Here is a 144179-nt window from a genome sequence, read left to right as displayed (position 1 = left end):
GTGGGGGGGGCAATGCCTCCCGCAAACTATACCCATGGGCATCCCCAGCCCCACTGCTCTGGGCCCCGGAAACCACGTGGGTGCATGATGGCTCTTGAGGCTTCCCTTTGCTTCCCTGTCATTTTCTGCAAGGAAGCAAAGAAATCTGTGGAGGGACCTGAATTCTGCGCCCACGCAGTGGCACAGAATTCCCCCAAGAGTAGTTTGTACAGCACTTAGTGCATTGGGAACTTGGTCCATGAAAGGGACTCCTAGGCACTACGACAATACAAATAACATGTAAATGAAAATTATTGTGATGTCCTGTCACTCCGGAGCAATGTACAAATGTGCCTACAAGGAGGCCAAGTGAAGATGGTGGGATGTTGTTCAGTAGGGAAAGGGGAAGAGATATGATCACTTAAACACTAACCCATAAAAGGGGTTAATTGTAGTAATAGGGAAAAACCAGAGTTAAGCCCAAACATGAGATAAGGCAGAGGGGTGGTAGTCAGCAAGTGATTCATTCAGCAAATACAAGGGCATTTCACTGTTATTTCAGGGAGTTTAAAGAATCAAGGAACCAGGTTTCTTCTTCCTTCCCTGAATAAATATTTGCTGTCCCTGTTGGCGCTGGAGTCATAGCAATAGCCCCAAAGGCCTGAGTCTCCTCACAGCTGTTTGAGAGCAATGTCACTCCATTGGCTTAAGAGAGTTATTTCTGAATGACAGTGGTATGACAGGAAAATCAGGCCCTGCACTGCCATAGGAATTAGCATTCTGGATCAGGCCAAGGGACCACCTCGTCAGATAGCCCATCTCTGACAGGGGCAGCACCAGAGGCTACAGATGAAGGTGCCAGCACCCTGCAGTGTTAGCTATGGACTAATCTATTGTGAACCAGAGGATCCTCACCGGCCCAGGGAGCTTGGCAGCGTAAGATGGGACTTTCTTTGGGCAGGTCACACTTAAAACACTGCAGTGGTGCCACCGTAGCGCTTCAGAGAAGACGCTACTACATTGACGCGAGAGGTTCTCCCATCGGTGTAGTTAATCCATGTCCTTGAGAGGAGGTAGCTATGTTGATGGGAGAAGCTCTCCCACCGATGTAACACTGTCTATACCGAGGGATGGGTCGGTATAACTGTGTCGCTCAGGGGCCCCGAGTGACGTCGTTATACCGATGTAAGTTTGTAGTGAAGACCTGGTCACATATAGGTTCCAGACCCCTCCCACTCCCAGCAACCTTTGCAAGCATTGGTGGTTAATGACAGCCAACTGAACCATACCATACTCCTGATTTCCTGGGGTAGTCCACTACCTACTGCTGCTTCTCGGTGTACTTGGGACCAGATCCTGAAAGGTATTGGGACTCCTAATGTCTATTGAAATCAATTAATTAATTTATTATTATTATTATTATTTTATTTTGAGAATCTGGGCCTTGGTTGTGGGTTTTTTAACACCCAGGGACAGTTCATTCTGTCACTTCTATGCACAAGGGATGTTTCTTCTTACGCCGCATTAGTTAGAGGTTGGTTTATGCCCGATGGGTTGATAGTCTTCCAAAACTCTTGGGACAAGACTAAGAGCAACTAGTGATCTTGGGTATCTTGATGCTACTTCACACACCTTAAAGGGGCCTGGTTTTCTGAGGGCAAGAGCCCCGCTCTTTCTGTAAATCAAGCCCCTTTAAGGAGTCTCAAGCAGAGCACCCAAACTCACCAGCCACTTGTGAAAATCCTGCCCCATTGGTTTTGTATTTTGGTTTTGTTTAAACCCTTGCTATTGTATCTCTGGCTGGTTTTGTTACCCATATAAATCTCCAGCCCTTTTTGGCATCCTGCTAAGGTAAAGATTAAGCATGTTTGCTTTTTCCAGCCAGTCCCATTGGACATCTGTCCGCATCTCAAAAATCACACACCCAGTAAATAATACTAACACTTAGCAATTATGTAGCTATTCCAGCCTTCATGTGTCATCAAATTTGCCCATGCAGAGGGCCAACACAAGACCTGTGCACCATTTAAGTTCTCAAAGTAGGGCCTTCTGCACGGGGTGAATTCTGCACTGGAATGAGTTACCTAGGGAGGTGGTGGAATCTCCTTCCTTAGAAGTTTTTAAGGTCAGGCTTGACAAAGCCCTGGCTGGGATGATTTAGTTGGGGATTGGTCCTGCTTTGAGCAGGGGGTTGGACTAGATGACCTCCTGAGGTCCCTTCCAACCTTGATATTCTATGATTCTATGATTCAGCCGCAAGTATTTGGTCTTCATTAGTAGATTTTAAGGGCAGAGGGAACTATCAGATTTTCCAGTCTGGCAGTCTGCATTTCACAAGCCAAGGAATAAAGCACATCTTTCAGAAAGACATCCAGTTCTGATCAGAAGACGTCAAGAGATTGAGAATCCACCATTTCCCTTGGTAGTTTGTTCCAACGGTTAATCATCCTCACTGTTAAAAATACTTCTGAAGCTCACTGAACCATTTGCCTCAATAGAACCCCATAGAACATCAATAAGAGGTGGGATGGTCCAGTGGTTAGGGCACTAGGCTGGGACCTGGGAAATCTGGGTTCAATTCCCTGCTCTGTTGTAAACTTCCTGTGTGACCTTGGGCAAGTCACTGAGCCTCTGTGCCTTAGTTCCCCATACAATGGGGATAATAGCACTGCCCTACCTTCCCAAGGTGTTGTGAGGATAAATCCATTGAAGATGGTGAGGTGCTCCAAAATTATGGTGATGGAGGCTCTAAAACAGGGGAAGTACAGAATTTATTTTATTCTGTCTATAAAGGTAGCAGCCCAGTTCCCTAGTCACTTGATTTATTTAAGCAGGCACTCAGATGCTCTGGTGATGGGAATGATAGATATACTGAGGCAGAGGGATTTATGTATTTATTGCTGATAATTTAAACGACTCCCCCTCTAGAGCTTGTCACTTGCCTGATTCTGAATTATTTGCTGTCAAGAATAGATGTTTAAGAAAACTAAGTGCTAGGCAAGGTCATTCCAGGTGATGTTGCATCACTCATGGCAAAGATAATGGATTAATTGCTTTCTCCACCGAAGCCACCAGACCAAAAGAGCAAGAGCATTACATGCAAATGCCGGAAAACTGCAGCAAGGAAAGCATCTTGTCAGAAGCACCTCTTGGATGAGCAATGAAATTTCTGCCCCCCAACCAGTGCAGAGAAAGATTCATAGATGAGACCGTTATGATCGTCGGTCTGACCTCCTGCGTAATGCAAGTAATGGATCTCCACCCAGTGCTTTCTGCAACGAACCCATGAACTTGTGGCTGAACAATGGACTCTCTTACAGAAAGACATCCAATCTTGATTTAAAGACTCCAAATGATGGAGAATTTACCGCATCTCTTGTGAAGCTGTTCCAGAGATTAATTACTCTGATTGTTGAAAACCTGTATCTCATTTCCAGCTCTGATTACTTCAATTCCCAGCTCTTGGATGTTGTTCTGCCCCTTTTTTTTTTTTTGGGGGGTCGATTTAACAGCTGTTTAGTATCAGCAATCTTCTCCCTGCATTACGAGTTAGGAATTACACAGTGCCTGTCATGACAGGGAATCACAGCCCATATTAAACAGAAGAGTTTATTAAAGAAAACAACTGCAAACGAAGGGCTGGGCTACTCTGAAAAGTTACATTGGCATAGCTCCGTCTCTCAGGAGTGTGAAAAATCCACACCCTTCAGAGACTTAGGCTTTGTTTACACTGCCAATTGAACAATAAAACTTTTGTTGTTCACGGGTGCTTTAAAAAGCATCCCCCGAAAGACACAAGTTTTGCTGCAGCAAGTGGCAGTGTAAAACGGTTCACTCTCCTGTCGACGACGCGAACCCCACTCGTGGGGGGGGGAAGTATTTTGTTGGCAAAAGTGCCGACAAATGGCAGTTACATTGCCCAACTTCTAGCAACATGGCCGCGTCGCTAAAAAGCTGGGTCGTGTAGACAAAGCCTTAGCTAAGCCAATTTAACCCCTGGTGTAGACAGCACTAGGTTGATGGAAGAATTCTACTGCTTCTCAGGGAGGTGGATTACCTACAGTTTCAAGAGAAACCCTCCTTTCATTGTAGTAAGGGCTTGGCTACACTTGCGAGTTAGAGTGCATTAAAGCAGCCCCGGGCGCCCTAGCTCACTACCCGTCCACACTGGCAAGGCACATCGAGTGCTCTGACTCCGCGGCTAGAGCGCTCCTGGTACTCCACCTCGGCAAGTGGAATAACGTTTGATGCGCCTCAGCTGCAATGCCCTGGTGTCAGTGTGAACGAGGTGTTGCATTACTGCGCTCTGATCAGCCTCTGGAAACGTCCCATAATCCCATTAAATCAAGTGGCCACTCTTGTCATTGTTTTGGAATCGCTGCAGGAATGCGGATATGCCCTTTCAAAGCTCCGTTTCTGACAGCTGGCATTCTTATCTGCTCCGAGACAAAGCAACCATTACTGTGTGAGAGAGAGAAAGGCGGAGGAAGGGGGGGTCTGCTGCTGTCTGAACTTACAAGACAGCATGCTGACATGCTCTCAGCCCCGCCAAAAACCCACTCTCCCTCCCCCCACATACACACAACACACTCCCTGTCACACTCCAGCCCACCCCACCCCCATTTGAAAAGCACGTTGCAGTCACTTGCATGCTGGGATAGCTGCCCATAATGCACCGCTCCCAATGCCACTGCAAGTGCTGCAAATGTGGCCACGCCATTGCACTTGAAGCTGTCAGTGTGGACAGACTGCAGCGCTTTCCCTACTGCGCTCTACAAAGGATGGTTTAACTCAAAGCGCTCTACATCTGCAAGTGTAGCCATGCCCTAAGTGTCTACACTGAAGCACTTCAGCTGTGCTGCTGTAGCATTTTAAGTGTAGACAGAGCCTAAGACATAAACTGATTAAAGGTCTAGAAAACATGACGTATGAGGGACGATTGAAATAATTGGGTTTGTTTAGTCTGTAAAAAGAAGATTGAGGGGGGACATGGTAACAGTTTTCAAGTTAGGCTTGCCAGGCGTCTGGTTTTTGACTGGAATGCCCGGTCAAAAAGCGACCCCGGCGGCTCTGGTCAGCACTGCTGACCAGGTCACTAAAAATCCAGTTGGTGGCACAGTGGGGCTAAGGCAGGCTCTGTGCCTGCCCTGGCTCTGCGTGGCTCCTGGAAGGAGCTGGCATGTCCGTGCAGGGGCTCTGCACACTGCTCCTGTCCCGAGAGTCAACTCTGCAGCTCCCATTGGCTGGGAACCACAGTCAATGGGAGCTGCGGGGAAGGCACTTGCAGGCGCGGGCAGCGTGCAGAGCCCCCTGGCTCCTGTGCCTAGAAGCTGGACATGCCAGCTGCTTCTGGGAACCACCTGAGATAAGCACCTCCTAGCCATACCTGCACCCTGAACCATCTCTCGCATCCCAACCCCTTGCCCCAGCCCGGAGCCCCCTCATGCACCCCAACTCCCTTCCCTGATCCCCCTCCCACACACCGCACCTGCCCCAGCCCTGATCCTTATCCCACACCCCTCCTACACCCCAACTCCCTGCCCCAGCCCTGAGCCCCTTCCTGCACCCAAACTCCCTCCCAGAACCCACACCCCTCACCCGCTCCTGCACTCCACCCCCCTGACCCAGCTCTGAGCCCCCTCCTGCACTGCACACCCCCTGCACCAGACCTAAGCCCCCACCTGTACCCAAACGCCTGCCAAGCCCACATCCGCACCGCACCCCAACCCTCTTCCCCAGCCCTGATCCCCCTCACACCCATACCCCCTGCACCCCAAACCGCTACCTCAGCTCTGAGCCCCCTCCCACACCCAAACTCCCTTCTAGAGCCTGCATCACTCACCCGTCACCCTCTCCTGCACCTGAACCCCCTACCTCAGGCCTGAGCCCCCTCATGCACCCCAAACCCTCATCTCTGGCCCCATCCCAGAGCTCTCACCCCCTCCCACACTCCAACCCCCTACCTCAGCCCGATGAACATGAGTGAGGGTGGGGAAGAGCGAATGTCAGAGGGAGGGGGGATGGAGTGAGCAGAAGCGGGGCCTCGAAGAAGGGGCAGGGCCTCAAAGAAGGGGTGGGGCAGAGGCTTGGCCTTGGGGAAGTGGCAGGGCAAAGTTGTTCACAGTTTTGTGCAATTAGAAAGTTGGCAACCCTATTTCAAGCACATAAAAGGTTGCTACAAGGAAGAGGGGGAAAAATTGTTCTCTTTAACCTATGAGGCTAGGGCAAGAAGCAATGGGCTTCAATTGCAGCAAGGGAGGTTTAGGTTGGACATTAGGAAAAACTTCCTAACTGTCAGGGTGGTTAAGCACTGGAATAAATTGCCTAGGGAGGTTGTGGATTCTCCATCACTGGGGATTTTTAAGAACAGGTTAGACAAATACCTGTCATGGATGGTCTAGAGATAATACTTAGTTGTGCCTTGAATGCGGAGGACTGGACTAGAAGACCTCTCAAGGTCCATTCCAGTCCTGCAATTCTATGAAAAACAGGCTTCAACACAGCTTGAATCCCAGCTTTGTCTCATTTGTTTACCAGAGACCACACCTGCTTTGTGACTTTTTACAACACTCAGACATCTAGAGGCTGAAAAATATAGTGTAAGTAAATATATCATTAGAATTCCTGTCCTTCACATTCAGGGGGGAGAGAGGTGTTAGAAATTTCCACTAGCCACCATCCCTACCTCTCCCTATATTGAGTTTCCAGGGCTCATACATAGGAAAACCATATTTAACTTGTGAACTGAGCAAATATAATTTAGAGTCATTAAGAGAATATTCTCTTGTTCATGGAACCCTGCGATACTATTTTTATAGTCACTGATGGGTTGGACCCCCTTTTGGGGTGTGACCTGATGTATTGGGCTCCCACTGAGCTCACCTGTTCCACCAATCTGGGCTCCCTCACCCTGTCCTGCTGCGCGCGCGCGCGCACACACACACACACACACACACACACACACACAGGTAGGGACACACCCAGCTGTAGCAACACACAGAGTCTGCAATCAGCTCTGTGTGGGAAGACTCAGCTTGGGGAATTGCCCAGCGCTCAGGTGCACACACTCTTAGGAGTGTAAACCCAAAATTATATTGTCTTGCACTGGATAGAGATCTATACAGCGTAAGCTTATGAAATTTGCTCCCTCCCTCAATGTGGAGGAAGATATGCACAGCTTTTTGCCCCTCCCCCCCTTATGAAATGTAGAAACTGGGTTTTAGAATAAAAAAAAATAAATTTATTAACTAAACAAGGTAGATTTTAAGTGATTATAAGGGAGATCAAACAGATTAAAGCAGATTACTGAGCAAATAGAACACGCAAACTAGGCTTAATACGTTAAAGAAATTGGCTATGAATGGTAATTTCTCACCCTAAATGCTGTTTTATGCAGGTTGCAGAGTTTCTTGAAGGTAAACCGCACTGCTTGCATCTTAATTCTCCAGGTACACCCTTCACAGGCTGACCTTTCTCACCTGGGCTCAGCCCCTGCCCCCGCACCCCCAGCTTAGTTCCTTTGTTTCTTCAGGTGTTTTCAGCAGTCTTCCTTCTTAGGCAGGGAAGCCATGGAAAAGAGCCTGGATTAACTCACTCCCCAGCCTTAAATAGGATTTGCATATAGCGGGAATCCTTTGTTTCTCAGTTTGACCCCTACCCCATTGTAATGAAAAAACACTAGAAACCCAAGATGGGGTCTAGTACCAGGTGACATTATCACCTGACCCTGAAGTGTCAAAGCAGCATCCCAGGAAACTTCTCAGGTAGGAGGGAGATTAGTCTTTGCAAAGTCCTATTGTCCTTCCTAATGGCCCATCCAGGCTGTTTGCCTGCTGTCTGGTGGGCTTTCCCCAGGTGAAAACACCGTTGTAATGATTACATAGTCTATATTTCTGACTTCAGATACAGAAATGACACATGCACACAAATTGGATAATCACATTTAGTAAATCATAACCTTTCCAATGATACCTCACATGACCCATCTTGCATCAAATGCATCTTCATTATGCCATTTCATATCATAAACATATTTCTATGAAGAATATGGGGCCTAATGTCACAGTCACTTTTTACAGGATGTGGTGAATTCAGGCTATGTCTGTACAACTTATACAGCCTGGTTGATATTGTCAGGCTGATTTATGAAAACTGCTGTGTCATGAGTACCTAACATGTATGTGGATCCACCCTTGTGGACAGGTCCTATGGCAGGTACACACCAGACAGATAACCTGAGAGGGGTTTAGGACTCAGTGACGTATCTGTCTCAGAGCAGAAGGAATGAATATCATTCCCTGCCTGTGTTTGCTGTACAATATTTTGTCTAGCCTAGGTGCTCTCATTATAACTACACATTAGTGACGGGAGCGCTTTCAAAACTGGGACTGCCAGACCGTATCGAACCTTGGATTCATCTAGCCCAGTGTCTTATCTCTGACACTGGACTGGCACCGGATGCTGCAGAAGAAAGTCAGAGGAACCCACGTCTGGGATCATCTACCCACATGAATGTCTCATCCTAAATCATAATAGCTAGAAATCACCTTAAGCCCTGGAACTTGAGGTTTAATATTCCTTCCAAACCCGCTTCTTTATCATTTACTCTCATACAGGTCTTGTTATCCACATAAACATCCAGTCCCTCTTTGAATCTGGCTAAGTTCTCAGCTACAGCAGCATCCTGTGGCAGGGAGTTTCACAATCCAACAACATACAGTGTGGAAGAGTCCTGAGAAAACCAGTTTAGGTGACTCCTCCGAAACGAGGGAGAAGGAAGGAGCCGTGGAAATTTCTCCAAGAGACAAAACAAGGGAAGCCGAGGGAGAGGGGGATTTCAATAGCCAATTATGCAAGAACAGGGGGAGCACTGAGCAGGACAGGAAGAGGAAGGCTGAGGCAGGAGACAGCTAGGTCACAAAAGCAGGGCTCTATGAGGGACAGACCACTCTCCGTGTAACAGCTTGTATGTCAGATTCTGAGCTAAGGAGGGAGGGCCTGTTGCTTCACAACAGCCACACGCCCCTGAGAGAGTTCAACTGTAACCAGAAGAGTCTCACCTTTAGGGTGGAGTTCTGGTGTATAAGTAACTGGGGCATCGCAGGGTGTCAGCGCTGATCCTGGGCACCCAGGGCAGATGGTAGGCACTACTTTGCATGAAAGGGTAACAGACAGCCAGGGCCAAGAAACGTGCCAGAGGCCAAGGAAGGAAACAGTGCTGCAGCCCACTGAGACCCAGGGAAGCTTCAAACACCCTGAAATCCAGGGTTTGCCTACCCATACTAAAATCACAACTTCGTGTACAGTGTAAACATCCCGCAGGTCACAGCCCTGCTAAATTCTAATTGGGTAGTTATATTTTTCTACTTATCTTGGCTATTCCACCTGGATTCAGTTGAGAAGTGTGCTGCTTGCCTGGAGCTAAAATTCAGAATGTGACGGTGTGTCTGCCGAGACTGATCAAGGCCTTGGGCCGCTATCCCTTCCTACTTCTCCACGTGGGCACCAATGATCCTGCCAAGAATGACTTTGAGCGGGTCACTGCAGACTACCTGGCTCTGGGAAGAAGGATAAAGGAGTTTGAGGCACAAGTCGTGTTCTTGTCCATCCTCCCTGTTGAAGGAAAAGGCCCAGATAGGGACCATCAAATTGTGGAGGTAAATGTGTGGTCACGCAGGTGGTGTCGGAGAGAGGGCTTTGGATCTTCGACCATGGGATATTGTTCCAGGAAGAAGGATTGCTAGGAAGAGATGGAATCCATCTAACAAAGAGAGGGAAGAGCATCTTCGCAGGCAGGCTTGCTAATCCAGTGAGGAGGGCTTTATACTAGGTTGGCCAGGGGGTGGTGACCTAAGCCCAGAGGTAAGTGGGGAAGTGGGATACTGGGAGGAAACACAAGGAGGAGGGTGCAACAGAGGAGGCCTCCTGATTCATACAGAGAAAGTATCTCTGTATCGGTTAGTTATCTTAGGCGCCTGTATACAAACGCAAGAAGCCTGGGAAACAAGCAGGAAGAATTGGAAGTCCTGGCACAGTCAAGGAACTATAGAATCATAGAACTGAAAGGGACCTCGAGAGGTCATCTAGTCCAGTCCCCTGCACTCAAGGCAGGACTAAGTATTATCTAGACCATCCCTGGCAGGTGTTTGTCCAACCTGCTCTTAAAAATCCCCAATGATAGAGATTCCACAACTCCCTAGGCGATTTATTCCAGTGCTTAACCACTCTGACAGTTAAGAAGTTTTTCCTAATGTCCAAGCTAAACTGTCCTTGCTGCAATTTAAGCCCATTGCTTCTTGTCCTATCCTCAGGGGTTAAGAAGAACAATTTTTCTCCCTCCTCCTTGTAACAACCTATAATATGACTGGAATAACAGAGACTTGGGGTGGGGGGGTAACTCACATGACTGGAGCACTGTCATGGATGGGTATAAACTGTTCAGGAAGGACAGGCAGGGGAGGAAAGGTGGAGGAGTTGCATTGTGTGTAAGGGAGCGGTATGACTGCGCAGAGCTCCAGTATGAAACTGGAGAAAAGCCTGTTGAGAGTCTTAGTGTTCATAGGCACCAACTTTTCCAGGTGCCGGTGGGTGCTCGCTCCCGCCCTGACTCCGCCCCTGCCCATCCCCATCCCCACCCCTTCCCCAAAGTCCCCGCCCCCAACTCCGCCCCCTCCCGGCCCCTATTGGACCCCTTCCCCAAATCCCCAACCCGGCCCCGCCTCTTCCCGGAGCGCGCCGTGTTCCCCCTCCTCCCCCCTCCCTCCCAGCGCTTGCCGCCGCGAAACAGCTGGGAGTGAGGGGGAGAAGCGGGGCCGCGGCATGCTCAGGGGAGGAGGCAGAGTGGAGGAGGAGGTGAGCCGGGGGAGGGGGGCTGGGGGCGCTGCTGGTGGGTGCAGAGCATCCACCAATTTTTCCCCATGGGTGCTCCAGCCCCGGAGCACCCACGGCATCGGCGCCTATGTTTGGGTTAAGTTTAGAGGCGAAAGCAACAAGGGTGATGGCGTGGTGGGCATCTGCAATAGACCACCAGACTGTTACTTCATCCAGAAATACTGTCAGGAAACTACACTCACAGAAATCAGTCTGAGCCCAAAATAAAAATCCTTAATGGAGGGATGGGCCCAAATCAAAATCAGATCCAAGCACTGCTGGACTGTGGGGATTAGATGTTTTCACGAGGGGCAGGCTCTCTGTCCAAATAAGGATTTTCCAGCTAGCTCTGCAATGAGCCAAGCCAGCCCCCAAGATTCTAATGTCCTGAACTCAGAGATGTTTAAAATACATGTGCCAAACCCACAGAATTGAGCTCCAGATTTTAAAGCACTGCCAGAATTCCCTCCATTCATGGGGGACTGGGGAGATACTACTAAGGGAGCAGAATAGCTCTCTTCCATCGACAGTACCACGCCCAGGCATGGGAAAACTCATTACAGAATTGCTCGCCTCCCATCACACAACCACAGAGCCCAGCTGTGGGAAAGGAGGAGGCTTCTGCTGAGCCTAGGATCCCTTTGTGAAGCAGAAGAACTGGAGAGGAGCACGGGATCAATTTTCCTGACGATGGGAGGGACACCACGTCAGTTTTGCTGTGGGCACTTCACAGACACCCTCCCGGCCTCCAGAAGCTCACAGACTGGGTAGACCACATACAAACACAGGGATGGGCAGCACCATGCAGTCCTCTGTTTTTTCCTGAAAAAGGAAAGGCGTTTGGCAACATCCCAACCCCTGCCCAGCGGAGCTGGTGGAATGACTCAGCAGAATAAGCAAGGTCACAGTGGCAGGGTCTGGCCCACAATGGCTGGCAGGTCACAAGCAAGTTGACACCCTCAGGAAGTGGGAGAAGCAATGTCACGGTTACAGAACAAGTTGCACTTCAGCCCCCTTTTTGTCCCTCCTGTGTGCACCCCTTTGGGGAAAGGTTTCGCTACCTTCACCCTTGTGTGGGTGGAACCACACGGTCCTACCACCCCGCCTGGAGCTCTGCACTGCAGCCCTCCTGCTTCCCAACCTCCTTTACCTGATAGGCCCAACGATGTTCGGCACCGGTAAGCCCTTTTCCTTGGGGAGCCTGGGACAGCAGCTGACTAAAGTGACCCTCCATAGAATCATAGAATCATAGAATATCAGGGTTGGAAGGGACCCCAGAAGGTCATCTAGTCCAACCCCCTGCTTGAAGCAGGACCAATTCCCAGTTAAATCATCCCAGCCAGGGCTTTGTCAAGCCTGACCTTAAAAACCTCTAAGGAAGGAGATTCTACCACCTCCCTAGGTAACGCATTCCAGTGTTTCACCACCCTCTTAGTGAAAAAGTTTTTCCTAATATCCAATCTAAACCTCCCCCATTGCAACTTGAGACCATTACTCCTCGTTCAGTCATCTGCTACCATTGAGAACAGTCTAGAGCCATCCTCTTTGGAACCCCCTTTCAGGTAGTTGAAAGCAGCTATCAAATCCCCCCTCATTCTTCTCTTCTGCAGACTAAACAATCCCAGCTCCCTCAGCCTCTCTTCATAAGTCATGTGCTCTAGACCCCTAATCATTTTTGTTGCCCTTCGCTGGACTCTCTCCAATTTATCCACATCCTTCTTGTAGTGTGGGGCCCAAAACTGGACACAGTACTCCAGATGAGGTCTCACCAGTGTCGAATAGAGGGGAACGATCACGTCCCTCGATCTGCTCGCTATGCCCCTACTTATACATCCCAAAATGCCATTGGCCTTCTTGGCAACAAGGGCACACTGTTGACTCATATCCAGCTTCTCGTCCACTGTCACCCCTAGGTCCTTTTCCGCAAAACTGCTGCCTAGCCATTCGGTCCCTAGTCTGTAGCGGTGCATTGGATTCTTCCATCCTAAGTGCAGGACCCTGCACTTATCCTTATTGAACCTCATCAGATTTCTTTTTCTCCAGTTTCTCTCTCTCTGTGTGTCAGGGTACATCAGAACGGCCATACTGGGTCAGACCAATGGTCCATCTAGCCCAGTGGCCAATGCTGTTATACCAATAAATTAAAAGACAGCAGGATCTTATTAAAGGGAAAAAGGCAAAATACCACATTTATTGTGAATACAGAAAGAATCATAGTAAGCAGTTAGTTATAGCTATAACATTCCATTCAATCTCATATTTATTCACACATTCATTCATACAAACACACACACACACAGGTTCTGCAAGGTTGTTATCATAGTTACCAGCCTGAGAGTTGCTCATGCCAAGCCACTGGCCAGGTGGCCTGGACATGAGGAGGGAGCAGGGCTTTGTCAGATGCTCATCTGATGCTCCTGGAAGTTGGTTTGCAGAATCAGACCCCAAAGTTCTCACTTTCTAGAGTCTATTTTTATAGGAATTTCTTCCTATGCCAGTCTATGGGAATTGCTTCATCATGCTGTTGCTGAATCAGTCAGCAGATGGCACATTCCTGACGGTTCCGTGCTGCCAGATGTTATCTTGTTCTTTGGTTCTCCCATTCTTGAGGCTGTTGGGTGGATTCCAGTCTGCCCTCCGGGGGTCGTCTCGTTATTTCCACTTGATGCCTTCTTCAGCCGATGGACACTGGATTCTTAGGCTGGCATCTCCCTGATCATTCAGTTATTATCCACACCAAGCATCCATCCACATACATCCTCTATCTCTGTTTTAATCACAATTGTTAATACAACAAAAGGGCGGGGAGTCTCTGGGTGCTGTTTCTGTTGTTACAGAGTATTGCTTTGAGTCTCTCTCTGTGTGAATTGCTTTGAGAACAGACTCTGTCTTAGAACGTACTAACGCAATTAGCAGCTTGCAAGTTTCACACATAGAAGGAGAGAAACAGTGCCAAAAACCAAGAGACCTCTTAATTAGTAATACCCTGGAATTTAAACTCTGGGGAATCAAACTCATTTGTGATTTTAATACAGAACTTCTTTAATATGATCCAACATAATCCCCCTTTTGACACTAAGATTTATAATCGTCAGTGTCACTTTCTATGTAGCCTATTCAAGAGAATGTACTGTGAGGCAATTTGAGTTTGTGATTCCAATTCATCCCACATACATGATCCTAGTGATGTATCTTTACTACAAGGTTCTGGGGCAACAGGTAAGGTGAGGCACACCCACTTTTGCGGAGTACATTCAGTACAACCTCTAGTGTCCAATAGCTTCCCTCCCTCCCCAGCCCACTGGCTCGAGGTCCAGGGTAGCCAGAAGGATCCCATATGTAATATGGGGAGTGGGCTAACCTTCAATACCTTTGCCTCCAGGGACTGTTGGTGTGCAATTTTGACAACAATTTCTCCCATTAACAAGTCTGGTTTTACAATACTGGAAACATATTGCATTCATTCATATTGATAAATGTCAAACAATGATCTCTTTCTTTGTTTTAACAAATGCATCAAACCCTTAATATTTCCCAATATGACCCAGAACATTTCGTGTTCCAAAGTAGCTAGGGCAAGTATCTGCATTTCAGTGCATCCCATAGCTATGGCTGTGTAGTTTCCGATTTCTAAATTTTTTTTTTTCTTATGGATAAGCCATGTGGTAGTATTAAGCCATTGCCAAAGATTCCATCGGGCTTTTAGGTTACCCAGACCAATTTGGACCAAGTCTACATTGGCATGTACTTGTTTTTGTATCAGGCTGTCCTGTAGCTGGGACAGAGAGCTTAATTTATTTTTAATTACCTGCAGGTCTTTAGTATTTTTTTTTTAAACACACCGCAGTGCTAGCAACAAGACAAAACACAAGACAAAACATAGAATACAATTTCTATTGTGACAGTAGATTCATGGTATTGGGTTGCTTTTCAGCTGGCATCAGCTTTTCCTGATTTTCTGAAAGACAAAAAGAACATGTTTCTACCCCTTTTGGGGTGGCAGATTATTGCTTAAAATATTTCTTTTACAAATACCCTTGCTGATTGCAGGCAAAACAGAGGAATTGCCCCCACATTTTCCTGTTTTTGTTCTATAGGCAGGTCAGGTTTCAATGGCTTTTATCTTTTAAGGGTTATGGGGAAATTATCCCACTGTTTAGTCATTAAATCCCTGAGTTTTCCTTCTTATACAGCAGACCAAGTTTATAATGTTTTTCCTGCTGTGTTAAGCTTTAAGTTTTATTTACAAGTAATAACTGAGAAGCATCATTACCATACGACCTTAAAGGGTTTTTCCAAAAATCATAGACACTATACGTTGTTACAGGGGTACTTATTATCATTAAATTTATTAAAATTATCTTGTGATCCCATGCTTTTTATTTAGAGAATTTGTTTGCTGACCAGGTGTGTCCTTTATGTGCAGCTCCTTTGTGCTACTAGTTCTTTCCTTCCTTTATCATTTAGGTCATTTGCATTTTCACAGACGCTTCCTGCTTTTGGATTTAAAGCCATCAGCAGCTCAGAGACTCTATCTTAAAAGGGACACAATCAACTTTCACCAGAGTTTTGATCACTTTTTTAACTTCTGCTTCCAAAACACACAGCAATCTGAAAAAGAAATCCCAACCTATTGTGGCTCCCTTTGGAGCCCTAATAGCATTTTAATTAAGTAGCATGGTATGTTTGCATTTCTTTTGCCCCTTCTACAATATACCCTGCACATGTTCTGGGGCAAATGCACATTCCTTCCACAGTTTAACTTCTATAACATTATCCAGATCCATTTTTACATAAGGTGTAACTATTTCTTTTTTTGCTTACAGAGTTTTCATGTACCTTTATCAAAGTGACAGTCTGATTACTCAGAGCCATTTTAAGACTCAGTGTTTCTAACATTGCTTCTTTTTGTTTTGTGCACCTCACCCCTGCTGTTGCTTCAGAAGGGCACTGTCTTTTTAATTTTTTTTTTTTTACTACAACTCTCATCTGCTATTTTGTTACAAAAAAAAAAAAAGAATCCAGAATTTTTTTTTTATATTCTCTGATTTTGACTGCCCTGCTGCAGCCACAACTTAAAAACATTTTAAATTTTGTAAAGCATTGGAGTTACCTTTTAAGGGTTAAATGCCAAATCCCAAAGCCAAACAACACTAATTACCTGTGTCTAGCAAAAAGGTCTGTCAGTTTTGCAACTTTGAATTAAAGAGTCAAATGGATTTTTAGTGGCATTATTTAAAACAAAAACAAAACCAATTGGTCCTTAGAACTTTACATATTTACACACACACAGATAGATACATACACATTTTCTTTTCCTTAACATCCCTTCCACACTGCTCGGTTTTTTTTACATCTTACATTCCCTTTATACATTTGAGGCAGCTAAGTTCCAACAGAATCCCCTTATGTTCTTTTAGCAAATTTGACTCAATTGTCCAGTCAAATGATTTTAATCAGATAGTTTATTTTTGCCTGGCTAATTTACAGACATTGCTTTGGAAAAGGGCCCATTTTTCCTTCAGAATGGCTGCAAAGAAACCAAGAATGCTCTTTCTCTAACACTTTTCCTTTTTAACATTTTCACAAAGTTTAGCTGCTTAATTCCCTCCAGCCTCTGCAGAGTTAACTTTTTTTTACTCTCTTTTCTCTTTGTAATTATGCCTGGGGATGCCGTACATAGGACCTTCTCCCCCTTTACCTGCCTCCCTCCAGCCTCTGCAGAGTTAACTTTTTCACTCTTTTTGTATTTCTGGAGTGCCTCTTTCACTATTTTCAGCTGGCTTTTGGTATTTGTAGCCAGCACCTTCCAATTGTCTGCTCCCTTTTCCGTTTGTGCCTTTTCCTCTTTACATGAGGACAAGTGGAGGTAAGAATCCTTACATGCCTCCCACAACAACCAAATTGCTGCTGCATCTCTTTTGGCAGCACTAGAAGGTTTGTATATGAGGATACACTGAGCCAATCTATCCTCCAGGTCCGAAACAGTGCAGATATCAGCTAGGGCTTGTTTAGTCCAAGGACTATGCCCAAATTTTTGAAGGATTTGTTTAAAAGGTGTAATTTCTTTAACAAAAGGTGAGGTTGGAGTTCCTTCTGACTCCATTCCTCCCTCTGGTACTGGCTTACCCAGTTTTCTTTTAAACATCTTAACATGGATATTTCAATCTCTTTGTCACTGCTGGTATTACTTAGCAAGTGACACAGCCTAGATTCTGAAATCATAGCTTAATCTATGCATTTTTCCCCTGCTACCGTCCCGGAGGCCAGCAGGTCCCCTGCTACCTTCCCGGAGGCCAGCAGGTCCGGTTAACTTATTTCTCCCTGCTACCTTCTCGGAGGCCAGCAGGTCCGGTTAACCTGTTCTTCCCTGCTACCTTCTCGGAGGCCAGGAGGTCCCCTGCTACCTTCCCAGAGGCCAGCAGGTCTGGTTAACCTATTTCTCCCTGCTACCTTCTCGGAGGCCAGCAGGTCCAGTTAACCTGTTCTTCCCTGCTACCTTCTTGGAGGCCAGCAGGTCCCCTGCTACCTTCCCGGAGGCCAGCAGGTCTAGTTTAATCTGTTTTCCCTGCTACCTTCCTGGAGGCCAGCAGGTCTGGTTAACCTAATAGAAATGCCTAGCTCAACAGAGCTGGTGGTGTGCACACCAATATTTACAATAACTGAGGTTTTTTACCAATATTCCCCCTTTCGCATTTCTCCACCAAAATGTTAAACCAATAAATTAAAAACCAGCAGGATCTTATTAAAGGGGAAAAGGCAAAATACCACATTTATTGTGAATACAGAAAGAATCATAGTAAGCAGTTAGTTATAGTTATAACATTCCATTCAATCTCATATTTATTCACACATTCATTCATACAAACACACACACACAGGTTCTGCAAGGTGTTATCATAGTTACCAGCCTGAGAGTTGCTCATGCCAAGCCACTGGCCAGGTGGCCTGGACATGAGGAGGGAGCAGGGCCTTGTCAGATGCTCATCTGATGCTCCTGGAAGTTGGTTTGCAGAATCAGACCCCAAAGTTCTCACTTTCTAGAGTCTATTTTTATAGGAATTTCTTCCTATGCCAGTCTATGGGAATTGCTCCATCATGCTGTTGCTGAATCAATCAGCAGATGGCACATTCCTGACGGTTCCGTGCTGCCAGATGTTATCTTGTTCTTTGGTTCTCCCATTCTTGAGGCTGTTGGGTGGATTCCAGTCTGCCCTCCGGGGGTCGTCTCGTTATTTCCACTTGATGCCTTCTTCAGCCGATGGACACTGGATTCTTAGGCTGGCATCTCCCTGATCATTCAGTTATTATCCACACCAAGCATCCATCCACATACATCCTCTATCTCTGTTTTAATCACAATTGTTAATACAACAAAAGGGCAAGGAGTCTGAGTGCTGTTTCTGTTGTTACAGAGTATTGCTTTGAGTCTCTCTCTGTGTGAATTGCTTTGAGAACAGACTCTGTCTTAGAACGTACTAACGCAATTAGCAGCTTGCAAGTTTCACACATAGAGGGAGAGAAACAGTACCAAAAACCAAGAGACCTCTTAATTAGTAATACCCTGGAATTTAAACTCTGGGGAATCAAACTCATTTGTGATTTTAATACAGAACTTCTTTAATATGATCCAACAATGCCAGGTGCCCCAGAGGGAATGAACAGAACAGGTAATCATCAAGTGATCCATCCCATCGCCCATTCCCAGCTTCTGGCAAACAGAGGCTAGGTACCCTTCAGAGCATGGTTTTGCAACCCTACCCATCCTGGCTAATAGCCGTTGATGGACCAGACCTCCATGAACTTATCTAATTCTTTTTTGAACCCAGTTATACTTTTGGCCTTCATATCGTCATCTGGCTGTGAGTTCCACAGATTGACTATGCACTGTCTGAAGACGTACTTCCTTTTCTTTGTTTTAAATGCACCACTTGTTAATTTCATTGAGTGACCTCTGATTCCTGTGTTATGTGAAGGGATAAATAACACTTCCTTATGCACTTTCTCCAATACCAATTACGATTTTATAGACCTCTAGCATATCCCCCCTTCGTCGTCTCTTTTCCATGCTGAACAGTCCCAGTCTTTTTAATCCCTCCTCATGTGGAAGCTGTTCCATACCCCTCATCATTTTTGTTGCCCTTCTCTGTACTTTCTCCATTTCTAATCGATCTTTTTTGACATCTGCGCTGCAGCTGGGAGCATGGTTCCCAGTGTGGCTCGACATGCACTAGCGTGCACATGAGTGAGCGTGCTAAATAGAGCAGCTTAGCCGGGGTAGCACAGGTCGCAGCTGAGGTTAGCCCCCAAGAACATACCCAGGGGATCCAGGTGGGTTTCTACTCAGGCTACCCCAGCTACACCGCTATTTTCAGTGGACTAGTTCAAGCACAGCTAGCCCGTGACTCCCCGCCCTGGGGCAATGGATTCTTCCTAAAAGTGTGTGTGTGGGGGCGGGGGGTACAAGGCCCCACACCTGCCCCTCCTCTTCCCCCTGAGGCCCCGCCCCCTGGCCAAGCCAGAAAGCCAGGCCTGGGCCAGGGAGCCCGGGCCCCTCCACCTGCCCGGAGTGGGGGGACCCAAGAGCAGCCCCCAGCCTGTGTACCCGCCCCTGGCAGGTGAGGGTCCGTGGCTTCCCACCGCTGCCTGCGTGGTTCTTACCCTGACCCGACTTCTGGCCTGGCCTGGGACCAGGCCTCAGGGGCCGAAAAGCCAGAGCCAGGCCATAGTAAGAGCTGCCCAGGCAGCTGTTGGGAGCCATGGACCCTCCATCTGCCCTGAGCAGGAATCCCAGGGGCAGGGACATGGGCCGGGGGCTGCTCTGGCCCCTTCCCCAGCCAGGTAGAGGGTCCACAGCTCCCCCACAGCTGCCCAGCCTCCCTGGGCCACTCTTACCTGGGTTGGGCTCCAGCTTCTGGCCTGGCCAGGGGATGGGGCCTCGTGGGGAAGGAGGGGCAGGGGGCCTGGCCTGTCCACTTGCAAAAGTGGGAGTTCCATGGCCCCTTGGCCCCCCTTGCTCCCCACATTCTCCTTGTTCCAGGGAGTCCTTTTAATTGTTTGTGGTCTTTTTGCTCTCTAGGCTTTGAGCCTTGGCCACCCAGCTGCCCATCTTCCCACTTCATGGCCCAGCTATTGCTATCTTAACTCCCTTGAAGTTGTTAACCCCAGGTGTCTTCTCTTAGGCATGGTTTCATTTCCTCTAACAGCCTTTAACTCTATGCAGCCAGGCAGGATAATATCAAAGGGGATGGGTCACAGTCAGGTCCATGACCTCTATTCACAACTTGACCTTCCCAGCAGTCACTCAGTCCCTTTCTTCATCTGCACAAACGGAGGTAAACTGGAGTTAACTCCTTATTCACTGGGGACTAGTTAATGTCCCTGCACCTGGTCATGTGGATGAATTGGAATTTTGGAACAAGTGGATCTGTTGACCCCCTACGCCCCTGAAAAAATAACTGGGTAAGGGCAGGAAAGAAAGCAGGACCTCACGCCTGCTTATTTAAGAGCTAGTGAGGAACCAAAACCCAATAGGCCTTTCTGTTGCTCTTGGCCATGCTGATCAGCCTCTTGTGAGTCCAGGGCACCCTCTCACTAGCAGGAAGCGTTGCTGTATGGTAGTGAACTCAGTGTAACCCATGTGCCTAATAGGGAGATACCTGTTTAAGAGACCCATTTGGGGGAGATAGGAGTGAGTTTAGGGTTACTATACGTCCGTATTTTCCCGGATATGTCCAGCTTTTTAATTCTTAAATCGTTGTCTGGGAGGAATTTTTAAATATCTAAAAAAGTCCGGGAAAATAGGGATGTATGGTAACCCTAGATGGGAGCTGCCGGAGCCGCGGAGCGGGGCTTGCAGGTGCCGGGAGTGCGCAGAGAGCCCTCCGCCCAACCCCGGACCCGACCCGACCCTAACAGCCAGAGGGACCTGCCCAGGGGCGAGGTGGGGAGTCCCGGCGCGGCTTACCTGGAGCAGCTCCTGGGAAGCATCCGGCAGGTCCCTCTGGCTCCTAGGGTAGGGTTGGGTGGCTCTCTGCCCATTCCTGGTGCCTGCAAGCCCCGACCCTAGGAGCCAGAGGGACCTGCCGGATGCTTCCTGGGAGCCGCCCCAGATAAGCAGCGCCGGGACTCCCCACCTTGCCTCCCGGCAGGTCCCTCTGGCTCTTAGGGTCAGGTCCGGTTGGGTTGGGGGGGCGGAGGGCTCTCTGTGCAGTGCCGGCGCCTGCAAGCCCCGCTCTGCGGCTCCGGCAGCTCCCATTGGCGCTTTTCCTGGCCAATGGGAGCCACGGAGCTCGCGCTTGTGGCGGGCGCAGCACGTGGAGACCCCTCGGCTGCCCCTGATCCTAGGAGCCGAGGCACCTGCAGCAGGAGGGGTCAGTAGGTGAGTGGGGGGTGGTGGTGAAGAGGCGAGCGGCGAGGGAGCCAGCGGCAGGCGGGGGTTCTCAGGGCGGGCATGGGGGTTTCTGGCAGGGGAGTGAGGTGGTGAGTGGCAGGTGGGAGGAGGCGAGCGGTGGGTGGGGGACTGAGGAGGGCCAGGGGGTGAGGAGGGGTGCAGTGGCGGGGCCGAGTGGGGGCGGAGCATGGGAGGAGCAGGGGTGGACTATGGGCGGGACCGACAGCACCCCAATGTGGAGTGTCCTCTTTTTTGAATGTTCAAATACGGTAACCCTAAGTGAGCTGTGTCTGGGTCATTGTTGCTAGGCAGATTTAGCACTCCACATCCAGAAGCTTCTGGAATTGGGTGTGGTAGTTTTGGGTCTGCTCCAATAGGTTCCCTGTTGCTGGGATCAGACTCCACGAGGGCAAGTGGTCAGGGCAGCTGCCTTTCAGGGGGCCATGTGCCCTGGCTGAGTTCAGAGAAGCTGAGCCCAGGAGCAGGCAGCAAGCTGTGGTCCCTAACTCTGAAGCATTTTGCAGCAGGTCAGGGATATTGTTAACCCTCTAAGAGGGAAGCCTGGGCAATACTAATTATAGCAAAGGGAAACTGGAAGGGAAAAATAACTTCTTCTATTTTAATTGTATGCTTTGAATGTTGTTTTGATTTTAGCCAAACCGTTCTCTAGTTAAATTGTCTCAACTAGTGCAGTTCACCAACTTTTCTGTAAATGTAGTACAGTAATGGGGAAAGAGTCATTTATATTTTGCTATTCTCAGTTTTGTATTTTCTTGTAACAGGGTTTTCTTTAAATCTATACCCTTAACTGAGTGGTTGGTTAATCAGTTAGCTGACTGGCTAGCAGTGATTTCAGCAGAGGAAGAGTCTGCATGGATTCCAACTGAAGATTCCTGCAAGCAAATGGAGGGAAGATGTTTTAGACTCTGCGGACTGTATAGATTTGGTGATCAAACACTCTAACTGAGATTTAGATGAACTAAACCTAAGGTTTTGGGAACTTTCAGTTTCTTCGCATTGTGTTTCTGTGGGGACTGAACTGTTCAGATTTTAATTTTTCTTTATTTATGTATAACTGAAGATAATGTCTGTGGATTATAAAATAGCCACGTCATGCTGTAAAAATTAGATTATTTGTTTCTTTATCATAAGATTTTATAAAGTTATTTAATTAAATTCATTTCTTTAGTTCTTTTTCAGACTTGAATGTGGGGAGGTTGACCCTGTGCAATCCTTGCTGAAAATCCTTAGAGCCTGAACTCTGGGTCTCCAGCTCCTTTTCTATGGGAGTTGGGGTTTTTTAGGCATTGGAGAAGGGCAGTGAATGAACTCTAGCCCACCCAAAGGTTACATCAGCACAGCACTGCCATGTCTGGACAGAAGGAGAACCCCAAGCATAAGAAGATTAAAGTTATTCCACCCTCTCTGGAGGCAGAGCCGCTGTGATCTTGAAGAGGGAGCATGGAACAAAATACCTCTTCTGCCACAGTTGCCTCCACACTGTAATAAGGATACACACCAGCAACCCAGCTGATGAAAAATTATGCAGTCTTTATAAGCAAAGATCTCAGTCACAGTTCTTTAGGTGTTCTATGAGCCGAGCCTCCACGTGGCATCTTTATACTTGGACATTAAAGCTTCGAGAGCCGGGAATGATCTTCACAACATGTCACAGAAGTTTCCAGGTTTGAAAACATTAGCAGCGGATCCCTGGAAACAGCGTATAATGACTGAATTACACATAACCAATGCTAGATGGTCAGTTGTACAACTGAACGTCCTGTGGGCATGTAATAAGCCTCACACGAGGCCAACATGGAACGTGAGCAGATAAGATCTCAGAGCGCACGTTTGTCCTGACTAAATAATTCAGGACAATTCATATGATAAAAATAATATTTCCTGAAACACTAGTGAGGCTCCATGCCAGAGTAAGGCACATATGTCAATATCATGGGTTAGGTTCAGCCTTAGCTGTTTGAAGCACTGGGGATCTCTAGATAACAATTACAGGCTACTGAAGAATGTGGAAAAAGCAGATAGGAAAGATTATCCAAGGTATTTTAAAGCCACCTGTTACCATGGTATGTTAGTGCTTAACAGGTTAAAAGCAACAAGCACAAAAAACTTCTAATTTGCTATGATTTATAGTGAGACTGGCAACATCAGGGACGCATCTCACTGCTGCATCTAGTAACTGGCTCCATCTACAGGCCATATTTAGTGCTGGAAATCAGCCCATCTTCACTGAGCTGACCTCCCATCACAAAGGGATCAGCATGGGGAGCCTTCATTTAAATCCACCTCTGCTTGTGGTGTACACAGAGTTTCAGGAGAGATTTCCTCAGTGCCTGTTTTTTCCATAAGTTTTTCCATCATAGCCAAACACTGGGTTTTCCATAATAAACAAGATGAATAAACAAGATGAAAGAAATCACTAACTCCACTCCCATGACTTAGGGAGACAGGGATAAAAACCCCAATTCTTTATTTTGTCCTTTTTTCAGTTGCTCTTGATTTATGTCACCAAGGGATCAGAATTAGACCTAACAAATGCTGACTCTAAATGCAGTTATGCCAAGTGCCTTTCAGATGATTTTCCTATAGGGACTGCCCTGGGATTCCAGAAAAACATTCTTTGAAAAACTTCAGTTTCCAGCAAATAGACGTTTAAAATCTCATTTTCACCACCCATTCACCAACCCAGAATCTAAGGAGAATCGATGAAGGCAAAGCTATAAGTTAGAGCCTTTTTCACATAGGTCTGACTGCAGAGAACAAGGATTTCTGTGACAACGGGACAAATTCTGATCTCATATCAGTGTTAATCAATGCTGACTTCAGTGGAATTACTGAATTTACAGCGGAGAAACTGAGATCAGAATTTGGCCTTTTATCCAGTTCCTTCTGCTTCAAGTTACAGGTCACAGTTTAAAATACTATCCCGTGATATAATAAAGACTTGTGGAAGGCCGTTTTTCTAGAGTGAATCTTATTAGAAATTATGAGTTCCGCTGTATCTCTGTTGCTTTGAAAAAATGCCCATCCATTTTTTTTTTAGTTGCATCCCACTCTAACAATAAGCCAAGTCTACAGCATGTAAATATAACATTGCATTAATAGTTCTGCCTTGGAGTGTCCACACAGCATTAAGATACAATTTATGAACAGCTTGAAGTGTGATTAACAGACTCATCTAATTTAAGTTGTGTCATAAATACCTTCTCTCTCACACATGGACATTTTGGGCCAGATACTCAGCTGGTAAAAACTGGCAATGTACACTAGCGAAGTATTTGGCCCATTTTGTATTTCATGCTTTCAGTAGTTCCAGCTGCTGTCTAGAGGTTAGAGCAATGGGCTGGAAGTCAAGACCTGCTCAGGCAAGAAGAAGGACCCATTATCCCCATTCAGCCATGCAGGTTGAGAACCACTGAACTAGAGAATGTGTGTATGTACCCATGCCTTCTACTGGAAGAAAATCAGAGCTGCCCTAGACCGTGTGCTGCTAACAATGGAGTCCCTTGGAAAGCTGACACTTCTGTGTGGATCAGGTCGTGTCTGCCTCCTAGTGGCCACTAGAATCCTCAGGATGCTCGCTAGACTTGGGTCCAATCCCTCCCCCGTATCCTGGTCCAGGACAGAACACCTCTGCTCTCCTGCCTCACTCCAGGTGCCTAGAGCTCACCCAGTTCCACTCACACACTATTTGCCCCTCTTTGACTCTCTGTCCCAGGGATTGTTCCTCTTCATTCACAGGGCCCCACATTTCTCAGGGCCATCGCCCACTTCCCAGTCATCAGAAGGGCACGGCTTGAATACCTGTCCCACCAGCCCACTAGGAGTGCTCCTTCCTCTAAGGTGGTCTGACAAGCCTCACATACACTCAGGGGAGAAACTGAGCAGGGGTTCCCTGCCTCCCCCCTTGGCTGAAATAGCACTCCACGTAGTTTCACTCCATTAATGGGCACTCTCCCACCATGTCCAGGTTTTCCACATTGGTAACCTCTTACCAGGAATTCCCAGTCACCCCAAGGGGAATTTCCCCTAGATTGTGAGGCTGACTGGGGGAGGAGAGAGGTAACCCTTCTGAACCCTACATCTAGGGCTACCCCGGACCCTCTCCCATTGAGCATTTGCCCCAGCCTCCCCAGGTTGGGCCTATTCTTCTGACACTTCCAATCTAGCATGCTGCTCAGCTGCCTTTGCCTTTGTAGGCCTCTGCTCTCTCCACCACCTCATCCACACACAATGGCCAAAAATGCTTTACCCAGCTTTGGGCTCCCACAGACAGGATCTGCAAAAATTGTTCCAGAACCACCTGGTCCATGGTTCTCTCTACAGAGCACATCAGGACACAACTGACGGGTAGTGAGGTCCCGCAGCTTCTGGGCTACTAGACACGGATGCGCCCCCCATGGAAATGTCTCAAGCAGGGACAGGTGACAATACGCCTCCAGAGTCAGTCCCAGCCTGTCTAAAATGGCTGGGGGGGTTTTCAGAACACGAGCCAGACTGCTTGTTGCTCAAGGCTCATTATGCTGCCTGGGCCTATCCCATCAGAAAAGGGGCCAACCTGGCCACCCTAATCAACTCTTTCCAGTCAGTAGCACTGGCCATTTGCTCAAAGATGGTGAGGAAAGCCTCAGGGTCACCTTCTAGACCCAACTTCATGGACCCAGGGCCAGGCCTAACTGAGCTTCCCTGTCTAGGCTCAACAAGACTCCCTGGAGCCCACTTCCAAAGAGCATCAGAAACCGCTTCTGTTGCTGGCCCTCTGGGAGAATTGCCTGGGGCTGATTCTGGTGTTCCTGTTGGTGCTGCTGCACCACCTCCATCAGGCAGAGAACATCCTCCATCTTTTCCCTTTCACATTTAAAAAAAAAAAAACCACGAAGGGGGACCCCACCAGACATTTCCCTCTCCCCCCATCCCCCGGCTCAGCTGTCACTTCTGCAGCGGTCTTTTCCATAGCTGCTTTTGTTTTCTCTTCTGCTGCCTCAATTTCCCCTGAGTTCTGGAGGTCAGTCACGTGCTCGTGTTCTCCACCACGTGTAGGGCTGCTGGCCTGTCTCCCCAGCTCAGGGATGAGTCACACTATGCCCACAGGATGTCCAGCCCATCCATCAGGGCACAGTTTTAATCTTCTACAACTACAAAAACCCCTCACAAATAAAGCAGGCTGCAGGGACTCAGAGGCCTCTCCCCTGGTGTCTCTTCTCTCTTCTCCAGGGCCTGCCATAGGAGCTAACCACCTTCCTGCAGCCTGCTCCATCTGACATCTCTCAGACCCTTGGATAAAACATCTGAGCCCTTCCCAGCTAGGCCTGACAATCCAGTAGGGCTAGCTAGCACCAAGCCCCCTGGTTTTTAAAGGTGTGGATGACCCTGTTTCTGGGAGATTTCTGTTGGTCAGCCTAGCAATTGGAGCCTATCTCCTGTGTGTTCTATTTACTGATCCAGCTGCATTCTTGCCTTCTAGTCATACCCACGTCCTAGCTGTTAGTTACATGGAGTCTTTCTGAAATAGATCCGGATATTGAAAATATATTGACAGTGCTCAGAACTACACTCACGTTACAAGTATAGTGTGCTTACTAATAGCGCTAATGCCTGTGTCTCAACATTTCATAGCCTTTAAGGCCAGAAGGGACCATTGGACCATCTACTCTGACTTTCTTTATTTCACAGATTATAGAATTGTGTCAAGTTACTCCCTGTTTGAGACCAAGAACCTGTATTTGGCTAAATCATATCTTGCAGAAAGGCATCCAGTCTTGATCTGAAGACATCAAGAGCTTGAGAACCCACCACTTCCCCTGGTAGTCTGTTCCAGTGGTTAATCATCCTCACTCTTAAAAAGTTGTGCCTTATTTCTAATTTGAATTTGTCTGGCTTCAGCTTCCAGCCATTGGTTTTTCTTATGCTGTTCTCTGCTAGATTAAAATAGTCCTTTGATAACCTGGTATTGGCTCTCCACATGGTACTTATACAGCATAATCAAGTCATCACTCGATCTTCTTTTTGATAAGCTAAACCGATTGAGCTTGTGAAGTCTCTTACTGGTAGGCATTTTCTCCCCCAGCTTTGGAATTGTTTTTCTGGCTCTCCTGGCTATTTGGGGGTAAATAGCACTGACAGGAATATGGAACTGACCTTACCAGTTATGAGATACCTGTCTCCACATAGTTCAGCAAAGTGCCCAGAGTTTTTGAGTTGACTTTAGTGCTGATGGAAGGTCCCGGACCAACAGCCTTGGAGCTGAATGGACAGTAGCAATGCCATCCTGCCCCATCCCTGAATCCCAAAGAGAAGGGCTGATAGGGCAGCTTGGCCTTCATACTCCATTCAGCCCCTAGTTTCTCTACCAACATCCCCAGCAGGAGTGACAAATAGCGCTCATTGTGGTGGTGGGTTTGTGATGTTTGCCCACTAAGAACTGGGTTGCCACTCACTACATTCACTTAGTCCTCTGATTAGCCATCAACTGCTAACCGGTTCAGATCACTACTAAATGGCATCCTCAGGGGTAGTTAATGTGTGTAAAAGCCCTCTGAGGGCGGTGTCTTTATCTTCGTTGCAAACATGTTCCATTGAATTGCTTTATGTGGCGCATTCCCGTTTTTTAGCAGTAGGTGGCAGCACCATTCCAAAGCGGCTGGGAGTAGATTCAGCAAAATTCAAAGTGGAAAACAGATGTAAATTTTTATCCGGGAGGGTAATTAACCATTGGAACAGCTTCCCAAGGGATGTGAGAAATCTGCAATCCCTTGGGGTCTTTTATAAAAGTCCGGCACTAGTGCAATTGTTGAACTCAAAGCAGGGATGGCTGGGAGCAGTTCTCTGGCCTGTGCTATGTGGTGGTCACTGGGGTCCCTTCTGGCCATGAAAAGCAAAGTTAATGGGAATAGGTGAGAACGTTCGGGGAGGGAATTGCAGAGACTCTTTGTGGAACACAAACAGGATACAAAGTCCTAGATAAACCAGCGCTGGTTCCCACTTTTCCTGTGTGGGGAGCAAAGCACTCTTACATGGTTTTGAATCAAGTTACTTACAGGGTACGGGCCATGCCCTCAGCGGGTACAGCCTATGAAGGGCATGCAGAAAAGTTACAAATACTTTCTTTACCAAAAAATTTGGAAAACCGCCTGCCCTCACTTCCCTTCTGCATCTGAGGTCAGGGTCCTGGGTCCCCCACGTGGAGGTGATGACAGCAAAATCCCCTCAAGCCATGGAAGGGGGGAGCAGTATCTGACTGTTGCGGGGGCACTCAGAGAACTGGGTTGTGGTCATACAATTAGGCAGGTAAAGCAAAGGAGAAACTTCTTGTGATACGGGCATCTCTGGTCACAAGGGCTTAACACTTTGTGTTTTCAAATATTTTTGGTCATTTTAAAGTCTGCCCCTTTGTTTCTCACTCACTGATCCGGGATGTTAAATAGTGTATTTCAAACAGAGATGGCAAGATGAGGGGCAGATTCAGATCCATACTCTGGGGGTGTCTGGATTTGGGGTCCTGCTGTTACCCAATATAAAAATGAACCTTAGGTCAGATTGGAATCCAAGCGTTTGGGGTGGGTGGAAAGGCTTATTTTGAAACATTGCAGGTCACTTTTTAGAAAGTAACCTAGAAAAAGTCTACAGCGATATTTTAAAAATTGGGTTTATGTCCTTTCTTGTTTTTTTACTGTGGACAAAAGACGACCTGAACAGTGTTTGAGGGCCTTCTTACTTTGGACCTTGTCTACACACAAGTTTTGCACTGGTATAGGTCTGTTGGTTAGGAGTTGATTTTTCCTGCACAGGAATAGCTCTCCTGGCATTAAGCATTTATACCAATTGTGACAGTGTCGGGCCAGATGTCTATAAGAGTAATTTTTTTTTTTAAGCAAAAAAAAGGTGTTTTTTTTATTTGCATAACACACTTACACATTGCATATGCTGTTTTGTTTTGTAACACAGCAACCAATAACAATTGTTTGCTCATTAGCTTCAGGGGAGGGAAGTGTTCAAGCTTGCCTGGGCCCAGAGCGGGGGGCTTCCTCGACTCTTGTGGTCTTCCACCCTTCCGAGTTACCCGGTGGTCCAGAGCGAGGGGGCTTCATCGACTTTCAAGGTCTGCCACTCCCTCGAGTTACCTGGTGCCACGCCCGAGTGTCACCAACAATTCCCTCCTCTGAAAGCACCCAACAAAAGGGGCAGGCTGTGGGGTGGACAACCCGGGGGGGGTGGTGGGGGCATGTGCACCCACGTGTGAAAGGACCTCTCTAAGGTGGTGGTGTCCGCAGCAGCAATGGCTGGGGCTGGGGCCCCTTACTCTCTCCCCCAATCAAAGGGTCAAAACAAAGGGAGCCGGACGGGGCCAACTGAGCAGAGAGCCTCGGACAGCACCCACCGCTCCTCAAAAGCATCAAGGGAGTCGGTGGACGCCGCCCAGAGGAACTCCGCCCAGATACGTGAACGGACCGAGGATCGGAAAACGGCCCCACAGTCACAGGAAACTCCATCGGCCAACCTCCTCTCTCTGGTTTTATAGATGGCCGTTTTAGCCAGGGCCAGGAGGAGGTTAACTAGGAGATCCCGTGACTTTGTGAGGCCACGGATGGGGAGTGCATAAATAAAAAGGTGAGGGGAAAAATGCAACCAAAAACGTAATAAAAGATTTGTGAGGAGCCAGAACAGGGGCTACAGCCTGGCGCACTCCAAATATACATGCGCCAGGGTTTCCCTCACACCGCAAAAGGGACAAGTATCTGGGATGGGGTTGAACCGCGCCAAGGACGTGCCCGTGCTCACAGCTCCGTGAAGGAGCCGCCAACTGATGTCCCTGACGGGCCTCGGAACCAAGGTGGAATATAGGCTGGCCCACCGGGGCTGCTCACCCTCCAAAGGTGGCAGAAGGTTTCGCCACTTTGTGTCGGGGTGGGACACTAGGGTGAGGGCGTGAAGGGTGTGGAGCATGAGCGTGTATAGATGTTTCCTTGGCACGGTTTGGAAGCATACCGGCTACAGTTCATGCAGCTGGCTCGCCGTAAAGGGGTGAGGGGGTCGATTGGGTCTACGGGGCAGGAGTCCAATTAAAAGGTCCGGCAGGCCTGGGGTAGAGGGTGGGCGGGGCGTGCCCTTGAGCAGGACCCGATCGAGGTAAGCTCTAGCAGCGGGCGTCAAGGCGGCCTTCACCTCCTGAAGTACGCGCCGGGGGGTACGAGGTCTGGGGAGCCCCATGCGCCGAGTGAGCATCAGGGGATCCAGCCAGTTTCCCCAGTCGTAGTCCAGGAGGTCTCCGACTCTCGTGACTTCTGCCAGGATCAAGCTCTGGCGCACCGAGCGGGACTCTGCCACCTGCACATGGAGCTGGGGGTTGTGTAGCAGGGGCTCCACGAGGAGATCTGCCCCCTCCGTGGCCGCCACGGACCTGGTCATTAAAAACCATTTCCAAGTCTGGAGGAGGTCCTGGTAGAAGACCGGCAGCCCGGAGAAGTCTCGCGGAAGACCTCCCGGACAGAGATAAAAGAGCTGCCGGTCATATCGGAGCCCTCGGATGCGGTGCAGGATGGCGTGCGCCAGTATGCTCCACGCCGAACTGCCTGCACCATAAAGGAGCCTCTGTAGGGCCTGGAGGCGGAAGACGCAGACCTGAGTGTGCAGACACTTCAGGCCCTGTCCTCTTTCCTTCAGGGGTAGATGAAGAACCCCTACAGGGGCCCAGTGCATTCCTGGCCAAAAGAACCCCAGAATCGATGTCCGGAGGTTGGTCAGGAAACCTGGGGCCAGGACCAGGGTGTTGAGCTGGTACCAGAGCTTGGACAGGACTAGTTGATTAAGTACCAGCGCTCTTCCACGAAGGGAGAGACATCGGAGTAGTCCTGTCCGTTTCCGGAGCCGCTCTATGACCTCGCCCTCTAAATTTTCCCAGTTCTCCGGCAGAGAGGGATGCGTGGCAGAAAGGTAAACACCGAGGTAGAGCAGCGGACCCGCGCTCCACCGGATGGTCTGAAGCGCGGGTCGGAGGGAGCTCGCCTGCCACCAGTCTCCTATCACCAAGCCAGAGCTCTTGACCCAGTTGACCCGGGCAGAGGAGGCTGCCGAATAGATGGCCTGCCTCCACCCACGCTAAGTCGCCCGAGTCCTGGACCACGAGGAGCATGTCATCGGCATACGCCGACAGGACCAGCCGCAGCTCCAGCTCCCGCAGCACCAACCCTGTCAGCCTCCTGCGGAGGAGGCAGAGGAAGGGCTCGATCGCCAGAGCGTACAGCTGGCCCGAGAGGGGGCACCCCTGCCGTACTCCTCACCCGAAGCTGACCGGTTCGGTCAGGGTCCAGTTGAGCTTAACCAGACACTCTGCAGAGGCGTACAGCACCCGGAGAAAACCCACAAACTGGGGTCCAAAGCCAAACGCTCACAGAGTGTTCAGGAGGTAACCGTGGTTCACCCTATCGAACGCCTTCTCCTGATCTAGGGACAGGAGGGCGAACGACAGACCGTCTCTACGCCCGAGTTCCAAAAGGTCCCGAACCAGAAATAGGTTATCAAAGATACTGCGGTCCGGGACGGTGTAGGTCTGGTCTGGTCGGATCACGTCCGCCAGCACAGACCCTAGCCACAGCGAGATTGCTTTCGCTACGATTTTGTGGTCCGTGCTGAGGAGCGAGACAGGACGCCAATTTCGTAAATCGTGGAGGTCCCCCTTCTTCGGCAGTAAGGCGACCACAGCTCGCCTGCACGAAAGAGGGGGGACCCCGCTCTGCAGAGACTTGGCCCAGACGGTGACTAGGTCTGGGCTGAGGACATCCCAAACCACGCAGTAGAACTCCACGGTCAGCCCGTCCATGCCTGGAGACTTATTAGTGGGCATACGATGGAGGACTTCCGAGAACTCGGTCAGAGTGAGAGGCAAATCTAGCCGGTCTCGGTCGCTCACGCTGACTGTAGGGAGCTCCTCCCAGAGCACTCTGCAAGCACCAGGGTCAGTTGGATCCGGGGAGAAAAGACTTGCGTAGAAGGCTCGGGCCCTCCCGCACATCTCCACCGGTTCCGTGAGGGGGGTGCCATCTTCTGCCAGGAAGCAGGTGACGTGTTTCTTGGCCCCCCTCGTTTTCTCCAGGGCATAGAAGAAGCGGGAGCCGCGATCCATCTCCCGAAGGAGGTGGATGCGGGATCGAACAAAGGCACCCCGGGCCCGATGGTGTTCAAGGGCCCGGAGCTCCTCCCGGCACGCTCCGCAGAGGAGCAGGTCCTCGGGGCTGGCAGCCAGATGCCTCTCCAGCTCTAAGACCTCCCGTTCCAACTGATCTATCACCGCATTTCTCCATCGGCTGGTGCCCTGGGTGTAGTCGCAGCAGAAAAGCCTGGCGCGCACCTTCCCCACCATCGCCGTGCCGAGAGAAAGGCATGCCGCTGCCCTCACCAGGCCAGCCAGAATTCCCAGAAGGACATCACGAAGCCCTCATCCTCCAACAGGCTGTTGTTAAAATGCCAGTAGGCCGGCCCCGGCCTCTCCGCACAGAGGGAGGCTGTCATGGCGGCTAGATGATGGTCAGAAAATGGGGCCAGCCGAATGCTGGAGGAGTGGGCTCGTGAGAGATGGAAGTGTGATAAATAAATGCGGTGCAACCGGGAGTGGCTCGACCGATGGGCTTCCACCTGGACAAAGGTGAACGTGGAAGTGTCATCCAGGTGGTGGTCGCGCCAGATGTCCTCTAGGGAGTGATGTTCGACTATCTCCCAGAGGGCGTCCGCGGCCGCCGGGCTCTGCTTGGTCCCTGAGCGGTCCTGTTCCTCGAGAGTGGTATTGAAGTCCCCTCCCAGGACCAGGAACTCGTGAGAATCTAAGGTGCCGAAGAAGGCGGATGCCCGCTGGTAGAATTGCAGCCGCTCCAGGCCCGATGTCGGGGCATAGACGTTAACGAGGTTAATCACGAGCCCCTCCATACGGACCCGGAGATGCAGCAGGCGACCCGGCATGGCCTCGGCGACCCCTAGCACCTCGGGCCGTAGGTTGGGGGAGAACAGGGTCGCCACTCCAGCCTGTCGAACTGTGGCATGGCTAAGGTAGACCCTGTCCCCCCACTCCAGCCGTCAACTGTCTTCGGCGGTTGGGTCCGTATGGGTCTCCTGCAGGAAAACCACAGAGTACCCTCCCTCCCGAAGGAAGGAGAGCACCTGGGACCTGCGGAGAGCCATCCTACAACCCCGGGTGTTCAACGTTGCAATGGTGAGAGGTGTCATGGGGAGGGTCGGGGGGGTCCTCACTGGCAGGGAAGCTCACATCTCCCAGCGGGCCGCGCAGCAGTCCATGACACATCCCGCAGGTGAGTAATTGTTCATGGAAGACGCGGACCCACCAGTAGGCCACGGCATCCTGCTTCCCCGTCCCTTTACCTTCCCCCATGAGGGCCCTTGTGGCCCGGAGGATTTGAGAAAAGTCCCCCCATCGCTGGAGAGCAAGCTGTACCTTGTTGCGGGAGCCACGGACATCCTCTAAAAACTTCCGCAGCTCTCCTCGCAGCTCATGGGCGGGGTGGGGTTACGGTTTCCCGGTTGTTCCCCGGCGGGGCCCTTGGTGCAGCCCTGTGGTCCACTAAAATGGACAAGCAGAGTGCGGACCCCCGACGGGGTGCCTGATGGGCTGGAGTTTCTAGGTCCGCCCCAAGCTCTGGGGCGATAGGGGCGGTGGAGGGAAAATAGCAGCTCCTAATGGGTCGGGGCAGGAGAACACAAAGGCCGCTCCCTGGGGGTCATCAGTTGGGAAAGGGAAGGAAACAGCCCCGGGGGCAGCAATGACATTGCAGGAGGTAAACTGGATAGGGGTAGGGGCAGGGGCAGGGGCAGGGGCGAGGTTCTGGGTTTCGGGAGGCAAGCAGCTAGATGGTGGTGCCTCCCGATCAGGCTCAAGGGGGTGGGGAGGGAGCTCTCAGTGACACTGGGCGCACGCTCTGTGGTGGATTTAGCGGCCACAGCATCAGGAGGTGGATTATCTTCTGTAGGGCCCCCGCCCAGGAAGGAAGTCGATTGCTCCGCACCAACGGGGGGTGCCCCGGCGACTCGTGCCCTGACCACGTGGCACCGGCTGTCACCTGAGCAGGCTCGGTGGTTGTCAGCGGGGTGCCATCAGCAGCTGGGTTGGTGGAGGAGTCCAGGGGCTCCTCGGAGGTGGGAGCGGAAGCAGCAGTTAAGGGGAGGGAGCATGGGGAAAAGAGGGATGCAGTGAGGGCGCCCAGATCGAGATTTGCTGGCAAAAGGTCGTCCTCCCCCTGGGCGACCGGGGTCAGATCTAAGGCCTCGATCTCCTCAAACATGGAGGAGAGGACACTTTCCGCCGCCCCGGGGTTCTCCCCGCCGTCACCTGCCACAACGGTTGCCTCGGGGTTTACGGGGGCTTCGGGTAGCGTCAGGACAGAAGAGGCTTCCTCAAGGGTCTCGGAGGGGAGACACTACCCTCCTGTGCTGCCACGTCTTTCTCGGCTGACACCAGTGGATGGGACGCACTCGTGGGCAAAGCAGAAGGTTCGGCATCGGTGCCCTCCTTCCTGGTCTTCCGGGGGGCCTCCGCCTCGGGCAGATGCTCAAGCTACAATTGTGGATGCTCTGCTGGGCTCCGAAGATAACAAGATGGCCGCCTCAAAGAGTGCTGAGCTGGCATGACCCAGACCGATTCGAACCGTGCTGTCAGTTACAGGAACCACGAAGGACTGCTTGTGCCAACAGTGAGTGCTCATTACCTCTGGGGGGAATCACATCATTCTGGGGGATTGGACAGGGGGTTTAGGCAGGTTAGTTCAATTTAGCAGAAACATCCCATTAAATGTGCTTATCCCCAGAGTCTCAGGCTGCCTCCTCTGTATCAAAAGTCCCAGCTGTCAAACTCTCCCCTGAAAACTTCTGCAAGGCAGGTATGTACGGTCACTACAAAATTCCGCATTGAATATCCAACAGAAACCTCCACAGAATCCCCAGCCTTCTGCACTGGAGTGCTGCAGCATCCAGAGACCTTGCTGCAGGTACATGGGGCCTTGATAATAAACGTTCTGGTTTTGTGTGCGATCAGCTCACCCTCTATTGGCAGGCCTACAGAAGGTACCTCGACACAGCGGCTGGGAAGATGATTCCCAGCTCAGGTAGACATACACATGCTAGCTCCGTTTGAGCCAGTGTGCAAAAAATAGCCTTATGGCTGCAGCAGTACAGGTGGCTGCTTGGGCTTGCTGGCGGAGTACAGTCCCACCCAATCCCCTGGTATGGATTTAGGTGGCTAGCCCAAGCCACTGCCCATGCTGTCGTTGCCATGCTGCTATTTTTAGCCCACTGACTTGAGCAGAGCCAGCACCTGTATGTCTGCACAAGCTGGGAATCACTCTCGCAGTTACTCTGTAGACATACCCAGAGAGGCTAAGGGACTTATTCTTTATACAAGCTAAAGAGCTCAGATCATGTGGTTGAAGGCCTGGATGTAGAGAGTCTGTCCCAGCTCTTCTGGTGGGTGACGTTTATCCAGCAATTGGATCAGTCATCTGCAGCACATAGATTCATTACCAGTAATTAATCTGTTCAACTCCCAGCAGATTGCGGGGGTAGGGAAGAGGGGAGAACACAACCCAGTTAAGGTCATAAAGCTGCAGATGGGAAGCAAAATTCACCCTGCTGTGGTGAATTTAGGAACTGATCATGCAATCCACAGAAAGAAGATAATCAAAAATTTCCTAAGATATACAGGTTGCTGAATGCTTCGAGCCTTGGAACAGAGTATAGAGGGGAAGGGGAAGAATTCATCTCGACTTCTGCCGCTCACAAATAAACCACTGATCCAGCATACAGAGACACCGGCACACCCCCTTCCTTCGTCCAGTTGCATAAATCCTGGAACTTTGCTCTAAAATTTGTTCACCTCTTAACAAGGCCGTTCATAATGCAGTAGTTGTGTTCATGTACCCGCTTCAGACTAGAGTTGGCTTTGCTTCTTAATGCAGTAAAAAATGAAGACAAAACAGTGCTGGCATCCATTTAACAGGGCTGGCTCCAGAATCTCTCTCTAAATACACTACAGTATACAACGTCTTATCGAACAGGCTTGTCAACAGGAGATTCAGTTCTGTGGACACTTGGATTCTTCTATCTAAGTAGTGATGTGGCCCCCTTGTCTATAGTATCTGAATGCTTGACAACTGTGTGGTGTGTGTCTCCTCACCATGCCCCTGGGAGGTAGGGCAGTGCCGTTATGCCCACCCGACAGATGGGGAACTGTGGTACAGCAAGACTAATGGCACACCTATGCTTAAAATGCCGCATCAGTGCAGCTGCGCTGCTGTCACGCTTTAATGAAGACGCTCTAAGCCAATGGGAGAGAGCACTCTCCTTGGCCCAGTTAATCCACTTTCCCGAGAGGCAGTAGCTATGTTGGCAGGAGAAGCTCCCCTGCCGACATAACAGTCTACACCAGAGGGGTTAGGGTCAGTATAGGTCACCTGTTACTGAGCATCACAGTTATATTGATACAGTTCTGCAGCGTCGACCAGACCTAAGTGACTTGCCCAAGGTCACACAAAGTCCATGGTGGAAGAGGGAATTGAACCCAGGTCTGCTGCACCCTGAACGGTGCCTTTAACCACTGTGGCAGCCTTCCTCCCTAGCGCCCACTAGCCTTTCTTCACTTTATATACATTTAGCACTGATATTTAGTAAAAGAAAGAGGCACTTTTCAAAGCGTTTGCGGACTGGCAGCTTCTGCCATCAGATAATGCAACACAGACACATTCATCATTTACACCAAATTCCTTAGAACACACATTTCTTAACTAGTCTGCTGCACAGATCAGAATGTGTCAGAAGAGATTTTTGTTGACGGCCTGGCATAAACAACCAGTCCTGTGGATTTCTTCTCCAGGTACTTACGTGGCCCCATCAGTAGAGCAGTTGAGCACCTCACAAACTGATTTATCCTCACAGAAGTGGAAGGGAGCCACACAGAGACTAAGTGATTTGCCCAAAGTCACACAGTAAGTCTATGGCAGAGTCAGAAATTGAATCCTGTACACCTGAGTCTCAGTGCAGTACCTTAAGCACAAGATCATCCTCATTTTCTTATGGGGAAGGCAGTTTGTTTCCTTTGTGCAATGCACATGGTTGTGAGTTTCTTTGGCACAGTCACAGAGATCAGCATGCACTATGTAGCAAGGGCCAAGGGGGAATTTGATACTGAGTCCCTCGGTCCATTTCCTCCTTCTGGTAGAGAGGAAACAGGATTCTCCGTTCCTGTGAATAACCCCTCAGAAATCACCCTGAGGGAAGGGAAAGGTTCAACAGCCAACACTCCACTCCTCTGGACACAGAGATCTGACTTGACATGCAGAATCGATTTCAACTGCATAAGATTTATTAATTACACTTCTGTGTGGACTGATCCTGCATATGACGAATGGCGTAACAGGATTGGGCCCACATAGTCCTCAGTGCTCAACTGGTATTATTTAGGGCTGTCAAGCGATTAAAAAAAAAAAAAAGATTAATCACACTGTTAAACAGAACACCATTTATTTAAATATTTTTGGATGCTTTCTACGTTTTCATATATATATTTCAACTACAACACAGAATAGAGTGTACAGTACTCACTTTATTTTTTATTACAAATACTTGCACTGTAAAAAACAAAATAGTATTTTTCAATTCACCTAATACAAGTACTGTAGTGGAATCTCGATCATGAAAGTTGAAGTTACAAATGTAGAATTATGTACCAAAAAACCTGCATTCAGAAATAAAACAATGTAAAACTTTATAGCCTACATGTCCTATTTCTTGTTCAGCCAGTCGCTCAAACAAGTTTGTTTACATTTGCAGGAGATAATGCTGCCCGCTTCCTATTCACAGTGTCACCTGAAAGTGAGAACAGGTGTTCGCATGGCACTGTTGTAGCCGGCATCGCAAGATATTTACATTCCAGATACGCTAAAGATTCATATGTCCCTTCATGCTTCAACCACCATTCCAGAGAAGGTGTCCATGCTGATGATGGGTTCTGCTTGATAACAATCCAAAGCAGTGCGGACTGATGCACGTTCATTTTCATCATCTGAGTCAGATGACACCAGCAGAAGGTTGATTTTCTTTTTTGGTGGTTCGAGTTCTGTAGTTCCTGCATCGGAGTGTTGCTCTTTTAAGACTTCTGAAAGCATGCTCCACACCCCGTCCCTCTCAGCTTTTGGAAGGCACTTCAGATTCTTAAACCTTGGGTCAAGTGCTGTAGCTATCTTTAGAAATCTCACATTGGTACCTTTGCGTTTTGTCAAATCTGCAGTGAAAGTGTTCTTAAAACGAACAACATGTGCTGGGTCATCATGAGAGACGGCTATAACATGAAATATATGGCAGAATGCGAGTAAAACAGAGCTGGGGATAAGTTCAGTCACAAATTTAATTAACATTTTTTTTTAATCGAGCATCATCAGCATGGAAGCATGTCTTCTGAAATGGTGGCCAAAGCATGAAGGGGCATATGAATATTTTACGTATCTGGCATGCAAATACCTTGCAATGCCGGCTACAAAAGCCCCATGCGAATGCCGGTTCTCACTTTCTGGTGACACTGTAAATAAGAAGTGGGCAGCATTATCTCCCATAAATGTAAACAAACCTGTTTGTCTTAGCAATAGGCTGAACAAGAAGTAGGACTGAGTGGACTTGAAGGCTCTAAAGTTTTGCATTGTTTTCTTTTTGAGTGCAGGTATTTAACCAAAAAAAACCCCTACATTTGTAAGTTGCACTTTCACAAAAAAGAGATTGCATTATGATTCTTGTATGAGGTGAACTGAAAAATACTATTTCTTTTGTTTATCATTTTTACAGTGCAAATATTTGTAATTAAAAATATTATAAAGTGAGCACTGTACACTCGGTATTCTGTGTTGCAATTGAAATCAATATATTTGAAAACGTAGAAAAACCATCCAAAATATTTAATACATTTCAATTGGTATCTATTGTTGAACAGTGTGATTAATCATGCTTAATTTTGAGTTAATCATGTGAGTTAACTGCGATTAATCAACAGCCGTAGTAGTATTTACCTTCAGAATAAGGAGCCAGTCGGCAGGGCAGGCCAATGAGGACAATCTGTCCAAACCCAGGTCAAATGAAGTTTTTACTGGAGGATAGAGGAAAAAATACAATATTTATGCTGCTTTCTCTTCCCGTTTTACTTTCACACATCTCTGCAACTTTCCGTTTCCACGTACAAGCACAAGTCCCCACCTTCCATGAGAATAGCTATGCTTGCAGTATTTCCAGTGCCACCGAAATGAGGAAGCTTCAAAAGTCTCTCAGAAAAGCCTGCTGCCAGACAACTTCCACGCCAATGTGATTTAGGAAGTACCTTATCTTCTCCCAGCCCTCGCACATGACTGCTGGCCTCTCTGAAAACATCCACCCAATGGGCAGCAGCAGTCAAAAAAGCAAACAGAAAGTCGGGAATCGTTACAAAAGGGATAGATAATGAGACAGAAAATATCACCTTGCCTCTCTATAAATCCATGGCATGCCCACATCTTGAATTCTACATGCAGATGCGGTCGCTCCATCTCAAAAAAAAAAAAAAAAGATATTGGAATTGCAAAATGTTCATAAAAGGGCAACAAAAATTATTAGGGGTATGGAATGGCCTCATCCCCAGCCAGGCTGCCTCAGGCAGCCGCCAGGCAGCTCTGCAAAGCAGTGACCAGGAGGGGTCAGCATTAAAAGCTGCTCCCTGCCCAGGCTCCTGCCCACCAGGGAGAGCGGCAGAATGTGCTGGGGGGTGGGGTGGGGGCCAGGTGCAGCAGGAGAATAATGCACCCCCTCCCCCTGACAGGTAACATGGGGCATGGAGAGCATGGTGGCCCTGGGTTGGGCAGGGGGTGCCCCTTCCGCTATGGGGAGGCACCAGTTGTATATGGGGCACCCTCAGGGGAGGGGGCAGAACATGGGTGGGAAGAGGTGGGGCAGGGCTGGGGCATTGGGGGAAGGGGCCTAGGAGAGAGCAGGGGGGTCAAGCACCCCCCAGGAAATCTGGAAGTTGGCGCCTATGCTCTTAGGCACGCGCAGGTGGTAGCCAATCTTTCATGTCTTCAGAACAAAATTATTTGCTGTGGTAAAGAGCTGCCCTTTGAGTCAGACTCCTAACCTATTAATGGATTTTAAACAGGTCCAATGTCTGGCACCTGCAAGGCCTGATGGGCAAACATACCTCATTCCAAGGATCTAAATCTAATCTAGCTTTAGTCTGGATCCACTCCAGTGCTCTAGAACATTTAGGCTTGGAATGTAGTGTGTAATGGACAGTTTAAGTATACTTGTTGCATGTCACAGCAAGAGGTCAGACCTGCTCTCCGACTGAGGGAGTCTGATTGGCCCTTATACCGTGATCATGTCTGGTGTGTCTACAGCACCTGGATCCATTCCACTGAAAGGCTTTTTCAGCCTGGCTCCAGAAGGGTTGAGAACGTAAGAACGGCCATACTGCCCAATGTCCAAAAGTCCATCTAGACCAATATCCTATCTTCCGACAGTGGCCAATGCCAGGTGCCCCAGAGGAAATGAACAGAACAGGTAAGCATCAAGTGATCCATGCCCTGTCGCCCACTCCCAGCTTCTGACAGACAGAGGTTAGGGACCCCATCCCTGCCCATCCTGACTAATAACCATTGATGGAACTATCCTCCATGAACTTATCTAGTTCTTTTTTGAGCCCTGTTATAGTCTTGGCCTTCACAACATCCTCTGACAAAGGTTCCATAATTCCTTTTGTTTATTTTAAACCTGCTGCCTATTAAGTTCATTTGGTGATCCCTAGTTATTGTGTCATGAGAACGAGTAAATAACACTTCCTTATTTACTTTCTCCACACCAGTCATGATTTTATAGACCTCTATCATATCCCCCCTTAGTCGTCTCTTTTCCAAGCTGAAAAGTCCCAGTCTCATTAATCTCTCCTCATATGGAAGCTGTTCCATACCCCTAATAATTTTTGTTGCCCTTTTATGAACGTTTTGCAATTCCAATATATCTTTCTTTTTTGAGATGGAGTAACCGCATCTGCACACAGAATTCAAGATGTGGGCGTGCCATGGATTTATAGAGAGGCAAGGTGATATTTTCTGTCTCATTATCTATCCCTTTTGTAACGATTCCCAACATTCTGTTCATTTTTGACTGCCGCTGCCCATTGGGTGGATGTTTTCAGAGAGGTCAGCAGTCATGTTCGAGGGCTGGGAGAAGATAAGGTACTTCCTAAATCACATTGGCGTGGAAGTTGTCTGGCAGCAGGCTTTTCTGAGAGACTTTTGAAGCTTCCTCATTTCGGTGGCACTGGAAATACTGCAAGCATAGCTATTCTCATGGAAGGTGGGGACTTGTGCTTGTACGTGGAAACGGAAAGTTGCAGAGATGTGTGAAAGTAAAACGGGAAGAGAAAGCAGCATAAACTATTGTATTTTTTCCTCTAACCTCATTTGACCTGGGTTTGGACGGATTGTCCCCGTTGGCCTGCCCTGGCGACTCGCTCCTTATTCTGAATGTAAATACTACTACGGCTGTTGATTAATCGCAGTTAACTCACATGATTAACTCAAAATTAATTGCGATTAAAAAACTTAATCACGATTAACCACACTGTTCAACAATAGAATACCACTTGAAATGTATTAAATATTTTTGGATGTTTTTCTACATTTTCAAATATATTGATTTCAATTACAACACAGAATACCAAGTGTAGAGTGCTCACTTTATATTATTTTTATTACAAATATTTGCACTGTAAAAATGATAAAAGAAATGGTATTTTTCAATTCACCTCATACAAGTATTGTAGTGCAATCCCTTTATTGTGAAAGTGCAACTTACAAATGTAGTTTTGTTTGTTACATAACTGCACTCAAAAACAAAACAATGCAAAACTTTAGTGCCCGAGCCCCTGGGCAATTGCCCCTTTTGCCCCCCCCCCCCCACTGTGGGTCTGAACAGACAATAAAAGGTTTTACAAGTTTATAGCCACTTTCACTGAATAACCAACTTCAACTGCAATGTACAGTGGGTAACTAGGTTTATTTTCTGGCAGTAGTTGAGATTAAAGTACGCCAAGTTTCTACCGCCTCATGGAGGCACTTTAAGAGGAAATGTACATACGTTACGTAAACAGTGTCATGTAACTCCTCCAGCCTGGTCACTGCCATAGCACATCTTCATCGCACAAACGCCATCTCTCTCCCTTAGATTGTGTGTGTCAGCTGGTGATAGCAAAGATTAAAACATGGTGGTTGCATTAGCAGTGACTACAGCACTTCTCTTTCCAGTGCTCCCCTGCTATCTTCCTCTCTCGCCTTAACTGGGAAATCAACTACCACCGTTCATTAGCAGGCTTGGCTGAGCCTTCTTCCAGCAAACTTGGTTTGGAAGCTTTCCAGGTTAGATCAAATATTAAGGTTGGCTGAAACCTGTCCACTGAAATTTCTGACTAAATGTAATTGTACTTCCCCATCCCACAGGGGCATAATGAGGATAAATACATCCAGCAATTATGAGGTGCTCTGCTCAAGGGTGGCTTGCTGTCCAGCACTCCCCTGTCTGAATTGGAAAAGGTACAAAAAAAGGGCCACAAAAATGATGAGGGGTATGGAACAGCTTCCATAATAGGAGAGATTAAAAAGACTAGGACTGTTCATCTTAGAAGAGATGACTGAGGGGGAATACGATAGAGGTCTATAAAATCATGACTGGTGTGGAGAAAATGAATAGGAAAGTGGCATTTACTCCTTCACATAACACAAGAATTAGTGGTCACCCAATGAAATTAATAGGTGGGTTTAAAAACAAAAGAAATACTTCTTCATGAAATGCTCCCTTCCAGAGTCAACTTGTGGAATTCTTTGCCAGAGGATATTGTGAAGTCCAAGACTATAACAGGGTTCAAAAAAGAACTAGATACATTCATGGAGGATAGGTCCATCAATGGCTATCAGCCAGGATGGAGAGGGATGGTGTTCCTAGCCTCTGTTTGCCAGAGGCTGGGAGTGGGCAGCAGGGGATGGATCACTTGATGATTACCTGTTCTGTTCATTCCCTCTGGGGCACCTGGCATTGGTGGCTGTTGGAAGACAGGATACTGGACTAGATGGACCATTGGTCTAACCTAGTATGTTCAAACGGTTGAGAGTTGCTCTGTTGAAGAGAGACTCATCAGCCAGCACACCCCTTCATGGTGTGGTGTGTTCAGGGTCCTTCCCTCTGGCACCTCTTTCTGACAGCTGCTCCAGCCCAGCGGTGATCTGCTACTTCCCAAGACTCTGCTCTCCAGCCAGAACACTTTAGGCCCACCTCTTTCAGGGTCACAATGTCCCACAAAACAGTAGTCCAGTTACCTTATACCAGGTTATTGCCCTGACGCTGAGCTCAATGGCCCGTACAGCCCTTCTGTCAGGGGGTTTTCATATCACCTTCCTTGGAGGCTGGCAGGGGATGCAGGCCCAACTTTTACTCTGAGCTCTTTCCTCGTCTTGTTCAGGGCAACGCCTCCCAGAGCTTTGTCCCTGGAGGTCCGGCTCCTTGTCTGCTTCTCCCCCAGACTCTCTGTTCCACCCCATCCCAGAAGCCTGAACTGCCTCTCTGGCATCTAGCCCTTTTGCCAGGGCTTACCACAGGAGCTTACTCCACTCCTTGGCTTCCCAGTGAACCTTTGAGCCTCTGCCAGAAGCTCCCTTCTTGGGAGAAGATCCCAAGACTCACTCTCCTCCAGACCTTCCGCCTCCCTTCTACTTCCCCGAAATCCTTCCTTTATTAGCACTGCCACTCCAGCTCCTCCCCACTGGGCCTGGCCCACCCTCCAGGTGCCCTAATTGCTTTCTGTCTCCAGTAACTGTGCCAGTGTGGGGTACATACCACTGTAGTCCAGTAACGGGGGAGGGAGGTATATAAGTACCTTTACAAGTATATCTACATAGGCGCATTTCCTTTCCATGATCACTGTTCAACTGGACTGCACACTTTTTGGGTCTTAAAAGATAGGGTTGGTATTAATGTAAACAATACAACTTCCCAGGGTTACCCCCAGTATCAGCAGAAGTCTCACTGTGCTTTTACCTTCTATCTCCACCCCCAGTTCTAGGAATCTCTAATGCAGGGGAAGTCAATAGGCAGACTGCAGGCCAAATCTGGACCGCCAGACGCTTTTGAACCAGACCCCAAAATCTTTTTATTTACTAATTATTATCTTTGCATTATTTCCTCTGGAGTCTGAACCTTAACAACACCTTCATCAAGAAATTTGGACCTTGACAGAAAATAATTGACTACCCCTGCAGTGGTTGAGATCAGCAGAGGCATTTTCACGAAATCTTCAGAACTGCATACCTAGGGCCTGGAGGAACCAGCTCGACATTTTCAAAGGAGGTTTGAGGTTTTCAGCCGTGCAGCAAGGTGCAGACTCCCTTTTGGCTAAGACTTTGTTGCCTGGCTCAGAACTAAGGTACTGGCTTTTCCCATTCCTCTCCTGGCAGGGCACTGGTTGAGTGGAAGAAGGTTAATATTGCTGCTCATACGAACAGTTGCAAATGGAGGTATCCTAATATTGTTACATTGGACATTTGTTGTTGTTAGGGAGATTTTCAAAAAACAGTTAACAGATTTAGGAGCACAAGCCCTGACTTTTGTTTCTGGCCATTACAAAGATCTCCTTCTAACATAGTAATTTTAATGCAATTTGTTTTTAAAAAATTACAATGAACTCAAATCAATGGCATGCCAAACCTTTTATCCCCGCTGAATTGCATATCCAAGCTGAGATTCCGGTTCAAACTGTGTGTTTTTCAAACAGAGGCATGTATCCTTAAATATTAAACACTGATAAAATCATCCTTTCAGTTGATTGATTTACCTAGCTCAGTGCACTACAAAAAACAGGAAACGTTACAAAAAGTCTTATTTAAAACAAAATTCTTTAATAATTTTAACTATAAAGACAATTAGTACTTGAATGCAGCATGGATAATAGATTAAATACATTATTACTTAAATATCTCAAAGCTGATGTGTTTTGCAAAACAAAAAGGGTTGACACACCTAAGCCTAGGGTTAGTTGCCAGTTGTTTCCATATGAAGATTGAGTGCAGTATATCAAAATATTTATTAAACATTTCTTAGTACAACTGCTATTACATATAGTCCACCCCTATTTATATTTTTTTGTCACAGTGAATTCATCTGCAACAATATCTTGAACCGGAAAACAAAGATTACACTCAAACAAATAGTGTTGATGTTAGAAAGTTTGGTCACATAACACATTGGCTATTCCATGTCCATAGACTGGTTATCTTCTAAACAGTAAACAATGCATTATCAGTGCATTCAACTGGGTTCAACAGAGTCTACATCAATTTGACAGAACATGAGACAAGCAGTAACCAAATCACTCTACAAAGTAACTGTTGCTTATGCTCCTAGACTCCCTCAGCCCCGGGAGCAATACTGTGCACGGTCAAACACTGGAGTAAAATTCTGTTGCAAGACAGTGACTGAGGCCTCAATTCAGCGAAGCATTTAAGCACATGCAAAAGTCTATTCCTATTCAGCAGGGCATTTAAGCACATTCTCAAGTCTCACTCAATGGGACTTTGTGTGCTTCAAAGTTTTGTAGAAGAGGGATGGACTTAACTGTTCTTAAAACAACGCTTAAGTGCTTTGCTTAACTAGGACCAGATTCATGACATGCCAGATAATCAAATGGGTCATTAAACTTTCACTAGCAAACTCTCATCAGTGCATTTTCAAGATAGGTAACTACCTGATTTGTGCCTGCATGGAACTCCCTAGAAGTCAATGAGACTCGGTGGGAGCAGCAGTCCACCCAGGCGCTGTCAAATTGCAGGATCAGGAGCGATTTAGCCACACAGCTCTCATTGAAATAAATGGGGGCTGTGTGGTTAAGTCCCCTGGTTGGCTTTTAAAATCTCAACTGATTCATACTACGATAATAAGAGACGTATGGAAATTACGCTTATTGTGCTAGTTGAGTAATAAGGCAGCAAAAGGCTAGATAATGCAGTATTGCATATTTCTGGAGGTCCACTAAAAAAACACCACCATTTGGAGTTCTGCATTATAGGGTGGGGTTTTTTTTTGGAATACCTAAATAATCATGTAACGAAAACCACCACCCTTTGGGATCTTGCCCATACTATCAAAAAACCAAACAAAAAACCAATATAATTTCATGCTCAGAGAACATGGTGACTGAGAAAAACCAGGCACTTAGCAGCATCAGCTAATTGCATGTAATTCTGCATGCTCCATGACACAAAACGTTTTAAAACTTAACTGTGTCATTACATTATAGGATTTTCAAAAGCAAAAAAAGTAGAGAACATCCCTGACATGCAAGAGACATTTTTGTTCATGTACAGAATAATCCATTCTATAGTCCATCCACATAAAGGTACACTGTAATATCCAATATATTGCATATAATATTCCATCTATAGTACCTCTATAGTAAATAATTCAGAATCCATATTAAAAGTTAAGCATACAGGCTTCAAAACATTCAAGCCTATTACACACAGGTGTCTAAAGTGCAGTTATCAGGAAAAGTGACTAAAACTGATGCTAAGGGATTCTGTATTTATTATCTCACTGACTCCAGTTAAGATTTACTCTGCTCTCCTGCCTTCCATCAGTAAATGTTTCTCCAGTTACAATTTTTCTTCTACAGCTATACTGGTTTTGGAGCGTTAACCAAACTGTGCATTTAAACCCCAGTCCTGCAATTTACACAACGCAGGTGCAGCCCCACTAAAATCAAGGGGTTGCTTCATCTGCATATTGTCAACTGTAGGATCAGGCCTTAATGACTGCAAAATACAGAAGGTCTGACTCTCAGAACCACCGAGCTGTTGAGGAAAAGACTGCCCTGACTTAGTCACTTCCTGAGCCATCACTATAATTTAAGAAAAAATCTTCTAGTATGCAGTGTTCCTCCTGACCATTCATCTCCTGCCATCAGATGCCAAAAATACTATATAAATTGATTTTAAATGACTAATGGATACAATGCATTTAATAAGTGTTAGTGATTGCTGCCCAATTGCTGAATCCACAGTAAACAAGGTGGGTAGGTATCAAAAACACTGAGGGTAGTGGAAACTGCTGGGGTGCCTAGCGGGTTGAAAGTCAAGCCACTTGGTAAGGTGCCTAAACATGGAGTTGGAAGCCTAGGTTTCGGCTTGTGGTTTTGAGAATCTTGGCGGGTAGCATTAACCTCCCCACTTTTCATTCTGTGTTTGATAAATGTAACCAGCTGTTGGGAACTAGATATTGCAAGCAACCAAATTCAAATAAAAACAAGCAAAAAAAATCAAGTAGCTTTAAACTTCTCCTTTAGCTTAACATGTCCTGCCAAGGAGTGAATACATTAATTTTAGAGCCAGAGGGGCCCAAAGGAAAAAATCAAATAGTATTTATAAAATAGAATTTTTACCATCACATACTTGCCACCTATCATACACCAAATACAAGTTATATATGTTAAGCCACCTAAAGGTAACAAATGCACAGCTATATTGGCAAGCAGGTTTAAATTCAGATATCTAGAATTAAGGCCTTGAATCTGTGGCCCTTCTGTTCATAACACCCATTACAAAAGTCAGTCAAATTTGAGTGCAGATGAACAGGATCAAGTGTATAAGCAGAAAGCCTCGGACAGGTATCTAACAAATCCACTTACCTAGAGCGAATATATTCAGCCATAAATTAGTTCAATACTTTGCAATCCTGCTAGTGTTGCGAGGTCTGAGCTAGGCTACTTGTCTTTATCTCTGCATCCTTAAATTAAGGGCACTGATAGTGTGCAATATACATGACAGAGGTAGATGTGCAAGTGATAATTCTATTGCATATTACAAATTCTAATTCTATGGTGCTTTTAAAATGATCAGTTTGTTCTAAACACTTGCTGGTTGTGCATCTCCTGGTATTAGAACTGAAAGAAGAAACATTTTCTCCCCCATAAGGAAGAAGAGTTCTGGAGATAACTAATAGTGTTAGCCAACTTGCATTTCTGCTTTCAAGTTAGATGTAAGTGAGATTCCTCCTTGCTGGTAGGTCTGAATCTGCCACATCCTCTACTTGTTGCAAAAGCACTTTTCATTGTTGGGCTGCATCCAAAAAATCCTGACTCCTGACGTATGGGGGAAAAGCGTGGTGTGGATTTTTATGGTCAGAGAAGGTTAAATGTCCTAATGTTGACTCTAAGGCAGAGGTTCTCAGATTGTGATCTGTGAAACACTTGCTGATGGTCCACTGGGGAGCTGATTGGTCACATGGTAAAGGCCCTCCTGGTTTTCCTTAGATCTTTGTGCGGCCAGAAGTGACCAGTATGATCATCTAGCCTGACCTCTTGCATGACACAGGCCACAGAGTTAAAGTTTCCAACCTTTAAATTGCATCAAAACACACTTGCTACTTTGCGAATGTTACTTTTCCATGCCAGTAACAGCCACAGAGATGTAGTGAGCTCACACATGGGAAGGGAAGATGGTCCATGTGACACTGTCTTGTCAGATGTAGCCCACTCTAAAAGTTTGAGATCTGCTGCTCTATGGATGTGTCTACACTTCAGGCTCTGCAGCCACACAAGTGCTGTGCCGCTGTAGTGCCATAGTGTAGATGCTACAGCGACAGAAGAGGTTTTTCCATCACTGCAGTAAACCCACCCCTTGAGAGGCAGTAGCTAGGTCAATCTAGCAGGGTCTACGCTGGGGCTTAGGTTGGCTTAACTACATTTCTTGGGGTGAGAGTTTTTCACACCCCTGTGCGACGTAGCTAAGGTTTAGGCATACACCAGATTTCAGAAAATAAATACCTCCTTGATCTGCTTGGTCATACAAGGAATATAAACAAGTAGAAATGTAACAGATACACACATGTTGTTTACACTGTAGTCTGGTATATCTATTTTTCAAGCAACTGAACAAGGCCGTCTGGATGTCATGTTTGAAATAAGAATATAAAGTTTATTCTGTCCTGACATTTTCAATAGGACTTACAATTTGTAAGGTAGTGCTTCCCAACACATCCATCACTTCAGATTACTATTTGTAGTTAGAGGCTTACACATCTCAATTTACATTCTTTATGTAGTGGCAATGTCTTGAAGAGAGGCTCTTGGGGAAAAGTGTGTGTTTTGGCTACTTAAAAAATGAAAGAATAAGCCACCTTGCAAAACAAGCTAAAAACAGAAACCCTAAAACTATTTTTACTTTTTTGAACAAAAAAAAGTAAACAGAAGCAAACTGACAAGACATGTTAACACTTATTTGACATCCCGATAAATTAATTTCACATGATCTGAAAAGAAATGTACTATCTTGCTTCTCACAAGCACGTAGGATGTTGAGCAAGTTTTTTTAAACACATCTCATACAAGCAGAGACCTCTCTTCATCGGAAAATTGGCTTTTAGCACACGGCAGTGACTGCACATACACAGGTAAGTCCTGAAAATACATAACCCCCCAGATTCTGCAACAAGAAAAATAAGGCCACTGAAAAAAAAAAGTTTTAAAAAAAATATTAAGTAACCAGGAGGCCATCAGTGACTGTTGAGATGTTCTGCATGCTGCAGCTATGGGATGTTGCTTCTGGCCCTAATTCAACAAAGCGTGTGCTTGACTTCCATTTGTGGCAGAGGGGACTAAAAAGATCCAGAAGTCCAGCTCCTCAAGGGCAGGGCCCAGGCTTGCTTTGGGCATTTGGTGGGGGAGAACCAGCACCCTCTTTAGTTCTATTTTTGAAACTGACTGCAAAGCTCTTCTCAGAAATGATTTTTTCCCAAATAAATATGGTGCCCAATTCAGGAAAGCCCATGCTTAATTCCCATTGACTTCAATGGCACTTAAGCACCCTGCCTGAATAGAGATGGGTTCCTGACTAGTGACTTTAGCTCTATTTAAGTTGCAGATCTATCAGATAATGTTTACACAGACTGCAAGCTAGCTGTCAACTGCCAGTCAAACCACCAATTAAAGATTTACATACTGATAGTGGTACTATGGAAGGCCTCTAAAGTCTGTAGGTAAACTGCAGACAGAGAAACACATTTAAAGGAAAAGATAATTTTGGTTAATATTGATTGTACGTTACAGGATCTAGTCTTATCTTTTGAAGAAGTAAAACAAAAAAAGTTACATGGCCAAGACTTTGCAGACCTTTGAAGCAGCTTTATAGGTGCCCTGCCCCCACTCCACCCCTTCCCCCAAGGCCACACCCCTGCTCTGTCCACACTCCTCCCCCTCTCTCCCAGAGCCTCCTGCATGCCACAGAACAGCTGAACTGTGGCAGGCAGCAGGCACTGGGAAGGAGGGGGAGAAGTCGATCAGCGGGGTTACTGGCAGGGGAGTGCTGCCGGTTTTTTCAGTGGTTGCTGCAAACCCAGAGGCCCCAGGAAGTCGGCGCCTATGACCACAGCTACTGCCACTCGTTGGGGGTGATTTAATTATGTTGACTGGAGAACTCTCTCCCATTGCCATAGAGTGGCTGCATGGGAGACCTTACAGTGGTGCAGCTGCACCGGTACCGCTGTAAGGTCTCTAGTATAGACATGGCCTCAGAGTGCTGTCAATTATGCAGACCGAAAAAAGGCCTGATTTTCATAAGTACTGAGCACCCTTCACTCCAACTGAAATCAGTGCAAATGAAGGATACTTAGCACCTTCAACACAAGCCGGTGAATATTTGTAAGATTGAAAAATATGGGGGAGAGGGAGAGAATTTAAAGCTAGACCAACACATATATAAACATGCATTTAAATTAAGTGGCTGTGAAGCTGTGAGCATGAATGATTTGCAGAATGAAAGAAGGGTTAGTAAAGGGTGTTCAGTACTTGCTAGGGATATTCAGAATTACCAGAAATGGCCTCCTGGATTCTCACACAAGTTAGAAGGACTTGGGACAGTTGTCAAGTTTCCTCACATTCATAGCAAGAATGTCTAAGTGACTCTAAACCCCTTTTTAAAGGGTCCTGGAGCCATTGCATTGGTGCACCCTATCCCCAGACACTGCTGGAAAACACTCCCGATGAGTCCTAAAATGAAACTGGAAGCCTGACCTAATTTAATACAATTTCTCTACGTGTCCCATTCCCTTGACTTACTGCAAATAGCAATATATAAGCATGGTAAAAGAGAGCCCTAAATAATTGCATACTTCACTAAACTGTATAAAAGTGCAAGCCTGAATTAGTTCAGAAGGATTCAATTCACGACAGGCCCCCTGGATACTTACATTGGCCATCACTCGGCCTACCATTTTCATAATTCAGTTACTATATTAGTTTAAACCACAGACCAGACGGACAACTGAATGAAAACATATGCAACCCATTTCAAAAAATGGTAAGGTTTCTGTGACCAGCACAAAATATTAGCCCAGTATCTTCAGCTATACAACATATACACACAAAATATTGTGTCTTAATTTTGTTTTAACACCTTAACAATAAAACGGTTCTAAACATTATTCCCATAATGCGCCGACTCTTCGCTCTGTGCTGTACCTGGCAATACCAGTAATACAGAAGTCTATTTCCTGCTACACAACCCTTGAGCTGATGCATAATTTTGCCACATCAGTGTCAACAGCTGTGGAGTTTCTTTATTCAGCCAGTGGTCACACTTGGTTGGTTGGATGTCTCACAGTCAGTGCTTCTTGGGGGGTTCCACAAGCAGAATAGGCCATATGCCAAAAACAAACTGAAAAGAAAAGGGGGGAAAACAAGATTTGCTTGCAATGTAGCCTCTCAGAACAGACGAAATACAGTTCACTTGTTCTCAGTTATGTTTCTTGGAATTAACACACAGAACACAACGTAAAAATAAAGCCAGAAACAGGACGGCCTGGCCAATGAGCCCAGAAGCATGCTTAAGTGTAAGCCAACGGAATGGCCCACTTCTACACTGTATCAGTAAGTACAAAAATGTTTGACAGCTTACCTTCACCTTTGGCCTGTACTTCAGGAAAAGTGTCCTTGTGTATAAGCTAGGGGGAGAAATCCTTCCATAAGATGCATTGCTTAATAATGAGCATTTCACAACCAAAGTGCCATACAAAGTACACAGCTACACTTAAGGCTTTGTGCAGAGCAGGTGCAACACTGATGACAGGAGTGATCCCCATGATTTCCTGCCTGCACCAGGAGTGCTTCTGTGATCACAGCTCAGCCTCAGCTAGTTCTGCCTGGGTTTACCCAGCACGAATGGAGGACTAGTCACAGAGCCCTGTTTTACTGGCTGTCACTCAGCAGCAAGTGAGCGGTGTCTCCCCATCCCCACCCTTAAGGAAAGGGAGAGAGGAACCTCGAAGAGCATTCCCTCTGCCACAGGGGAAACAGCCATCAGGGACTTGCCCCTCCCTAGCCTGGAGGGCTGGGAGAGCAAACCCCCTGAGCAGCCAGGGTGCTGAGCAAAGTTGCATGCACCCATCAAAAAGCAAGTATAGGTTGCTCACAGCTTCTACACTTCTGCTCATCCGTCCCCTCCTCCCATGGTGTCTGCTTCAACAGTGGTTTTTGTTTGGTTTTACAGACCTTTACCATTAATGGCCCAACTTGATTATCATACACATTGTAAGGAGAGTGATCACTTTAGATAAGCTATTACCAGCAGGAGAGTGGGGTGGGAGGAGGTATTTTTTCATGCTTTGTGTGTATATAAAAAGATCTTCTACACTTTCCACAGCATGCATCCGATGAAGTGAGCTGTAGCTCACGAAAGCTTATGCTCAAATAAATTGGTTAGTCTCTAAGGTGCCACAAGTACTCCTTTTCTTTTTGCGAATACAGACTAACACGGCTGTTACTCTGAAACCTGCCTTAGTTTGCTTTCTGTGAAGAACTTTCTATAGCTAGGTGTACTCAAGTCCTGCAGAACAGCAGAGCACCTGCCTCCTACACTGAGCAGCTGTGTTCAACAGGACAGCAAGAAAACGCTATCACAAGGAGGCTGTTGGGATTGTCCCTCGTGAAAGAGCCAAAAGGAAAATAACCAGCTTGAAACTGGCCAAAAAACCTCAACCTTGCTCTCAGTGTGGAAAAAAGCATTTGAGAAGCGATTAAAATTCACACACTTGCTAGAATACCTCTTAAAGATATTTATTTTATGATTAGGGCCCTACCAATTTCGTGGCCATGAAAAATGCCTCACAGACTGTGAAATAAGCCCTTCTCTGTGAAATCCCATGTCCCCTTGTTCTTAGGAGTGCCCCAGCAAAGGGGGCTCCTAGCTCTGGCTGGGGAGGGACAGGACTTGTCCATCCTCTGCACAGCCGCTCTGAGGAGGGAGACCAGACCCACCTCCGGGTGCCTCCCCCTGCTGCAGAGCACCCTGGGTCTGGGCAGCAGCCCCAGAGGTTCCTGCAGCTAGAGGAAACTTGTCGCATTGGGTCCAATCTTCCCTGTGCTGCTGGGAGTGCCCCAGCAAAAGGGGCTCCTAGCTCTAGCTGGGCTGGGAAGGGATAGGACTTGTCCATCCCCTGCACAGCTGCTCGGGAGAGGTGGGGGGGCGCTACCAGACTCACCTCCACCTCCAGGAATGTCCTGCGATTGCAGGAAGCTCTGCGGTTGCTGCCTTCAATGTCCAGCTCTGAAGGCAGCACAGAACTGAAGGTGGCAATCCCATGACCCCCACTACAACAGGTTTACAGACCCCCCACTATCAGGATCCCCCACCATCACCTTTTGGGTTGGGAGCCCCACGCTTACAATACCATGAAATTTCAGATTTAAACATCTGAAAATGTTGAATTTACCTATTTTCAAATCCTATAGCCATGAAATTGACCATAATGGACTGTGAATTTGGTAGGTCCCTATTTATGTTTCAGAGGAGAGACAAAGCCATTTTGATGACATGTTGCGAATGAGCAACAAAAATATTTTAAATTCCATCCTAAACCCAGTTCTAATTCTGATCTACAATAGACAGCAGTAAAGAAAGAGCCAAAAATGATTGGAAAATCTGAAGAGCACCTCCCCTGACCATGAATTCAGCTCCAAGCTTGCAAATGCTTATGCTCGTGCTTAACTTTACTCCCATGAGTAGCCCAATTGAAATCAGAGGTGCCTGGACATCAATGAAGTATTCTAGATGAAGACAGCATCCTCGTCTCCCTGCTCCATGAAATATCTGCACTAGTTTTCAGCAGTGGTAGAGCTCATAGAAAGTTAAACACAGGTGTAAGTGTTTACAGGATTGCAACCCGAAGGAATACAAACATTTAAGTTAACATCTTGTGTTTGAAAAATGAAGCAATACAACCTCAAGTCCACTGGCATTTTCACTGCTGGACAGATAAAAACCACAGGACTGCCAGTATGAATTGCAACCCACCCTGCAACACGAACAATTCTACACTCTAATATATAGTATATATTCTTAGACAGATTTCTCTACCAATTACAGAAACTTCCATCCCATTAGTTTAATAAAAATGGTTATTTTCCCAATCCTTTCAGCTAATATGACTTTTAAAGGGCAAGATGCAACTGGGAAAATACTTGTCAAAAACTAATCCTAAAACAGTTTTATAAACATCTAGGTTAGACCATGCCTGCTACCAAGGTCAATTCCCCAAAACCCACAGAACAAAGCATAATTATGGAATAGGTATTATTTTACTAGTGTGCCTGGTACTCTAAAATGAGGCACTTCCAACTAGCAACTCAAATCTAAAACTATTTATAGAAACCCCTCATACTCTGCTTAACAAGCTATGGGGAAAAGGCTGTTTCCTACCTTAGCAGGATATGAAGGTAAGAGCCAAGGCCCGTAAAAATGTGCCACCAAGCATGAAACTGGGTCACGGCTCCCACAACAGGAGGCATCTTCTCTCGTAATCCCCTGTTCAAAGAAATGTGTCACAATGCATTTTGTTCCAGACTATGCAGTCCCAAGAAGCAGTGTTCACTTGTCAGATCGTGTTACTGTTTCTGTATCTCAGTCACGTACGACATTTGTGTTCAGTTTTTACTAAGTTAATAATGACGACATGATTTTTTCCATCCCTAGTTTGGGAAGATGTTCGTCGAACCAGTCTTCTCATAGGTTTGGAAAACTACTGAGAGTCTTAAATGGTTTAGACCCATAACTTCAGGTATCACATCATACTACTTAAGACACCAGAAAATTCTAATGCATCTTACTTTGTTCCCGCCAGTTTCCTGGCCAGTGTGAAAAAATAGAAGGTTTGAGAGAGGAATTGGAACCCTTCTGAAGAACTCTGTATAAGCTCAAAAGCTTCTCTCTCTCCCACCAACAGAAGCTGGTCCAATAGATATATTACCTAACCCACCTAATCTTGGGACTGACATGGCTACAACACTGCATACCCACTTCTCTGTGTCTGGTAGCCATTTCGTCCCCACTCACCAACCTCATGGGAAGTTTGTCTTGCCTTTCTCTCCTTCCCAGTGCGAGGCAAGGGCAGACTGGGTGGACAGCTGTGAATCAAACCACCACCGACAGCAACTGCCTGATATATAACTCAAAGTGACTCTGGGTATGTGGGGCCCCAGAACCTGGGCTCTAGCCCAAGCCCGAATGTCTACACTGCAATTTTTTAGCCCTGCAACTGAGCCCTGGGAGCCCAAGTCAGCTGACATGGGCCAGTCATGAGTGTTTTATTGCAGTGTAGACATACACTGAAGAGCTTTGCTGGTAGGAAGCAGAATTGAGTGCAGAGCTTGAAATGCTCTGCCCAGTTGGTTGACAGTTGGGAAGAGAGCTGCTGGGGAAGAGGACAAAGCAAAGAGAGGGGAGTCAAGTTGTCTCAGCTCCTCTTCCTCACCACAGAGTTCTAGAGACAAGTATGATTAAGTTGGTTTTAATTTGAGATGGAGAGAGAGTTTAAATATCTTTTCCTTCCTTTTAAAAATCGATTTTCACATTCAATCACAAAAATTGGATATGGTAGCTGATTTTATTTATTTCCTGTAGCCCTTGTTAACTAGTTAGTGTTAGTCCTAGAGCTGGGTTGAGGTGGATATGCTTGTGCAGACACAAATGTGCTCATGAATAGCCAGGTTAATGTCATTCTGCATTAAGAACAGAAACAGGAAACTCCACAATGTATATGTAACACATCGACACTCCTGGATCCATGCTCATAGCCCTGGAGTGGCAGTGGTTCCCGTAGCTCAAGATTCAAAAGTTGGTGGCTCCATCCAGGGGTGCTCTGTGCTAACCTAGCTGTGGAACCATAGCAACCTTTAGTATTTTCATCAGTTCCATTCTCTGTGGAAACTGAAACATGTTAAGAAGTGAAGTGCAAAATGGTTACAAAATCCTGAAATTTAAGAGGAGGTGGGTAGGTCAGTGTGACTCATAACTTAGGGCATGTCTCCACTTACCAGGGATCAACACTGCAGCGATCTATGCATCAGGGTCGATTTAGCAGGTCTATTGAAGACCTGATAAATTGACTGTAGATTGCTCTCCCATTGACTCCGGTACTCCACCAGAACGAGAAGCGTAAGGTAAGTCTATGGGAGACTGTCTCCCGTCGACCCACCGCGGTACAGACACCGTAGTAAGTTGACCTAAGCTGCCTCGACTCCAGCTATGTTATTCACATAGATGGAGTTGTGTAACTTAGTTGACTTACCCCTTTAGTGTAGGCAAGGCCTTGGAGACTTCCAAAGAATAAAAATTACAAGCAAGAAAACGTATCTTCTCCAAGAGTACCAGCTCTAGTAAGTCACCCCTGGAGATTCCAAAGTTCCAGGGATTTCGGATTAAAGCTATGAAACAGGTACAGTTAAATTAAAAATTACTGCAACAGGCAGCAACACACACATTGTACGGTAGGAAGTACACTGACATTTTTTCCTTTTGCCAGCTGGAGATGGAAAAAGGTGCTTCTAGCTATTGATGCAATCTACTAAGATGCAAACTGCAGGCAAAGGGCAGACTCCCTCAATTGATAGAGTGGTTTTGACCTCACGGTTGCGTCAGCATGGCTGAAAAAGCAGTCAGTCCTTGTGCCAGTACCTGCAGCTTCAATGAACACCCTGTCATTTGTGCTGACAGTGTCACATCCCAGCACCAGGTGTATCAATAGCATCAAGTTTTGGGCATGAGCCTCAACTGACATAGTTGACACATTCACAGGTCTGAAAGCTCCAAGAGAACTCTGCTGGGACCAAGTTTCAGCTGGCCCAACGTTGTGCATACATCATTAACAGCCACAAACTGTGGTGGAAGGAGGATGTCAGGTTATACAATATGCCTTGCTGGGTTCTGGCCCAATATAGTAAATTACTGGTGTAATGCTGTCGAAGTTGGAGTCAGTACAGGCCCAGAGAGTGCCTGAACAGAGGAGGTGAGATCACAGGTGTCAATTGGGATCTTCTTGATGCAGGCCTTAACCTGTCCCTAGAGAGAGATGAATAAATGTCCTCCAAGTTGGTGGTTAGTACTACTGTTAGGATGCACCCAGGGAATTAATATTTCAAGAGTGATACATCATCAGGACCTATCTTGCCAGACCTGTGCTCTACCATGCATAGACTTGACATCCAGCTATGAAATTTGACAGTGGCTTTCTGTGAGCTTTTGTCTTTGAGGCCTTCCTGGCTGACTTTGCATTGGATTGAGTTGAGGTGTTGTGAGGAGGCCAGGAGAGAGTCTTCAAATTCCACGCCAGGACACAAATGCCCAAAATGATGCAACTCTGTCAGACTAATTAGCTGTGATTCACCTGAAACTCCTCCAAGAGTGGTCACTGTTTATTAGTTGACAGACATACATCTATATTGGATGTTTCAAGATCTTGTAGGGTTGCTATTTTTGACATTTTGATGAAAAAGAGGAAGAAGAAAAAAAAGGCAAAACCTGGAAAGATAACAGGCCCTAAAACTCCCTTTGGTGATCACACTAAGTTTTTTTGAAGTCAAGAATGAGACCCAAAAAAAGGAAGAAAGAAAATGCCACAGCCAGGTGGCTGAATGATACTGAGCTCAGAGCTCTGACTCCAGATCAGTCAGCAGCAATTCAGCCATGGAAGCCTTTTCAGCATCAATGGCAAGAAAAGGACCAAATGTTGTAGGCACTAAAGGTCACTATGGATGTCTATACTGCAATTAAATACCCTCAGCTGGCCTGTGTCAGCTGGCTTGGACTGTGGGCCTGTAAAATTGAGTCTTTGCTCGGGCTGGAGCCTGGGCTTTGGGACCCTCCCCCCTTGCAGGGTACCAGAGCTTGGACTCCAGCCCGAGCCTGAATGTCTATACTCCAATTTTACAGCCCCACAGTCCAAGCTCACACAGGCCAGTCACAGGTATTGCAGTGTAGAAGTATCCTATGGTTCCACAGTAGGGGCAACCCAACGTGTCTTCTTACTGGATAAAAAGCTGTTTGAATTTTGAGCTTATGGAAGTTCTCCACAGCTAGGAGCATGGACATAGGACTGTTCTGTTATCAACACGCTTTGGTGAATGTGCTCTCAAACGTGTGTGTACATTTAAGTAAAGAAACGACTACTGATTAAGCATCAAAACTCCCAGTCCACGAAAGAGATGCTTAAACTATATATGTGTCTCAAACTTTTTCAAGAACTAGTTTCAAAGTAGCTGTAGATAAGCAAGATATTTAGTATTCCGCCTTGAGGGCTGCCAATGAAATAACCAGTTAAATTCCAATTCCAGAATTTCTACATCATTTTTCACGCTAACAATGCTTAGAATTTGAGCAGCCCTTAGAGGTCTACTCTGTTGTGAGAGCTAATCAAGAGCAGACTGGATAAAACACTTGTAAATATTCTGTGGGGCTTATACTGACATATCAGGAGATGGACTCAGAATTATTCTGCAGAAAACAAATAAAGCCATGGAACTCAGATTAAAAGATATGCAGACAAGTTGCAAATGCTTACCTTAATTTATCACAGAAAATGTTGTCTACGTTCCAGAAAAAAAATCCCATTAAAAATACACTTAAGGATGTATAGCCCAGACCCCTAAGCCATGGGTATACCCTAGGGGGAGAGAAACAAAGTGAAATTTAGTTTTGAGGATACAAACTGCATTTAAAGTAACATATATAAATTACACTATTTACAAGTTAAATGCCTGGTGGAAAAAAGATTAAAATTACTTTAACGCGACACCATCAATTTGAAATCTAATCACATTTTAAAAAGTGAATTAAAGGCACAGTACTGTCAGGTAAAACATCCCAAGTCCCTTGCTATTTTGGGGGTGATCACTCATTTTCCCCCTAGACATTTCTTACCCTGACAGCTAGGTGTGAAAAAAAATACAACACAAAAACAACAGAGAAAACAATTAAACTGACTATTCCAATGCACAGACTAAATGGAAAGAATTTTTCCCCTCTCTAATCTCTTTTGGTTATTCTTTAGTATTACTTCTAACAGTGATAGGTAAGAGAGTTTCAGACAGAAGCGTTGTGGGTAGTTGTTGGTTTGTGTCCCTTTAACATTCAAAGCAAAAGTTATTGCAGCCTTTTGATAAAGCGGCATACCAAAGCCAACCACTAGCCCAGTGGACAGTTTTAGAAAAAATCATTTCAGATTGTGTTTTACCAACAAGAGCCATTAGGAAAAAAACCCTATTTAGGATACAAGACAAATGTGCTGAAGAACCACAGATGCAAGGCAGCACATCATTCATAAGCCCATCTTACTGTTTGCATTCATGTAGGCCACCAAATCATTAACGTCTTAGTGGAAGTGGGTGAAGTTTGTTCCTTTGACAGTACTAGGACAAGTACTCAAAAATATCCAATTCCAACCCCAAGAAGCTACCATGAAACACAACTCATGTTTTAAATGTAAATAAAATTCTCTGACAGTAGTGTTTCCTGTTAATACACATTTTGGAGTTACAGAGTCTGGTGATTGGCATGAGGTGTGTGGTTTACGAGCTTGTAGATATTTTTTCCTCAAGGCAAAAATATCAGACATACACTGAATGTGTTACTGAGGGGGTAAACACAAAACCCATTCACATCAGCAGCAGATTGATTTCTAACTAGCATTTATTTAGTCCCATAAATATAACAGGCAAGCTGAGCCAAACCCCGAAAACGTCCTTACCCAAAGAGCTTACTTTCTAAGGGCACAAGTTAGTTGAACATATGAATGAACAAAGAAAGGCATAAATTATATACTGTTAATTTCAGCTGGAACGGCTCATTAAATAGATGGGATTATGTGTTTCATGGAGGAGGAAAGAGAAGGGTTTACATGCATTATTAACTGAGAGTCTGGTCCACGAGCACAGGGCAGCATAAATGAAGGCACAATGTGGGACTGGGCGAAAGAGACCCTCTGAGCAATCAGACTAGGAAGGATGCGGGGAATGAGAGGTGAATGGTGAGGAGACACAGGTAGGAGCATAGTTCTGAAGAATTCTGGAAGTAAGAAGCCAGAGCAGGAGTCTAAGGAAGGGGGGCCCAATTTGAGTAATAGAAAGACAAAGATTTTAGGGGCTGGGTTTGATGGATTTGGGGATGAGAAGATACTGGGGGGAGGGGAGTAGGTAAAGGAAGGATATTTTTGCAGTTAGGCACTAGACGGAGCCACAGGACAGCAGAGTTCAGGAAGGGATGAATTTTGGGAATGTGGAGGAAGTAACTACAGGATATGGCGAGGGTCTGGATATGAGAGAAGGAGAGAGCGACTGAATGTTGTCAAGTATTGGGTAAGACAGGAAGGCGGGGTAAGAGAAGGAAAGGTTTGGTTTGACACGTTTTAACTGGGGTGACAGCAGAACATACAAGAGAAGATGTTGGAAGGATAGGCAGAGCTGTTGGGATTTACAGGGCTGGAAAGACAGTAAACCTAAGTTGCTAGCTAACACACACACACACACGCACATGCTTTTTTACGGTAGGAAAACTCAAGATGGATATATATTGCTCAGAGCTAAGCAGTATCTGAACCCCTGAGAGAAGAGATCACTCAAGCAGGAGACACACAAAAGAGAGGAGAGGGCACAAAGTGAACCTAGAAACTTAATTTAATATATTTATTCACACTGGCTGGTCTCTCTGTTTCTTCAGTTTTGCCAAGAGAGACTTTTCACTGGTTCTCAGTTCTTCCAGCACTTTTGATACCATTCCTTTTATTTTGAAAAAAAAAAATTTAATTCCCAACTTCACATATATCACACTTTACCCATTCAAAACAGTAACTTCAACAAAACTTTTACCTTTTAGCATCCAAGTACTTTACGTGCTAATTTTAAGTACTGGGCTGCAGGGAAAACATTAACTGAAGTGTTTAACCCTGTGACTGACCCCAACGGCAGCCAGCTACTAGAATTTTTGTTTGAGCACTGGCAGTATTTGCAGTACTTTAAAAAACAAAGGAAGAGAGAGTCCCTGTGCCTGAAGGAATCTACGAACTACCCGTACAAAGCTACTGTCAAAACAGTTGACAAAAAGACATTGACCATGAATGTGTGTGGTCCAGGCTTGCTTGAAGGCACAGGCTAAGGGACTGTCTACACTATGCATCTTTTAGCAACACGGGTGTGCCATTACAGCTGTGCTGCTAAAAGGCACCCAGTGTAGCCTCTGTTTGTCAGAGAGAGAGAGAGAGAGAGAGAGAGAGAGAGCGCGCGCGCGAGCGAGCGCTCTCCTGCTGACAAAAACCGTCCACCCACAATGAGGCGCTTTTCACACTGGTGCTTTTCGTTGACAAAAATTTTGTCTTTTGGGGAGTGCATGTGGTTTTTTAACACCTCTGAATGACAAAAGTTTTGTCGTTCAGTTGCCAGTGTAGACAAAGCCTAACTTTCAGTCAAATATCTTTACTGAAAGACATGAATCACTTCTCCATTGCCACAAGACAGAGAGCATATGACCTTGCGTTTCTTACTCATTTTAGAGAAGTGGTCAGCAATCCCAGTTTCTCATGTTAAATTGTTTTTAAAATGTACACCTCTTAGATGCAAACACCTAGTTAGAACGTATCTACTTGTAATGCTGAGCTAAATAAACAGTCACTTACCACAATACAATATATACAGACCGAAGTACTATAATAGAAACTAGTGCTCCATACACAATCTGCAGGAAAGTGGAGATAAAATTCAATGTTAGTGTGTAACAGGCAGGTATTATTGTGTTTTTAAACCATACTAACACAAAAGAAAACTAAACATTTGTTGGTTTATCATCTACAGTATCTTTACTGACTTTTTCAAACCATCATTTTGTCTATTCCACAGTATAGAGGATAGTTTTTTCCCCTTTAAGTTTCCAAACAAAAGAAAAACAAAGCCAGAGTATAAAATGCCTCCCTGCAGTTGAGTTTTGATTAGGGAGCACATCACCATGTCTTCCCTTCTCTGTGCACTTTAATCCAGGCCTGCACAAATGACAGTGGCCTTGGATGGTGTCTAAATTAGCAACTCCTTCACAGACAGCATTTGTGAGTAATGATACCGTGCTGCATTAATGAAAGCAGAAATCTGAATAGACCTCACTACGTCTACCATTCAGCAAAGCCCAAGGGAGCATTTTAAGTTAACTGTAGCATATGTTCAACACTGAGGCCTTCTCTAAACAGGGATGAGGTAGTGTTCTATGAGTAGATCGACAACTCGATCATGATACGCCTGTTTATCTGAGAGGACCTAGTGAAACTGGTCAGCAATTATAAAGACATTAGTAGGAGCTCCAGGAGACAACACAACTCGCCCATTAGCGGATATGATTATCCCCAATATCAGTCTCCACCAGAAGAGAATTTATTTTATGAAGAGCTTGGCCACACCATGGCATGGAAAGCTGTAGTGTAAGTAAGCCAACTGTGAGGTTTATAGAGAGGGGGAAATCCTAGAAATGTACGGGACAAGCTGCAGAAGTCGCTGAGCAAAAGGATTTGAGGAGTTGCCACTGGGGTTAAGTTGAAGAAAAAAAATGAATTCATCTCTATACGCTCTTGGGTGAGGTGGATTATCATGAGGGATAGGATGATCTTGCAGTAAACACACAGCACTGGGAATAAGTTAACCTCTCTGCATATGGCAATGAATCCACAGGCAGAGATGTATAAACAGCAGATGGGGACACTGTCTCTCTCGGGACAGCATGAGGATGGAACTCTTGACACTGGTGTCAGCACCACAGACTGCTCTTTGGGACAAGTTGACTTTTTGCAACTTCAACTGAGAACACCTTACTTAGAGTAGCCTATGCAAAGCACCTCTTTTATTAAAACAGTCTCTCTCTCTTTCCTTTTAAATAAATCTTGTTTTACTGAGAAACCTGCTGCTGTTTTGGGAAGTTTCACTTAGCCAGAGAACGAGCACCTGGCATCCTCAAAAAGAGAGGTGCTGCAGGATAAAGAGTTACTGGAACTGAAACCCCTGCCCTGGCACTCTAAATTTTGGTCAACAGGGAACGAGCAAATGCATTTATTCCCAGTGAGGTGTACAACAAAAAGCTGGGCAGATGATAGAGAGGGGAGCAACCATGAGATTGAATGAGAAGAGAGGTGGCCGTGGGGTTAGGTAACAATCTCAGATGGCAGAGATGGGACATTGATTAATGTTTCTTGCCCCCCAAAAGGAAGAGCAGTCTGAATTAAATTAAGTGGCAAAATGAGACAAAGAAGAAGGGGTGCTAAACTCCTAGTTGGGGTATATCAGCACAACATCACTAATTTACACCTGCTGAGAATATGGCTCAGGAGGGATTGTACTCAAAGACACCGCCCCAGTGTGAAAGGCAGCAATTTAGGAAAATAAATGAATAGGAAATAATTTATGGCTGCTCACATCCTTTCCCACATGCAGCAGGGGGTTGGACTAGATGACCTCCTGAGGTCTCTTCCAACCCTAATCTTCTCTGATTCTATGATAAGCCCCAAATGGACTCCTCTAACAGTATGGGTTATAAGGTCAATAGCCCAAATGAGAACACATTAGCAGAAATGATAGTATCTGGCACTTTACACAGGAGGTAAATATTTTCCTTATTTTACATATGGAAAAACAGAGACAGAGGTGAAGTGATTTGTCCCCAAATATGCAGCAGTCTAGTGGCAAAGCTGGATTAAGACCCAGGTCTCCTGAGTCCCAATCCAGTGCCACATATACTGGTCCACGCTACCTTTCTTTTACCACAGTATTCTCTTGGTACATCAACAAATCAGTGAGATGGACACTGAATCCTTGGCCAGTAAACCATAGCATGAAGCTAGGCAGCAGCAAAGTAATATTTCAAATTATACAACTTGGGTATTAACTTTTAAAAAGAAAAGGAGTACTTGTGGAATCTTAGAGACTAACCAATTTATTTGAGCATAAGCTTTCGTGAGCTACAGCTCACTTCATCGGATGCATCAGATACAGGTGCACCTGCCCTAAATTGTGATATCCTCCATATCCCTCTCTATTTTTCCTTCCCCATTCCCTGACCTTCCTTTGTTTTTCCTTTTAGCTAATCCCTTCCTATCTTTCCTTCTCTCTCTCTTGTTCTATATTAAATATAAATATTTAACAGACAGAACTCCTCCAATAATTGTATTAAAAAACCAAGACCACTACAAAATTGAGGAACTAGTATGGCATTTGCGAACCAACATTTTACTGACACGGCTTGTATGTTCTATCCCTTTCCCCACCCTTTGTTTTGTTTATTTAGCCTTCAGCTATCTCTGGCAATAGAATAACTGGGGCCTGTAGGCCCTATCAAAATACAAACAAACAACAAACTGGTTCGGTTATTGGCATAACAATATTGTAACTGTAGCAGCTGAGAAAAATCCCTCCACAAAAGTTTAAAGGCAGCCATTGAAGGCTTGTATATTAGTCTCAAATCAACCTTTAGCATTAAAGAGGAGAGGTTATGGTGACTGGCAGACCATAATGTCTACATTTTACTATTGATAAGGCTACGATTCTGTCACGGATTCTGTGACTTTCCGGGACCTCTTTTGGGGCAGGGCTGGAGCAAGTGTCAGTCCTGAGGTCGACCGGAGCCCTGAGCCTGCCAAACAGCTGACCGGTGGCCAGCCCAAGGCCTACCGAAGCAGCAGTCCCCGGCCATCGGAGCAGTGGCTGGGGTTGGGTGAGTCCCTGGGGCTGGAGCAGCAGCAGGGCTGGAGCAGCTGCTGTTTGTCCCACACACACCTCCATGTATTTTTAGTAGAAGTCAGGGACAGGTTGCAGGCTTCTGGGAATTTTTGTTTATTGCCCATGACATGTCCCTGACTTTTACTAAAAATACCCATGACAGAATCTTAACCTTAACTATCCATATGTAACAGAACTGAATCAATTCTGACCTGAGTCTTTATGGTACTTAAAGTGAAGCTCCAATCCAGACTATGTGAAAAGTGCACAGTGGACCTGCCCCATTTGTGTTCAGAGTAAGAGCCGATTAAAGTTGTTACTAAAACAGTCACTACTATTTATTCACTATTGCAGTGCAGAACTAAACAAAGGGATTTGCTAGCGTAATTCCAATCTGTTTTATGCATTAACAGAAAAGTTAAGTAAAGTCTTATTACCTTTATTGGGGAGATGTGTGACCCAGAAACAACCCAGCTAGACTTGATATAGTGATAGTTAATCCTGAGCCAATGGAGGAAAGCTTTATACTGCCTGTGTTTAAGTGTCCAGAGGGAGTTCACACCTTGCTACGACCAGAGAGTGAGTCCTCCATCTTTATGCCTCTCCGTATTGTGTATAGTTTGAGGTCCTTTTAATATTTCCAATGTATTAATGAACACTTCTATCTTGTCTTAACCCTGATTTCCAAAAAGGACAAATTTAAGATGATCTGTTCCCCTTCGACACCCAAATCAAGAGACTTGTTCTAAAATGTTAGAAAACTCACTAAAAGAGACAGCACGCTAAAGGACTACCAAAGGATAGTTTTGATCATTTTCCTTACTGCATTCTTCTTACTTACAATTTCCATCTCTAAGCATTCCTCTATTCCTATATGGATACACGTTTCTGCTTTACAGACAGATTTCTGTCACACTGGTTAAAATAGCAGCCAACATCAAGCTTTTATCATGTAACAAACTTACACTGGCTCTTTGTACAAGTATGAAAGGCTTTTACTCCACCTAGCGAAACACCTGGCTTATGGCCAGCCCACAGGCCAGGTAAAATACTGGCTAAAAATATTACTCTTTGGAGCAGCTACTGACAGAATGAAGGAGCAAAAACTGAAGGAAAGCACTTTTCCTTAGAGCCACTGACTTGATCCCTCAAAATTAGTGGCTTAATGGCTTGGATAGAAGATAGTCATAATGATGCAGGGATAAAAACTAACTATTGCTGTGAATGGAAAGACATCCATCCATTGTTGACACATCTTGAAAAAAAGAAACAAGAATTTAAAGTAGAGTGTTAGTAATAAGATGAATACATGTTTAGTTTTCCAGTTTCTCATTCTTTCTCTAATAGTTCTTCCTGACATACGCCAAACACCATCATCCTCAGACACAAAACATTTAAACATTGTAAAGAGATGCTGTGACCATGAAGGGATTATAATTGTAGAGTCATGCTACAGCAGTTTCTTGCTGGAGGAATATAAATGGAGCCACACAGCGAGCTTTAAGTAATGCTTGAACCCACTCTATACATTTCCTAGTCTATCTTTTAAACTGAATACAAAAATTCTAAGTTTCTTCCCTGACCTCCCCCAAAAGATAAAAACACATATTTGTTCTCTTTTTTCTTTTAAAAGCTTTGCTTATGTTTGCTCCAGTTCTTTATGTTGCTTCTCTCTGCATTTCTAAATGTGGCATTAAATAACTGCATCACTTAAATTACAATACTTTGAAAAACACAAGGTAGCTTTCTGTAACTCTGTCTCTTACAGAATCTGCTTTAAATTGGACTAGAGAAAACAGCAGACCAAGTAAGAAAGTTTGCAAAGTAGCTTAAATAAAAGGAAGCCGCATAAGCGTCTCTTCAACGTTAGTTATCATAAAACACTTCCCTCCCCACTGTATGTGGCAAAAATGAAGCTGCACATTATTCAGGCTGCCACAATTTTTCACCTTTGCACTGGAAAATACGCCTTAGGCTTATCAGTAGTAAATACTTTGCCCTTAAAAGTAGGTAACGCCTTTCATCTCCGGGTCCTAAACAGAATTTACAAAAAACTAAAACTAGTATTTTAAATGCAGAAAATTAAGTGACTCACACAAAATCACTTTCTGTATTTAGTCAGAGGCACAGCTGGGAATACAGTTTGGGGACCCTGAGGGAGACTAGTCCCAGACCCATCAGACTGCATTTCCAGTGGGGACAGGTTCAGTTTTCTGCTATTTCCCACCATTTATTAACACTGCTCCTGACTTTCTGCCCCAGTCTTCATTAAACTGGTTAGCATCAGTTTGTCAGCTTCAACTATTATTGCAGATATCAGGAACTTCACCAAGAGAGTCTGGATTTTTGTACACCACCCAATATTTATTAGTTAATATATTTTTCTCCAAAACAAAATGTTTAACATTAAATATTTAAGCATCATCTATCCTGGAACTGGAAGTCTTATTTGCAGTTTACAGTACAAAAAACAGATTTCTACTGTATAGGACTTGAGTTTCTGAAAGATGCTTAAGAAATAGGGTGGGAAAGGAAATCAGATGTTTAAACTATTACTTATATTACATCAGGATCTAGAAACCCCACCCAAGATTAGGGCCCCCATTGTGCTAGGCCCTGTACAAACACAGTGATGGTATATTTTCACTGCAGAGTTAACTCAGGTGATCAGCACCCAGGTCTGAGCGCCTGAGTTAGCTTAGCCCGGTTGTGAGCAGCCCCACTGCAAAGCCCCAGCTGCCCATCAAGTGAGTGGATCAAGATGGTACATGATGTCAAGGCCACACCTTTGTATTAGAGATGAGGCCGCCTCTAATTTATTCTGTTAAGCAAATTAAGTACACCCTTCAGTTGGCCAAAGGATGGTAGGCTGTTCTTACCACTGCAGCACTGGGATTTCTAAAGCTCCTTGATACCGTCAGTGTGGAGGAGAAGACCGCTGTACTTTTACCTATTTTCTTAGTATGCCATAAATAATTGGAAGCCCCTCTAACTGTAAGCAATTTAGGGGCATTAGCCAGGAAGAAGACAGAAGAACAGTAAAGAAAGTAAGCAGCTGACTGAAAAATGAGGCCTGGATCATGGGTACTGAAACAATGCAGAACCCTTCTGTTGTTGCTACATCTTTGTGGACTAGGAGATTGAGAGGATACAAAAAGCATGGCCTGCTTTACTCTCTTCTTGAACACAACTATTTGCCCCCTCCTTTGTGAAACTGACCAATGTATAGAGACTCTATGAGATAAGTAATACCAGGAATCAAGTCCCGTAAGGAAAAACACTGCTTGGCTATGTAAAAGCGAGTACAGACTCAGGCCTCAAAGTTAAACTGCAATTATATATAAGTAATTAAATTCACATTAATTCTTCAGAATGTATTCATTTCATTAAATATTTATTGAAGTTACATAGCAATTCCCTATGTACTCTATAAATAAGGGGCAAATATTGAGGTGGAAAAAATACCTAGCTTAGTTACACAATCATAGAAATACTCCTTCCCGATTTACAGTGCATTTGGGTAAATTCCATGCAAAAATGAGTACAGTACTTTAACATTTGGAATTTGTTCATTTCCCTAATAATTTACAATTTGGAAAAAGCTGTCATAGCAGAAAAACAATATTTTTAAGGAGCTAAGTATTTTTCACTGTTACCCTTCACAACTTCATGGTGAAATGATGATTGATGGCATGAAGGCTATATTCTGAACTTAATGGAAACCAGATATAAACATTAAAGCCAAGAGGCAAGGATTTTAAGTTTCCTAGAATTCTCCCTACTGCTACAGGAAAGCGACCTCTTAATTTGCTTCATATTTAGCAGCTCAGACATTAAAAGCATACCAAGCTGGCTGCAGTCAAGCTGTAATACTTTCACAGCAGTGGGCAATACTGCTCAGTGGGCATTTGACTTTAAACAATCAGCATCAGTAAAACTTAATTTCTCCCGTTGTTACATCCAAAATTATTTAAAATTAATGGATTCAAAACCAGAGTGGTGAGTGGCTCAAAGGAAGAATTTCCTTTAAGTCTCTATTTTCACCCTGATCACCATAATAATGCATATGTTCCTCTTGTTACGCAAGCATAAAAGTAGCACCATGATCATCAGGCTTTTTATTAATATACCAGCAGAAATACATATACCATTTCTTATTGTGACGGCTGTGCCAGTGATGGTGGTATATTCTATGCCATGACATCTGAAGAAATTAAGGTTTCAAGGCTCAGTCTTCCAAGAAGCTGAGCACCTACAAAACACATTAACTGTCCAGATGCTTTCCGGTCAGTCAGTCATCCATCCATGTGGGGAAATATCCACTCCCATTCTGTGTAGATACATAATCATGACTGCTAACCTTTTGCATTGGTAAATACCAGCACAAAAAAAGCAACCTTCTCCCTATCAATACACAGATCAATCTCTAAGCATGCAAGTGACCATGAGGGCCTGAAAATGCAGCAGGTCACATTACTCTAGAAGATGCAGGCTTGTTCCTAGACACCATCCTGAATTTTTCACCAACGTTAAGTTTTCAATCAAATATAGGTGGGTACAGATAAAGGGAAGATGACATATCCACTGAGGGAGGCAGAGGGAGAGAACTGCTGCTCAGTACTCCATCTCTCATATAACAGACCTAGTAGACTGCTGAAGCCCCTTAACTCATCTGCCCTCTGCAGCTTTCCTGGTATTTTCATTCCGGAACGACCTGTGCTTCTGAAGCCCCAGAGTCAAATCACTGTGAAGTCAGAGGTATAAATACCAGGAAAGCCACAGAGTACCAAAGAGTTAGGGTACTGGGTACATTTCCATTTATCTGGTGCCTCTGAAGAGAAAAGACTCAATGTGTTTCTCTCACACACAGCAGCCTTTAGAGAGCAGCCAGTTTTCATCCCTATCTTCTGACAGGAAATAGGAGGAGCCAGCAGAAAAACAAACTGGCTGTATTGCTATTAAGGAGCAACTAGGGCTTCCCAGCAAGCAAGAAGAGAGAAGAGCAGACAGGTGTCCCTCTCTCTCATGCACCCCACCCCACAGTAGCCCTGGTTATTTATATAAGGTAGCCACTGAATATCCAGGTAAAATATTCACTCAAATACTGAATTCACCCCATCACTCCTTGACAATGAAATACAATCATTAAGTTTTGAGATAATTCTCCAATATTTTTTCCAGGTCAACAAATGACAGGACTGCAGTACGCCAGTAAAAAAAAAAAAAGTGTGTAAGGCACGATTATTCTTTTTGCAAACTGTGATGTATAATACAAGATTCTCAAACATGACACTAACATGGCTACAGCAACACTGCATACATTATTTAACAAGGCTGTCTTTATGCTAAAGAATTAATTGCAAAGGAATAAGATTTACCTGATGAAATACAGGCTCTTTCAAATTTAGGTAAATCTGCAAAGAGTCAAAGAAAAAGTGTTACACATACTTTGTTTTACATACAGATTTTTTTTTTTTTTTTTACATATTGAAAATCATAAAGACTGAAGACATGTTAGAATAAAAATACAACTATCCACCTACACAGTACTAAACTTGATTAGGCATCTGAGTTCTTTCCCCTGACAATAACAAGCACCAATATTCTTTGAGTCCCTCCAGATTTACATCACTATTTTAAAAATTAGTTTTAACAGCTAGCTTAAACAGATAGTTTTAGATGTGAACGTCTCTCAATTTATTTAAATTGCAACACACATATAGTGAGTTAAAAGTGCATTAAAATTTTGAACATATATAATCCTTGATAGGTACTGAAACAGGCTGAACTATAGTCCTCATAGGCAATTAATTTTTTCTTGAAATTATCAATCTGTCTCTGTTAAATGATATCTCTTAATTCCATGGATGCTAACAAAAAGTCACAGTAGACTCCTACTGCTAAGGTAGTGAGTTCAAATCCTATTTTGGAAAAAAGTGGGCACTGTATCTATGAAAAGAATTATTTTTTCATTTCAGTCTCCATCTGATCTGCTCCACAACATGCCATACCAAAAAGGCTCAGAAGAACAGCCAACACATATAAAGATGCAAAATCTGCATTAGGATAAGGGTCAGCAATGAAACTGGTAGGATTACTTGGCTTTTATCTCCATCACCAAATATAGAGATTCCATCCATGTGGTTTTAGGTTCCTAGGAAGCCTCCCCACAAACATCCACGGAGCACGCTGAATCAAGGAACAGAATCAAATTAACCTTAACTGTGTCATATTTATTTTGATCATTTAAACAGCTAACTTTTAGCTGTGGCTGGTTTTGACTTCTATTTAGCACATATATTGCTTTCTAACTGTAGATCTCAATGCACTTTACAAAGATGACTGAGCATTATTATTCTCATTTTACAGATGAGGAAGCTAAGGCTCAGAAAGGTAAAGCAACTGCCCAAGGTCTCAGAACAAGGCAGTGCAAGAGTCAGAACAGCAGACCATTTTCCTGACTCCCAGTCCCAGGACCTTAGCACCTGGATTGCCTTCCTATAGTCTCTATGTGAATGAACTTTTTCCACATAAAGTGTTTTGAATCAGTTTTTATTTACAGAAGACAAAGTTTCCCATAGAAAAATTACATTTTTCACAATACAATAACTAAATTAGCCTCCCGAGCTTTGAACAGAATTATTCTCCCCTGCCCAGTTTCGACAGCAAGCAATAAAGTACAAGACATGGAATTTTGCCAGTTTAATATTCCTTAAATGTTAGAAAAATTACTAATGCACATATGAAAGTTCTGCATAAGAAAAAGTTACTTACCATGCTGACTATGACACTGAAAGTTATTAATACAAAAAGCAGAGGATAATTGACACTGTTCTTGTGCTTGAAACATTCATACCTGAAATAAAACATACAGAAAAGTTACATGTATAAATTACATGTAATAAGTTACATATATAAATGATAAATCTTACAAGAGGTAATAATGTTAAAAAGAACCATCTGTTGGAAACTAAAGGGAACCTGTGAGAAAAGTGACATGAAACTCATGGGCCTTGTGAGAAAATGTATACTTTCCCACAAGGCCCTGTCACTTTTATAGATGGAGTATATTTCACTTGTAAAATACTGGCCTGATATTTACTTTTAATTATGTGTTACTGTACGAACAACTTGTTTGGGGAAAACACAAGCTAATACACGCAGGGAAAGATTAACCCAATGAAAAGAAAAAGGGTGGGAAGAAATAATGCCTAAAAAGGCTTCCTCTTTCATGGACAGCAAATTAGACACAAGTTTGATGTGGTTACTAGAAAAAACACTGAAACTTTCACATAGTAACATGTAGCCCAAAATTATATTGCATCAGAAAACAGGAAATTATATGGGCTGTGGTGCAATCACACGTAGATTACTGGGTACAGTTCTGAGAACCACATCATCAGAAAAGAGCTTGATAAACGGGAAAGAACTCAGAACAGCAAACGTGACTGGGGCTGGAGGAATGGATGTGTCAAGAAAAATTAAGACCTAAACACATATAGCTTAGCTAAATGATGAATAAGGGTTAATATGTCTACAAATCACCACAGAGGGAGAAATATTACTTAGCCTTATAGTAATGGGATGAAAGGGAGGAAAAAATATATATTTATCTGCAAAAAATCTTCAAGACAGGAAGATGTATGGCTCTAGAGCATCTTGCCAAGGGAAGTGGTGGAAATTCTACTACTTGGGATTTTAAATTAGATTGAACCAAGGGTTAGGGAATATTCTGTATTGAACAATCCTACTTTGGCAAGCAGATGAACTAGATGATCTCTCTTCTTGAGCTTCCATAATTTTACTAAATATAAGCACATTATGTAAAGCACTTATATTTAAGAATTTACATGTATTATACTACTCGTACATAATTTCAAGCAGATTCTGTGCATAAGCCTCACTTAGGTCCATTATACTTTTAAAAATATGGAATAAACAATACGAGCCAAGAACTGGTGTTTGAACTTGGTTTTTTCTTCTCTGAATCACATTCAATTCAGGCAAAATAAATGCAAAAGAAATCTCACGGGTACAGGATAAAAGATGGAGAAAAGTTGTTCTCTCTTGCCACAGAGGGCAGGACAAGAGGCAATGAGTTCAAACTACAGCATAGCAGACTTAGATTAAATCTCAGGAAAAACTTCCTAACTGTAAGAACAGAAGGACAATGGAATAGACCGCATAGGGGCCGGTTTTTTTCAATATCTTCATTAATGATCTGGAGGATGGCATGGACTGCACCCTCAGCAAGTTTGCAGGTGACTCTAAACTGGGAGGAGAGGTAGGTACGCTGGAGGGTAGGGATAGGATACAGAGGGCCCTAGACAAATTAGACGATTGGGCCAAAAGAATTCTGATGAGGTTCAATAAGGACAAGTGCAGAGTCCTGCACTTAGGATGGAAGAATCCCATGCACCGCTACAGACTAGGGACCGAATGGCTTGGCAGCAGTTCGGCAGAAAAGGACCTAGGGGTTACAGTGGACGAGAAGCTGGATATGAGTCAACAGTGTGCCCTTGTTGCCAAGAAGGCCAATGGCATTTTGGGATGTATAAGTAGGGGCATTGCCAGCAGATCGAGGGACATGATCATTCCCCTCTATTTGACATTGGTGAGGCCTCATCTGGAGTACTGTGTCCAGTTTTGGGCCCCATACTACAAGAAGGATGTGAAAAAATTGGAAAGAGTCCAGCAGAGGGCAACAAAAATGATTAGGGGACTGGAACACATGCGTTATGAGGAGAGGCTGAGGGAACTGGGATTGTTTAGTCTGTGGAAGAGAAGAATGAGGGGGGATTTAATAGCTGCTTTCAACTACCTAAAAGGGGGTTCCAAAGAGGATGGATCTAGACTGTTCTCAGTGGTAGCAGATGACAGAACGAGGAGTAATGGTCTCAAGTTGCAGTGGGGGAGGTTTAGGTTGGATATTAGGAAAAACTTTTTCACTAGGAGGATGGTGAAGCAATGGAATGCGTTACCTAGGGAGGTGGTGGAATCTCCTTCCTTAGAAGTTTTTAAGGTCAGGCTTGACAAAGCCCTGGCTGGGATGATTTAGTTGGGGATTGGTCCTGCTTTGAGCAGGGGGTTGGACTAGATGACCTCCTGAGGTCCCTTCCAACCCTGATATTCTATGATTATATGAAAGGCTGTGGAAGCTCCCCTTTAATGGAGTTTGTCAAAAGGAGGCTGTATAGCCATCTGTCTTGGATGGTTTAAACCAGTGGTTCTCAACCTATTTACCATTGTAGGCCCTATAGGCTGCTCTCTGTGTGTGATGTGGGCCTCATCCACACAATATATATACTAGCTGAATGGCACTGAGGATGTCACATAGGCTGCAGCTATATGCTGATTGGGCCGCAAGTGGCCCATGGGCTGCGGGTTGAGAACCACTGGTTTAGACATAGCAAATCCTGCATCTTGGCAGGGGGTTAGACTCACTAGATTACCCTTGCGGTCCCTTCTAACCCGATGGTTCTATGATTCTAGGATGGGTTCAGATTAAAGTGAAACAGTTTTAAGAATGAAAACATTATGGACCCAAGTTTTACATCAGAGCTGGTCTAAACTGTAGTGCATGCAGCTATGATAATTTACCCCATCTGAGGATTTGGCCCAACAGTATTCCACTTAATCCACAAGCTACAGGCAGACTTCAATAAAGCTACACCAATTTACACCAGCTGAAGATTTGTCCATGTTTTTAAGTAGTCAAACAAAACTCATTGTTGCAACCAGTCCAAAATAGGAATAAGTGGATCGGTTTCATTAGTTGGATTTTCAAGGCACAGCCCGCCATATCGCTTCAGGGACTGGATGTGGCAGGTGGGAAAGACAGTATTGTATAACTTGACTCATTTGTTGGAGTTGCAAAATGCTACACAGTTCCCTGAACCAAGGAGGAGAACTGCTTTGGATGTTGTGCCAAAATGTTGTATTAGTTTTTCCAGGACACTCTTCTACGAAGTATTTAGTTTCCTTAAGAATTTTTTTTTTTTTTTTTTTTTTTAAGGGTGTGGAAAGCAGGTTTGACCAAAATTTAGAAGTCTACATTCGGAGCACACTGTCCCTAGTGAACGATAACCCTGCTGTTTTTGCAAGAGTTTCATTACTCTTGTTGTCTACATGCCAAATACTGCTTAATTCTTAACTGTATATAATGCTTTACATTTGCAAAATGTTTTTACAAACATTAAATCAACATCCCTGTGAAGTAGGGAGGCAATTTGATTTGTTTGTTTATTAACATTTCTACAAGGCTTATCACAGTATTGTCTTACTTTATCCAAAATGTTATGCCTCATTTACAGCTAGGGAAATAGACAAAGAGGTTAAGCAATCTGCACCTGGTCACACAGCAGGTCTAAGTTAGCAAAGCTAGGACTAGAAGTCAGAGTTCCTGGCTCCTAATCTGCCCATTAGATCGTGATTCTTTACTGTTAGTAAAATTGTTGACTGCATTGAGTATAGCATAGATGCTTTAGCATCAATTTAAATGAGAGCAGATTGGGTTCCATGTATTGGACATTACATAAAAGTCTCTTTCCAATATTAAAAACATTTGACAAAATACTTACAGGCAGTAGACAAACACACAACAACTGTATATCATTGGCAGTTCATCCAATAGCTACAAAAAGCAGAGAAACACCAAAACATGAAAAATCGCTTTTAACTCATGCACAGGTGTAAGTTAACCAGGGGGAAATCACTTATTAAGTAGGGGTTTTTAACAGTTTTATGATACCCAGATTCTTGACTATATTTTATATACGACAGTATCAAATGCCTCTCAACCTTAGAAAGCAGGTGAGTTACCATGCTTGCTTAACAAATCTTTCAAACATAACATATTATGAGACAGCATGTGTTCACAGATCTCTGCCATTTTCACCACTCTCATATCCCTTTTAAACATTTACGGAATTTCCAGTAAATTTTTAAATAAATCCTGTAATACAGGACCTACCTAACCCCCAAACTTCCTAACCTGCTCAAAACATTTAGTGGTATCTCCCCACCTCTCAATAAAATTAATTGGGAGGTTGTAGTGAAGCCTCTTTAAGACCTCATTATTTTTGCACAGAGTATTACAGAACATTAGTACATTATGAAACGTTCTCTGATGCAGTAGCCTTGCTTTTCATTTACCTTCTTTCTAATTTGCAAAATTAAGTAAACTGTAGTAAGTTGCAATAATTGGGTCTTCCAATTATGACTGCAAATTAATGCAGTTTTATCTTAAACAATTTTTAAACCATTACTAATAGGATCACAACATTTTGTCTAAAGAAAATGAAGTTACTTTTCTGGAGGGGGGAAAAAAGTCTCTGGGAAGTAATACACCCACCTTAATGGAGGAGGCAAGAAAGATCTATGAAGAATAGATACTTCTGCTGAGGATACTCATGTTGCATTTGAACTTTTGCATCACATACACAGAATCAGATCACCACCTTTTCCATCAAAACTCTGCTCTCCAATGAGTGCTTACATACATGCACATGTGAATTTGAGAGTGCGGAGTTGATTTCTCATGGAAGATGACAGTAAAGTCAAGAGACTGAATCTTGACAAAGGGGTCATTAAACATTATGAACTTAGAAAGTAAGCGCTCCACATAGTTTCAATTAAAGAACAATTTTTATGTTTCTTTACTTTGATCCACATTTTTGTCAGAGGGAAATGAATTTTCCGGGGAAAAGGTCAAATGGGGTGCAAATAAGGCCAGCATGTTTTGCTGCTGGAGGCGGTGGTGCTCCCCTTTCTGAAGGTTATTGAGGAGGATTGCCAGGCTGGAGCTGTGCTGGTACAGTGTGGCTCCTGGCTCCCAGACTCCCACTGGTGCAGGGGCACTCAGAGGGGCCACAGCTGCACTGGTGCCAGAGACGCTGTAGTCCTACTCTAAGTGCTGAACAACATGAAAGGAAACAACTCCCGATGGTAACTGGCACGTTCCTTTGCAATAAAGCCAGCCTGGTACTGCTCAACTTGGGAAGAAGGCCTCTGAACGCATTGGCCAAAATAACCATTCAATTTTTAACTTTCACGTCGAAAGGCAATTCAGTCATTTTAAGATAGTGGCCGAGTCTATCGAGAGTGAGAACAAATTAACGTCTCTTATTTTTGGCAAAAGAAACTTGGAGAATTCAGAAGGGATGACCAACAATACCCAGGATAAATGAAGCTATTCATTTAGAAGATTCAGCACTAGAGATGAACAGCCCAGAGTTTGCTTAAACCATTCCTTAGCATTTTTGATATTTCAATTTTCCAAGGTCTGGTCAGGCATAACCACATGATTAATCCATGTAGCTCCTTCTTTAAAAAAAAAGTTGTTAATAAATTAAGGTTCCATGAAAGAAAATAAAACCAAAATCAAAACAAATACTGTGGCCAACATTTTCAAAACTGGACACTAGCCTCCAAAGTTCACATTTTGGTAGTTTCCAAGGACAAAATAGTAGAGTAAATCTCCCAGAGGTTCAAACAGATTCCATCTAGGTGGGAACCAATTCCCCCCAAAAGACAGCATGGCCCAGGCACAAGGAGGAGGGTGTGAATCAGTCCTTTCAGAAGTCTTAACTACTGGATGTCCAAGCATTAAGGAACCTTGCATAGTGACATAGTGAGCGGATATAGCTGCCCACCAAACAGTTTTGGCAGCTGCTCTTCAGGCAGCCACTGGAACAATTTTTCTGCCTTGCCTTTTCCCCTTTGCTGTACAATTCTGCCTGATGGTCTGTTTGCAATACTGAGTTAATGATAGCTCCTGTGAAAGTTACCACTTGTGCCACTATGAATGACGAATTTTCATTGTTGAGACACAGACCCAGTGAACAACAGCATTGTCTAAAGATGGAATGTACTTTTTCTGACTATGGGGACTCATCAGCTAGTAACAGGGGTAATTGTGAATCCCTCGCATTTAGATTAGCTGCTTCTACAGCTAGACATTGAGTGCTGTGGAGTAATTTGTACTAGAAGGGACCTTGCATATGCAAAAGCTTCGGTACTTTATACATTCTGACCTCAATGACAGACAATAATATGCACCATTGAGGCTGACAGCCTCCAACAAATCCCACAGACATAAGAGAGAAGATTATGGAGGCCGTCACCATCCTGACCTTGACTCGGAAGATGAATTTGTCTCGTGTTCTCATATCTATGACAAAGCCCTTCAAGTCTTCTTGGGAATGACGCTATATTGGGACTAGAATCTCCTTGCCCAACAATGTATTGCTGAAGAACCTCTTCTATTATTCCCAAATGGAGAACCAGCCAACAATTACTGCTTTTCACAGAGTTTCAACTTCGGTGCCAAGGGCAGATGCACATCCAGAAGTGCAGTTTTATACTGCTACAACATTAAGCAATACACGGGGATACCAATGGATGACAAAAATAATCGTAGGCAATAATGTTCAGTACCAAGTCGAAGCTGTAATGTAGTTTAATATTACAGCATCACAAATGAAAACTCTAAATCTCATAATAGGGAACGTCCCTTTTACTAAATAGTCAATTGATTAAAGTACTGATTTAGAAACCAGTATACATTCCTGCATGTACATCAGTACCAATGGCTAACGAAGTAGGGCTCACACTACATCTATGCTGAAAGGAATCATATCCAGTGAAAAACGTATTTTACATATAAATCGAACAAAATTAGATTAGCTAAAACAAATCCCTAAAATGACACATTCTGTCCCCCTTTAGAGTGAGAATTCTTTGCCAGCTCTGCCAGACTTAAAATGAACATGCACAGCCACCTGATTTGATTCCTATGAGGGAAAAGCAAGTCACTGGAGGCATTTGGTTACAGAATTAAAAAAAACCCAGCAAATGCACACTTGGGGACAATAGTGAGATACCTGCACAAGATTATTCGCATCTGCTGATTAGTACTAACCTGCATTTCATACTTCAGGGTCATGTGGAAGCACCAGGATCCCAATCCAACAGCTGAAATGAAACCAAAACACAATTAGCATAACCTTTGTTAAAAACACATCAGTGTATTATCTTAACAAATTAACTTCACTGACAACAGATCTTTAAACATCACAGACAGGGACATTTTCAGTCATCTATCCAATTTTTTTTAACGCCTTTTGACAGACATATTGGTCATTAAAGATCCCATTGAACTTTTTGTCAGAGAACATTTCCCCCAGCATTCTTTTCCATAAAATAGGAGAGCACTGAGCATTAGGATCACAGGAGTATTGTATTCCCAAATATTAAATGTATTAGAACCGTTAAGAAAGATGGAGAAACAGTTACACAGTATTGTCTTCTGACTAAATAAAAACCACAAACCTGTGATATTTTTGTTGATGTTCAGCTGAAAGGTTTTAAAAGCCAAAGTTTACAGAATCTTTATCAGACCACAGAAAACAGGATTTGAGTTCAGATTTCAGAATTAGAGCCAGGTACAGCTGTGGATTGCAGATTACGTAAACCTAATGGAACTATTCAGAAAAAAGACTAGCAGGTCTTTTCCATTTCTGACTCTACGAAGCTCTTGATATATTCACCTGGCTTTTTTCATTTGACATATTTGCCCTCTCATCTCTGTATTTACTTCTGACATTAGTTTAAAGACACCACCTTACCTGGATATCATTCACCTTGTTTTTCTTAGGCCTGATGAAGACAGATTCTTAAGCCATGTCCACACTCAGACTTCAGCCAGCATAACTATGTCAGTCAGGCGTGTGGTCCTTGACCAATATAGCAGTGTGGGCAGAAGCCCCTGGTGTAGAGTTAGGCTGGTCTACACTACCGCTTAATTTGATTTGTAAGTTACGTCGCTCAGGGATGTGACAAAGACACCCCCCGAGCAACGTAAGTTACATTGAACTAAGCGCTGTGCACACTGTTGCTCTCCCGCTGACATAGCTTCCACCTCTCACGGAGGTGGAGTAATTATGCTGACGGGCAAACGCTCTCTCAACAGCACAGCGCAGCGCGTCGTCACCAGATGTGCTACAGTGGTGCAGCTGCGCCGATGTAGTGCTCTAGTGTAGCCTTGCCCGCAGTTATACCGGTAAAGCCCTGCTTTTATGGATGGAGTTTGCTTAGCGCAGGGAGAGGGGAATCAGATATCAGTAAAAGTGTAGATTTGCTGGTATAAGTTGCGTCCACACTAGGAGCACTTTCCCGGTATAGTATACCGGTATTCCCACACAGGGGAAGTGCTGCTAGCATAGAGACAGCCTTAGAAATTGTTCTGACTCTTTAGATAAGACTTGATGGGGCAGGGGGTTAGCTTTGGCAGGGGGTTGGTGGTCTCCCCTAGTACTTTCAAATGTGACAAGATATGATCCTTGCCATTAAAAAAAAAAAATCTTCCTTTTTTTGGGGTAGGGGGAAGAGTAGATAGGTTAATGTCTGGGTCTATACACATTCTACCTAAAACTCTCCCTTAGTTTCAAATTAAGGTATTTTTCATTTTGTCTTAAACTGCTCTGCAGTGTGGCACTCCAGTCCAAAGATATAATAGTCACATTTCAGTAATAGGTAAATAGATCACTTTCGAGAATATATACTGAAGTTTGTCAGATGTGCAAGTGCCCTTATCTAGAGGTGATCCGTTTTTTTATGCTCTATTAGACTAGTATTACTATGTCATTGTGCCTCCTTACTGAAGAGGAATGTCGAAGCATGCAACTGCTTACTTATAGTCACATTTGCAGTCCAACCATATCGTTCAAAATGTGTTCTCAGAGATATCTGAACTTCATTAGCGCTCTGGGGAAATTGGACACCATTGTCTATGGCAAGCATATGCCCTTCCATCATTCCCAACTGAAATTTAATTGAAATTACTCATTTAAACCTGAAAAAAGAAAAGGAGTACTTGTGGCACCTTAGACACTAACCAATTTATTTGAGCATAAGCTTTCGTGAGCTACAGTTCAGCTCATGAAAGCTTATGCTCAAATAAATTGGTTAGTCTCTAAGGTGCCACAAGTCCTCCTTTTCTTTTTGCAAATACAGACTAACATGGCTGCTACTCTGAAACCTGTCATTTAAACCTGAGTATCACTGTGCACCTGCATCTACACATTCTTTTTAGAGAACTTTTCATATCATGACCAACATCTATTCTAACTCCATTAAGATTTAATTGGGAAATTCACATGTATCTGGCTACACCTACAGTATATTCTGACTGTCATTCAATTTGGAAATCAATAAGCTCATCATAGCAGTGCGCCAGTTAGTGTCACTGTAGTCAAGGTTACATCAGTATTTTCTCTATAAAATCCTTTTCAGTTTATAAAAGCAATAAATTTCACCTTGGGCAGAAACATGGCACGCAAGGTTTCAACTTGTTTTTTTAATGAACAAAATATGTTAGTTGTAGGTTATTAAAGTTATAAATCCAGCAAACCAATTAGAATCCCACTCCACACATACAAAATTAGAAACTGTTGCAGATTTTTTTTTGGAGCCCTTATACACTCAAAACTGTTATAAGGACTATGTTGTAGAACCTTGGTGTTTCTTTTATTATGAAAGATTACACTGGGTTGAAAGATATTCCTTAAAATGCTTAAAATGAGAAATGCTCTTGGGTCTGTTAAATTCTAAAAAACTATGAATGCTTTAGGTGCAAGCCCTGTACATGCACTACTTTAATAAAATCTATAATCTTGGTGCAATCATGTCAGATTTCCTAAATAAAGCAGGATCAGATCTGTTCAGTATTTGGATGCAACAACTCAGCGAGAAATCCAGGGTGCTGCATGATGGGGAGCTGGTTATTCAGTAGGTGGCACTCTCCCCTCTGAATCAGTGCCCTAGAACAGTGCTGTGGGAATTGTGCTTAGGGTACTATCTTTTGGATGAGACAGAAAACCCAGGCCTTGAATACTTTTGGTCATAAGATCTCATGTTAACTTTATGCAAAAGTAATGATGTCACTCTAGAGTCCTGGATAAAAGCCATCTAAAGTATATTCTGTCCATCTAAGAGAACCCCTTAAATTCAGTTATATTTGCATGGCGGTGGCTTCCTTGCTCTATCCCAGTAGCAGTTAATAATCCATATTGAGAGTCTTGAGGATTGATGCTTCTATATAATACATCCGTTAGTTCTACTGTTTGACTTTGGAATATATTCACAGCAGCCAAATAGATCATCAATCAAAAGAACATGCAGTCAACAGTCAGCTGAGAAGCCACTGTGCTGAAGTAAAAAACCCAACTGTGTGCCTAGATAGTTATGCCTTTTCAAAGTTAGGTAATTTGGAAAGGAACTACTTAACAAGACAAAACGTTACAGTCTTTTGTGCAAATTATAAGTGGGACTACTTGTCTGTCACAGAGGTCGCGGAAGTCACAGATGCCGCAACTCTCCATGACTTCTGGAGGGGCAGTGTGGCTCAACCCAGCCCTGCCCAAGTGGCTGGCTTGCTCCAGGGCCAACTACTCAAGTGGCCCCTGGGACAACCACACCAACTGCTGCTCCGGTGGCCCCATGCAGCAATCCCCGGCCGGCCAGCCAGAGCCGCCACGGTCCATGGCCCCGGGCAGCTGGTACCGCCCGACACTCCCTCAGCAGAGGTCCCCACACTCCCACCCCAAGATTTGGTCACAGGTATTTTTAGTAAAAGTCATGGACAGGTCACAGGCTGTGAATTTTTGTTTACTGCTCATGACCTGTCCGTGACTTTTACTAAAAATACTTGTGATCGCAGCTTTAATTATAAGCATACCCAGCATTTGTCCATCACCACACGCAGATGTCCCTAACATGCTTACTACAAAAACAAAAACAAAAAAACCCTCACACCACAATATTTTAAGACTGCAGTTTCAGCAAGTTTCTAAACTGAGAAAGGCACTGTGGATGTCATGCTTGCAAGTTACAACATGCTGATTTGCTGCATCATGCTATATCCACTGGGCAGGCAAGGATCCCATTCCACTCTGCTCATGATCTAAGACTAAGGCCATGTCTGCACCAGGAGTGCTTCACCAGTACACAGGGCCCTTCCAAATTCATGGGCCCTTTTAGTCAATTTCATGGTCAGACTATTTTAAAAATCGTAAATTTCAGTGTTGAAATTGCAGGGGTCCTAACCCAAAAAGGAGTGTGTGTGTGTGGCGGGGGTGGGGGGGGGTCGCAATATTATTATGGGGGTGGATTGCAGTACTACTACCATTACTTCTGTGCTGCTGCTGACGGCGGCAATGCCTTCAGAGCTGGGCAGCTGGAGAACAGCCGCTGCTGGCCAGGAGCCCAGCTCTGAGGGCAGAGCCGCCGCCAGCAGCGCAGAAGTAAGGATGGCATGGTATGGTACTGCCACCCTTACTTCTGCGCTGCTGCCTGCAGAGCTGGGTCCTCAGTCAGCAGCCACCACTCTCCGGCCGCCCAGCTCTGAAGGCAGCAGCACAGAAGTAAGGGTGGTATGTCATCTTTAGGAAAGATGTGGATACACTGGAAAAAGTCAAGAGGAGAGCAACAAAAACGATTAAAGGTTTAGAAAACCTGACCTATGATGAAAGGTTAAAAAAATGTTTAGTCTTGAGGAAAGATGATGGGTGAGGGGAGAAACCTCATTACAGTCCTCAAATATGTTAAGGACTCTTATAAAGAGGATGGTGATCTATCTTTCTCCATGCCCATTGAAGGCAGGACAAGAAATAATGGACTTAATCTGCAGCAAAGGAGATTTAGGTTAAATATTAGGAACAAGTTTCAGAGTAACAGCCGTGTTAGTCTGTATTCGCAAAAAGAAAAGGAGTACTTGTGGCACCTTAGAGACTAACCAATTTATTTGAGCATGAACTTTCGTGAGCTACAGCTCACTTCATCGGATCCGATGAAGTGAGCTGTAGCTCACGAAAGCTCATGCTCAAATAAATTGGTTAGTCTCTAAGGTGCCACAAGTACTCCTTTTCTTATTAGGAACAACTTTCTAACTATAAGGGTAGTTGAGCTCTGGAATAGGTTTCCAAGGGAGGTTGTGGAATACCTATCATCAGAGGTTTTTAAGAACAAACACCTGGTCGGGGTGGTCTAGGTATGCTTAGTCCTGCCTCAGCACAGGAGGCTGGACTAGATGATCTCATGAGGTCCCTTCCAACCCTATATTTCTATGATTACATCTCTATGTTGCCAATTCAAAGTCAGCCAAACAGGGCTAGCAGAAATTTAAATTTAGTTTGTGAAAATTCTTGAAAGAAATGAAAACACTTTGACCAAAAAAAACTTTAAATTGAAATTTTGAATTTGAAATGAGAATTTTCATCTTGTTTTTCATTATTTCCCCCTTCCCTTTTCCTCTCTCTGAAAGGGGAAAAGGAAAAAAAAAGTGTTACTTTCTCTCACTTGAAGTTTTAAATTTAAAAAAAAAAACAAAAAAAAACACAACTTTCCCACTTCCCCAGCAAGAAAGATGAAAAAGGAAGACAAAATGGTGGGAAGAAGAAAAAAAATCTCTAGTTTTTTCTTTAAAGATTTTCCTGTTACCACACAAAATGAATTTTTTCTAAACAAAAATACACATTTCCCATTTTGCTTCAAAGATTTTAACCAGAAAATAAAAACAGATAAAACAAAAAAATTCATAACTATTTTTGTCAAAAAGTTATTTAACAAAACGAAACAAAAACAAAACAAAACAAAACAAAAACAACACTTTGCTGTGGAGCTAGTTGAAAAGTTTCAGTCAGAGTTTGAGAGCCACAGCTGTTATCTAATGGCCTCTGTGAAATGGTACAAGGTCTTATTCTTCTGTCTTAAACCTGCACACTATGCATATAGTATGACGTGATGAGCAGGCCATGGAATCCTGATTGGACATTAACGATCAAGCTACGAACTAGAAAGGGAAGCATGTAGCTGAGCACCTCATAGGTCTGCCAAGGATCACAGAAAAATCCTTATTTCCTCGGAAGCACCCATTTTCTTTCCATACCCACCTTTTTTTAAACCATGCAATTGAAATAACATAGCAAGCATGCAAGGGGCTTGAGATTTATTTCTGCTCAGTAAAGAAGAGTAATTATACTAAGGTAGAGTAGTTAAAGTACCTTAGTACTTAACCTTATTTGTGTCCATATGTGGCCTCTACTCTCGCTTCCACCACAACACCCTTATGTTCCCCGTTCCTTGCCTCACATTACAGAAAGACTTACATGATCTAGGCACTTCTAGAAAAGTATTCACTTCATAAAAACCAAAACCACAATCAGACATTCTGTAAGTACGTCCTCAAATAAGTAGAGTATTTTCGAACTGGGAACAAACATGAGGAGAGAGGAATGAAACATTTGCCACAGAAATAAGCTTCCCATGTGGTCATCTACATATTGAGAAACGGAGACAATTAGGTTCTGACTCAGGAAGCAGAGGTCTAGGTTACATTGTCACAAGAGTGTTTCCCCAAGCATGGAATAGCACAGAGGTCAGTAAGCATACAGAATTTAGCCAGCTGGAACCTCTTAATTCAGAAGCTTTGGCAACCAATTGAAGCGACATAGCGTTTCAAAGTTAAAGCTGACAACAAGCTGCAGTAGTTAAACAGATACTAGGTGTCACCCCTCAACATTTTTACGTTGATCCTCATCACTTCAAATTACAGAGGGGCATATCTAAACGTGTGATAAGCACAGAATACACACCCTATTTCAGAGCAGTGGAAAGTAGCCTAACATATGTAATTAAAGTAGTGCTGAAAATGTAAGATCCCACTAAGCTATATTATATTTAGAGCACCATAGTCCTTTTATTTCTGAAAGCATTAATACAGGTTTCTTGGTACTAGCAATTGTAGATATTTGACTGTCAGTTGATATATTATTTGTTTCAAAATCCGAGTGGTGATGCAAATACAATGCCATCCACAAATTTCAGGCTATGAATGGCTGTTATTCACATGGCTCTATAAAAGAGACTTCCAAAGCAGTATCTACAACTGGAAAGAATCTGACATTATACATGGGCTCTAGCCAAGGACGTGTACAGGTCACATGAACCCACCCATGCTTTCACCTCTCAGAAAGAATGTAGATATGTATTTGTAAGCAGGTTCAGGAAAAATCTGAAACTTTATATGATAAATGATGCTTTATTAGACTGCTTCTATTGTGTAGGGACTAGTCTTACAGGAATGAATTCTGGGGACTAGATGGAGAATATTCTGTGGGGATTTTTTTATATTAAGGTATTTATGGATTAATATTTAAAATAATTTCACACAACCAAGAAATGAAATCCGGGGACAGCACTTGGAGTTTTTTATTTTTATAATTTTTCAAATTTAATTTTGTTGGATTATTTTTGCCTTTTTTTTTTTGGTAGCTGAAAAGTAATGGTTTTCTTCTCTTGCATTTCCCACATAATCTAGGGACAGGAATGGTCCCAGCTACTCCATGTAGACCTGTTTTTGGCTTCTGGGTAGGAATAGCTGAATGACCCCTTAACTGAAAGGTTCTAATAACTAATTCTACGCACATCTCTCAGTTTCACTTAAAGCCAAGTCTTCTAGGCCGGTTATAAATTCTTATCAATCTGTGGCTGGAGTGCAGAATCCTTTCTCCCTTGGCATTCATTTATCTTTGGCACAGTTTGAGTGATTTAGCACTAGAACTTAAGCATGCCAAAAAATATAGAAGAGAATCAAAAACACAAAATAAGACACTTCAATCTTTGACAAAAATTTCAGGCCAAATCTAGGAGCTATGCCTCCGATGTACACTCAAAGTCCAACACCTCTGATAAGAGAAAGCAGGACCAATAGATACCAGGCGTATACTTTGGGGAGATAAGGAAAAGGTTAGATTAAGTTCAAAACAACTACAGAAGTGCTTGATACAAGAAGTTGGATCAATTCCCTTATAGAATGGGTAACATTAAAGTACTATAGACATAATCCCAAAGAAAATAAGTAGTACATGGGAAAAATATTCAGAGAGACTCTCTCTAATAGGTCAAATTCTAATCAGGCATTGCAATATCAAGTGGAACCTGGGGCTAACTCTGGCGGCGACTCCAATAAAGGTTAAAAGTCTTATTTCTTCTCCTATTGAGTTCAATGACAATCCAACCCCCGCAAGCTGAATGGTAGCAGAAATGAGCCCTGAAAATAGCGCTCTGGATCCGAAAGAAGAATTTAAGTGTAACTCAGTAAACTTTGTATCTAACATAAACAACAAGGAGTTTATTTAAATGGCTGGTTAGAAACTCCCTTTTTCCTTTCCTCACCAATTCTAGATGCTAGCACATATGTAAAATGATGGGTGCTTCTCTAGTTCAAACAGGTTTTGCTCAAGGAGGAAGTAGATGTCAGCTGCAAAAATCTCAGGGCAAGAAATAAACAAAAGGACTGTACATACTTCCTGGGATGCTATGGTATGACAGAAGACTGAAAGATAAACCCAGAACCAGCTAAATGCTTGAGAATTAGATTAAACATCAGGTCCCAGGGAACTGGCTGATTTCTGGGTGTTACAGTATGTTCCAAGAGTTCGACACATTATGTCTTTTCAATGTTTGCCTTTGATACTTAAAGATTTTGCTATTAGTAGGTATTAAAATCTTAATTTGTTGAAACAAAACCATAATGATCTTATCTTTATTTCATAGCAATTCTGCTGCTTTCCTGTTTTCATACATTACCAAAAAGTCTGAATTGTTAAGCCAAAGCAACTACAGGTTTGATGTTACATGCCTTTCAATTCACTTAATGGATTTGGACTAAGGATTGTTTGCTTTATGGATTGCATCTGTATTTGTTCATCTGTGACAAAGTGATTGTGAGGAGTGAACCCTGTCAATAAAGAACGGCTGTTGCAAGCAAATGCATTTCCTCTGGTACTTCCTTACAAGGAGACATTCCGCACATCTTCACTTCAATAAGTTTACCTTTCAGTTACGATCTTAGAAAAGGTGCCAGAGTTTTTAGCACATTTCTATTGTATTTAAAATTCAGTTTATTTTCTGGGTCACCAGTTTCATTCTTTAACAGAGCAATCTGATCCTTTAAGACAGATTTAAGGTCCAGCATTGGCCTGTTTCTCACACCACGTATTGTTAAAGGTCTACATCTTCTGCATCCCAACAACTAATTCTATGCAACCCCAGGTATACATGTGTACACTGTGAAACCCTGGTGTAGATCTTGATACTTCCTCTTGTTCCTCACAATTTTAGCAGTAAAACTGTTAACTGTGTTGACATTTAAATTATCACTGGCATATGAGTTAGCATCCCGTGAGGCAGTCCACACCTCAGAGCTATTGTTTCAGACTCTCTACAAACTCAAGCAGATGTTTCTGCACTGCTTATATTCATGTAACAATTTCTTTGCAACCACAATGGCCAAGGGCTTTCAGGAATAAAACAAAACCTCAAGACTCTGGAATGTAACTGAATCTGTCTGCTGCCCATGGCTAGTCCCTTGGGGCCACGCCCACACTCATGGAAACAATTCTAAATGGTCTAAATGGTCTTGCTAATGTGGCAAGCCAATACCAAGGTTCTGTAGAAAGTGGCACTAGTAATTTTCCCTCTTAATCAGAAATGAACCAATGGTCCACAGTATTAAGGATGTTGTGAGGCTGAAGGTGATGTTTTGTTACAGAACAATGATCACAAGTGGCCATTTTTTGAAGAATTCCATGGCACTTTTTACAAGAGCATTAAATTGTGTATGTTGGCCAAATTCCAAGTAGGTAGTTATATTTGGCCTCTCTAAACCAACCTACAGTTATAGGTTAGACCTGGTCTACACTAGAAAATTAAGTCAGCTTCACTATGTCGCTCAGGGATATGAAAAATCCATGCTCCTGAGCAGCATAGTTAAGCCAACCCAACCCCCAGTGCAGACAGCACTAGGACAATGGAAGAATTCTCTCAGGGAAGTGGATTGTCGACAGGAGGGGCTCTCCTATCAGCATATGTAGTCTCTACACTACAGTGGCGCAGCTGCAGCACTGAAGCTGTAGCATTTTGAGTGTAGTTATGCAGTATTCCCTTCCTGCCAGACTGTGGTATAGCATGTACTCTGGTAGAGTTGCTGCTTTTCACAACAGCAGTGGCTACATTAGTAGTGACGAAGTGATTCCTTTGTACAGCTTTTATTTCAGTTTAGTTGGTAGAGTATTTATGGATGGGGGGAGGGGTGCGTGTGCGTGTGTGTGTGTGTGTGTGTGTGAGAGAGAGTGTGAGTGAAAGGGCAAATGCAAGATTCCTTCACTCAAGACAGGTTTCTCCATGCCAGAAGTCAATTTCACATTTGGGGACGTCTGCACAGCAGGTGGGAGGTTTAATTCCTAGCTCGGGCAAACATACACTTGCCAGCTCTGCTCAAGCTAGTGCTTAAACACAGCAGTTTAGCCACAGCAGCACTGGCAGATGCTCAGGCTAGCCTCCAGAGTATGTACACAGGGGTCGGGCAGGATTGTACTCGGCCAGCTAAGAGAAGGCCTCTGCAGACAAGGAAACATGCTCTCACATATAGAAGACTGTCAAATTTGAGGTCACTTTGCAATACAGTGGAACCTCACTTACAACCCCCCCCCCCCCCCGAGTTACGAACTGACCAGTCAACCACACACCTCAGTTGGAACTGGAAGTGTGCAATCAAGCAGTAGCAGAGATTTAAAAAAATAGAAAAAGCAAATACAGTACAGTGCTGTGTTAAAAGAAAAATATGAAAAAATAAAGAAAAAGCAGCATTTTTCTTCTTCATATTAACGTTTCAAAGCTGTATTAAATCAATGTTTAGTTGTAAACTTTTGAAAGAACCACCATAACGTTTTGTTCAGAGTTACGAACAACCTTCATTCCCAAGGTATTCATAACTCTGAGGTTCTACTGTATAGTTTCTCCCTGTTTGGTAAGAAATAGAGTGACTGGGAGCATTGCTTTCAATTCCCTGCAACAGGAAACGAGCTGTTAAGCTCAGGGTTTTTTTTTCCATGCTTTCAACACCACAGTTATTTGAGCTTCTTAGACGCCTGTCTACAGGTTAATATTATGAAGTTCTGTAAAGAGAAGAGTGCCCTCTAGCTACTGGGAGAATGACTTGAATGTGATTGTGATTGTTTGTCCTGATGCAGGTCAAACCAGTAAAAGGTAAGCACTAAAACTGACAAAAGAGATGGAAACCTTGTGCTCACTCAGTTCCTCCAAGGTGTTTGCCCACTTGTTTTATTTATGCTTTTATAAGTGTTACTGTTTGGTAAATATGGGCCACACAACATAGCTTCTGTAAATCAGCATAAAAGGGACACAGTCTATGAAAATGTATGCACTGGATTAGGACACAAGGCCAGATAGTGCTTATTTTACTACATCAGACAGTTATTTTGTTAATTCTAATTTTATTTATCTGGCCTAAACAATACTAATAATCATCTCAAGATATTACATATTATATAAAGAACTGAGGTTGAAGTTATAACAGAAACAAACGTTCCGATTTTGACTATACAGATCTCATCTGAAATCCCTGTATAATTAAAGTGCAAATCAAGTTTTACACATACCTGTGAGACAAAAAAATGCAGCTAAATATCGTTTTTCAAGGCCATCTTTATAGGTCTGAATCGCACCATAGATTGGAGGTAGAATGAAAATCAGGTTACTCACTGTGTTCCCTGTAGGATAGAAACCCAAGAAGAGATTTAGTATTGGGCAACATGCACTTGAAATAAACAAAGCTGCATTAATTCAAACAAGACTTCAACAGTTCTCAGTAAAAAGGCTACACCTTTTCTCCAAGCCTCTTTCTGCTTCAGCACTTTATCCACTGTTAGATTTTGCTACAGTCTGGATAACGTCACTAGAAAGTGTGGGGGGTTTTGTTGATTTTTTTAAAAACAAAAACACCTTTATACTACTTTCCATGTGCCTAGGTAATATTACAATACTACATCAGACCAAAGAGGAATACTGGATGGTGCTTATGTTTATGGCAAAGGAACAGGAAAAATATGGTTAATCTTGGTAGAATACAAAGCATATTTTATCAGAAATTCTTTTAGCAAATATAAATCCTCAAACAGCAGAAGTTTTGGTATTGTAAGGAGCTGCTTTTTTTGAAAAAGCAACTCCTGGAACACTTTGGGGGCACTAACATGAGCATACAGTACTCCTTCCTTCTCTCCCCATGCTCCTCCCTCTGATCCCTCAAGAGAGGTTATACAATTTTCATTTTAAATTTAATCATTTAAGCTAACTGCAGGCAACACTCTTCCCTCATCAGGGTTTAAAACTTTTAGCATACACCTACAAACCAAAGCATATTTCTAAAGACAAATTTCAGTAGGACCAGCACATTCTTAGTGTGGTCCAGAAGCAACAGGCTGCTGGGATGTGTGACATCTGACCACAAGAGCTCTGCTACCAACACAGATCTCCAGTTTTTAGCTGAATAGAACTTGAAGGCATTTGCCTAAACGCTGAGCTTGGCTGTATTCAGATACATATAACATGCACTCCGATAACACAAAGAGAAGACCAAAAATAAGTGTCACATTTTAGAACTACAACTATCTATGATACCAGATGCCACAGCAAGAAAGTAGTGCACCTGCACAAATACTATAAACAATGACTCTACCATACTGACTGGGTAGAGTTTTTACATCCACTTTGCATGGGTATACTATAAATGACTGCACAAAGTGCAAACAAAAGTGAGTAAACCCTTAAGTAAGGCAACAGGAATTAAGCAAACAGGCTTGGTCTGAAGGGAGTGCAAATTCAGCATCTTATCCCTGCCTGATGTAGTCAGATTTTAGGAGCAGAAGTTATGTACTGTAGTTACCAAATTAAATATAGACCTATACTTTTCTTTAAAGGGGCTGATTCACAAAAATACATAGTCTGACCATCTGACAAGATAAAGCACAGAGAAACACGTACTTGCAGATTGCATCAGACCAAAAACCAGAAATGCTTGATATTATGCTAATATCAGAGCCTTATTATTCAAGGATCTCCAATAAGAGTTAAATTGTATAAAGCCTTGAACAAACAGGTGCACCTTGTGAAACATGTAAGTTAATTTGGGGCATTTTGACCAATATAGCAGCTCAATATAGCACCTGCCACAGGAACTCTTCTCACACAAATACCTAATCCCCTCAAACTACTTGCCAAAAGGAAATGGGAAGAATCAAACTATGCTCAAGTGTTTTAAAGTTCAATATATTCCAAGAAACACTACCAAAGAAACTATGCTTTGCTTTACATATTTAAACACTCTCCTGCAGTGCAAAAACCCCAGACACAACAGTATTATTCCAGCATGAGAACCAGAATGTGAAATTAGATACTGGTGAAGTAACTAGCCTATTTTCACTGCCAAAGCTCAGCAAACCTGAAAATGCAACTAGTATAAACACAGACAAATTTAGATTGTTTCCATTTTAGATGTTCTTCATAAGCAGATAAATCTTATCTGAAGCGAGTACTTCTTTAACAAGGTGCTTTACTAACATGATCTTGCTTAACAATGGCACAACCACCAATTTGATCCAGTTATAAACAAAGCTGTTCTGGTTGCAAGTCAGTGATCCCCAAAGAAAGGCCGCAGTCTTATGATCAGTACTGCAGAACCATACCCCCTGTACCCAAGTGAATCTTTACTGAGGTCAACAGGGCTGTGCAAAGGCACCCAATGCCTATCTGACTGCAGAATAAGGGCCTGCCCTATAGGATCTCTTCATTCTTAATTCCCTTTGGGGGTCACCAGCCCAACGACTAGTGTCAAGAAGACTATTCCCTATTTCAGTAGATGCATCCCTTTAGACAAGGCTAGATAATACTGAATCTCTCTCCTTGATCATTAGTTTGGGGAGAGTAGGGCTGCAGAGCCATCAGATAAGGAGAGATAAGATTATAGGACCTCAGCAGGCTAAAGATGCCCATTCTCTACCTTGTGACACATCCCTAAAGTGGGCAGTAGGTCAGCCTCAACAGAATTCAGGGGTGGAAGAAGCTCCCGTTAAATTAAATATTTGTGTTGTATGTATTGTAAATATTTTAACTTGGCCATTATCTTGTCCTCCCCACAAACAATGCAAGAGGGCTATGTAGCCTGAAAAAGCAGGGTAAAGTTTCTTTAGAATATGGCCCTGTGTTCTAAGTCTTCATAATTTTCTAGAGTGGCTCTTAAATGCTCTGATTTCCCAAAGCAGTTATTGCAGATCATGTAAATCTCATAATTTCTTAAAGGTGCTTATTAGTATGAAATGATTCATAGGATGCTAAGAAATACACAAAAGAAGAATCAAATACAAAATAGTGAATTAAAGGAACATGTAAAGAAAGACCTGTTCATAACTGACAAAGCAAATCGTTTCAGAATAGAGCCCATTAAAGCTGTAAACTTCAGACTGATATGAGAACACAGAAAAGAGAACAATGTACATTAAGGCAAGAGTTTTAGCTTTCATTCTCTAAATATTTATAAAACGGAAGCTGATGTAAACTATTTGCTACAGTCTTATCAGTGAGTACATTCCTTACATCTCAGGCTGTCTTGCAATGAGAGGAAGTGCCATCACTCCTAACAAATTTTAGATACTACTTCCCACATTGTTTTAGCGCACAGTATTGACTAAATGCTCTTGGCATGCATCAGGGGAACCTATTAAAAATATTGTACGCTTTGCACTTTTGTACTTCCCCTACTGCTCCACGTTAGACTGTCAAGTCCCCCATCATCCTCCCTCCCACCTAGTATGCACTCTCACCCCACCCAGCTTTATTCATCTGAACAGCATGAGTCCCAAGGCCTTCCCCGAACACAGGCTCCCCATCACCACACAAATTACAAAAATCTAGTTGATTTGTTAAAAGCAGCTTTTTCAAGATTATACTCACCCAGGGAGAATAATTTTTTTTAACCTAAGTGTTAGTTTAATCTATCATCATGGTAAAGGAAAGGCAAGTAGATTTCATGCCTTGCTTTGCAAATTTTCATGACAATTTTTCATGAAAAGGCTATTTTAATACACAGCATTGTTCCAAAGTGACATTTTATTTGCCAAGGAAGTCCAAGTACAGTACTGTACCTGTATGAAAACAAATTTATACAAATATAAATTCCATAGTCCTCTATTAGTTATACTTCCCATGGGCAGAGTTTCACCATATCTGCAAACTATCCAACAAATACAATCGGTAATTCAAATTTCTATGGAAAATTTGAGAAGTCTATTACTTTGCATATATATTCACAGAACAATTTTACAGTCCTTCAAACATCTATAAACCACCATAAGTGTACCTGGCTCCGGACAACAGTTTCAGTCATGCCAAACAAAGATCTGACAGTCTAAAGATGAGCCTGATGCGTGCACATGAAAGGAAACAAAGGCATAAATAGGTACAACACGGAACGGAGCTTGGTGTTAGCTGGAATATTTCGTAGAATAAATGGGCTCCCATAAATTTGCTGAACCTAGATTTTGTAAACCTTTAATTCCTACAAAATTAGCTAACTTTTTAATTGGAAAGTTACTTCTACAAAACACATGAAGGAAAATGTAAGAGGATAAAGTAAATGAAGCTAAACAATTAAGTCTATTTTCAACAAAATATGGCCATTAGAAAAATCTAAGCATGGAATAAAAATACCCTAATGCATTACAATAACTTGCAACAAATGCAGGGTTTTCAATGAGGGAAAGGTACTAAAGAAGCTAAAAAATACCTCATTAAACTTTTGGCAGGGCAACCAGTGTGACTTGAACATTTCTAAATTACCCTGGTATCTATATTTGTACGAAGGATGAATGAGAGATTTATGAATCATGAGGGTCCTTTCCACTGTTAAAATGTTCTCTCTCTCTCTCTTTAGGAAAAGCCATCAATTTTGACTCTGCTGAATTGAAAATAGTAAGTTAAAGTAGGGTGTATATGACAGCATGGCAAGGACACTTTTGCAGTTAAAGTTTTTTTAGTTTTAGATTTGTGATCAGTAAAGAGGACCACCATATTTCTTCCATTAAAAATCTGTATGGTATCATACCACCACTTTAAACAAGAAAAACAGGGAAGGCAGCAGCATTTTAAAGGGATACCAACATTATAACAACTATTATCACACGTAACTTCTAAGTTTATTTTAACTAAATGATTCAACAAAAAAACATCAGTTTTACTTCGCACATCTGACAGCATTTTGCATAGCCACTGTCAATGTATTTCCATTTGTGTGGGTCTTGCACATAGCAATACGGAAAAGAAAATACAAGTATGAGATAGTGAAGTCAAAGGTGAAGTACCTGAATTTTCTTCCGGTCTGTTTATTATTAGGCCACAAGTGACTTCATCTTAGAACTTTTCATATTTTTGAAAGTGACAAGTACTTATTTTTATAATCAAACCTTTAACTTTTGACAATCCAGTCAGAGCTACAGTGAAAGCTAACAATTGTCAGGGTGTCTAATATGCTTATTAAGAAAGTGGGAAGAATGGCATGTATTCAAGCACATCTGAAAGAGTGGACACCTGCTTGTGCCTAAAAGCTGGATTAAGTTAGCTGTATCATGTGGGGGCGGCCCTCCCTTTTAGAGGTTCTGGGGAGGCAGAGGTTTCTTTCTCTGCACAGGTAGCCGGAAGAATGAAAGGAAAGGAGAGGGAGAGAAGGGAAAGGAAGCAAAGGGGGGGGGGGTTAATTATGTGGCATGGGTGACAGAAGGGACAAAGGGCATGGAAAGAAAGGGGTTTAAAAAAAAAAGTGGGTGGGAACTAACGTATGCATGGGTGTCAAGGTTCCTTCCCCACTCTGAACTCTAGGGTACAGATGTGGGGACCTGCATGAAAGACCCCCCCTAAGCTTATTCTTACCAGCTTAGGTTAAAAACCTCCCCCAAGGTACAAACTTTGCCTTGGCCTTGAACAGTATGCTGCCACCATTAAAGGCTTTCCATAGTTCCTGCAAGGAAATTAGTTCCTGCATCTGTAAGGATGTCGGAGGGCCAACCTATCCTGGCAAAAATGTCTGTTAGTGCCTGGCACACACTTTTAGCCCTAGTGTTGCTTAGAACTACTGCTTCCGGCCATCGGGTGGCATAATCCACTGAAGTCAGTATGTACTGCTTTCCTCTGGGTGTGTCTTTCAGAAAAGGACCCAGAATGTCCACAGCTACTTGCTGAAATGGAACCTCAACGATGGGGAGTGGCTGGAGAGGGGCTTTGACCTGGTCTTGGGGTTTTCCCACTCTTTGCCACACCTCAAGACCGGGACATAGGTAGAAACATCCTTGCCCATTCCCCCCCAGTTGAACGACTTTCCCAAATGGTCTTTGGTTCTGTTCACCCCAGCATGGCCACTAGGATGATCATGGGCTAAGCTTAAGAGCTTTACCCGGTACTTAGTTGGAACTACCAACTGTCTCTGAGGATGCCAGTCTTCCTGGTGTCCACCAGAAAGAGTTTCCTTGTATAAAAGTCCTCTTTCTACAACAAACCTGGATCGATTAGAAAAGCTGAGAGGCGGTGGGTTGCTCTGTGCCACCATCCAAGCTCTCTGGAGGCTTTCATCTGCGTCCTGTTCGGTCTGGAACTGTTCCCTTGATGCTGGAGACATCAGTTCCTCATTGGATTGTGGACCTAGGCTTGGTCCCTCTGGAAGCGATGCAGGTGATGGGGCTGTTTCCGGGGACTGTGAACCACTCTCCACTGGTGCACTATGTTGAGGTTCAGGCTCCGGCTGAGCCTCTTGTGTAGGGTTATCTGCTGCTGCCAGTGCAGGTTTGGTGGGGCCCTCTGGTGTTGGGGTTGCAAGCACTGGATTCAGTGCTGGCAATGGTTCTGGGACTAGCTCTGTCTGGGTCTCTGTGACTGGATCCACTACTGCCTTTGCAGACGTTGGCATGGGGTCCAGTTCCATCACCTCTGACCGGGTCCTGGTAGAAGTTTCCGGAACAGAGCTAGGTGTGACAGCTTCCTTAGCATGGCTGCGGGTGACCATTCCCACCCTCTTGGCTAGCTTCACATGATTGGCCAAGTCTTCCCCCAACAGCATGGGGATGGGATAATCATCATAGACTGCGAACGTCCATGTTCCTGACCAGCCCTTGTACTGGACCGGCAACTTGACTGTAGGCAAGTCAAAAGAGTTGGACTTGAAGGGTTGAATAGCCACTTGGACCTCTGGGTCGATTAAACTGGGGTCCACTAAGGAAGCATGGATAGCCGACACTTGTGCTCCGGTGTCCCTCCACACTGTGACCTTCTTCCCTCCCACACTCACAGTTTCCCTCCACTCTGAGGGTATCCGGGCCTGAGGACCTCTGGTGTGATTCCAGTGCAATGATCTGTAGTCTGTTGGGGTTCTTGGGGCAGTTGGCCTTTACATGCCCCGGGCTCATTACATTTAAAACATCGCCCAGCTGACTAGTCACTGGGGTGAGGTGGGTTGCTAGAAAATGGTGTGGCGGGACGATAAGGTGTCTGGAGTGTTCCTTGGGGTGTAGTTGGGGCCTTAGGCTGCCCCCGGTAGTAGGGTGTGGTCTGAGGGTGTCCCTTCTGGTATCCACTCCAACTGCAACCAGGGTTGTTTCTCTCTCCTCCCTCCACCCATTTTGTTCTGGTTTGCCCCGCCTCTCTAGCGGTCCTTGGGACTGCTTGTACTGATCAGCATAAGAAGCAAGACTTCCTGCTGAGTCCATTTTCTTATCCCATAAACACTGTTTTATATCATCCTTGGACTTATTCAGGAATTGCTCCTGTACCATCAAATCCCTCATTCCTTCAAAGTTAGTTACAGCCCATCTGCTGAGCCATTTATCAAACAGATCTGTCATCTGGTTTATATAAGCCACATTACTTAGTCCAGGCCCGCTCCTAAGGGTTTGAAATTTTACTCTGTAAGTTTCAGGTGTAACTTGAAATTGCTTTAAAACCAAATCCTTGAACTTATTATAGTCAGAAGCCTCATCAATAGGCATCTTATTGAATATGTTCAGACCTCTTCCAGTCAATTTTGCGACGAATATGTGGTCATCTTGTGAGCTTCAGGAATTTTATGGAGAGTGCACAGTCTCTCAAAGGTGAGAAAATATTCAGCAATATCACTGGATTCATCGTACTGTGGACACAGTCGCTCCCATCTGTGGATTGTTGGGGAAATTTTGTTAGGGTTATCCAGTAGATTCCGCTCAGCCCTTGCCTTCTCCATCTCCAGTTCATGCTTCCTCTCTTTTTACCTCTCCTCCTCAGCATATTTCCTCTCTTTTTCCCCCCTCTCCATTTCTTCTTCTTTTGCCTCCATAGCTCTCCTGTGGGCAGTCTCCATTTCTTTTTCTTTGGCCGCTTGTGCATCCATCTCCATCTGTCTGAGTTCTACCCATCTTTCATGTTCCTTTTGTCTTTCCTCAGCCTCAAATCTGGCTAATTCCAGCTTCTGTTGAACATTGCATTCTGTCATCCTAACCTTTCTGTTTTTAACTAACTTTACACCCGAGAGTAAGAAAGAAAACAAAAAAACCCCTGGCTTGTAACATTTTGCTGTGCTGTAACCTGATACCTTCTGTCACTGATAGCTGTTCTCAGCCTACAGAAAAATCTTTTTCTTATGCCTGCTGCTCTGTCCCCCAGGCAGAGAGACAGAATCAACAAGCTGCAATCACCTTTTCCAAAACCTTTTAAATCCTGCTGTGCTTCTGGTTCAAAATGATCTCACCACTCTACCACCATGTCAAGGTTCCTTCCCCACTCTGAACTCTAGGGTACAGATGTAGGGATCTGCATGAAAGACCCCCTAAGCTTATTCTTACCAGCTTCGGTTAAAAACTTCCCCCAAGGTACAAACTTTGCCTTGGCCTTGAACAGTATGCTGCCACCGCCAAGCATTTTAAACAAAGAACAGGGAAAGAGACACTTGGAGACGTCTTCCCCCAAAATATCCCCTCCAAGCCCTACACCCCCTTTCCTGGGGAAGCCTTGATAATAATCCTCACCAATTAGTATAGGTGAACACAGACCCAAACCCTTGGATCTTAAGAACAATGGAAAATCAATCAGATTCTTAAAAGAAGTATTTTAATTAAAGAAAAGATAAAAGAATCACCTCTGTAAAATCAGGATGGTAAATACCTTACAGGGTAATCAGATTAGAAACACAGAGAATCCCTCTAGGCAAAACCTTAAGTTACAAAAAGACACAAAAACAGGAATATACATTCCCTCCAGCACAGCTTATTTTACCAGCCATTAAACAAAAGAAAATCTAATGCATTTTCTAGCTAAATTACTTACTAATTTAACAGGAGTTGGAAGGCTTGCATTTCTGATCTGTTCCCGGCAAAAGCATCACACAGACAGACAGACCCCTTTGTTCCCCGCCCCCAGATTTGAAAGTATCTTGTCCCCTCATTGGTCATTTTGGGTCAGGTGCCAGCGAGGTTATCTTAGCTTCTTAACCCTTCACATGTGAAAGGGTTTTGCCTCTGGCCAGGAGGGATTTTATACCACTGTATACAGAAAGGTGGTTACCCTTCCCTTTATATTTATGACAGTGGGTTTGAAGGGTAGGATGAGAAGCTTCAATATAATACAGAAGGTGAGAGACCTGAAGAGGGTTTGATAAAATGTTTTTTAAAAAGAATTAGAAAGTCAATAGCAATTTACTTGTAATACAGGCATAATTTCTAGGGCACCCATCACCATGGTATCAAAGTGCCAACAGGGAAATTAAAATGTGAATAGAACAGCAAATTTCTGCTGTATATACAATATTTTACAATTAGACCGCACGGAGCAATAACAGCTCAGAATCCTTGAAAAGCCAAGATCATTACTAGAGCACCAGAATACAGGCATCACTTCATAAATTCTTCAGAAAAAGAATCCGTATTTCTTCAATTCACTAACTTGTATCTTTTGCAGTTCTCTCTTCCATCATATCACCAGGAAAACAGCACAGCAATTAGCTTTTCATTTCCACAAGCCATTTTTAAATTTAGAGTATCTTACATTTAACACTCCACAGTGACATACAGAATGAGTCAGGAAATCCTGTATCCAATTGATATTTCAGGAGGACCTCAAGTAGATAGAGCAGAGTCACCCAAAATGGAATTTGGCCAGTGTGTACCATCACTAATCTCCCTAATTTTATAAAATGTGCCACAGGAACTTCCATGACCATGAGTACTCAGGACCTTTGTTTTACTGTCATCCAGACATACAGCACAGTGTTACATCAGGCTGGAGTACTGCATCAATACTGACTGGAGGGAATAGTGTTAACCACTCAGTAGAAACAGCTAACTTCTTGCACCCTTCATTTCCCATGGAGATTCCCCATCCAATATTAATTAGGTCTGTTCTTGCTTAGCTTTGGTAATTTATTGTGATTACAATCCATGCTGGCACCCAGCTGCACCTTTTAGTAAAAGCAACCTAGACAACATTCAAATATATCATACAAATCTTTCAAATAGTAGTCCTATAACTCCTTCGTATAGGAAAATGGAGAAAATATTGAAGGAAACAAATAATTAGACAAACGTTAACTGAACCATATAAGCAATAATTGGAAACTTACTGAAGTACCATAAAAATGGGTAATGATAAAAAATAATGGCTAGAACTAATGGGTTACTATAAGGAACAGTGTTAGATCTGGCTCTAATGACCAGGAAGAAATTTAAACAGCAAATTAAAGGACTGCATAAATGGAATTAAAATAGGAAGGCAAACACTGCAGAGAACCAAGAAATAATACAAAGATCCAAGCCATACCATACAGCACGGAGGTATATCCCATCCCTATACAGTACTGGGTAAGTACAGTATTCACATCCTGACACTGTATTTTAAGGAAAGCTAACTGGGCAGAGATCAGAGAATAGCAACGGAAAGTATTAGGAGTTAAAGGATGTTCTTAAAAAAACGGAAAGAACTAAGTATCTATACCTTAGCTAAACAACAATTAAAAGGGAATGATATATCAGTCTACATATTTGGAAGATGTGAAGATCAAGAAGTGAGAGGAATTCTTTGGGTTATTACATGGGGGCATTTTAACTAGCAGCAATTACACAAAATTAAGAAAAGGTAAATGTAGGTAGAATTTCCAGAAAGTGAGCTCCATTATGCACCGGAAGAGTCTCCTAGTGGGAAGCCCATAATTTGGAACAGTTAAAACTAGACTGGACAACACACTAGAAGAGGAACTGCAGAGAACAATATAGCACCATCTGGGAGATGAACTGGATGAGGAATGAATACAGCACCAATTCTACCACTGATGGCGACACACGCCCATGCTATGAGTACACAAAAATTCAGTCATGCTATGTGTCAGACCTGACAGAAATAGCTAGCTGTTTCAAAGATGCCGAAGCACTGGAATGGGGCCTCTCACGCTGGACCTGCACTGACAGAAGCAGCACTGGCACAATACTGAAGGCATGCTAGGTCACTTAAAAGTAAATTATACAACATACCACCTGTGTTTCAGAAACTTCTGGGCCGCTCCTCCCACCCTTCATTTCTCTAGTGCGCAAAGATTTGTGCTGGCTTCCCTCTAAACAAAAATATTTAGCAGATGCCTTAAAGGGTGAGAAAAGGGACAAAGGTATTTTCAGAATAAGACATTAACTATAACAGCACGAGTCTGGCCTTTATTCCCAATGACCCAAAATATGCCATTGTTATTTTGTAAGTAGTTCTGATCTGCGGTCTCAAGATACGTTACGGCTTATGAGCTTTACATCCTTTACTCCAGTTGCAGAATTCATTCTCACTTGAGGATTGTAACACCAATTCAGCTGATGTTTTTATATCCAAGTAAAAATGTTACCTACAATATCTGACTTTACAATTGTCTTCTCCAAACATAATGAAAAGTCTGGAAGGTAGTTAGCAAAAAAAGCCTTCCGCACTCCTGAGTAACACAGGATACAGAAGAGAGCTCAGTTCAAACTTGGAAGGGGCATGGGTGTTTTCAGTGTACTGGGTTCTTTTTGGTATGCATGTCTTATAAAGGTTTCAGAGTAACAGCCATGTTAGTCTGTATTCGCAAAAAGAAAAGGAGTACTTGTGGCACCTTAGAGACTAACCAATTTATTTGAGCATGAGCTTTCGTGAAGTGAGCTGTAGCTCACGAAAGCTCATGCTCAAATAAATTGGTTAGTCTCTAAGGTGCCACAAGTCCTCCTTTTCTTTTTATGTCTTATAAAAGCACTTGTAATTCAACAGCTCATAAAGTACCCTGGGGTACCATCAAATTATCCCTTACTTTACTCTAACCTTCATCTAACCTCTGTAAAAACATTTGTCAACTGCTGGAAATGGCCCACCTTGATTATCACTACAAAAGGTGTCTCCCCCGCCCCCCGCTCTCCTGCTGGTAATAGCTCACCTTAGGTGATCACTCTCCTTACAGTGTGTATGGTAACACCCATTGTTTCATGTTCTCTGTGTATAGAAATCTCCCCACTGTATTTTCCACTGAATGCATCCGATGAAGTGAGCTGTAGCTCATGAAAGCTTATGCTCAAATAAATTTGCTAGTCTCTAAGGTGCCACAAGTACTCCTTTTCTTTTTGCAGATACAGACGAACACGGCTGCTACTCTGAAACCTGTACATTAAAAGATACTAGCCATATAAAAATCAGTATGTTCTACTGTTTAGCATCTGACATTGTGACTTTCACCCAGAGTGGATGAGAACAGATATTTTTAAATTTAAATCAGATTTTCTTATTTAAATCAATGTTTTATTGAATTTATATTTTTTATTTTCAAAAATAAACCTGTTTAAAATGAAATCTGAATTTAATACAAAATACGTTAAGCCCTAAACTTATTGTAATCTTTTAAAACATTTACATAAAAATATAAATATTCTGAATCCATGGGCCTCTATCAAAAACTGACTTAAAAGCTGCTTTCCTATATTATAAAGAAAGAATCAGGGGGAAGACATCTAACTTTTAGGTCAAGCTTTATAAATATGGCACAATAGGTTAGCCTAAGTAACTTAGTAGATGTCACTTAGGAAATGTCATCGTCAAGAGACCTAGGCAGGAACTTCCACTCCAGTCATTTTCACATAAGCATATTTGAAAATGTTCCCAGGAGAACCTGAAATAATCAGTTAATTCACTGACTATAGTTAATTCCTCTAATATATCATATAGTTGTAAATGTAAGATGTGTTTTGATAATAGAAGTTTAAGTAGTCAAAACATATGGTTGTTTTATTTAATAAAAATAAATTTAATAAACTGTTGTGTAATTAAAATCCAGTTACCATCCTAATAAAGCTTGACACACATCATGAGCAAAAAGTTAATTATCTAGTATAGTAGCAATATACCATTTGTTTTCCAACAAAAGAATCTGAAAATATCAAGCAATATAATTGCTTAAAGAAATATATATCATTATAGTGTACCCTCTTAGGTCCGATGTAAGCTGTTTTATGTCAACCTAACTCTGTAGTGTAGACCAGACCCTAGTGTAAAGGCTCTATTTATTTGAATATCAACATATTTTAATGGGTATATTAACCAGTGAGAATGCACCTTTCTTTAGAAAATAACTGAAGTGCAAATGGAAAAGTTGATTACAATGGATTTAAATCGAGGCTTTCCACCTGGTGATTTAAATCAATCTACCCTGCTTTCATCCTTTTGTGCATTATGCTAGCACTGTAGCTATTCACTTGCACTCATTTCTTTTTCTTTGATTTAACACGACACATACCAAGCCCAGAATTTAAATCATCAGACATTTCTTGATAAGAAATTGATATCTTAAGTATCACACAAATATGACAACTGTGTTCATGCTGCAGTTTAACACAAATTACTGATATTTACTTGCTGATGGTTCAAAAATACTTTTAGATAAAAAAATGTTTTGAGTTCTTACATGATTCCCATCACAATTGTGACTGAACACCTTATAATCTCTATGTATTTAGCCTCACAATGCCTCTGTGAAGTAGGAAAGTGCTATTATTACCATTTTACAGATGGCCAGAGAGACCTACCTAAGATCAGACAGGAAGTCTGTGGTGGAGCAAGGAATTGAACCCAGAACTCCTAAGTCCCATGCTATCACCCTAACCACTAAATCACTGATGAATTTCTGTCAGTAAAAGGCTGGGTGAAGGAAGAGTAAATTGTCAGGGACTACAACCTTTGTTCATTGTGCTAGGCATTGTAGAAACAAGTGAGTCCAGTCCTTGCTGGAATTAAGAGAAGTTACTGCAATCTCTTTTTGTGACTTCTCCCTTACTGGAGGTTTGCAACCATGGTACCCAATTCTGAATTATCCTCTGCAAATCTCTGTGGATGGATAGCCATTTTGATCCACCCAGCACACCACATTGTCCATCCAAGATCTTCTCTTTCTGCTTCATTTTTTTCTGCCTTCAACTTTCCCTTCCAGTGCCGTAAACATGCCTTGCCATCTGAACCTCTTAAAATATGCCCTGCAAATCAAATCTGTCTTTTCATAAGATCTTTAACTAGCATTTCCTGAGTTCCAATAATTTCCAAAACTTTTTTTTGTTGGTTACGTGATCAAACCATACTTTCTGTTGCTGCGATAGAAATTATAAAATGCCTCTTCCCTGGTTTTCAGGACAACATGCAGTAATTCAAAACCCAGACTTAACCATCGTTCTTTTTGTGAAAGGACAGATCCTGCAAAGATATCTTCCACAATGGTCTTTCTTGAAGAATTTTATGATTTGGCCCGGACAGTCTTACAAGAGTAAAAGTACAGCCTTGAACAATAGACCATCCAATCACATTCTGCAGCCACAAAGTCTGATGGGCCACGATGAATGGAGATGCAGGGAAGAGTTCCAAGGCAACATCACAGAATAAAAATAGCTGCCAGACAACATACACTCCTCAACATTTTCCAGACTTAGTTCTTCTAACCACCTAACAACATAGGTGACATCTAGGTCTGCATGGAAGCTCGAGGGCATCCTAAGATTCTCAAAAAGAACAGGAGCACTTGTGGCACCTTAGAGACTAACAAATAACACGTAGCCCACGAAAGCTTATGCTCTAATAAATTTGTTAGTCTCTAAGGTGCCAAAAGTACTCCTGTTCTTTTTGCGGATACAGACTAACATGGCTGCTACTCTGAAACCTAAGATTCCCAAGTATGGTCTCCATCTCCAGTTCATTTTATCCTTAGGGACTACCACAGTATTTTCTACACCCTTAAAAATGACAGATGCTATCTTCAGACATCGTTTGAGAGAGCAAACCAGAAGTCTAGATCAGCAGTTCTCAAACTGTGGGTCGGGACCCAAAGTGGGTTGCAACCCCATTTTAACGGGGTCACCAGAGCTGGCGTTGAGACTTGCTGGAGCCTGGGGCTGAAGCCAAAGTCTGAGCTCTGCAGCCCAGGGCTGAAGTTGAAGCCTGAGGGATTCAGCCCTGGGTGGCAGGACTCAGGCTTTGGCTTCAGCCATGGGCAACGAGGCTCAGGTTACAGCCCCCCTGCCCAGGGCGGAAGCCCTCAAGCTTCGGCTTTGGCCCCCTTTCTGGGTGGTGGGGCTCAGGCTTTGGCTTTGCCCCCGGGCAGCGAGGCTCAGGCTTCGGCCCTGCTGCCATGCTTCAATCCCCCTTCCTGGGGTCGTGTAGTAATTTTTGTTGTCAGACGGGGGTCATAGTGCAATGAAGTTTGAGAAACCCTGGTCTAGATTATTAGGAAGGGCTGCAGCTTCTTACTGGGAGCATTCCATTCACAATCCAGGATGTCCCGAATGCACTGCAAGAAATAATAACCCTTTCCTATAATTCGCTGAAATGAGGTCCTGACATCTCTATGGGAGTCTCTTATTTAAGACCTTTTGTGGGGTGGGGACAGTATCCTGCCTCTGGGGAATTCATTCTCTGCCTGACAAACTCATAGGACATTCCAAATTTAGAAAAGATAGTGCAGGTAAGTCATTTTCAAGTTGCATGTGAAGATTTTGCAATAAAATTGCAGGCATAAACACTTTGACATGTCTAATGAAGTGTCCAGACAATACAGGAAGAGTACTGAAAACAAATAAAATGCTTGATTTATAGCCCCCAAAATGCAATAGAAGTCTAAACAAACCATGCTGGAATTGTGAAAAGTTGGAATTTTGTCTGCAATATTAACTCTAACATTACATCATTACTAGGTACACTTACTTTAATAGCAAACCAAATTCTGGATCTCAAATTTATTTTAAATGCTGTCTTAAGTCAAGAAGCAGGCTAATGCTGGAAACCTGGAGGTTAGGGAAGAAAGAGGAAGATAGCCAAGAAATAGGCTAATTGTTACATTTCTGAGTGGCCCTAGAGTAATGTCCGATATAATGGCTATGACCAAACCAATATATTAGGATAATCCATGGAGTCTCAATCTTTGTCCTTCTGAGCCCCGCCCCAACATGCTATACAAATTCCATGGCCCACCCGTGCCACAACTGTTTTTCAGTAGATTAAAAGCCAGGGCCGGCGTTAGGGGGTAGCAAGCAGAGCAATTGCCCAGGGCCCCATGAAGCTAAGTTGCTCAGGCTTCGGCTTCAGCCCAGGAAGGAGGGGATTGGCTTTTGGCCCTGAGCAGCAGGGCTTCGGATTCAGCTTTCTGACCCGGGCCCCAATGAGTCAAATGCTGGCCCGGCTCTCTGGTTTATTTTGGTGGACCCCTGAAACCTTCTTGCAATCCCCCAGGCGGCCTCGGACCTCAGGTTGAGAACCACTAGGATAATTAGCTTTATTTTCTTCTTCTTGAGTTCTCCTTGCTCCAACTGCCCATGTTCAAACTAAACTGTTAAACTATACCACCTTATTCTTCCTCTCCTGAACATCCTTGCCTCCACCTCTGGACCAACTTCTCTACTCAAACTAAGGACTTGTTTATGCAAGAATGTTGCACCCCAAGTTAAACTTTTAAAGCAATTAAACTGGTACAAACCCCTCTGGGGATACTCTTATTTCCGTTTAAACAGAAATAAGAGTGTGGACAAGGCATTTAATAACAGTTGAACTAAATCTGTTTTAACATTCACACCTTTCGTGGAGCAGCTTCCTCATGTTGGAAAGGCCTTAGTCACTCTCTTGATGTTGTATTCAAGTACTGCCCTTGTTCCAATTCCAATCTCTGAATTCCCTTGCTCTGATCACCACTTTATCGGTTAATATTACTCACTTACTTCCTGCCTTCTGCTCAATCACATAAGCCTTCTATGACCTCCAGAATACCAAAATCTGACTCCTCTGCAGTACTTAACCTGCTCCACCCCACACCCACCTCCAGTATTTTGCCTCATTTGATTCCCTGCCTTGCCCAACAACCCAACCTTGACTTACTACTTGCATTCACTTCTTCCTTTGCTCAACTGCCTTTAGAGAAAATCCTAGGACCGTACAGATTTCCTTCACTACTGCCTTCCTTACTCTCCCCAGTCTTCCTTGGGAAACTATTCTGCTTCTTCTCTCTGTCTCCTGCACTTACCACCCCAGCAGTTCTTTTCTGCAGTCATTTCTCTCCAAGTTGACACTCAGCCCTGCCAGAACTCTTCAGAACCTCTTCAAAGTAACAGGATAACATTCAGAAACAACTTTCAGCTATACATCTCTCTCCCACACTGGACTCGGACATTGTGGCTTCTCTTCCACTATCAACTTCCGACCACCTCCTCTATTTTCTCACTCTTTCTTCAGTCTCCCAATTTCTTTCCAGCTACCTTTGAACATGACTAGGTATCCCCTAACCCAGTGGCCCCCAAACTTTTAACCTCGTGGCCCTGCTTACTCCTGTCCGCGCCCCCGTCCCAGGGCCGGGAGCGGAGCCGCAGACAGGACTAAAGACGCCGAGGCTGGGGTTGGGAGTGGAGTCGAGGCCAGGGGTCAAGGCTGGCAACTGGGACCCTAGACGTAGAGCTTGCAGCAAGGGCCAGGAGTGGAGCTGGGTGGTGCTCCCTCCCTGCGCAACATCCATGGTACAGAAGTGTACAGATATTTACTGAACACTGTAAGTGGACTTTCTGCAACAGAAGAGAGGAAGACTTAGGTCTGTGCCACAATTTAAACCATAAAAAGGAAGTGATACCATATACTGAAAGATTAAACTGCAAGTGGTATAGTTTTTTTTATTATAACTAGAGCATAGTATAGTACATAATCATGATAGCTGGTGGGTTGTTGGTAAGCTTCATGGAAGAACTGAGTTTAAAGGGAGGATCTGACAGAGGAAAAGGGTTGACAGTGGGTGCACATGGACAATGGTGTTCCAAACATGAATCATAGAATCATAGAATATCAGGGTTGGAAGGGACCCCAGAAGGTCATCTAGTCCAACCCCCTGCTCGAAGCAGGACCAATTCCCAGTTAAATCATCCCAGCCAGGGCTTTGTCAAGCCTGACCTTAAAAAACCTCTAAGGAAGGAGTGGCACAGAAGGGGGTGTGAAGATGACCATGAGAATAACATAAAGGACGTTTTCAGAAAGACTTGAGACAAGTGTATACAGTGGGTGTGCTAGCTGGACAATGAAAGCAGAGATGTAGACGGGTTAAATTATATATGACTCTGAAGGTGAGAACAAGAAATATAAATCTGACTTGAAAGGCAAGAAGAATCACAAGAGTCGAAGACGGGGCAGAAGGTGAATGATGGCATAGGAATGTTTTTCGGAGAGGAGTAACAGCTGTTCAGCTTCTTCTACACCTAGAGTGAGAACAGATGGGAAGACAGAGAAGGTTGCAACATTAAAGGTAAGAGATTAATTTGGTATGGACAAATCTGTCAGTGATGGGGATAGAGAGGAAAGTATGGATTCAGAGAGGTCTTAAAGGAACAAAAATCAGAGCCTGAAAAATTTACCAACAACATCTACTACACTAAGGCTCAAGACAACTAGCAAAAAATAGTTGTGCTACCACATACCCCACAGCCAGACACCATGCAGTGGAAAGGAACCAGAGAGTTTTCTTCTTATAATGCACAATTTAGTTACTTTCATGTCTGCCTCTGCTGCTTTCCCTCACAGCAACAGAATTAAATTGACCTGATTCGCGTTATTTTTACTGTTGCCTACCAGTTCTGAAGAGGAAGCGTAAAAACAGGCAAGACTGATTTGGTTTTCACTCTGCTGTTCCTGATGAAAGCCATGAGGAACAGCAGAGGCACTGGAGCTGCCTGCAGATGCAGGAAAACAGCATTACATGGCACCAGGTTGGAAGGTCAGCTTTGTAGTAATACAGGCCACAACCAAAGGACACGGTCAACTTTTTTTTTAAACCTATAATTAAGAGGTTTAGCTATAACTGAAAGATCAGAGAAATAAAAAATGTTGCATCTCTGTTTTTCCAGACTCTTTACTTTGTGCATTTGGCAGCACTTTGTGTACAGTCACTTCCCCTATTACTTACATGGGACATTCCCACAAGAGTAGAGGGGGAAAAATTAAATGCCATTGTAAGAGTGACAACAATTGGGAGGAAGACTCAGAGGCAAGTTACCTGGAACTACTTTTAATTCATTGTTAACAAATTTACTAGATTTCATACTGAAGTTATTTTTTTAGACTAACGAGGAAAATTTTACTTGTGCTTTCCCCAACATGTCCTTTCTTTGAATAATAAGGGCCAGAGATCTGTTCCAATTGGTACTTCAGCCTGCTTGCAGCTTAGGAGGAGAACCAGACCAGTCAGTCACTGGCAGCAGGGGAATATCCCACCTCCTGAGGTTCCTTTCAGTTCAGACAACTTCCACTGCCAGGATAATTCAAATCCACTTACTACAGATTGTGGTAAATATTCTTTGAGGAACAACCTCTCCAACTGCAGAGGATGGTAAAAAATCCATCTAATGGCAAACCCATATCCTTGGATGCCAATTTTCATTTCTATTCTGGATGATCCATTTGTCTCTAGGGTGGGACCATATTACTCTAAGAAAGGAAGTTTTCAGGTAAGTACTGATACATTTTCCTGTTCTTCTTTGTGTTAATGTGCACATATTCATTGCTATGAAAATCCCACTGTAGTGTGTCTCCAGGGTGGGAGACAGGATCATTCTTTAAACTTGGACATCAAAAATGAGTTAGATTATACGTATACCTCTCTTCCATCTTCCCCTGGACACTAAGGTTGGAGACTACTTCTACCAAAAGAAAGGAAATGGCATTCTCTAAGATCAGATGATCACTATGCAGAATTTGGTGAGCTAATGGCTGTCTAGCAGATCTCAATATAGGAGACATGACTATTCTACCCTGAGAATGTCAATGCTCTTGAGAACTGGACTGAAGCTTAACTGAAGGAGGAATATTTCTTGAATTTAGGGAATGAATGCTATGACAGTTGTGCAGACTACTGGTCCAGAGTAGAAGTCCAAAACTGGGTCTCATCAGAGAAAGCTCACAACTTCAAATAAAAAAGCCCTTGTTTGATTGGGATAGTAGCCATCAGGAGGCCTACTCTAATAGATGGGAAAGGACAACACTTTCTGTAGGGGTTTAATCTGGATAGCATGGCAGGGAGCAGAATGAGGTTCCAAGGCTGTGGTCTATGACCTCATGGGGTTTGAATAAGGCTGATGCACTAAGAAAATATTTAATGTTGAGAACTGTACAAAACACTTGCCGGCACTGACATCATCAGTGCTGTGTCTGGTATCCTCCACCCGCTACCCAGAGGGAAGTAGAGGGGCAGGAGGCAGCTGAATTCCATGGTCAATAGTGTGGCAATTGGCACTGGCTGTATGGACTCAGGAATGATCTTTCATCTGGTGCGCTGCTCTTCGGGCTTCATTTTCCTCATGAAGATAGGGGAGAAAGGCTGCTTGCCCTGGAGCCAGTTCTCTTCCCAGTCCTGCCTGGCTCCTCTCCTGCTGGGGATCATATACCCTGCCTTTCGCCGGCGGCTTTTCCCAGCCTTGCTTGCTTGCTTGCTGAAGCCTGCAGGGCCACCAGCCGCTGCAAATGCCTCAGGAGAAGGAGAGCTGGGGGGATGGTCTCCCTAAAAAATCAAAGACTGCCCTGGCACAAAGCTGGGGATTACACATTTTTAAAACAGAACTGCCAGTCTAAAAATTTCTCTCCAAAAAGCTCTGCAACAAGGAGGGCGGGGGGAGCCACTGGCCACAGTGTGGAGATAGAAACAAATGGAGGGAACTTCAGAAGGAGAAGCATTCCTCAGCTGCCAGTGACTGACAGGTCTAGTTCCTCCCACCCAGCAGGCACAAGTATCCACTGTAATGGACCTGAGGACCACAGCATGAAGAAGAAGAAAGCAATGATTCTACAGAAGTTAACAGCACTGATCCCCACACTCTCCTGGAAAAGATTCCCATTTGCCAATAAGGAATTAATTTCTCAAGTGTTGATAATATTTAGTGTATCGTATTGAAATCTGTTAAGACCCCCTAAACAAACTGATGGATTCTGAGCTAACACAAAAGGCACATACTCCTGAGGCCCCCAATCCCATGGAGGGGGTCTGTCTCTCTTATCTTCATTTATACACACACAATTATACAGAGAGAGAGAGAGAGAGAGAGAGAGACGAGGCAAGGCCAGATGGCTATAGAAAAGTAGTGGGAGATAGATTATATTAGCTCCAAGCTCAACAAATCCCTGGTACCAGGATAAGTGAAATGGCAGCTGCTCCAGGTCAATTAAGACACCTGGGGCCAATTAAGAACTTTCAAGAAGGCAGGGAGAATGCTAGGCTGATTGGGACACCTGAAGTCAATCACGGGCTGGCTGAAACTAGCTAAAAGCCTCCCAGTTAGTCAGGTGGGTGTGCATGTCAGGAGCTGTGGGAGGAAGTTGTGCTGTTGGAGAGACTTACGTAGTACACACCAGATCAGGCACAAGGAAGGAGGCCCTGAGGTAAGGGTGAAGTGGAGCTTGAGGAAGTGAGGGCTGCTGTGGGGGAAGTAGCCCAGGGAATTGTACATGTCATGTTTCTAAAAGGTCAGCTACCATAGCTGATACTATTAGGGTCCCTGGGCTGGAGCCTGGAGTAGAGGGTGGGCTTGGACTCCCCCACCTTTGCCCCCTGATCAAATCACTGAGACTGGGAGACAACAGAGACTGTGCAAGGAAGGATAACTTCTCCTCACCTCCCTCGCTGGCTTATGATGAAAATGGCTCAGTAGACTGTGACCCTTGTCTCTAGAGAGAGAAGGGTTACGTGGAGGGTCACAGTGAGCCTCTGAGTCTAGCGAAATTTGCCAGGAAACGCGGGACCCTTGGAGGCAAGGACAGAGCTTTGTCACTCATATATATAACCTTACATCTGAATGGACTCCTATGACTTCAGAGGGACTCAGCATAATCTACCTGCATGCAGGCCACCAAAATCAGTGGCACTCCATTCAGATGCAAGGATCCATGCTCAGAGACCCTTTTGCAGGATTGCTCTGCAACTAAACCTTAGGTTTGCCTACATTGCTCAGTGCTGTGAAAAATTTTGCACTCTGTGTAACGTAGTTAGGTCAACCTAACCCCCACTGTAGACAGAGCTAGGTTGACAGAAGAATTATTCCATTGGTCTAGCTACTGTTTCTCGAGGAGGTAGATTTATCACAACAATGGAAAAAACCCTCCTGTCACTGTAGCAAGTGTCTACATTACACAGGCTTAGCTGCAGCACCACAGCTGTGCTGCTGTCGTGCTTGTAGCGTACACATACAGTGTATACACACTCTTGGACATCAAGTTTGACTATGTGGACATACACATAAAGAGGCATGACTTTTATGGAATTATAACCAGGAGAACTGAATAAAAAAAAACCAAAACATGATGTCTGCCACATGTCGTATACACGGTTAAGAGACACCATCAATTAGAAATCTTATTTTAAAAAAAAGAGAAAGTTAGAAGTAATTTCAGGCATTACACCTCCCAGAGTTCCACTGTCAATATTTTGGACTCAATCACATCTCCTCTTTTGCTGTGTGAAAGACTCATACAAATAGGGGAAATAGACAGTACAGACAACACTGTCAAAGGCACAAAAAACAAACTGAAGACATTCGTGTGTCTTTCAGTAACAGTAATTATAGGTATTACCTGCAACTATAGAAGATAAAGAATTATACAGGCGTGTTATTAAGTCAGCAGTGTTCCTTTAACTTCACTCATTTTGCATAAGTGTAAAATTCTTTAATTCTTTCTGAAGGTGCAAATTCATATCATTCCATTCATAAGTCTGTGGGCGTTGGAAGTTTTCAGACAACAGAATTAGAACAGTGGCATTTATATGATTTAACATTTGGAGTGGCAGTTGCCCAGATGCCAGCCATATGAATGTTGCTTTAAGTAGCATTAAAGCATTTTATTGCCACTGATTAACTACGCAAATATTAACAGGTAAACACAAATGGCATATGCTCATACCACTTGTTAAACCCCTTTCAGCATGCCAGTAATGGCAGATAGATGAAAACTGATTGTTCAATATATTTGGACCTTCAAAAAGCCTTTGACACAGTCCTTCAAAAAAGGTTAAGCAACTAAGTTGTCAAGTTGTGTCATGAATTAGAAAGGGACCAGAGACAAAAAGAGAAGGACTAAATAGTTGTCCGTCAACTAGGCAAAAGTTTAACAGTGGAGTGCCAAAATGTTTTGTGCTATGGCTGGTGTTTAACATTCATTTGTGACCTTGAAAAGAGAATGAACAATAAAGTGGCAACATCTGTCAATGACAAAATTATTAAAATCAAAACTAGAAAAGACCATGAGGAAATGAAGAGCAGTTTCTTAGCTTGCTGCTTTAACTACATTACCTCTTCTTTGCTCCCCCACAATTCACTGTTAACATATGCAAAGTAATGCAAATTGGACAAATAATTTCAACTACTCATACATGTTGGTCAGTTCTATATTAACTTTAACCACTCAGAAAGAGACCAGGCATAATCGTGGATAGCTGTAACCACATCTCCTCCATGTGAAGTAGCACTCAAAAAGGCAAACAAAGTGTTAGGGTAAAATAAGTTAAAGTTAAGACCAGATGTCTGTTTAATGCTCCACTCTTCTAAATGCTCTAAAATCTACACAGTTACTTGGATTGCCTTAAAATTTGCTGTCCCTTATGCAGGATTCTGTTAGTGATCCAAATTTGGGGCTATTTCCTGAGATACAGCATTTCTTACAGTTGAGTGATTCTAGCAACCTTTTGTTGCTCACATATAGAGATCAAACAAAGACTCAGATAATTGCATCAGGATGTCCAATGCTAGCGGGTGACCCCAACAGAGTGCAAGACACCATGCAGAACTTTGGGCAAAGGTATTTATAAAAGATTTTGCTTCTGTTTGGAATATCAGAAGCCTCATGTGTTAAGACATGATACACTAAAGCTATTTCTTACTGCAAATGCATAGTGTAAGGCTAACTAGTTGGAAAACGATGTCTACAGTGCAATAAACTACCCACAGCTGGCCCATGTCAACTGACTAGGGCTCGCAGGGCTATAAAATTGCACTGTAAATGTTCAGGAGGGGAGAAGGTCCTGGAGCCCGGGCTCCAGCCCGAGCCCCAAAGCCTGGACTACATACCAAGCCTGAATGCCTACACTGCAATTTTATAGCTCCGCAAGCTGGATTCAACTGACATGGGCAAGTGGGTAGTGTATTGTACAGCAGACCTACCCTTTGTCACAAGACATGGGTTGCGCCGATGAAGTGTCACAACACCAAATCTGAGCTTCACTTCAGGCACAGAGTTTAAATTCAACCCAGGGTAGAAATCTGAGCCAAATATGTGGACATGTTGCTCCAGTGTGCCTGTATCAAAAGGGGAATCTTATTCTAGGGAAATGTAATCTGAGTACAGTAGACTATTCAGAAGATGCTGCAACTTTTTTTAAAAAAAAAAGAAAAGAAAATTAACTTCTACAAGCAAGTGCTCTCTGGAAGAGTGATTGGGGTGGAAGAGTGGGGGGAGGGGTTGGGGGCAGGTGATGGGGAGAGGAAATGGACTAGGATATATACTAAGGAAGGGTTGGATACTGGAAAGGGGACATGGGGGTGAGTGATTGGGGATGGAGAGAATAGGGGCAGGGGCGCCTGTCAGCCCCACATTCTCCTCCCATGTCTGTGTGCCCAACCCACCTACAGGAATGTGACCCCTGACCCTTTCCTGCCCTCCCTCATGTAAGGCAGATTCTGGAGGGTGCTTGCCTATCTGCGGGATTGAGCCCCACTTCCTACCCCTTATGCGAGCTGGGATTTGGGATCACTGCCCCTCTCAGGGTGTCTGAGCCCCACTCCCTGCCCCCCAAGGTATGTACACCAGGACTGGGGGCCTCCGCCCGTCTATGAGGGTCTGACTCCATCCCTGTTCCTCCTCATGCAAGCCACATTCAGGAGGTGTCTGAGCCCATCTCCCTACCCACATGTGATCCAGAACCTGAGGAAACTCTACCTCTTTGAGTGGAGACCTTAGAACAGGCATGCTTGGAGCATGCATCAAGAACACTAACATGGGGTGAGAAGCTGAGAATGGGTTTACTCAACTTTCCTCAAATTTCAGGGGTGGGCAAACTTTTTGGCCTGAGGGCCACAGCTGGGTATGGAAATTGTATGGCGGGCGACGGTCACGAAATTGGGGTTGGGGTGTGGGAGGGCTCTGGCTGAGGGTGCGGGCTCCGAGGTGGGGCCAAAATTCAGGGTGCGGGAATTCAGGGTGCGGGAAGGGACTCTGGGCTGGGGAGGTGCAGGGGCGTGAGGGCTCCGGCTGGGCGTGTGGGCTCTGGGGTAGGGCTGGGACCAAGGGGTTCGGAGGGTGGGAGGGAATCAGGGCTGAGAGAGGGGGTTGGGGCACTGGGGGGTAGGTCAGGGATGCAGTCTCCAGGCGGTGCTTACCTCAAGCGGCTCCCGGAAGCAGCAGCATGTCCCTGCTCCAGCTCCTATATGGAGGCGTGGCCAGGCAGCTCTGCTGTGCACTGCCCTGTCCACACGCGCCGCCCCTGCAGCTCCCATTGGCTGCGGTTCCCGACCAATGGGAGCTGTAGGGGTAGCGCTTGGGGCAGGGGCAGCGTGCGGAGCAGAGCACCCTGGCTGCCCCAACGTGTAGGAGCCAGAGGGGGCACATGCTGTTGCTTCCGGGAGCTGCGCGAAGCGGCCCCGACCCTGCTCCCCAGCTAGAGCACTAGAGCAGGGCAAGCCCCAGACCCCCGATTAATACGGCTGGCAGGCCAGATGCAGCCCGTGGGCGTAGTATGCCCCCCCTGCTCTATTTTCTGGTTTTCAGAAGGTTTTTTTGCTGAACTCTGTTCCGGAAGGACACACTATCACCAGGCAACCTTGACTTGATGTTAATACAGTTTTTTGCCACTTAGTAAAGACTGAGATGAAAAAAATTACTGAAAACATGGCAGTGCCATTACATAAATGGATGGCATGCCCTCACCTTGAGCTGTGCGCACAGTTCTGGCTACCTCAACTCAAAAGAGCAGAAATAGAAGGTATCTTAAACAGACAACAGAAGTAATTAGAGATATGGAGAGAGATTGAAAAGACAGTTTAGTTTATAAAGACAACAAATAGAAGGTGATATGATAGAAATATGTGAAAACAGATGCCGCAGTGAAGATGAATTGAGTGTTCCAACTTACCCACTCAGAATACAAAGGGGCGTTCAGCAAAAGAGAAAAGAAACAGGTCTGAAACTGACACAGGATTTTTTTTTCTTAAGTATGATATAAAAATGCTGTACCAGTGAGATCAGAGGCCAAGAGAGCAGTAGGATTGGGTAGTAGAAGTTAGTGGGATTTAGAAAAGGGGTCGACATTCACATGAAAAATGAGAATATCCAGAGTAACATGGGACAGGATAACGAAAGTCTATGACAAATACATACCCTTGTGCATTAGGACATAAGCCACCTACTAACAACCAACGGCTAGGAGGAAATTTCTCCTTGAGATAGATTGTTCATTCCATGATTGACTATAACAAGAACCCTTACACCTTTCCCTGAAGCATCCAAAACAGACCTCTATCTATAACAGGCGGACCACTAGTCTGAACCAACATGGCAAATACTATGTTTCTAAATGCTGTTTGAATGCTAAATAAGCATGATTATGACATTGGCATGCCTCTTCTTGTGATAGCTGTTGATCAGAAGCAAAGAGAACCTCAACTGAGGGAAATGGTGCATCTTGAACCGTTATACAATCAATTATCTGTTTTCAAATCAAAGCTCTGTGGTGATTTTTAGCCATCTGAAATTTTGCCCAAGCTTGCTTTCTCTCTGAGTAATACATTATTATTAAACTATGTCTGTATCTTGATCCCTTCTCAGATTTGCAAGTCTCTTCTATCCTTATTTCAGTATTACTTATTAACCAATACATTTAGAGAATATCCAAAACATGCCTTCTGATTTGACAAGAGGTGGGTCCTGACCCCCAGGGGCATCATGGACGATTTCTTTTAACTTAAAGTATTAATTTAAATATGGGCAAGTTTCTGTTTTTACAACATAATTGCTAAATACATATCACGTTCTAAGACAAACCCTTGTTATGTTCATATTAGTGGATGACAGAGAGGGAACACGGCTTGGCAAGCTGATACTTGAACCAAAAACAGGGGACATGGTGATGTAAACATCACATGGGTTCAACTGACGTGAAGTACCCTTGTCTCTATCCATCATCTTTAATTAGAAATAAGGAGATGACTCACGCACAACAGCAGCACTTAAGGTTGAATGACAGGCCCAATATTTTAGAGGTGGGGGGGGGGGGGTTGTTTGTTGTTTTGGTTTATTTACAAAGTTTACCGAGTTTGCACAATTCAGTATGCTGAGCACTGGGGGCTGGAACGGGTTGGTTCAAAACAAGTGCTTCAGTATTGTGTTGTCCTCTCACACACAAACAAGTGCCAGCAGCACTGCACTCTTGACCAACCCTAAAGAACAAACTAGTATGCATGCAAATTAGCCAACAAAGGGAATAAAATACAGTTAGAGGTAAAGGTCACTTTAGCTTCAAATTTTTAAAAAGTATTTGCCTTTCAAGGCCTTTGTTTCTTTTTTCTCGGGGGGAGGAGAGGGCGGCAGCATTTGGTGTCTATTTAAATGAAATTAAAAAATCTGAAGATTTTATTTCCCATTGGTATCAACGATCCAACAAACTTTGCCACAGAATGCAGACATGGAGGAGAAGATTCAGGGAGTTGGAAGATGTTGGAGAAAGAGCTGTGGAAAATTCAGTCAGGTAAGTGGATAAAGGAAGACAGAAGGGAAATTTTATTTTTGGAATTGTGAACACCAAAAAAGTCCCAGACAGGAACCTTTCGGTTTGAATTGTTGGCTTTTAGGGGTATTGAGGAGCAATGGAATTATTTAATAAAAGGAACAGTGTATACTACATGACCTCACATTCACATCTCTGAATACATAAATTTGATCAGCTGCCATCATTTACTACTCATTTAGAAAATGAATAGGAAAGAAATACACGTAGGCTTCCGGACTAGCACATGAGCACAATGTCTCAGTTTGTACTGAAATTAGCATATCAAAAACATTTGCAAAGTGGCACAATGACTTGAGCTGCAAAACAAGCCTACGTTTTTGGCTCTTACAGTGTTTTAGTAAGCCTGGTTCACACTTAAAAATTAGATCAACGCTGCTATGTTGCTCAAGCCTGTGAAAAACGTCATGCCCTGAGAGCCACAGTTAGGTCAACCTAACCTTCGCGGTAGACACAGCTAGACTGAAGGAAGAAGGGCTTTTTTGGCAACACAGGAAACCTCTGTTATGGCACTACAGCACCAAAGCTGTAGTGTAGACATGCCCCAAGATAAGTACAGTAAAAGCTTTTTTATCCAGCATGTTGGGGGAATGGGAAGTGCTGGTAAGTGAAAAAATGCCAGTTAAGAGCGCAGGAGTTTGGGGGGTGGGGTGTGCAGGGCTGCGGGTTAGGGTGTGGGGCGCTCTGGGAGGGAGTTTGGATGTGGGACAGGGGTGCTCACCTCAGGCGGCTCCCGGCAAGCAGCAACCAACGCCTGCGGACTCTAGGCGGAGGCACACCAGGCAACTCTGCACACGCTTCCCCCGTCCGCAGGTGTCGCCCCTGCAGCCCCATTGGCCGTGGTTCCAGGCAGGGGCAGCACGCAGAGCCGCCTTGCCACGCCTCCTCCTAGGAGCCACAGGGTCTGGTCGCCGCTTGCGGGGAGCCACCCGAGGTGAGTGCCCGGCGGATCCAGCACCCCGCACTCCCTCCCGCACCCAAACTCACTCCCAAAGTCCACGCCCCACACACCCCTGCGAGCCCCAAACCTGCACCCCTCCCCCGCACTCCGAACCCCTCGTGGCCGTTCCTCCCCCTAGAAGCAGCAGGGACATGTCGCTGCTTCTGGGGAGCCACGCACGGAGCCTGCCGGCCCTGCACCAACCGGACTATAAACCAGACATTCTATGAAGATTAGAAATGCCGGTTTATAGAGCTTTCCAGTTGGTACAGGGCCAGATAACACAGCTTTTAATGTGAAAAGAACACATGGTTTAACCCTGACAGTGTCCTGCAAGTTTCAAATATCCAATGGCTTATTATAAATTATTTGGAATAAAAACTGGATGTAAAAATTAAGAAATATTGTCATTGTAGTGAGTGGCTCTCCACTGCTTGTAACACACCGGACATCCTGCTTTTACAATCTAGTACAAAAATGGGCATACCTCTACCTAGATACATGCAGGTTTACTGAAGAAGTCCTATGCCTTTCTACCTATAAGAAATTGCTGGTTTGTTACCCAAGAACATACTGCTCATAACACAAACTTTCTTCTCCTCCATGAACAACATAATTCTAAAAGCAAGCATCAATGTGTTTTATACTGCTATGTAATTGTTAATGCATTTGCATGTTGGTCTAAGGTTGTTTTGTTTTTTTAATATATCTGGTATCACTGCAAGGAATACCAAAAATTTTTATTTTACAGTATGCTTACCTTGTACATTTGAGTTTCAAATAGGATGTGATATTAAAAATCACAAAGACTATCAGGGACACATACAGAATGCAAAAATACCTCAAATTCATTTTTTAAATTCACTAGATATCAAATGACAACAATTTAAAGATCCAAAATAATTAGATACAAATAGGGGACTTCAGAAGAGCTATAAAACAAAGGTCATGAAAGATCCCATGGTTCTTTTATGAAAGACAGGTTGTTAATCCATTTGCACCGATTTAAATTACAAACCTAATTGATTCATATCCTCTAAAACTGAGCTTTATCTTTCCTCTGACCCTAACATTCAGAACACTCTCCACTACCGTGATGTCATCTTTGTCTTCTTTCTTCCTCCGCTTACTCATAGGATGTAGAGATGGAAACCCGAGAGTGAGTTTTTGTGTGGGGGGGCGGAGGGTGAGAAAACCTGGATTTGTGCTGGAAATGGCCCAACTTGATGATCACTTTAGATAAGCTATTACCAGCAGGAGAGTGGGGTGGGAGGAGGTATTGTTTCATGGTCTCTGTGTATATAATGTCTTCTGCAGTTTCCACAGTATGCATCCGATGAAGTGAGCTGTAGCTCACGAAAGCTCATGCTCAAATAAATTGGTTAGTCTCTAAGGTGCCACAAGTACTCCTTTTCTTTTTGGTTCACCCTGGTCTGTCTCGACAATAATGGAAGATTATTCCATAATGTACATGGATTAGACACTAGTAAAACCTAATTTTACATTTGTAAAGTATTGGGGCCTCCTCCACTTCCCTGGAGAGATTATTCACTGAACATACAGATGTTCAGTCTAAATTTTCTCTTTTTAAATTTTATCCCAGTACTCCTAGTTATATCCCCCTTTGCCATGCTAAATAATCTTCCTTCCTTCTCGGGGTTTACACCCTTCAAATCTGTGTAGATTTATGTCCCCTTCATCAAATTCTGCTGTTCTTTACATCTCTAAAATTATTTTATTCCTCTCCATATCTAGCGCCTACTAGTGTGGGCTAACACGTTATGTCCCAACTTACTGATTTTATAGCCTTTCAATCCATACAAAAGTATATCTTGCTAGTCACTATGCTTTTTCATCCTTAGATCTATAAATGGTTAAAGTTTGGCAAAAAATTAAACAACTGAAAGCAAGGTCTTACAATGGAAGGTTTCAGGCAACCTTAACAACAGGCAGCACTACCAGCCTCTAATACTGACTTTGTTTTTCTAATATCTCTATAACTCTGCCTTGTCTACACTGCTGCTCTTCTACTTCTACACGCCTTCCCATGGCCACTCTCTACAAAAGAGCCTCTCATGACCATTCCCTGTGTCTTTTTCACCCACTCCAATGTTTGTGACAAAAGAAAACCCACTATCATCTGCATCACCCTCCTGTATGCCTAAAACCTTCCAAAAATGGATGCCAAACTTGCTCCCGCTCATTCAAAACACTTCTGAAATCATACCTAATCTGTGAAGCATCTAAACTATCCTCAGCTATGATTTTTTTCTAATACAAGGTTCCAAACACTCTGGGGGAGGGAGCTGTTTTGTTTGATCCTGCTCTCCTAGACTAATCCTGCAAACAAGAGCCCTTAACTTTAAGCCCACACATAAACCTTTGCAGCATAGGGACCCTACCATACAGCAGCATGTATGCACTATGACCACCATCACCCTTAAAAATGACACAAAAATACTTAATTATGGGGGGGGGGGGGAGAGGAGGAGCAGAGATAAAGGTTAAAAATCAGTATTTTTCATAGCACAATCTGCAGTGCCATGAATACAATGTGAGCATCTCTGTGATCCAAGGCCATCCCTAGGCACAAAGCCTGACAGCTTGCTGTCCCACCTTCAGCCCCTAAAAAATAAGATCAGCTTGATTAATAAGTCCTGCATGTATTAATGTATTCTTCCTCAAGTGCCTTTTCTGAACAACTGCACTTTGCTTTGTCCATCTTAGACTGACACTTCTTCCTACCTCCCTTGCAAAGGACAGGGAATGTGCCTCACTCTGTTTAAGAGCTATGCAAACTCATGGCTAGGCTTACAGGAATTTGATCTATATATATATAAGTCAACAAATATCAATAAGCATTTTCAAAATTCTTATCTATTTAAATTTTCACAGTTGCAGAAAATGATGGAAAGGTCAGAGGGGGGGGGGTCAGATAATAACTACTTAATGACAGCAGACATTAAGTTTTAAAAAATTAAAATTTTATAACCATTAAAACACAAATTGTCAACATCACCTGTCAAAACATACAAAGCAAATATCCTTAAATCAAACTCTAATACCTCTCGAAGCAGCATTTTTCCTACTTTACCTAGTTGTGTATTTCAATCACCACAGATGGAGATTTTTTTTAACCTGTGTATGGTGAAACTGACATTTACCAACATTTATTGATAAAACTCTAACTCTTCCAAGCCTAGGGTATGGCCTATATGTGTGATTTTTGATTAAGAATCTCCCTTCTTCATATCTTTAAGGCCCCAAGCCATCCCCATGTCCATAGCCAACAGCCTGTTGCCCCCATCATCTCATCTCCCGCTCCGGCAGCACCCCAAGGCTATCCCCACAGCCAGAGATGAGGGTGCCAGAAGGGACCCTGGTGCACGTCTAATCTGGCCTCCTGCACAACGCAGAGCAGAAGACTCGGCTGAACTCACTCCTCTTCGAACTAGCGACTCTGGGGCCCAGCTTCCACTAGTTCCTGCCGAGAGCAGCCGGGACGCATCTCTGGCATAACAGGGGATCCGTTTACACCACCCCCGAGGCCGGGGCCACGAGTTCGGGGGCAGGGGCCGCCAGTTTCTCCCCTTACAGCGGGGAGCTGGGGAACAAGGGGCTGCCGGGCCCGTCTCCCCCTTCCCACTGGGGCTCGAGGGGGCTGCTCCCGAGCCTTGCCCGGGCTCCTGGCCCACATGCAGGAGGAGGGAGGAAGCCACCCCCGGGCATGGCGGGGAGCGGGCAGCCCGGCTCGGCGGGAAGGGAGGCAGGGCCCTGGGTGGGCCTGCACCGGGCTGGCCCGCCGGCACTCACAGAACTCGGCGACGTAGAAGGACACGGCGTAGTTCTCCTCGCACCACTCCAGGGTGGAGGTGGGCGCGCCCCAGTAGCCGGCCCTGTCGGCGGCGGGAGCCATGGCGCAGCGCTGCCTGCGTGCGACCGCGGCCGGGCCCGAACGCTCACTGCGCGGCGCGGGCCGAAGCGGAGGCGGGAGGTGGCTCCGCCCACAGGCCGAGCCCGGGCGGGGCCGCCGGGGCCACAGCCGGTCGCCCCGCTCGTTGCCAGGGCGACCGGCTGCGGCCTGCAGCGCGTCCGCGCCGGTCGGGGAGCAGCGACTGTGACCCGCCGGGGCCGGTTCGTGGGCGGCAGCGCGGTTTGGGGGGCCGGGGGCGAGGTTTGGGGGGCTGGCAGAAGCAGAGGTTTGGGGGGCTGGGGGCGGGACGGGGGAAGGTTTGGGGGGCTGGCAGAAGCAGAGGTTTGGGGCTAAGGGAGGGAAGGTTTGGGGGGCTGGCAGAAGCAGAGGTTTGGGGGGCATGATGGGGGGAAGGTTTGGGGGGCTGGCAGAAGCAGAGGTTTGGGGGCCGAGGGCGGGAAGGGGGGAGGCTTGGGGGGCTGGCAGAAGCAGAGGTTTGGGGGGCTGGGGGCGGGACGGGGGAAGGTTTGGGGGGCTGGCAGAAGCAGAGGTTTGGGGGGCTGGCAGAAGCAGAGGTTTGGGGGGCGGGAAGGGGGGAGGTTTGGGGGGCTGGCAGAAGCAGAGGTTTGGGGAGCTGGGGGCGGGACGGGGGAAGGTTTGGGGGGCTGGCAGAAGCAGAGGTTTGGGGCTAAGGGAGGGAAGGTTTGGGGGGCTGGCAGAAGCAATTTGGGGCTTTTCCTGGATTTGCGGTATCACTCCTGCTCACCTTATACAAGCTTTTCCTTTAGTTATTACTGTTTATATTACATTAGCACCCAAAATATACCAACTGATTTGCAAGCACTGAGGAAGCCAATCCCTGCCCCAAAAAGCATATAATCTAAAAAGACAAAGCAGGGAAGGGATACAACATACAAGTACAGACCCAGTCCAGCAATGATCTCTATTGGGGTATACCCCAGGGCCAGTGAGGATCCCCATTGATTTCAGTAGGGCTGCATACAGGTATAGGGCTTCATTCACACAGACCTCGTAGGCACATCTTATTATTCATCTTTGTTTCCTTTTCTCTCTTTTTAAGTAAAACACTAATTTCACCTCTCACCTCCTTCTACAATTTAGCTTCATCTTCCCCAGGTTCAGTTCCAGGGATCCCCCTTCTAATATTTGAACCTTTCCCTCCACATAATTGAGCAATTCACTCATAAGCTAAATAAATGAGTAGATGCTTTAAGGTTTGTCTAGGCTAGCTAAACCAAACTTAAACTCAGTCTCTGTTCCTAGAGTAGATGCAAACACATAAGCAGGCACATACCTTGACTCACATGAATAGTAACTATTTGTGTATTTTTTATAGTGGGATAAGCATTTCTTAGGGGCATAAAATGTTTGTGGCTTCAAAACATAATTGCTTCAATGTTAACAATTAAAAGTATTTAGACTTTCAATACATTAATGTTATTGCAAACTTTTATATATACATGCCAGATTTTTCAAAAATAGACTCCCAGATCTATATTTAGGCACCTAAGGGTGGGATTTTCAAAAACATCTGATTTATTGACTTCTACCTGCAGACCCTGATGGAGGAGTATAGCCTGGTTGAAGCATTTCAGCTTCTTGACTTGTGGAAGTTCAATATATTGGAAGGTGATGTTGATTGCAAATATAGCACAGATTTATCAGTTTTGTTTTTGATTTCATATTGTTCACACAGTAAGGATGTGAATCATAAAAATGTAGGGTTGAAAGGGACCTCAAGAAGTCAAGTCCAATACCCTGTGTTGAGGCAGGACAAAGTAAACCTAGACCATCCCTGACACGTGTTTGTCCAACCTGTTCTTAGTGAGGCTCTAGACAGGACTTTTTCAGCATAGATGTGAAACTTAGAAAAAAAAAATCTCTGTAAAATCTGAAATTCTGCTTGCAATTTGGAAACCAATTAAAGAAACAAGTACCGTACAGACCATCTACTTTACAAATTTAATATTAAATATGGGAAGGATGTAAAGAATGAGCAATATGCCAATAAAAATATCTACTAATAGAGCACAAACCCATCAGCTGCAGACGGGATGGTCACAGGTTTCTGTAAAAGCCGGCCCCTTGACAAGAGCTGCAGTATGTGGTTTTGGCAATGGTTGTGGAAGTGGGTGATAGGTTCATAGGTTTCAATTCCAGGGGTTCTCTGGAACTTGAGCAGCTGTTGGGAATCCCTCTGATATTTATGACCAAGTGATGGCCACAGCTATCAGCATCAGGAGCAGGAGAAAGAAGCCTGCCAAGCGCTGCAATCAATCAAGGAAGGAGGCAATGCTAAGCAGTGGGCCAGAAGCCCCTAAGGCAGAGGCACTTACCCATGCACTGGGCTCCATTCTGATCTGTTACACTAGTGTACAACTAGAATAACTACACTGACTTCATTGAAGTCATTCCTGATTTAGAGCAGTGTAAGAACAGAATCAACCCTGTATCCACCACCTTCAGCTCACTCAGATCTTGGCCTAGGTTTCTACTAGTAGTTCATTTCTCCCTCCCCAATTGACCCCTATTGCCTTTGAAGCCACTATCCCTACATCCCTCCAACAGAAGGGGGTACACTCTACCAACCTTCTCAAAGCAGACATTTTAGGGGTTTGCGGCATGCTGTGCTTCAAAGCTGCACCCTAGAACCCCTGTATTCACCACTGTCATGTAATTATGCTATATTTTGCACAAAGTATGCCTTGTGAGATATTATTTTAAAAGTTTTTATCTGTTGTATATTAATATCCTGTTGGATTGTATGTGAAGTTATGAAGTTTTGCTGTGTGTATGTTACTGAAATATGTTGTAAGGTTGGGAACACTCACAACAAGCCTTTCAGGTGCAACAAAGGAGGAGCCAGACACACTGATGGGCTGTTAAAGGACTCCATACCCCCAAGATCTATCCCAAGAATCACATACAATGGAGACTTCTCAGAGATAGCACATAGACAATGGAAACTGCTTGACGCATGTCATAGCAAAGCCTCTTTTCAGCAAGCTAAATGAAGCTATAAAAGAGGGGAAGTGACATCATCACTTGACCTCTCACCCCCCACAACTCAACATCTGGAAACATATCTGGAGGGGAAAGACTGAACTGGGGAGGTGGTTTCAGGCTGGAAGAGAATTCCAGCCTATGTATGGAAGATCTGTAACCTGCTTGTATTATCTACCAGGGGGAGACACTGCCTGATTGAAATCCTATCTAGTTTATATAACTCAGATTGTGATTTTACTTTTATTTCTTAGATAGCCAACTTTGATCTGTACACTTATTAGTTATAATCACTTAAAATCTATCTGTAGTTAATAAATCTGTTTTATATTTTACTCAAAACAGGGTGTTTTGCTTGAAGTGATTGGGAAATCTGCTCAGGAACAACAGCTGGTGCATGTCCTCTCTACATTGAGGGAGGGGCGGACTGGGTTATAAATTTACACTGGTCAGGCTTCTGACCAGGGCAAGACAGTACAACTCAGGGGTGCAAAGCTGGGGAGCTGGGGGAAATTGGCTGGAGCCTCTCTATTGTTGGTTCATGAGTGGCTGGCAAAAGCATTCATGTAATTCAGCTGGGTGCATCCCTGCTGGTGGATGTCTTTGTAAGTGCAGTACCTGGAGAGATTTGCAGCTTGTCACAGCATCACAGTATGAGAGGTAAAACAGTGGGCTTAGTGGTACCCTAGTTTTAGGTTGCACCCTGGGAACCCATCACAGGGGGCATTTACTTTCTCACAGCCAAGTCTGAGCCTAGCAGTTGGGTGCTGTCTTTCCTGGGACTACTCTGATACAGGCTGAGAAATATAAAGCCGTCCCCTTGCCTTTCAAATAGGAAGTAAAGGCAGATAACCAGATCCTCAGCATGTATAACTTGGCATAGCTACTATTAACTTCAATAGACCTACGCTGAATTACACCAGCTGAGGATCTGGCCCAGGGGTTGTAAAACCAGAAACACTCTCAAATTAGACTCAGAAAGTGAAGGGAGAGTTTTCTGAAGGCAAAAATGGTAATTATAAGTCAAAATCCCATTGACTTTCAAAGGAAGTTAGGTGCCTGACTGCCCCTTGTGCTTTTGAAAATCTTCCCACAAGTTTAAAAAGCCACACAATAATTATTTATAATACTTTCCTCAGATGAAAAGCATTTCCAAATGTAAAGCATTAACTTTAATTTATTATTGAAAAAGCAAAACACACTGTAAATTACATCCTATTTTGCATGACACTTTCATACACAGATCTCAATCTGAATACAACTTGCTTGAACTTTGAAGCCATTAAATAATCAATTCTCCTTTGTAACCCTCATTGTTTTTAGTACACAGAGTGAACAATAGGCTTCTGTTGCTAATTTAACACCTGAAAATTTGCATGCTTAACCAAAGGCTATATAGTCTAGTGGATTAAGGGCCTAATTCTTCTCTCGTGTACTCAGGCTTTACACTTGTGTAACTCCATTGAATTTAATGGAATTATTTCTAATTTATACCAATGTAATTGAAAGGAGAATTAGGAGAATTAATAGTCAAACTCATGTACAAGCAGGAAGAATTGGAAGTCTTGGCACAGTCAAGGAACTATGATGTGACTGGAACAACAGAGACTTGCAGGGGGGTAACTCACATGACTGGAGCACTGTCATGGATGGGTTTAAACTGTTCAGGAAGGACAGGCAAGGAGAAAAGGTGGAGACGTAGCACTGTATGTAAGGGAGCGGTATGATTGCTCAGAGCTCCAGTATGAAACTGGAGAAAAGCCTGTTGAGAGTCTTTGGGTTTCGTTTAGAGGCGAGAGCAACAAGGGTGATGTGGTGGTGGGTATCTGCTACAGACCAGCAGACCAAGAGGATGAGGTAGACGAGGCTTTCTTTGGACAACAGAAGTTTCCGGATCACAGGTCCTGGTTCTCATGGGGGATTTCAATCACCCAGACATCTGCTGGGAGAGCAATACAGCAGTGCACAGACAATCCAGGAAGTTTTTGGAGAGTGTTGGGGACAACTTCCTGGTGCAAGTTCTGGAGGAACCAACTAGGGGCCATGCTCCTCTTGACCTGCTGCTCACAAACAGGGAAGAATTGGTAGGGGAAGTAGAAGTAGGTGGCAACCTGGGCAGCAGTGACCACGAGATGGTCGAGTTCCGGATCCTGACAAAGGGAAGAAAGGAGAGCAGAAGATTATGGACCCTGGACTTCAGAAAAGCAGACTTTGACTCCCTCAGGGAACTGATAGACAGGATTCCCTGGGAGGCTAATATGAGGGGGAAAGGAGTCCAGGAGAGCTGGCTGTATTTTAAAGAAGCCTTATTGAGGGCGCAGGAACAAACCATCCCGATGTGCAGAAAGAAGAGCAAATATGGCAGGTGACTATCTTGTCTTAACAGAGAAATCTTCAGTGAGCTTAAACACAAAAAGGAAGCTTACAAGAAGTGGAAACTTGGACAGATGACTAGGGAGGAGTATAAAAATATTGCTCGAGCATGCAGGGATGTAATCAGGAAGGTCAAAACACAACTGGAGTTGCAGCTACCAAGGGATGTGAAGGGTAACAAGAAGGGTTTCTACAGGTATGTTAGCAACAAGAAGGTGGTCAGGGAAAGTGTGGGACCCTTACTGAATGGGGGAGACAACCTAGTGACAGATGATGTGGAAAAAGCTGAAGTACTCAATGTGATGGGTTCCCTCCCTTAGGATGGCACCTGATGTGCTGAGATATCACTGAGCCCGCCTGTTATGCGAGCCTGGGCACCCTTTTTACCTGTCTTGCTGAGCCAAGCTGTTAAGCCTCCTCCAGCACACACAGGCAGGGCCACACCCAACTGCAGAACAGAACAGACACTGAGAAGGCTCATCTTAAGGGACTTGCCCCAGCATTCAGGTATCCCACCTCCCTTGGAGTGCAGACCCAAAGGTATATTATGAAATCTGCCTCCGCCCTCAATGTGGAGGAAGATATACACAACTTCTTGCCCCCGCCCCCCAGTTAGAAATTACAGAAACTGGGTTTAATAATAAACAAAACAAAGTTTAACAACTATAAAAGTCAGATTTTAAGTGGTACAAGGAGTAGCAAACAGAACAAAGCAGATTACTAAGCAAATAAAACCAAACACGCAAACTAGGCTTGTTTCACTAAAGAAATTGCTTACAAACAGTAATTTCTCACCCAAGATATTGCTGCAGGCAGATTACAGACAGTCTTGAAAGGCAGATACACTGGTCTCCAGCTTAAAACCTCAGTTATTACTCCTCATAAGCTGGACGCCCTTCCAGTTTGGGTTCAACCCTTCTCCCCTCAGTTCAGTTCTTGCTTCCAGGTGTTTTTTCAGTTTCTCTTTGGGTGGGGAGGCAGAGGAGAACCATGATGATGTCACTCCCCTGCCTGATATAGCTCTTGAGTAAGGCGGGAACCCTTTGTCTTCTAGTGGAAAACCACTGGCATTCCAAAAGGGGAGGAGGGGTATCCAGTACCTGGTAACTCGGACCCATGTCTTCATGGCTGTGGCAGCCATTGCTTGTAGGCTGTCTCCAGCATCCATAGGAAGACTAAGCTCCTTCACAGTCCATTGTCTCCGCTAATGGTCCATTACCCCAGTTTGTCTTTTCCATTGTTGTTCCATTCTATCGTTGTACCTGAAGGGCTAGTTGGGGGTGACACTTGAAATACAGATATAGAGTTAATAGTCCTAACTTCAGATACAGAAATGATGCAGGTGTACAAATTGGATAATCACATTCAGTAAATCCTAACCTTTCCAATGATATCTCACATGAGCCATCTTGCATAAAGTATATCTCAGTTATGTCATATTAATATCATAAGCATATTTTCATGAATAATATGCAGTGAAATGTCACACCTTCCCCTTGAGATTACTGCCAGAGGGGTGGTCTCTGACCAATGGGGAGGCAGTATACCTAAAATCCCTTTTTGGCTTTGGTTATACAGCCTCCAAGTGTTGCCAAACACTGCAAAGTTATCCATAGGTGCTTTTGCAATGTCTGGGTTTCTGTTTCCAGGTTGCCTGAAAACACTGTGGTGTGTAGCACTGTGTACATAATGCAGATGTCAATATCTTTTAACGTGTAGGTGTCTTGGCATTTAGCCATCAATGCCATGAGGCGGTGTGTCTCAGTTTCCCCTTCCACATAGCAGTCTAGATTGGTTATGCTTTCCCTGCTGTGCCAATCTCTAAGCCTGTCTACGGGTACTAATTGAGAGGCAGTATTCTCATAGGACTTTCTTGTTCCCACTCCTAGTCTGTACCAAAGATTTTTCCAAAAAAGCATGCACCCACCGGCGCCAACAGAAGTCGGCGCCTATGCTTCCTGGCAGCCAGCAATCTGGACAGACTTCCTACTGTCAGGCAAAATGCTCCCATCCCCCTTGAAGAAAAGCCTGTCTGTAGCCTCTGGGTAAGAGCTGGCTTCAAGCACACCCACCCTTGTCAGCAGACAGTGTTCCACTGCTGTAGAGGAATTAAAGAGACACTCTCCAATTTCCCCAGCAGTTTCTGTGACTTCACTTTTTCCTGACGGATTGGATAAATGGACTATAAGGTGGATAGAAAGCTGGCTAGATTGTCGGGCTCAATGAGTAGTGATCAACGGCTCGATGTCTAGTTGGCAGCTGGTATCAAGCGGAGTGCCCCAGGGGTCATTCCCGGGGGCTGGTTTTGTTCAACATCTTCATTAATGATCTGGATGATGGGATGGATTGCACCCTCAGCAAGTTCACGGATGACACTAAGATGGGGGGAGAAGTAGATGTGCTGGAGGGTAGGTGTAGGGTAGAATGACCTAGACAAATTGGAGGAGTGGGTCAAAAGAAATCTGATGAGGTTCAACAAGGACAAGTGCAGAGTCCTGCACTTAGGATGGAAGAATCCCATGCGCTGCTACAGGCTGGGGACCGACTGGCTAAGCGGCAGTTCTGCAGAAAAGGACCTGGGAATTACAGCGGATGAGAAGCTGGATATGAGTCAACAGTGTGTCCTTGTTGCCAAGAAGGCTAACGGCATATTGGACTGCATTAGTAGGAGTGTTGCCAACAGATCGAGGGAAGTGATTATTCCCCTCTATTCGGCACTGATGAGGCCACATCTAGAGTACTGTGTCCAGTTTTGGGCCCCCCACTACAGAAAGGATGTGGATAAATTGGACAGAATCCAGCGGAGGGCAATGAAAATGATTAGGGGGCTGGAGCACATGACCTATGAGGAGAGGCGGAGGGCACTGGGCTTATTTAGTCTGCAGAGGAGAAGAGTGAGGGGGGATTTGATAGCAGCCTTCAATTATCTGAAGGGGGGTTCCAAAGAGGATGGAGCTAGGCTGTTCTCAGTGGTGGCAGACGACAGAAGAAGGAGCGATGGTCTTAAGTTGCAGTGGGGGAGGTCTAGGTTGGATATTAGGAAACACTATTTCACTAGGAGGGTGGTGAAGCACTGGAATGCGTTACCTAGAGAGGTGGTGGAATCTCCATCCTTAGAGGTTTTTAAGGCCCTGCTTGACAAAGCCCTGGCTGGGATGATTTAGTTGGGGTTGGTCCTGCTTTGAGCAGGGGGTTGGACTAGATGACTTCCTGAAGGCTATTCCAAACCTAATCTTTTATGAAGAGCTCTGAATTGGAAAGCAGAGAACCCATTTAGCTCAGTATCTTGTTTAACTCAACCATTTAAATTATTTACCCTTTTCTAATATGGCTGTTTTATATACTGACCTAAACCTTGTCCCACTGAAATCCTAGAGAATGTTGCTATTGAATTCAATTGGACCAGGGTTTAGTGTTACATCAGGTGTAGCATATAATTAATGTTTCACTTATGATTCCAAGCCACACCTACTCCCATAGGAATGTTGAATATGGCTGTACGGTTCCTCACATTTTAGATATCAGCAGGTTGTAAGATAAAGGCTGAAACTGTCAGTCTTTTAGGCCAGGTCTACACTAGGAGCACTTTGCCAGTTTAGCTACACTGGTATACTAAGCTAGCAGAGTGCTTCCAGTATGGACACAGCTTATGCCAGCACCATTAGAGCTTATTCCAGTTTCCCCTCCTCCCCCCGCACCCCAGCAAAATAAGATATACTGGCAAAAGCACAGTTTTGCTGGTGTAACTGTCTACTCTATGGGCTTTTGTTAGCATAGCAGTGTTGATCACAGAGCCTACCTCATCACATGCCTGACCAACATAGCTTGCTCACAACAGTTTGCAGTATTGACCTGATCTTAGAAATGAAATCCCAATATGCTTTACTGTTCTGCTGCTGAGCAGTGAGCCTCTGTTTGGGGGTCAATCATTCTATGGTGGCGTTCTCAATACCCAAGCAAACTGTATGATGTGGATAACTACGGGACTCTCGAACTCAATTCCCCCTTGGTTCAGGAGAGTTCTGCTTTGTTAACTTTCTGAACAGGCTACAAAGCCCATCTCTGTTTTAGGGCGCCTGGTGAATAGAATGTGCTTAGAAATATAAGGCCAGATTCTCCCCTGCTTTAAGGCCATTTGTACAGCTGGGAAGGGGATGATTTTCCCATTGGAGGGGGATCCTCTGGTGTTGTAGAGCTCCTACTCCAACCCACTCCCAGAGGCTGGCGTTAGGGACCTGGCTGGGGGAAAGACGACATAACAGGGGCTCTCTTATACCCAGCTGACCCCTGGCTGTTGCAGTAGCCACTGGGAGCCACTGGCAACCAGCAGCTAGAGCAATAAGTCATATAATATTGTGGAATCACTGTGAAAGCATCTAGAACAATGGATAGGCACTTGTTACCAATCAAAATAAGTAAGTAAGGTTCACCTTAACTGGCTTTCTTTCCTTTCTGAAATTGATCCACTCCAGCGTCATGACAACGTTGGCAATTCTCACCAACTATTCCAACCAGCAAGAATATTTTCAGCATTGCAGCAAAACCTTTCAAAGGTGCTGGGTGGGCTGATCTTCTGCTAAGGCTCTACTTAAGTAGCCAGAATTTCTACCCCTAGTTACTCTAGTGACACAAAATTGTCTCATCCAAAGCAATGAAATTATGAACACCACCACTAGCATAACTGACTATTCAAAAGGCATTGACTAACTGAATAGTCAATAAATCAATAGGTGATTGTACACACTGCATTTTTCAGTGATGTGATGAATAGTCACAGTTTGATTATGTTTGGCCTGGCCCTGTCTGAAACCAACTTGTGGTGGTAGTTCTGCATCTATCCTTTACTTCATATGATCCAGGATTGTGTACAATTTTGCTCACAGGTGATATCCAGGAGATGACACAATAGTTACTACACCTTGTTATATCTCCCGCCTTTGGTAAGGGCAGAAAGATTACCTTTATCCAGTCATCTGGTCAATTTCTAGTCATCCGTACTTGGTTGCAAATTTTCCACATGAGATCAATACCACAGTCACCAAATCACTTTTAACAATTCTGCTGGTATGTTTTCTACCCCTGGTGCTTTCCCAGGCTTCATTTTCATAATAGCATATACCATTTCCTCTTGCAGGATTGATGGATCTGACTCCGTACTCTCGTTTCTGTCATACTGTGCTCTAAGTGGCTCTGAGTCATGCAGATAAGCATAGTAATCTCGCCATCTGTGTTCAATATCATCATCGTCAGTGAGAACTCTGCCATCGTAATCTTTCATTATATCAGATTGCAGAGAAAACTTTTCAGTAAGAAATCTGACCGCTGTAAACCTAACTTGTGTTATTGCTCTTTATAATTCTCAAATTTCACACATTTGCCTTTATATAGTTGCTTGTCTCATCTAGTCTGCCTTTGAATCGGTCTACTCAGTTCCTTGTATTCCCTCTTACATTCGTCAGTCTCCAAGCCACTCTCTTTCACTATGCATCATTTTTTCACCAGATCAAACACCTTCTCAATAAACAATAAACCTCCTGAGGTCCCTTCCAACCCTGATATTCTATGATTCTATGACATTAAAGAAGATCCTGAGTATCCCAGTGGTGCTGTTAGTTAGGTGGGAATCCTCTATCCACCCCTCTGCTGGAGTCCCTTTATTCCTAAAGGAATTTAAAATTGGCAGTGCCTCCACCTGACTGGCATCTGTACACACTCAGTGGTGTGCCTTGGGAACCTCCAGCAATAAACCCATTCTAATAATAAATAATAATATAATCTGTGGCATGGGTGTAACTCAAATACCAATTATAAATAATATACATCCAATATGCTTAAATTAAAGTTAACACACCTTTACTTAACAACTTCAAAAATCAGAGTATAACTGTCTAAGATTATATGTCACTATTAATTTAAATCCACAGGGGGCAGTTAAATAAAATCAACTAACAAATATAGGATACAGTAATAAATGAAACCTATGTAACTGGCATTTACACTGCCACCATTTACCCCACCCCGCAGTGCACACTCCTCTGGATTTCAGAGTCCGAGACGCTTGCCTGCGTGGGCGCGCTGGATGACCTGCAGCTGGAGTCAGCGCTCTGTTGGGTCTGTGTATCAGTCCAGCCAAGGCAACAAGCTGCACAACCCCTCTGATGACTGGAGCCGGCTCCACCAAATGCCAGCAGCTCTGGGCCCTGGTTCGGTGGGAAGATCACTCTGCCTCTCCTCAGACTCAGACTCTCTGCTGTGCCCCTTCCCTTACAAGCACTTTTCCAAACCAGCGTGGGGGTTACTCACCGTCCTTCACTGCAGGCCCAGCTCAGTCAGCTCCAGGCACAGCAACAGTCTCTGCTCTGACTCAGTGAAGCCACCAACAGCCTCTGAGGCTCCCTGCTCTCGGCAGCAGCTTCTGGCTTCCTAGCAGCAGCGCCTGGTCTGGACAGAGCTCCACACCACCAATCTCATTCCTTTCCCCAAAACACAGTCCACCGCTGGCTCTCCCTGCACCAGGACGTCTCTACCTCTTTCCCCAAGGCACCATGGGAGTTGTGGTCTCTAAGGCTAGATTACATCACACAGGCTTTTCCCCTCACACTGTCAATAAAGTTCAGAGGCCCCTCTAGTAAAGGGTGCCTACACTATCCCTACATTTTCTGCAGATGCTGCAGGAAGAAAAGCAGCATTTGCTGTACACGTGGACAGCATATAGCACTGCTCCGCTGTCACTCCGAATTTTATGGGGGTGGGTGGAACAGAGAGCGAATAATTGTTTAAATGAAAAGACTCCTTCATGGATTCACATTAAAAAACGGAATTTGGATGGCTCAGGGGATGGGTAATTGGATACAGAGACTGTCACCTTTAGGTTAGGGGTTCAAATTCAAGTCTAAGTCTCCAGCAACTGAAAAGTGAGATGAAACGAGCAAGTGTTCTCAGTCCTGTTCCTATTGCTGCTAACAGGTGGGACTGAACTTTTCTCTAGGGCTATGCTATAAATTGGCTGCTGAGCTATACTTTACCATAGGACTTGGAGAATTATCCAATACCTGTTTGCTTATACATGCACAGGCTGATGCCTCATCTCAGATCAGGTCATGGCTGGCTTTATGTAGGAGCACTCGGGCTGTGACTGGTATGTAGAGTAAGAAAACGCCAGCCTCAATGGGCTCTGGTTCAGATCTGCCTCTTTCTACAACTTCTTCTCATTCCTGCCCCTCCAAAGAAAGCAGCTACCAGTCTGAACCTCCAGTTCATGCTGTAAAGCAGAACCAGCCCACTGGGCAGAGGGCTAAGCAGCAACTCTAGTGTGTTCTGAGGATTAACTGGTTAATTTTTGTAACATGGAGCTCATCAGATCAAAGGTGCTATGTGTTACCACATGTCCAATTTCACTAATGACAAGCGGCTGCCTAAACTGTAACAGATTCTTACGGGTAACAGTTCAGTAGTTTCCTTCCCCTTCTATTTCCTTATAAAAAGAACCTTTCTGCTCACTGTCCTCACCACAATTAGATTCTAGGGTATTTGTATGTCTCTCTCTGTTTCTGTTGCCAAGCCCCTGTTGAGCACTTTGGAGGGCTGACCCTTAATCTCTTGACAAGCAAATGCATTTCTTGACAGCCTGATTCATGTTGGCCCATTGCCCTCTAATGGCTTGGAGCTCTGACAGCTGGCAACAATTTTCTGACTATTGGAGCTCCAGTTGCTTCCCTGTCTGACAGGGGCCGAATAATCTTCTTGTGACTGCCAAATGGATGATAGTGGCCAATGCATTTGAAAAGCTCATTAATAAAATTCCCTTTTCTGTCCATTTTTATAACACAACCTCTTTTCTCCTTGTTTCCTCTTTCCACTTCTGCAAGTTGTTTCCCTCTCCCTCCCACTGCAGAATTATTTTGCATGTTGGTATCGCTGCACTGTTCACATTGGTCTCTCTGTTTTGGCCTTTAAGCATCATCACCAGAAGCTACTGACACCTTGCTCTGTCTATAGTACTGTCTGAAATTGCCTAGCAAGGCCCCTGGTATTTTGTTCACACCAGCTTCTAAAACTACCGCTTCCTTCTTTCATTGGCCTTGCCTGCCAACCGTGATTTTTTTTTTCAAGTGTACTTTTAGCTGTTTTGTTTTCTAGGAAAATTTGGGCCCAATCCCACAACCCTTGCTTGTATCCTAACTCAAAAACAAGAAGAGGAACCATTGGTGTAAGGATTACTCTAAGCCACTACAATGTAAGAGCAGATTTCTATTTTAGGCGCTTAAAACAGTGTCTCATGTCTGCTGAGCCATAGCAGATGGTAGGGCCTTGCAGGTCAGTTACCTACTGCAGGGAAAATCAGTGACACAGAGCCTGGGTATAGCAGAACCTCAGAGTTACGAACACCAGAGTTACAAACTGATCAGTCAACCGCATCCCTCATTTGGAACCAGAAGTAAGCAGACAGCAGAACCCAACCCACAAAAAAAGCAAATACTGTGCGGTACAGTACTGTGTTAAACGTAAACTACTGAAAAAAGGGAAAGTTTTAAAAAATTTGACAAGGTAAGTAAACTGTTTCTGTGCTTGTTTCATTCAAATTAAGATGTTAAAAGCAGCATTTTTCGTCTGCTTAGTAACATTTCAAAGCTGTATGAAGACAATGTTCAGTTGTAAACTTTTGAAAGAACCACCATAACGTTTTGTTCAGAGGTACGAACATTTCAGAGTTACGAACAACCTCCATTCCCGAGGTGTTCATAACGCTGAGGTTCTACTGTATTTTCTTAGTGTAACTGTAACCCACATGCCTAAAAGGGAGATATCTCTTCTTGAGAGGAGAAGCGGGGGAGGAATGAGTTGTATCTGGCTCAGTGTAGCTAGGCAGATCAATGCACAATTAGCATCCACACCTAGAAGTTTCTGGAATCGGGTGTGGTAGTTTTGGGCATGATCAATAGGCTCCCTGTAGCTGGACTAATAGACTCCATTGAGGTCAATTAGTCAGAGTAGCTGCTCAGCCACAGGAACAGAAACTAAGCAGGCTGTTTCCCCCTAACTCTGAAGCATTTTGCAGAATGATAGTGATGTTAACTTTCTCGCAGAGAAGCCCTGGCAGGGTTAGTTATGGAAAGCGGAGATTGGGAGGGAAAATTATTTTTCATTTTAATTGTATAGCTTGAATGTTTGATTTCAGCCAAACTCTTTAAAATTGTCTCAGCCAGTATGGTTTACCAACTCTTTTCTTATTTAAATGTGATGATGGGAAAAGAGTCGTCTATATTTTGCTATTCTCGGTTGTTATTTTTCTTGTAACAGATTTTTCATTTATCCACTTAATACTGATTGGTTGGTTAATTAACTTAGCTGACTAGCTAATGGAGTGATTCCACAGTGCAGTGGAGGAGGAGAAAGTCTTCCTGGGTTCCAGCTGGAGACAGGAGGGAAGAGGTTGTTGCAGTGCTTTTGACTCAGCAGACCGTATCAAGTTGATGAACAAAGACTCCAGGGAACACAGCCTAAGCTTCTGGAGTGCCGAGTTACTTCTAACTGTTTCTGTAGGACTGATCTGTTTCGATCAAACTGAATTTACTATATGCAGATTAATAAGCAGCCTTGCTCTGTATTAGAATTTAAGCTATTACTGTTTCTTTATGTTTATAAAGTTGGTATTTAAGAATTAAGTTTATTCCTCGTGTTCTTTTTGGACTTGATTGTGGGGAGGTTGACCCTGTGCAATTCTTGCTGAAAATCCCCGGTGACTGAATTCTGGGTTTCTATGTGCTTTTCTATAACAATTGTGTTGAAGCCAATGTTTTCCCCAGGAATTTAAATTGTTTTCCCCTCCCCCTGAATTTACGGGGGAGGGGAGATGAAGGGTGAGACAGTGAGAGTGGAGGTAGGTTCAATTTACAAGCATTTAACTCTAAGATGTGGGTTGTCACAGATGCAGCCAATGTGTCTTCTACAACCTGAACATCTAGAAATGCATCTGCTGGCTTACCACTGACATCAAGATAACGTGGACAATGACTTACTACTTTAAGCCTATTTGCATTGGTGCATTCATCAGCCAGGTATGCAAATTTTTTGAATGTGGTGAAAGAGTTCTTCACTTTTTCAACTGCTGAGTCTTTCACTGTTGTACCACATGCTTCTAACCAGTCAGCTGAGTTTCTTGCAGAAAGATAGTGAGCATTTGCATCCAACTTCCAGATTAACAAGTGACAATGCACTTAACATTGGCCTCCAGTTTGTAGTGTGTGGTATCTCTTGCTTGAATAGAAAGTATGATGCACCAGCCATGTTTGTTCAAATAAACCGTGTTGTGTATCCAGCATTCTTAACAGCCTCGTTAAGTACTACTAAAATTGGTTTTGACAGTGATTGGCTTATAAGGCTTTCTTAGGGACTTGGTGTTTTTCAGCCTTTTCATGTAGTTTGTCAGCACTGGCTTTGCTGATCGGTCTGGCAAAATTGTTTGATATTTTTTGTTTTAGAAATCTATAACTGTTGTGTGTTTTGGCGTAATTTGCATTATCCTTATGTTAAATTTGCATTTAATTTATTCATATGTTTTATATGTAGCAGATCAAAGTGAAAATGAAAAGACAAAAACAAATGCAACCATTTTTCCACTCTAAGGCCTCAAAAACCAACCAAGCTGAAGAACACACTAAGAATGAAGAATATACCAACATGACATCTGGAAGTTCACACAGTATATTAACATCTGAACAGCCTGAAGCACAAATACGGCTACCTACTTAAACAGTGTCTCCAAAACCTAAAGGCAGTTCCCAATGTTTGTTGAAGTTTTCCATTTACTGAAGTTACAAAAGATGGCTACTGATGCACCTCTTGCAAAAATCTTCCAAAGAAGGAAAGCTTCCCAATGCTACAACTGGTAAAGATGTGGACAAACTGGAGAAAGTCCTGAGAAGAGCACCCAAAATGATTAAAGGTTTGGAAAACATGACCTATGAGGAAGATTAAACAAACCCAGTTTTTTCAATCTGGAAAAGAGAAGACTGAGGGGGGACATAAGTTTTCAAGCACATAAAAGGTAGTTACAAGGAGGAGGGAGAAAAATTGTTGTTGTTAACCTTTGAGGATAGGACAAGAAGCAATGGGCTTAAATTGCAGCAAGGGATTTTTAGATTGGACATTAGGAAAAACTTTGTAACTTTCAGGATGGTTAAACACAGGAATAAATTGCCTAGGGAGGTTGTGGAATCTCCATCACTGGAGATTTTTAAGAGCAGGTTAGACAAACACCTGTCAGGGATGGTCTAGATAATACTTAGTCCTGCCATGAGTGCAGGGGACTGGACTAGAAGACCTCTCGAGGTCCCTTCCAGTCCTACGATTTATACATTAATGCTCCATTTGTCCCTTGGTCTGCACATTTCTTTGTATGACTTCTGGACAGATTTTATTTGCCAATTGTGTTTAGTCCCTTATGGTGGGCCTGGGAATGTTAGGCCCAGGATTTGATTGAGGAATGTACTCATGATTGAGCCTTTGGGGCATTTCCAGATAATTAATACATATGAATAACATGGACATGATGTAATACACCATATCCATATTATGTATGTGTACATATGACACCACCTTATATTCAAGCATAACAATTTTTTAAATTTATTGTAGTCTGGCTCTTTTACTTTGGTGCCACAGAGCGCAACACATTCCTATTAGGGTAATTACAGTTACCACCTGTATTATTATTAGTAGTAGTAGCAGGTTGAGTGTTTTGAATTACTGGGATAGGCATTATTACAGTGTGTTTCACAGTGCTATGTATATGAGAAGTAAAAGAAATATGCAGTAGTGACATTACAAACAAGGCCTTTATACATAAATGTCTTGTCTTGTCTTTAATTACTACACAGTACTGTCCTATCATATTCTAGGTCAGTGGTTTTCAAAGTTCGGGTCGCGACCCAGTACTGGGTCGCAGAATGCAAGGCACTGGGTCGCCTTGCTCAGCATCCAGGGACCCTAGTGGCTGGGCAGTAAAAACGAGTAGTCCCTACCTGTTCTGACACCACACTGCATCCTGGAAGCGGCCAGCAGCAGGTCCGGCTCGAAGGCAGGGGGGCCACGGGGCTCTGGGCACTACCCCGCCCCGAGCACTGGCTCTGCACTCCCATTGGCTGGGCTGGGGGGGCAGTGCCTGCGGGCAAGAGCCGAATGGAGACACTTGTGCACCTCCCACCTAGGAGCCAGACCTGCTGGCCGCTTCTGGGGCACAGGATAGGCGGGAACCCCTCCTCTGCACTGTGACTGTGCCGCTGACTGGGAGCCACTGCAGGTAAGCCTGCGCCCCAACCCCGTGCCCCAATCCCCAGCCCCACCCCGCAGCCCTCACCCCAACTCTCTGCCCCAGCCCTGAGCCCCCTCCCACACCCAAGCCCCTCATCCCCAGCTCAGATGGGTTGCAGGCATCAACAATTTTCTTCAAGTGGGTCGCCAGAGAAAAAGTTATAGGTTACCTGTACTGCTGGTTGTTACCCTTTGGTAAGCTTCATGGGACAGGGAACAGGAACAGCTTGCTTCCCTGTTCCATTGGTTGCATTGCTCTGTGATACACCAGTAACGGACGTAGATCCTGTTGTTTCATATGGATGCTGTCTTCCAGATGACCTACTGAATGGATAGTAATCAATATTCCTGTATCAGGATTTAGTGTTGGTACCCGGAGACTGAACAAGATTGTTTTAATAACATGTGCCTCACTTAGGATGAAGTGTCACTCACCCCAGATTGTGACTGGTACTACCAGGGAATTTGTTTACCCAATTTGTAGTTACCATGTAACTTAATTTTTTTTTACCAGTTTGTTTTTTTCCTTGCCTTCGTGTTGTTCACTGCTATTTGTGTGGTGTTTTTTACCTGTGTGGTGTTTAAACAGTTATGCACATGGTAAACGTTGTACAGCTATAATACAACAGTACAGCAAAAATACAGTAATGATACAGTTACTTTTACACAGTAGCTAAATTCAAATTAAATGACAGTTTAACCCTGGTTCAGCTAGTGGTTTTTAGCTGATTTGTGAACTTAATTGTTTATATATGGTAGACTGAGGTGTAGTTGACCAGTCTCATTTATAAAGCCCATCATTTTTCTTTTTTTGGGGTGTGTGGGTGTGTGTAACTGTATACTGATATTTTTTGGCGTTTTTGTAGTGTGATATTTTAAACATCTTCAATTAGTTAGTTTTTTTTTTATTGTTTTACATTTCTTCTTGTTTTTAGTAACCCACATTTAACACACATATTAACTTAGTTTGCTTACAATATGATGGGGACCAAGTTTTTTATGACACAAGCTATATAGGTTTCAGAGTAGCAGCCGTGTTAGTCTGTATTCGCAAAAAGAAAAGGAGTACTTGTGGCACCTTAGAGACTAATAAATTTATTTGAGCATAAGCTTTCGTGAGCAACAGCTCACTTCATCGGATGCATAATATTTTATACTAAATGTAATGGTTAATTGCTTAAATAGATGCTCACAATCTTCTGTGAGAAGGTGGATGGCTTTCCCCTGCAGAGCACTCTGTTTTAGCAAAAGAGTTAATAACAGAATTTTTAATCAAGCTTTTTAGAGTTAATTTGCTTGTGATACCAATTCGTTAACTGTTTAGAAGCACAAATGTTAACAACCACTGCTTTCCTTTAACATACCATAAAAGAAAAGTGTATAAAATTAAACCAAAATAAATTTTAAATGCAAGTCTGAGCAAACACTTTGAGGGTATTAAATTTTCATGACACTTTTCTGTGTTTGAGACAAAGGTGGAAACCTCTTGAAAAGGTGGAAACCTCTTGAAATTGTTTCATTAGCTTTATGCATAAATTACTGTTTTTAAACATTTTTGCTATAACATTTTTATAACTATATTTAAAAGTGCAAACAAGTTTATAAAAACCCAAACAAGAAATTGACATTTTGTTATTACTACATTTACCTTAATGTTGAGATTTTTCCCTCCTTTTTTTCCCCCTTTAAATAAAAACTAAAACTGAAACAAAACTGATTAATAAAAGAGGATTATTTTTGTTTTCAGTTGCATTAATGGTTGAGGCAGAAATATATGTACATATATTTATAACTGAGACCTTTTTGAATTTTGAAAAAAAATGGTATTAATAATATTATGATGGTTATACCCTAACCATAATATCAAAATACTGTGGTACCACTTACATTTTTTTAAAAAGGTATAAAATTGACTTATTGCAACAAAATAAATATGATAAACAGTCATGTGACACATACAACATGCAACGCAGGACAACATACATGATATACAGGACAAACATACAATTAAAAACAAATGTCGCCAGAATTCTATTTATAACTGTATAAAAAATAAGGCAAACAAATATTTTTAAAAAGGGTTAAACATTTAAATAAATTTTATTTAAAACTTTTACTAAAAATTGATAACGTATATTATTTGCCAAATGTTTTGTATTTATTTAGTAACAAGGCATTTTTTATTATTAAACTTTATTTTAAAACTATATGTAAAAACGATAATTTGTTGTTTTTTAAACGGAGGACAGCTCGCTTACTTACCAGATTAGCGGTCGTGGTTCACCAATGCGGTTAGATGTCTGGCTGCGTGTGTGTGTTTTTCTCTCTATGTGCCGCCCCAGCCCTGCGCAGACAGCTGGCATGGCAGACTTCGAGAGCGAACTGCCCAATGACTATAAAATCTGTTAACGTACGAAGGCACCCAGCCAGATTTATTGTCAACAAAACATGGTACTAGTATGTAGGGTGACCAGAGGTCCTGATTTTATAGGCACAGTCCTGATTTTTGGGTCTTTTTCTTCTATAGGCTTCTATTACACCCCCCACCGGCCCGATTTTTCACACTTGCTGTCTGGTCACCCTACTGGTATCCTGCAGGCTTTACCAGACAACTAATACATGTATGCCCGTAACAATGGACCAGCTCAGTGAATGACAGGACTTTCTGTTCCTCCCTAGGCTAAACAAAGACACTCCCTCTAAAATACATCTTTATACACAAATACAAAAAAGTTATGTATTGCTCCTCTGATGTAGTTAGCTGACACCCTCTGACGTTACCACCCATTACCTTGTACATCTCTATCCATCGCAGTGTCATCCTGACCTTATAACAGGAACACACTGACCCCTTCTAAAGATATTTGAGGAATGTGTTTGTACCATTCTTGGTATGGGGACTGGTGTGTTCTGGTACCACTCTTCTGGAATGTGTGTGTATGTTTTGTGCCTAGCACTTCTTAGGATTGTGCATTTCTGCAGTATCAGCCCCGTTCTTGCCAGATTCTGTGA

At 44.0% G+C, this 144179-nt stretch overlaps 1 protein-coding gene and 1 long non-coding RNA gene across 7 annotated transcripts; one reads left to right on the top strand and one right to left on the bottom strand.

The window, feature by feature from the left end:
* Positions 1-45267: 45267 nt before the first annotated feature.
* ACER3 (alkaline ceramidase 3) lies at positions 45268-123508 on the bottom strand. Its single transcript, XM_074955301.1, has 11 exons — positions 123359-123508; positions 90887-90997; positions 79288-79340; positions 75947-75999; positions 72141-72222; positions 70745-70780; positions 62294-62352; positions 59189-59290; positions 55054-55158; positions 52255-52300; positions 45268-52014 (listed from the first exon to the last, which is right to left on the bottom strand). The coding sequence occupies exons 1-11, from the start codon at positions 123459-123461 to the stop codon at positions 51961-51963; spliced, it is 804 nt and encodes a 267-aa protein (XP_074811402.1). The 5' UTR covers positions 123462-123508; the 3' UTR covers positions 45268-51960.
* Positions 123240-141139, top strand: LOC141989064 (uncharacterized). 6 transcript variants are annotated; one of them, XR_012639904.1, is made up of 4 exons: positions 123240-123417; positions 125036-125108; positions 138784-138913; positions 139425-141139. It is a non-coding gene; the product is annotated as an uncharacterized LOC141989064 (long non-coding RNA). The 6 variants fall into 6 exon arrangements; XR_012639903.1 differs by lacking the exons at positions 123240-123417; positions 125036-125108 and adding exons at positions 123603-123679; positions 136995-137091; XR_012639905.1 differs by lacking the exon at positions 123240-123417 and adding an exon at positions 123618-123679.
* Positions 141140-144179: the final 3040 nt, after the last annotated feature.

Source organism: Natator depressus, chromosome 1, assembly GCF_965152275.1.
Source record: "Natator depressus isolate rNatDep1 chromosome 1, rNatDep2.hap1, whole genome shotgun sequence".
Lineage (NCBI taxonomy): Eukaryota > Metazoa > Chordata > Testudines > Cheloniidae > Natator > Natator depressus.
The sequence above is the reverse complement of the archived record's forward strand: the minus strand, read 5'-3'. Positions and strand labels throughout refer to the sequence as shown.

Bases quoted from the DNA above. Each gene is read 5' to 3' on its own strand.
- ACER3 (XM_074955301.1), bottom strand. From the start codon at position 123,461: ATGGCTCCCGCCGCCGACAGGGCCGGCTACTGGGGCGCGCCCACCTCC. The intron at 79,341-90,886 runs GTATGTGTAAAA...GTTTCATTTCAG, and splicing joins TGCATTTTTTTGTCTCACAG to CTGTTGGATTGGGATCCTGG. The intron at 72,223-75,946 runs GTAAGTATTTTG...GTTTTATTTCAG, and splicing joins TGTGTGTTTGTCTACTGCCT to GTATGAATGTTTCAAGCACA.